The sequence below is a fragment of the Lithobates pipiens genome, unplaced genomic scaffold (genome assembly GCF_037356315.1).
Source record: "Lithobates pipiens isolate NorthernLeopardFrog02 unplaced genomic scaffold, aLitPip1_a1.2 Scaffold_3, whole genome shotgun sequence".
In the NCBI taxonomy this organism is placed as follows: domain Eukaryota; kingdom Metazoa; phylum Chordata; class Amphibia; order Anura; family Ranidae; genus Lithobates; species Lithobates pipiens.
The window spans coordinates 43,829,223-43,970,519 of NW_027507790.1; the positions used below are offsets into that span (position 1 = coordinate 43,829,223).

General features: G+C 42.6%; 2 protein-coding genes across 2 annotated transcripts; both read right to left on the bottom strand.

The window, feature by feature from the left end:
* Nucleotides 1-16,068: 16,068 nt before the first annotated feature.
* On the bottom strand, nucleotides 16,069-75,447 carry LOC143940336 (solute carrier family 2, facilitated glucose transporter member 9-like). Its single transcript, XM_077461586.1, has 12 exons — nucleotides 75,288-75,447; nucleotides 63,828-63,926; nucleotides 55,155-55,315; nucleotides 51,710-51,834; nucleotides 50,029-50,158; nucleotides 47,872-48,020; nucleotides 43,733-43,920; nucleotides 39,631-39,741; nucleotides 36,430-36,531; nucleotides 36,239-36,314; nucleotides 18,464-18,591; nucleotides 16,069-18,184 (listed from the first exon to the last, which is right to left on the bottom strand). The coding sequence occupies exons 1-12, from the start codon at nucleotides 75,309-75,311 to the stop codon at nucleotides 17,999-18,001; spliced, it is 1,479 nt and encodes a 492-aa protein (XP_077317712.1). The 5' UTR covers nucleotides 75,312-75,447; the 3' UTR covers nucleotides 16,069-17,998.
* A 23,467-nt stretch (nucleotides 75,448-98,914) lies between these two features.
* On the bottom strand, nucleotides 98,915-135,793 carry LOC143940337 (solute carrier family 2, facilitated glucose transporter member 11-like). Its single transcript, XM_077461587.1, has 12 exons — nucleotides 135,582-135,793; nucleotides 133,332-133,430; nucleotides 132,574-132,734; nucleotides 131,095-131,219; nucleotides 127,599-127,728; nucleotides 127,316-127,464; nucleotides 127,050-127,234; nucleotides 123,219-123,329; nucleotides 120,893-120,994; nucleotides 120,291-120,366; nucleotides 114,393-114,520; nucleotides 98,915-104,436 (listed from the first exon to the last, which is right to left on the bottom strand). The coding sequence occupies exons 1-12, from the start codon at nucleotides 135,600-135,602 to the stop codon at nucleotides 104,257-104,259; spliced, it is 1,467 nt and encodes a 488-aa protein (XP_077317713.1). The 5' UTR covers nucleotides 135,603-135,793; the 3' UTR covers nucleotides 98,915-104,256.
* Nucleotides 135,794-141,297: the final 5,504 nt, after the last annotated feature.

The following is a 141,297-nucleotide window of genomic DNA, read 5'->3' on the forward strand; positions in this document are numbered from 1 at the left end:
TGGAGCCCAATGAGGCCTGCTGAGCCGAAGCCTCCACCACCGCGGGGGGAGGAAACAGGAGCCGGAAAAGCTCTGCCTTTCTGGCTGTTGCTGGAAAGGGGACGCCCCTGCGTCTCAGCTCGGCTGTCAGCCTGGGAATGGTCCATGCTCTGAAGGCCCTTTGACTGCCATTTTCTGAAACGGATGGGGATAATGGAGCCGTGAGGTCCTCGCTGTCAGCCTGGGACATGGTAACAGAACGTGGGTCTGATGAGGCTACTCCCTCTGATCCGGGTTTTCTCCTAATACGGACCTACAAGGGGTGACATGGATTATAACTGGTTGGAGACTCCTACAGAAATACCTGTTTTAAGGAAGGATGCTTTGCCGAAGGGCGTTTTCCCCCTAGATGATTTATGCTTACCGAAGGAGGCACCGTCCGACCAGGTGCAGGCTGGACCTACTGAACTCGACTGACCTGAGGAGATGAAGGTGAAGTTTTTTGTTTGAGACTCGCACCTGATGAAGGCTAGCTAACAGTGGAGGTGAGACTTCAGACATGAGATGAAAAATGACACCAATGAAAGAAACAGATGAAATTTCTCTTCTCTTCCCCCCTACCCCCTTTATTATATATATATTTTCCCCCCTCTTTTTTTTTTTTTTTTTTTTCGTGAAATGAGGCTGACGAGCAAGGGCCCCCCGATAGGAATCCAACATTGAAGAATCAACTGGACTAGAAGCGGGAAGCGATACGTGACCGTGAAATGAGTAAATCTGCCATGACAGAGATCCGAATCGCCATGCCACAGACTTGCGACCGAGCACGAAACGGAAACTGGAGCATGTACTGAAATGAGGCCAATCCTGGGGCACGCCGGGACGAATTGGATCGTAAATGTGATTTATTCGTACCGGAACGTGATAGGTGAAATGAAATGAAACCCATGACAAAGACTGGAATCAGAAGACGAGCCCATGCACCTAACAGATGAATCCTGTCTTTGGAGCATGTACTGAAATGAGGCGTAGCAGCTGGGCACACCGGGACGAATCGGTGCATCCAATAAATGCAACAAGATTCGAATCGGAGCGTAATAAGTGACAGAAATGATATCCCATGACAGAGACAGGAATCAACGACTGGACTGATGGTAGCAACAAAGAATCCGTCTCTGGCGCATGTACTGAAATGAGGCGTAGCAGCTGGGCACACCAGAATGAATCGGTGCATAACAATATGCGACAGGATTCGAATTGGAGTGTAATAAGTGACAGAAATGATGTCCCATGACAGAGACAGGATTCAAGGACTGATCTGTAGGTTTACAAGAGAATCCGTCTCTGGAGCATGTACCGAAATGAGGCGTAGCAGCTGGGCGCACCAGGACGAATCGGTGCATAGAGGAATGCGACAAGACTCGATTTGGAGCGTAATAAGTGACAGAAATGGTATGCCATGACAAAGACCAGAATCGGGGACCGTGCGTGATCCTGCGAGTGATTCAGTCTCTGGAGCATGTACAGAAATGAGGCCGAACCCTGGGGCACTTCAAAGCGAATCGGTGCACCGGAGGTGCAACAGGATTCGCGCCGGAGCGCGACTAGTGACAGAAATGATTTTGAAACAGTAGAAATGACTGGGACTGAAATGAATGAAACGAGATGAAAATGAGACATATAACACAATTGCATGAATGAAGAGACATATTCGAACTGGAGTAGACCAAGCGAAACGTGCGGACTGTTTGCCTTGTCGTAACAAGCAGTCGGCTGTGAGTCGAACGATTCGACCGCTACAAATGAAATGCTCGGGCAGTCGAACGATTTCGACTGCCGTACCTGCGAATGAATCGCCTGACGTGGCGTAATCGAACGTGTCGAACGATGATAACGACTACATCGAAAGTAGAACATAGTGACATGCGTATGAGGCCACCGAAACATTCGATATGAAAGGACCGAGCGGCTCGTGAGTATAAGCATGATGACGGTACATCAAAAACATAATGAAAAGAGGGTGCCGAAGCCCTACCTGCGACAGCCGGCCCGAGGCGTAGCGACGAATTCGACGGGTACAATGACACTCCGACGGCGAAACCTACGGATGCTGATGGACGAGACGGTTTGTCAAAAATTGGAGACGAATAACGCGGGAGCTGACGAACGGCTCACTGCGTCTGGTCTGGATAGTCGGCCCTTGATATCTGACGTATCAGGTATCGCGCACTGGAACCGACGAGGAAGGATGGGCGAACGGCTGCTTATATACCACCGGGCTCCACCCATAATTTCAGGCCACCATACTGGCCTTTCTATATATATATATATATATATATATATATATATATATATATATATAAAATATATACATTTCTATCAATAACAAATGGTTTCAAATTAACTAAATGAGCATTAACCAAAATAAGTGCAATTATTGTTTTGTTAAATAATAATCCAGCACTAAATTACAGGAAATTTGTATACCATGTATGGTGAGGAATGTAAATTATGTCACCACCTGGTGGCAGCTTTGCATGATATTCTTTCAGTATTAGGCCAGTTGCACATAGACGTAAGAATTTACTGATGTTCACAATCAGAAGCTTGTTGAAAAAAAGATCCTGAGTACAATTTTTCATAAAGACCTTGCATTAAGCCACGTAAAAGCGTATACAAGAGTAAACATTTTTTTTCATTGCCTGTATTGCAATATACACGAGTACACATGTGTATAGGCGCATAAACACATACAGTACATACATAAATTACTGCACTTAAATATACAATTTTCTATTTTATTTACGGCTCTATTACTGATTTTTAGGCAGCTGTGTAGTAGACAACAATCCATCTATATTCAGATAAAAAAAAACATGGTGCTTTTTATTCTCATGTTCAAGAGGCCTTAACAAAATGTTAACAATGATTAATTCATTGGACTTCCTACTTCATTATTGACCAATAAGTAAATATAATTCTGTATATGCAGTCTGAGGTTACTTTGGCCAACTGGATATCTATATCATCTGTTTATGCTGGTGTATTTTTGTAAGATTATTGTTTGTTACAACATCCTTAATATTTATGATGAACTCAATTATAGTCTGTCCTGAAGGGAATGCTCTAAAGTCTAAATTTTAACATTAACTTTTGCAAGGAATATACTGAAACTGATTAGTTAAAAAAAAAAACACACACACACACCCCCACTTATTTTAATCTGTGCTATACATTTATTTTTTATTTTTTTAGAGGAAGTACTTAAAGTTACAGTAAACTAGACTAAGGATGAGTGAGTCTGCCTGGATTCAATTTAAATTTGGGTGCTTTCAGATTTAAATAATACAATATAGTATAGTATATTGACGCCTTGCAAGGTCACGCATTGGTAACAGGAAGGTTGCAGATAAACTGCAAGTGATATAGCAGTGGCATCTTGCAACTTTTTGTGGGAAAAGAACCATTTAGTTAATTAAAATGGGTCTTCTTGCCAGGGAAGCGAAATCAATTATTGGTTAGGTTATGTCAATATTGGCCCTTTGTGGCATTCCAGCAGTAGTTCTCAGGGAGACTTCACTGAACATGCAGCTTCTGATATTTGCAACAGGATACCAATCCAAAGACTCATACAAGGTGCAGGGTGCCTAGGAATTTTCTGTTAGATTTTTGTCTCTGATCAAGTGAATTCTATTATGGCAAGGTCAGTAACAGCACCCCAATCCAATTGGACTACTTTTAATAGCCTGGCTATGGAATAGGCTACACTAGAGGTGCAGGGATTCTCATCTGATGTTGTACAGATCCTGGTGACCAGAAGATCATCCATGAACGCTACATAGGAGGGTATATGAAAGAAGTTTGTTTTGTTTGCTCAGCAAAGCTTTCTCTCCTGTGTTCTTTGCTCTTGCCAATATCCTTGACATTTTACAGTCGGCGCTAGAGGTTGGTCTGGCATACAACGCCATTTAAGGGATCTCTAATTTTTGCACAGGCTGCAGATAGGTGCAATGCCAGTGACCAGATGCTTCCTCCAGATAACAATCTATATATGACCTTGAGGGAAATCCTTGTTCCCTCTGTGAGACTTAGGCTAGGATCTGAGCTCACCCTTTGCTCCAACAGCTTTCATTTGCATTGAAGTACTGCATGGTAAAACTAGTTCTTCAGACAGGAGGATGTTGAAGACACAACACCTTCCAGCAAGGGTGCTTTGACAACCTGTTAGGTGTCATTGTCCTGGTCAGGATAAGAGTAGGGATGGCCGAACGGTTCGCCCGGCGGTCGTTTTGCGGCGAATTTCGTCTGCCCGATCGGCGGACTATTGCCGCCGTTTGCCCGGCGGACTTCTGTGTTTACTGTGTAAAAGAACTTTGACCTATGATGACACATCCATCATGGGGTACAGGACAGCCAATTGAGACATTACAGCACATGGACACTTGGACATTCCCCCTAACTTATAAATAGACCCGATCCGGCGGCCATTTTACATTCTTTCGTATGTCACTATAGGGAGAGGCTGCTGTGTGGAGCAGGGAGAGACTTCAGTGACCCAAATCGCTAGCTATTAGGTCCACAAAAGTTCTTTTCAGGACTGGTATGGTATAGGTGTTAGGTGTAGTTCAGGATATAGGTTTGAGGCACTGCTGTGCTAGTGATTGTTGCAGCAGCCTGTCTTGTCAGTGTAGAGAGAGGGACAGGACGCTGTGTGCAGCAGGGACAGTCAGTTTAATCATTAGCTGTTACTATTAGGTCCACAAAAGTCCTTTTCAGGGGGCTGGTATGGTAAAGTAGTACAGGATATCGTTTTGAATGATATTCAAGTTATTGTTCCAGCAGCCTGTGTTTTGTCAGTTTAAATAGGGACAGGCAGGAAGCTGTGTGTGGCAGTGAGGGACAGTCAGTTTAATCAGTAGCTGTTACTATTAGGTCCACAAAGGTTCTTTTCAGGACTGGTACGGTAATAGGCTTGTACACGTATAATATTCTTTCTTCCAAATATAGAAAGAATATTATACTTGACTGCTGCCCTTCTGCTGCAGTAGTCCTTTATGAGTATAGGGACTGAGGTACAGTCTGCTAATCATTCCCAACCTACTAGTTCCACAAAGGTCCTTATAAGGACTGGTAAGGTATAGGGTACTACAGTACATAGGGTTGAGTGAGGTACAGTCTGCTATTCCTTAAGGACTGGTGTAGGTCCACAATATATAGGGTTGAGGTGCACTACTGCTGAGTGCTGCCCTTCTGCTGCAGTAGTCCTTTATCAGTATAGGGACTGAGGTACAGTCTGCTAATCATTCACAACCTACTAGTTCCACAAAGGTCCTTATAAGGACTGGTAAGGTCTAGGGTACTACAGTACATAGGGTTGAGTGAGGTACAGTCTGCTATTCCTTAAGGACTGGTAAAGGTCCACAATATATAGGGTTGAGGTGCACTACTGCTGACTGCTGCAATATACTGCAGCAGTCCTTTATCAGTATAGGGACTGAGGTACAGTCTGCTAATAATTCACAACCTACTAGTTCCACAAAGGTCCTTATAAGGACTGGTAAGGTATAGGGTACTACAGTACATAGGGTTGAGTGAGGTACAGTCTGCTATTCCTTAAGGACTGGTATAGGTCCACAATATATAGGGTTGAGGTGCACTACTGCTGAGTGCTGCCCTTCTGCTGCAGTAGTCCTTTATCAGTATAGGGACTGAGGTACAGTCTGCTAATCATTCACAACCTACTAGTTCCACAAAAGTCATTATAATGACTGGTAAGGTATAGGGTACTACAGTACATACGGTTGAGTGAGGTACAGTCTGCTATTCCTTAAGGACTGGTATAGGTCCACAATATATAGGGTTGAGGTGCACTACTGCTGACTGCTGCCCTTCTGCTGCAGTAGTCCTTTATCAGTATAGGGACTGAGGTACAGTCTGCTAATCATTCACAACCTACTAGTTCCACAAAGGTCCTTATAAGGAATGGTAAGGTATAGGGTACTACAGTACATAGGGTTGAGTGAGGTACAGTCTGCTATTCCTTAAGGACTGGTATAGGTCCACAATATATAGGGTTGGGGTGCACTACTGCTGACTGCTGCCCTATTCTGCAGCAGTACTTTATCAGTATAGGGACTGAGAGTTTTGTCACAGGGTCATTTGAAAAATGACAGGCAGAGGAAGAGACAGGCCCTTCCGCAGGGGTGGTAGGGGTAGGGCAGGAGCAACAGGCTTGAGCCAAAGTGGGAAGTTGCAGAAGGTGCGTTCAATTACTTTAAAGGACGCACCAGACTTGGTTGAGTGGCTCACTCAGCCTCACTGTTCTGCACCCTCCTCATCCTCTCGATCTGCACCCTCTTCTTCACTCTCTGCTATGTGCACCCCCAAAGACACTACCACCAACAACACCACCACCACCACCACATAACTTCCGCTTGAGTCACAGGAATTATTTTCCGATCCATATCAAGACATTTCTGATGCGCAGCCACTCTTGGCATTGGATCAGGAAGAGGAGGTAGCAAGAACCGCCACTCAGCAGTCTGACGACAGTACCCAGATCAGCCCAAGGAGGAGGTTGGTCCCCGCTGTTGCTGCCTACTCCGAGATCTCTACTTATAGCGGTGGGGAAGGTGACGTCGATGATGACGTGTCTAGTGATGTCACGTGGGTGCCCACAAGAGAGGAAGAGGAGGGGAGTTCAGAGGGAGATATGGACCAGCAGATAGGGAGGAGAAGCGGGAATAACTTACATTGCACAGGAGGGACAAAGCAGACTGCTAATGTATCAGGAGCGAGTCATCGACCATGTACGGTCACATCTGACGCTCCCAGGATGCCGGCACATGGCTCCGCAGTGTGGGCTTTTTTAACGTGTCCGCTGCTGACAATAGCGTTGCCATCTGCAATCTTTGCAGTCAACGCATTCGTCGCGGTAAGCCCAACACTCACCTAGGGACGACAGCCTTAAGAAGGCACATGAGCAGCCATCACCGAGCCCAGTGGGAGCAAAGGAACACACAAAGCCACACTCCAGGCTCTCACCGTCCATACTCGTCTTCTACTTCTCCTTCTCCTCTCTCCTCGCAATTGTCCTCCACTCCACCCTCCATCATGCCAAGCTCACGTTTTTCTGCAAAAAGGCAGGCTTCCGTGGGCCTAATGTTCGAGCGTAGAAAAATGATGATGCCGGATAATCCTCTTGCCCAACGCTTGACGGCTGGCTTGTCAGAACTGATAGCCCGCCAACTACTGCCATATAAACTGGTGGACTCGGAGGCCTTTCGAAAATTTGTGGCCATTGGAACACCACAATGGAAGGTTCCAGGAAGGAAGTATTTCTCAGAGAAGGGCATCCCAGAGCTATATGGACATGTTCAGCGGCAAGTGAATGCATCTCTGGCACACAGTGTCGGTGCCAAGATACATCTGACCACAGACACGTGGTCTAGCAAACACGGGCAGGGAAGGTATATCACTTTTACTGCCCACTGGGTGAACCTTCTGACGGCCGTCAAGCATGTAACCCGTGGCACCCGTGTAGATTTGGTTTTACCGCCACGGATTGCATGCAGGCCTGGCTCTTCTTCTCCTCCTCCTCCTCCATCCTCTTCCCTCTCCTCCTCGGCTGACTCCTCCTTTTCCGCTGCTAGCGTCTCTTCCGCTGCGCAGCCCAAGCTCCCCAGAACCTATTTGACATGCCGTGCTGCGTCTGTTGTGCCTGGAAGCCAAGAGCCACACTGGCCCGGCACTCCTTTCAGCTTTCCGTTTACAGGCAGATCAGTGGCTAACACCGCTCAATTTGACAGTTGGTAAAGTGGTGTGTGACAACGGTGCCAATCTGCTTAGTGCATTGAAACAGGGCAAAATGACGCACGTGCCATGCATGGCACACGTCTTAAACTTGGTCGTGCAGCGATTCGTTGTCAAATACCCTGGGGTCCAGGATATCTTGCGGCAGGCAAGGAAAATCTCGGCCCATTTCAGAAGATCTTACACGGCCATGGCTCGCCTTGCTGACATTCAGCGGCGACACAATCTGCCGGTCAGACGTCTTATTTGCGATTGCCCGACGCGATGGAACTCAACCTTCTATGTGCTTGATAGGCTGCTCCAGCAGAAACGTGCAGTTAACGTCTACCTGCATGAACTCTGCGGCAGAACAGGTTCTGGGGAGCTGGGGTTTTTTTCACCGCGCCAGTGGCTGCTCATGCGCGACGCATGCAGACTTCTGCGGCCATTTGAGGAGATCACCAAACTGGTCAGTCGCAGCCATGGCGCCATCAGTGACATCATACCTTATGCCTTCTTTATGGAGCGTGCATTGCGTCGTGTCATTGATCAAGCTGTGGAGGAGCGGGAAGATGAGGAAGTCGCAATGCTGGATGAATTCCCAGGGGGGCTTCTCTATCTGAGACAAGTGAACAACAGGAGTCTAAAGAGGAGTCAGAGGAGGATGGTGCCGGGGCGGATGAGGAGGAGCAAGAAGAGCATGCTTTAAACCTTTCTGGGATCCCTGTTGTTGTGCGTGGATGGGGAGAGGAGAATGAAGAGGACAACAATATCCTGGATGATGAGCAGGAGCCAGGCCACCACACCACTTCCAGTTTAGTGCAAATGGGGGCCTTCATGCTCCAGTGTTTTAATAGGGACCCCCGTATAAAAAGCATAAGGGTCAAGGACCAGTACTGGGTGGCAACGTACTTAGACCCCCGGTACGAACACAAAATGGCGGAAATGTTACCGCCGTCACAGAGGGCTGTCAGAATGGAGCACTTCCAGGCCTTGCTTCGAGAGATGCTGCATTCTGCTTTTGCGTGCGCTGGCAGAGGAGCAATTCCCACTCCCAGAGAAGGAATTGCGGGTAATAATCTAACAGCGCCTGCAAGAAGAGGCCGGTTTGAAGATGTGTTGGTGACTTCGGATATGAGGTCATTCTTTCAGCCGACCCATCGACAGGTGTCATCCGGATCCAGCATCAGGGAATGCCTAGACCGTCAGGTGTCCGACTACATCGGGTTAATGGCCGATGTGGATGCTCTGAGGAGTGATGAACCCCTGGACTACTGGGTGAGCAGGCTTGACCTCTGGCCAGAGCTTGCCCAATTTGCAATGGAACTGTTGGCTTGCCCCTCGTCCAGTGTCCTGTCCGAAAGGACGTTCAACGCAGCAGGGGGGATCGTGACCGATAAGCGTACTCGCCTAGCTCACGACAGTGTTAACTACCTCACATTTCTAAAAATGAATGAGGCATGGATCTCGGAGGAATGCAACACATGTGACCAGTAGACCATGTATATGTCTAAACAACGATTTTTTTAATCGAGCACACAGACCTTCTTTCTTCATTTGGCTCACTTCCTTGTCCAAAAAAAGCACACCGTACTATATGCCTGTACCCTCCTGTTTGAAGAGGTTGAGCGGTGTCATATTTCTACTGGGACTGCTTATTATGAGGGGCTCCCACCATCCCTGTGCTGTGCTGACTTCCTCCTGGGGCTGCTTATTATTAGGGGCTCCCACCATCCCTGTGCTGTGCTGACTTCCTCCTGAGGCTATACCTCTGCTGTGCATATTATGAGGGGCTCCCACCATCCCTGTGCTGTGCTGACTTCCTCCTGGGGCTGTACCTCTGCTGTTCATATTATGAGGGGCTCCCACCATCCCTGTGCTATGCTCATTATGAGGGGCTCCCATCATCCCTGTGCTGTGCTGACTTCCTCCTGGGGCTGCTTATTATGAGGGGCTCCCACCATCCCTGTGCTATGCTGACATCCTCCTGGGGCTGCTTATTATGAGGGGCTCCCACCATCCCTGTGCTGTGCTGACTTCCTCCTGGGGCTGTACCTCTGCTGTGCATATTATGAGGGGCTCCCACCATCCCTGTGCTATGCTCACTATGAGGGGCTCCCACCATCCCTGTGCTGTGCTGACTTCCTCCTGGGGCGACTTTTTATGAGGGGCTTCCACCATCCCTGTGCTGTGCTGACTTCCTCCTGGGGCTGCTTATTATGAGGGGCTCCCACCATCCCTGTGCTGTGCTGACTTCCTCCTGGGGCTGCTTATTATGAGGGGCTCCCACCATCCCTGTGCTGTGCTGACTTCCTCCTGAGGCTGTACCTCTGCTGTGCATATTATGAGGGGCTCCCACCATCCCTGTGCTATGCTCATTATGAGGGGCTCCCACCATCCCTGTGCTGTGCTGACTTCCTCCTGGGGCTGTACCTCTGCTGTTCATATTATGAGGGGCTCCCACCATCCCTGTGCTATGCTCATTATGAGGGGCTCCCATCATCCCTGTGCTGTGCTGACTTCCTCCTGGGGCTGCTTATTATGAGGGGCTCCCACCATCCCTGTGCTATGCTGACATCCTCCTGGGGCTGCTTATTATGAGGGGCTCCCACCATCCCTGTGCTGTGCTGACTTCCTCCTGGGGCTGTACCTCTGCTGTGCATATTATGAGGGGCTCCCACCATCCCTGTGCTATGCTCACTATGAGGGGCTCCCACCATCCCTGTGCTGTGCTGACTTCCTCCTGGGGCTGCTTTTTATGAGGGGCTCCCACCATCCCTGTACTGTGCTGACTTCCTCCTGGGGCTGCTTATTATGAGGGGCTCCCACCATCCCTGTGCTGTGATGACTTCCTCCTGGGGCTGTACCTCTGCTGTGCATATTATGAGGGGCTCCCACCATCCCTGTGCTATGCTCATTATGAGGGGCTCCCACCATCCCTGTGCTATGCTGACTTCCTCCTGGGGCTGCTTACGGTGCAGGTGTCAGTGCTGTATATCACGGTGCTGGTGTCAGTGCTGTATATCATGGTGCTGGTGTGAGTGCTTTATGTCACGCTGCTGATGTCAGTGCTCTCTATCATGGTGCTGGTGTCAGTGCTGTATATCACGGTGCTGGTGTCAGTGCTTTATGTCACGCTGCTGATGTCAGTGCTCTCTATCATGGTGCTGGTGTCAGATCACTCTATCACGGTGCAGGTGTCATTGCTGTATGTCACGCTGCTGATGTCAGTGCTGTATATCACGGCGCTGGTGTCAATGCTGTATATCACGGTGCTGGTGTCAGTGCTTTATGTCACGCTGCTGATGTCAGTGCTCTCTATCACGGTGCTGGTGTCAGATCACTCTGTCACGGTGCAGGTGTCATTTCTGTATGTCACGCTGCTGATGTCAGTGCGCTCTATCACGGTGCTGGTGTCAGGTGACTCTATCACGGTGCAGGTGTCATTGCTGTATGTCACGCTGCTGGTGATCATCTCCTGCACCCTCTTCTTTGCCTACCCTGACCTTCCCTCTCCTCCATTGCCTTTATGCGCTCCACAGTCCTGAATTGTCACAACAATTTCACATATAAAAAAAGAATGCTTGTAGTTGTCAATCCCAGATTCACCTCTTACATGTGTTATGTCATTGGCCATGTGGTGGGACTATGTTTGCACAGCTAGTAATTATTTTGTGGCTGCAAATTTGACCTGTAGGTTTGCAAAGTTCGCCTCCCATTGAAGTCAATGGGGCCCGCCGCGAACGTTATGGTTCGCGAACTATCGGCCGCGTTCGCCCATCACTAGATAAGAGGATTGTTAGCAGGTCTTATGTCTTTTGGAGCCTTTTGTGTTCAGGGTTTCTGCTCCTAAAAAAACAAAACAAAATGTAAAATCCCTAATTTGCATAATCTCCTTGGGCATTCTTTTAAGAACCATGTCCCACGTAGCCCCCTCCTACCTTCGCTAATCTTCTATGCCACTAACAGGTGTAGAAAGCTCATATTTGCACAAAATATATAGAGAAAAGCATATTACCTCTCACCAACAATAAAAAAAAAAAAAATTAATACATGTGACCCTGTCTCTTTAAGAGCTATCTGCTTTCATCCACTCACTTTAGACAGCATTTCCAAAGGCAGACATAGTTAAGCTGGACACACACTATACAATCTTCTCTGGATTTCTTCCCTCAGATTCACCAAAACCACATAACAAGAGGTCAAACCTTAAGATGGCTTTCACACCAAGCCGTCCATAGCGTCGGCGGTAAAACGCTGCTAAAAAGCTGTGTTTTATTGTCGGATTTGCAGCGCATTTCGGCCATTTCGGGGCACTTTTAACCCCTGATAGTGGCCGAGAAAGGGTTAAAATCGCCCGCAATACACCGTAATAGAGGCGTTTTGCCTGCGGTATTGCAGCGCTGTCCCATTGATTTCAATGGGGAGCAGCGGTGGAGGAGCGGTAAACACACCGATCCAAAGAAGCTGCTGGCAGGACTTTTGCTGACGTCCTGCCAGCGCACCGCTCCAGTGTGAAAGCCCGAGGGCTTTCACACTGGAGACAACGGAGCAGCAGTTTAAGGGCGGATTGTAGGTGCAATTTCTAACGCTATAGTGAATGCAAAACGCCCTCTGTGTGAAAGGGGTCTAAGAGTCTCGATTTGTATGCAATCGGGCAGGTCCTTGCACTACATGGCTCCGCCAAATCTATAGGAAACCAGACAACAAAAGTTGCATAGTGTGTATGGGATCTTAGATTCTGAGACCAAAAAACATTCAGGCTGTCAAGCCCAGAGGAGTACACAGCATAGCAAGGGAGCGAGGACAGCACATCCAGGGACAGGCAGGAGAGTCAGAATCTGAGTCTTTGACCTGGCAGGACTGCATAGAGAGAGGGAGCGAAGCCCTCACGACTGCAGACCCCCAAGATCATTACACCATTGCATGGCGACTGGCAGTCCCATCCTGTGCTGCCCATTTTCCTGCACCCTGTGACACCATTCACAGCCACTCTCAGACTAACAATAAAGCCAGGACAGCAGTGCAGCGTGCTGCATATAAAGAGAGGAAAAAATAACAACCAAAGGGAGAGACAATGATAACATTGCAGAGCTCTTATAATACCAAACCTGTACAATATCAATGCTGTTTAAGCATCATTTTGTCCATAGCCTTGGCACAAAAAGGCACCCAGTTTTAAAAAAAAGATTTACCTTCAGCATTCTCGGTCTTCCAAACTCAATGAGAGGATGAACATGGAGGGGTAAGTTCGGTAGGGGGGATGCAGCAATTAACAGGAGCAGACCAAAAAAAAGACCATCTTAGTTGGGGAGGGGATGTCTTTTATTCAGCTATACAGGTGGTAATATGGGGCTCCAGAGGAGATGTTAACCCATTGTGTGCTGACGGGAGGATGGGCCAGGAAATATATACAGTATATTTTTTGGTGTTGACTGTTCACAAATGTTTTCAGCCAGCAGGACAACTGTATAATTTATTTATATACATCAACATGTGTGTATTATAAAACTGTTGCCTCGACCCAGAGTATACAGAAAAAAAGTAATAGAATTTAAAAAGGGTACGATGCACTTATGTGCACTGCAACATTTAGATATGTAACGTTCATGTATATACCGTAAATGGTACATATACCATATCAAGTGTAGTTGAAACAGGCATTTAAACAACATATTTTGAATAAACATAATTTCTACTACAAAGGCAATGACACAAAATGCAATATTACTAAAACACAATTTGGGGGAATATTGTGAAGTGATATACCTTTGTTGGGAGATGTTTTCCCTGTATATTTATTGCTGTAAATATTTTATAGAGATCTTATTGTGATGTAACTGGAGCAAAGGTACTCAAAATAGAGCAGAAATTGTAATCAGTAACCAACTTGATTTTTCTTCATCAATGTGACTCAGCAAAACCATTAATAAAGTTCATCTACCTGCTATGACATGACTGTGTGCCAGTCCTGGGCAATACTAATCCTCTAGCTGTAGATGATCTATGACTCTTAGCATGATTCATTTACTATACATCCATAAATTATTAGTTCACCCCAAACTCTACTATTTTCCTTTTTCCAGCCATTCAGCAGGAAATCCAGCATGTTGAAATACATATAAATTCAATGCAGGTTTTCTCCACAAGAGCCTGTAATCTAGGGTGACCAGACATCCCCAGTTTCCGGGGACAGTCCCCGGATTGAGGACACTGTCCCTGGGCCAAGTCTGTCCCCGGTTTTGTCCCCGGATTGGATTTGAACAGGGGCTGGGGCAATTTCAAAGACAGTCAGTGCAGAATAAAAAAATAAAAAAATCTGAATTACACCCCTCTCGCTCTGCCGCTCCTACTCGCTTGGGGGAGTGTATTTTTTCCATTATCTGTGCTCCTTTCTGATGATCATGTGCTGGTTGGAGCTGCTCACATGTTCTTCTGCCTTGGCTCAAGTCCCAGCCAGCCACCTACCTGGTTATCTCCTTGCCTTCCCTGGCGGAGTGATTTTCCTCCGTTCCCCACCTAGTAGTAGACGGGGCCCGGGGAGTAAGACTTGACACGCTGTTATTGCCGCCATTACTAGTAAGAAAAAAAAAATATGTCCCCGGATTTCATTTTAAAAATCTGGTCACCTTACTGTAAGCACACAACATGTGGGACCCATTTTGTATTATATGACATGTCTGTCTAGGGTAAAGCTGTCTCTTTGACTCTGGTGCCTACAAGCACACACATAGCATGCCTATTGGGCATTCTGGCTCTAAAGACATAGTTTAATAGTTGGTAAGGTTGAAAAAAGACCATCCATCTAGTCCAACCCATGTACTTAAATTCAAATAAAATCAGAAATGGTGATGGGGTAAAAATATAACTGACAAAGTCTAATTATTGACAATAATGAATTTTACATCTATGGAAATAATACAGAGAGGTCAGCCCCTTTCAAAGTGTGGAACTAGGGTTGCCACATCATCCCTATCAGGACACATATGAATTACACAGGTTCTGAGGCCGATTTAATGCAGATAAGGAACCAAGTGAGTTTAATTACCACCTTAATCAGCCACAGAACCTGTGTAATTAATGTGTATCCTGGATTAAAGGGATAATGTGGCAACCCTATGTGGAACCCCTTTTTAGTCCATCTAGGTCCCAATAAATAGGGATGGCCGAACTGTTTTCCCGACGGTTGGTTCGAGGTGAATTTTGCGTGTTCGCGATTCGCCGGATCGGCGGACTATTGCTGCTGTTCGCCCGGCGGACATATGTGTTTACAGTGTGAAAGAACTTTGACCCATGATGACACATCCATCATGGGGTACAGGACAGTCAATTGAGACATTTCAGCACATGGACAATTGGACATACCCCCTACCTTATAAATAGACCTGATCTGGTGGCCATTTTACATTCTGTCTTATGTCAGTGTAGGGAGAGGTTGCTGTGTGGAGCAGGGACAGACTGTAGTGACACAAATCGCTAGCTATTAGGTCAACAAAAGTCCTTTTAAAGACTGGTATAGGAGTAGTACAGAATATAGGGTTCAGTGCACTGCTGTGCTGGTGATTGCAGCAGCCTGTCTTTTGTCAGTGTAGGGACAGGACGCTGTGTGGAGCAGGGAGAGACTGTAGTGACACAAATCACTAGCTATTAGGTGCACAAAAGTCCTTTTAAGGACTGGTATAGGTGTAGTACAGTATATAGGGTTCAGTGCACTGCTGTGCTGGTGATTGCAGCTGTCTTTTGTCAGTGTAGGGTCAAGAAGCTGTGTGCAGCAGGGACAGTCAGTTTAATCACTAGCTAGCTATTACTATTAGATCCACAAAGGTCCTTTTAGGGACTGGTATAGGTGTACAATATATAGGGTGCTGGTGCATTGTTGTGCTGCAGATTACTGCTCGTTTCTGCGGCTGTCTTTTATCAGTGTAGGGACCGAGGGACAGTCTGCAAATCACTAGCTACTAGGTCCACAAAGGTCCTTGTAAGGACTGGTATAGGTGTACAATATATAGGGTTGTGGTGCACTGCTGCTGACTGCTGCCCTATACTGCAGCAGTCTTTTATCAGTGTAGGAACTGAGGTACAGTCTGCAAATCACTAGCTACTAGGTCCACAAAGGTCCTTGTAAGGACTGGTATAGGTGTAAATATATAGGGTGCTGGTGCAGGGCTGTGCTGCAGATAACTGCTGGTTTCTGCAGCAGTCTTTTATCAGTGTAGGGACTGAGGTACAGTCTGCAAATCACTAGCTACTAGGTCCACAAAGGTCCTTGTAAGGACTGGTATAGGTGTACAATATATAGGGTTGTGGTGCACGGTGCTGGTGTCAGTGCTCTATATCACGGTGCTGGTGTCAGTGCTCTATATCACGGTGCTGGTGTCAGTGCTCTCTATCACGGTGCTGGTGATGATCTCCTGCACCCTCTTCATAGCCTACCTTGACCTTTCCTCTCCTCCATTGCCTTCATGCGCTCCTGAGTCCTGTATTGTCAAAATTTCACAGATAAAAAAAGAATGCTTGTAGTTGTCGATCCCAGATTCACTTCATACATGTGTTATGTCAGTGGGATGAATTAGAGTGGAGACAGGGAGTCAGGCCTTCTCTTCAACATCAGTGTCTAACTTCACAAATGTGCTTCTGGAAGAATGGTCATACATTCCCCATAGACACACTCCTAAACCTTGTGGTTAGCCTTCCCAGAAGAGTTAAAGCTGTTTTAGGGTGGGAAAACTCAATATTGAACCCAACGGACTAAGACTGGGATGCCATTAAAGTTCATGTGTGTATAAAGGCAGGCGTCCCAATACATTTGGTAATATAGTGTATCTGAGTAAGTCCTAAAAAGATTGGATTTGGAGGGCTGCCTGAAAAGACAGCAAGGAATAAATCTATTGTATACCTACTAATTAATTTAAAGTGGATGTAAACCCTCACGTATACCCAGTGTAGTGAACAGCCTCAGATGATACAGAGATGAAACAAAGCTTCCTACATAAGTTTTACATGTGTATCTGCTGTCTTCAGCTTTATATATTCTTTAGAATGTGCACATCATGTTAAGAGATTTTCTCTTTCTGTTCAGCACTAAGTGTGAAGTCTGAGCACGCAACCAAGACAGCTGATTGGAGGAAAGGCACACACCCCCACTCCACATAGTCAGAGACAGGCAGAGACTTGCGGAGCTATTTCCTGAATAGTTTAGCTCTGTGCTAATCTATTTATAGCAACCTCCCAGGACACAAAATTCAGGCTGGTTTTATATTGTGTGTTGGAGAACTTGTTAGAAGTTATTCATGAAGGAAAACACTGATAGGAGTATATAACAGAAAGTAGAAAATATCATTTTTTTCCCTACATTTTCAATTTTTTTATATTTTTTCCGCTTATATAATAAAAAAATAAAAAACCCAGTTGTAAGCAAATGCAATCAAAAGAAAGCTCTCTTTTGTCTGAAAAAGAATATACTTCATTTGCGTACAGTGTTGCATGATCACCAGTGTAGCACTGTTTCGCACAGTGCTGAATAGCAAAAGATGGCCTGGTCATGAAGGGGGTAAAACTTTCCAGAGCTAAAGTGGTTAATACATTCTATTCATTATGGTAAAAAATCTTCTGCATGAACAGCCCCCCCTCCCCCCATATTTACCTGAACTCAATCTCAATCCAGCTATGTGCATGAGAGCAGAGGCTCTGTCTGCTCTCTCCCACCTCATTGGCTCAGACACAGCAGTGGAAGCCATTGCCTCTTGTTGCCGTCAATTACAGCCAGTGATATGAGGGAGTGGGAGCCGGGGCCTAGGACCTAGGAGCACCAGCACAATCTGAGAGGAGGAGGATTGGGGCTGCTCTGTGCAAAACTATTACACAGAGTAGGTCATTTTAACATGTTTGTTATTTTAAAGAAAAAAATGTTTACATTTAGAATCACTTTCATTTCTGTGAAATAACTGCTGATCCTATAGGTAGAAGGGATATACAGTTATTTTGTGTGAGCAGCTTTTCTCATTAAGATTACAACACTATTTCAACAAGCACAGGACCTTTATAATTTTTTATGTGAATTTTTACTTTATGAAAAAACAAAGATCTATCAACACAATCATTTTTAGTATATTAGACCTTTTCCCTAATTTGTTGTTTATAGGAGTCAACAAGGCCACATATACATCAGTAGAATGTTGTCTAGTAAATAATACGATATTATCACATTATGTGGACAGTTCACATTGGCTCACAAACAGGTGGAAAGCTCTATTGATTTTTGTGGTTTCTGGCCTCTGAAGTTCAATCTGTTGAATTCCAAAGTGATTTGCTGGGAAGTTTTTCCCTTTGTCTCAGGAAGGACAAAGAAGAGGAAGGTCCCTGAGGCCACAATAACGAAAAAGAAGATGAGAAAACAGAAATCGCCCAGAGCAGCCTGGAAAATAGGGAACAGAATAAAAACAAAGTGGGATATGGTATCATGTGCCCAACCACTCACTGTATACCCCAAAAGACATACGTTTGTACACAGGTTAAATGGTAAACAGTATAAACGTAGTAGAGTCGCTTTTTCAAAACTTGGTTTAAAATTTGATATGAGGAGCATTGGAGTCTTAATTATTTCTTGCATTGCAATATTTGTTTTTATTACACTATATAAATGTGAAAAGGGTCATTATTCTGAGACATTGCTGCCATAATGTCATATACTCACCTGTATGTAGGGAAAGGCCATCCCAATTAAATAGAAATTAGTCCAGTTCAAACAGCCAATGATCACAAACACTGCAGCTCGAGTGGAGAGATTACTCATTTCATTAACTATCGCCAGCGTCAGCGTTCCTGTGAAAAAAGTACTCTGTTAGGTGGTGGCAGATTATTGATCCAACTGATCACCAGGGTATCATAACACATTTTACTAAACTGGTTCTAAAGGCAAAACGTTTTCTTTTTTACCTTAAAGTATATGTACACCCTCACCAATTAACCACTTTCAGACCGGACCATTTTGCTGGCTTAAGATCAGACCACTTTTTGCGATTCGGCACTGCGTCGCTTTAACTGACAATTGCGCGGACGTGCGACATGGTTCCCAAACAAAATTGACGTCATGTTTTTTTACCACAAATAGAGCTTTCCTTTGGTGGTATTTGATCACCCCTGCAGTTTTTATTTTTTGTGCTATAAACAAAAATAGAGGGACAATTTTGAAAAAAACGCATCATTTTTACTTTTGTTATAATAAATATCCCCCGAAAATATATAAAAAAACATTTTTTTCCCTCAGTTTAGGCCGATACATATTCTTCTACATATTTTTGGGAAAAAAAATAAGCAATAAGAGATTATTGATTGGATTGCGCAAAAGTTTTTGCGTTTACAAAATAGGGGACAGTTTTATGGCATTTTTACTAATATTATTTTTTTACTAGTAATGGTGGCGATTAGCGATTTTTATTGTGACTGCGACATTATGGCGGACACATCGGACATTTTTGACAAATTTTTGGGACCATTGTCATTTATACAGCAATCAATGCTATACAAATGCATTGATTCCTGTGTAAATGACACTGGCAGTGAAGGGGTTAACCAGGGGGTGGCAGTGTAGGGGTTAAGTGTTCCTAGGGGCGTGTTACTAACTGTGGGGGGCTGGGTTTTGTGTTAGTGAACACTGATCTCTGCTCCAATCACATGGAGCAGAGATCAGTGTCACTTGTTGATAGGCAGAATGGGGAGATGCTATTTACAATGGCATCTCCCCGTTCAACCGCCCCGTGAGACGATCGCAGGTATCCTCGTGGCGATCAAGTCCGCGGGACCCGCGACCGGACTCACGGGGGTCCCGACCGCCACTCGAGCACGCTGCGGGCGGCATTTAAAAATGGATGTACCTGTACGCCAATATGCCTGCCCGTGCCATTCTGCCGATGTACATCGGCGTGCGCCGGTCGGGAACTGGTTAAAGGCAAAACATTTGTGTATAGATAGAAAAAACATTATAAAAACCTTTTCCTCTTTTTATTTAAGTGATTACACTCCCTCTGTTTCTCAGATTCATAGGAGCTGGAGGGAGCAAAAGCAGCACACTGAACTACCCAGTAAAATACTGGCAGCGGGGGGTGGGGGGCCTTCAGCATAAGTCTAATCATTGGAGGAGAGCACACTAAGTTCCCAGCACAGCTAGAGAACTGATCATGCTGTGCTCCCAAGCTTGGTGTGGTCAGTTTTTAATAATAAAGCAGAGAAACTCATGTTTTCTTGCCACTAGGGATGGGCCGAACACCCCCCGGTTAATTTCGCACCAGAACATCTCGAACAGGTAAAAAGTTCTACCGAACATGCAAACTCTATTAAAGTCTATGGGACATGGACATCAAAAATCATGAAAAGTCGTTGTTTTAAAGGCTTATGTGCAAGTTATTGCCATAGAAAAATGTATGGGGACCTGGGTACTGCCCTAGGGGACATGTATCAATGCAAAAAAAGTTTTTAAAACAATAGTTTTTTAAAGGAGTAGCGATTTTAATGATGCTTAAAGTGAAACAATAAAAATTAAATATTCCTTTAAATATCGTGCAGGGGGTCCCCCTAGTCTGCCTGTAAAGTGGCGCATCTGTACAATTTATAGAAAATGCCGCGGTAATAATGACATTTCTAAAGGAAAAAATATAATTTAAATTTGCTTGCGGCTGTAATGTTTTGCCGACCCCCAGCAATACAGATTTTAAAAAATGGGGAAAAAAACTGTGTAAAGTCCACCCCTCCCAGTCCATATGGATTTTAAATGGAACCCCGTGCCAAAATTGGTGCTGTGGGCAAGGGGGGGACCTCACATAAGGTCAGAAGGGGGCAGGGTCACCCGGTTATGTCACCGGGTGGCCCTGCCCTTGCCTATATAAGAGCTGTCAAAGTGAAGAGAGAGCAGTCCACGGGAGGTGGAGCGTTTTCCATTTTTCCTATTTTTCGGGTCCGTCAGGTGGCGGGACACTTTTTTCATTTTTTAACCAATTGCTTACAGAGCACTTTCATCCCCTTCCTGCCTAGGCCAATTTGCAGCTTTCAGCGCTGTCACCACGTGACATTTTTTATCATTTTCTTCACACATATAGAACTTTCTTTTGGTGGTATTTAATCACTGCTGGGTTTTTTATTTTTTGCAAAAAAAAGAAAAGACCAAAAATGTTAAAAAGTTTTTCTTAGTTTCTGTCAGTAAATTTTGTAAATAAGTAATTTTCTCCTTCACTGATGTGCACTGATGAGGCAGCACTGACAGCCACTGATAGGCTGCACTGATGAGGTGGCAATTATGGGCACTGATTAGGTGGCACTGATGAGCACTGATAGGCGGAACTGATGGGTGGCACTGGTGGGCACTGATAGGTGGCACTAATAGGCAGCCTGGGTGGGCACTGATAGGCGGCACGGATGGGCAGCACTGATGGGCATTGATGGGTGGTGGCACTGAAGGGCAGCAATTATGGGAATTGATGGGCAGCACCGATAGGTGAATCTGATAGCCAGCATTGATGGGCACTGATTGGTGACACTTGTGAGCACATATAGCTGCCACTGGTGGGCACTGATTGCTCGCAGTGGTGGTGCTTTACTGTAATCAGGGCACTGATGATCAGTGCCCTGATTACATGTCTCGATGTCCCCTGCGAGGAGATGCCGCTGATCGGCTCTCCTCACCACACACTCTGTCAGTGTAAGGGGATGAGAGTCGATTATCGACATTTCCATGTTTACATGTGACCAGCTGTAATTGGAAGCAGCTGATCACATGGTTAAAGAGCCATGGCCACTGCTCTTTATAGAGATCGGGGTTGCACCGTGTCCTAGCAACATGGTGCGGCCATGATCGCCACGCTGCGTGCCCCTGTAGGCACGCAAGAGTGGATGTTCTGGGACGATGTCATATAACGTCGTCCTAGGACAAGAACCACACCGCCCCTCCGTCATTTTACGGTGGGCAGGCGGAAAGTGGGTAATAAGGCTACTTTCACACTGGGGCAGGGGGGCGTCAGCGGTCAAGCGCCACTAATTTTAGCGGCGCTTTACAGCTATTACTGCTATTTACCCATCCCTATGAGTCTTGGCTTCTTGAACTCTATAAGTGTTGAATTTTAATTCATTTATAACAACGTTGTTATGTATGATGTGTGGTGGAGGTTTTGAATTTACATTTTTTGTCCTCCATTTTCAAATAATCTTATGTCCAATAAATTATACTTATTTTTGCTAGCATACTGTTATACCAACTGCTGGGCATCTTCCTGGTATGTTGATCCACACATGGCTTTGTGGAATGACAGATACAGCACAAGTCCTCCAGATGATCCCCGTTTATTAGGGTGAGTCATTCTATCTGACTTTGCAGCGTGATTGACCAAAGCATGCTTTGGCCAATTAGCACCCATCAATGCACTGTGATCTCACAGTGCATTATGGGGCACTCGTTGGCGGGGGAACGTCCCGTGAACGCTCTATATTTTCGTTTGTTCTATGAACAAATGAACACACAACATAAGTTCGACTCGAACATTGGGCCATTCTCTACTTGTTACCTACTTTATCTTGTGGTCACTTGCAATAAGTGTGTGCCCCTGTTCTCGGCTGGCTGGGGCAAAGGTAATGAGCTGTCATGTTATTGTTGGTCAGTGAGGAAGAATCAGTATGGAGATAAGGAATTATGTCCTTCCAGAGAAGCACGGATTAAGAATGCAATGATATAAGGAGTGCTGGACATGACAGTGTGGATGAGGGACACAGAGGGTTAAGCTTTATGGGTGGAGCTGAGGAAAAAGGTTTGCAGGAAACAAGTTCAGTGTAGGGGAGGGGTCATATAAAAGGGAGGGGTGTGGCTTTAAGGGATCATTCGGAGCCCAGCGTGACACAGAGGAGGCAGTTTTTCGCTGCTCCTCTGCTATGGCTGACCTGGAGGGACTCTTCGCGCGGCTGCGACGGGCAGCGGAGGTACACAGCACGGACTGGCTGCGGGACTGCGTGGGTGACCTGGCGGACGGCGAGGAGGACGGCGGCGGGACAGGTGAGGTGCAGCTGCGCGCGCGGAGGTCTCGGCCTCCGGCGCGTTTTTCCCCTGGGCCTACACCTCGGCCACCTCGTGACTCCCGGAGCCCGGGGGAGGACCGTTCGGTCCCCCCGGCAAAACGACCGGTACTCGGCTCTCCCCGGTCCGGGCGGTCGTTGCGCCGCCGACCGGAGGGGGGCGGGGCTTCGCGGCAGCGTGGCAATGGCGCCGGGCCTGAACGGGGCCCGGTGGAGGAGGGGGGGAGGGCGGGTGGCTCGGGGTTTGGGGGTCAGGGGGGGTGCGCATGGCGGTGGATCAGCAGCCTGCGGGCTCAGGAGCGGTGATCCGCGCGGTGGGGGGCGGGGGTGCCTCGGGGGGGCCGCATGATGGAGGGGGGGAGGGCGGGTCACAGAGGGCCGCCAAGGTGCCTGGCAGGGCCGGTTTCAGACGCCGGCATGCCGGGGGCGGCGGGGGAGGAGGACATTGCCTGCAGTCCCGGATCGCATGGACCGGAAGGACCACTCGGAGCACAGTGGGATGGCGGCGTCCCCGGTGCGCGCTGGTGAGGTCGGGTCCGAGAGCGAGCTGTCCCAGGAGGAGGAGGTGTCCTTTGCTGCGCCCGGACCGGTTCAGGTCGGCGGGGCCCCGGGGGGGCCAGGTAAGTTGCGCGAGTCTACATTGCTGGCGGAAGCTTTGCGTGGTCTGATGGGGGTGTCTCAGGGGGGTTCGGGGCCCACGGGGTCCCGGGATGACATGGGGGGGTTTCGGCTGGTCCTTTGGGGGGGTGGGGCCAGTAGCCTCGGGGGGGCCCTCGGGTCCGCTGCAGGAGCTGTTGGAGGGGCTGCAGGCCCTCGTTGGTAAGTTTGCTGGGGGCTCGGGGTCGCCTCAGGTGGGCCCCTGGCTGAGTACTGGGGGGGCCGGGGGGTCAGAGGCTGTGCCTGCGCGGGACGCACCGCCTGCGGTGGCGTCGGGGAGCGTGGATGCGGGGGCTGGGGGCTCGGGGGTCCCCCCGGAGCCTGCGGACCCGGGGGCGCGGTCCGATCTGGTTAGGCTCGCGGATGCTGCCCGGTGCGAAGTTTATGTTTGCTTCGAGGGCCCGTTGGGGGCGCATTTGAAGCAGGAGGTGAGGGACAAGATCGGCAAGGGTGAGTATGTGGAGATTTTCTCTTTACTCCCCCTCGAGAAGTTTAACTTGGATAGGGTCAAGCCGGACAGTTCCAAGAAGGACGACGAGGAGAAGCGTAGGTATCGGCACATTTGCGAATTGGCTTCAGGCGTTCGCTATCTTGGCTAGCGTGATAGGGGAAAAGAACCCCGAGCATTGCTCGGCGTTATTTTTTTACCTGGACGCGATTGGTGAGGCTCATCGAGTGTATGGGGGGTTGGCGTGGCTGCGCTATGATGAGCAGTTTCGTCAGCGGAAGGCGGTGCGGGCTGAACTGCGCTGGGATCACAAGGACATAAGCCTATGGATGAGGCTTATGTCTGCGCCGCGGACGCCCACTCCGTTTCTTCAGGGGGGGGCCGGGAGTGCGTCGTCCTCGGGGCTGCCGGCCGGAAAAAAGTGGGGGGTGTGCTGGCCCTTTAATGAAGGGGCTTGTAAATTCGGGGGAGCGTGCCGTTTCAAGCATGAGTGCTCCGGGTGCGGCGGCACCCACCCCCTGTCCCGCTGTTTCAAAAAGGGTAAGCGCGCCGGCGATGCCGGTCACAAAAGGGATGACGCCGGTGAACCTGGGAAGGATGCTTCCTTTCCTAAATAGGTATCCGGATGGTGAGGCGGTGCGAGGGTTGATTTCGGGCTTTCGGGACGGTTTTAGGATTCCCTGTTCTTTAGAGGGGGTGCCGCAGTTAGCCAGGAATTTGCGCTCGGCTTTAGATCACCCGGGGGTGGTTGATAACAAATTGGGTAAGGAGGTGGCGCTGGGCCGGATGGGCGGGCCTTTCGAAGTGCAGCCGTGGGGGGACCTGGTGGTCTCCCCGTTGGGTGTAGTTCCTAAGAAGGAGCCGGGGAAGTTTCGCTTGATTCATCATCTGTCTTTTCCGAAGGGGGGGTCGGTCAACGATTTCATTGACCCGGAGGCGTGTACGGTTTCCTACACGTCTTTTGACATGGCGGTTCGGTGGGTCAGGCGGTATGGTCGCGGGGCTCTAATGGCCAAGGCGGATGTGGAATCGGCGTTTCGGCTTCTACCGGTTCACCCGGACAGCTTCCGGCTGTTGGGGTGCCATTGGCGGGGCAAGTTCTATGTAGATTTGTGCCTGCCCATGGGTTGTTCCATTTCCTGCGCCTATTTTGAAGCTTTTAGCTCATTTTTGGAATGGGTGGTGAGAGATGTTTCGGGCCTGGAGTTGGTCATCCATTATTTGGATGATTTTCTGTGCGTGGGCCCGCCTGCCTCCAGTGTGTGTGCGATTCTCCTCTCCACGTTGCAGCACATTGCGGGCAGGTTCGGGGTGCCGTTGGCGGGGGATAAGACGGAAGGCCCGGTTACGGAGTTGAGTTTTTTGGGCATAGTGATTGATTCGCTGGCAATGGAGTGTCGATTGCCAGAGAATAAATTACGGGATCTGCAAGCAGAGTTGGCGGGGATGCAGGGCCGGCAGAAGGTTCAGCTTCGGGCCCTGCAGTCCCTGCTGGGCAAGCTGAATTTCGCTTGCCGGATCATCCCTATGGGCCGTGTGTTCTGCCGACGGCTGTCGGGGGCCACCGCCGGGGTGACCGGACCTAACCATTTTGTGCGTTTACGGAAGGAACACAGGGAGGACCTGCGGGCTTGGCATGAATTTTTGGAGTCGTATAACGGGCGGGCCATGTGGATGTCAGGGCCAGTGAGCAACTTCGATGTGGAGTTGGTCACTGACGCGGCTGGGTCTACGGGTTATGGGGCATTTTTTCGGGGCCGGTGGAGTGCTGAACCTTGGCCGCGCTCCTGGGAGGTTGCGGGGTTGTTGGGCAATTTGGTTTTGCTGGAATTATTCCCGGTAGTGTTGGCGTTGGAGCTGTGGGGGGAGGAGTTTCGTAATTTGAAGTTGCGCATCAATTGCGACAACATGGGGGTGGTTCAGGTCATCAATCGGATGACTGCTTCCTCGCCCCCGGTCATCCGGCTGCTACGGCAGCTGGTTTTTCGATGTTTGCGGCTCAATGTTTACGTTTATGCAGTACACATACCTGGGGTGGAGAATTCCTTGGCTGACTCGCTCTCTCGTTTTCAGTGGGACAAGTTCCGGCAGCTGGCGCCGGGAGCGGAGCAGTCGGGGGCACCCTGCCCCGGGTGGATGTGGGAGCTGCCCTTGGAATCGCCGCAGGTTGGTTGAAGAGGTCATTGAGTGAGGCTACATGGTCCGCTTATTCTAGGGTGTGGGCGGAATGGTGGGCATTACTGCGGGAGGTTGGCGTAACTGGTCGGGGCTCCGACCAGCGCTGGGTGGTACTGTACTGGGTGGCCCGGAACATAGAGATGGGACTGTCGCCTGCGTCTATTGAGCGGAAGCTGGCAGGGTTGGCCTTTTTGTTTAAGATGTGGGGGGAGCCGGACGGGACGAAGGATTTTTGGGTGCGGCAAACGTTGAAGGGGTACAGGAAAGATCGGAGGGGTCGGGATGCGCGCCGGCCGGTGTCGTTTGACAATTTGGTGGCAATTTGTTCTCGGCTGGTGGACGTTTGCTCGTCTGCTTACGAGACCGTTCTGTTTACGGCAGCTTTTTCGTTGGCGTTTTATGTGGCGTTTAGGATAGGGGAGTTGGTGTGTCGCTCGAAACGGGTGGCTGGGGGTTTGTTGGATCAGGATGTGCAGGTGGTCGCGGATCGGGTGAGTATACGGTTGCGTAGGTCCAAGACTGATCAACGGGGCAAAGGAGTGGCGATTACGCTGCTCGCCCTTCCGGGCTCGGCTGTGTGCCCGGCGGCGGCGGTACGGGCCTTCCGGGCGGTGCGGCCTGCGGGGGCGGGCCCCTTTTTGGTGCATGCGGAGGGCTCTTTTCTATCCCGCTTTCAGTTTGTGTCGGTTTTTCGGCAATGCCTGAGAGCGGTGGGTTTGGATGAGCGGGAATACGCGTCACACTCTTTCCGGATCGGGGCGGCAACAGAAGCTGCACGATGTGGGCTGGGGGAGGCGGTAGTTCGCCGGATTGGTAGGGGGGAGTCCCGGAGGTTCCGGTCCTATGTCCGGCCGCAGTTGATACTGGGGTAATTTGGGGTGCGGCTGGGGGTGTTGATTGTTGTTGGGATTTCTGGGGGGGAGTACTGTGATTGTAACATTACGTTGGTTGTTGTGTTATTTCTTTTGTTTTTATTCCAGATGGAGGTTCTCCACGCCTCGTTTGGATCCTGGGGCATTCGTACGTGTGCTGGGGGGCCAGGAGAGGTGATTCTCTACCAGCAGGCAGGCAATTGGGTATCCCCAGGCGGGTGGCTAGGGTGAAGTGGTTGGGGTTCCCGGGCATGCGGTGGGAGCGTGTTATGAGGGAGGTGGAGCGCTTTGCTTTGAGAGACAGGCCCCCGGATGTGCTGGTTGTTCATGCTGGGGGCAACGACCTGGGCGTTCGAAAGGTTAAGGATATTTTGGTGGACATTAAGGCGGACGTGTTGCGCCTGCGAGTCCTTTTCCCGGGCACCATTTTGGTGTGGTCGGACATTGTGGCCAGAACGGTGTGGCGGTGGGCTAGGTCTTTAGCCAGCATTGAAAAAACTAGGATAAGGGTGAATAAGGTGGTTGGGCGGTTTGTGGTGCAGAACGGGGGCATTGTGGTTCGACATCGGGAGTTGGAGGTGAATGTGGGTCTTTATCTTCGGCAGGATGGCGTTCACCTATCGGATGTGGGGATTGACCTTTGGTCCTTGGGCTTACAGGAGGGGATACAAAAAGCTCTTCGGGTGGGGGGTGGCCCTCAAGGTTGAGGGGGTCACCCTTTCGGGCTGTGGCGGTGTGTTTTCTGGTGGTTTCTGACGGTAGACAGGTACTCAGAAGGGATCTGAGGGTGTGGGGGGCTCATCTAACGATCGGCCCCTCTGGGTATTCCTGAACGTTGGAGGGAATACGGTTATGTTCACTGGCGGAAGTTGTCTCCGACCGGTCACAGGTGGAGGCCTTTGGGAAGTTGGTCTGGTGTACCGCAGTGATTTGGTATTGGCTTAAGTGGGGTCACCGTCAGAGATCACCAGAATGGGCAGTTAATGTTATTTAATGTGGTTTAATGTTAATAAAGTTATTTATATTTATATATTTATATATATTTATATATTTTCATATTTACAAGTTATTGGAGTGAATTTTGAGTTATGTTTAATAAAGGCTGTTGTGGCCAGTTTACTCCAACCTATGGTGTGGTCTCGTTTCTAATAGGGGAAGGTATGGGTAAGGAATAATATAAGGGGAACATTCAGACTACACTAGTCATGTTTTCATTGGCTACATGAGTGTTCCAGGTCCATGAACCAGAGATACGAAACCAGACACAGCCAGATATCTAGCATTTTTTAAAGGAGACCAATGGTGCCAGCCCTTATCTTTCTCTAATAACAGGTATACTATAATGTCTAAGTCCAGGAATGATCTTTATTGCATACTTACATTGGTCCAGCTTGGCAAAGTAAGCATGTATATCTCATAGCTGATGGGCTGCTAGGGAAGCTGACAATCGCTGTGCTACTACTGTGATAACTGCAAACCACCAGGTCCTGTGCCAAGCTACTTCCCCTCTGCACACTGACCACAGAATGTCACTAATTCGGCACTGCTAATATTCATAGAATGCCTTGAATTCTTTTCTATGAATACAAGTCACTCTCTGACTAGACAAAGTGGAGAGGAGGAGCGGTGAGGTCACAATCTTTACTTTGTCCAGTCAGCGAACTCCTTCAATTCCCCAGCAACCCTACAGGTTTGAGATATGCATGTTTGTTTTGAAGCTGGGTATGTGTTACATACACAAGAAACACTGTGAGAAAGAAATGTTGATTACTAATGTATGAGAAAACACACGGTGGAAAAGGACTGTTTGACTTTTTTTTTTATTAATAGGGGATTTACCATATGGATTTTGTTTTTCTTTTTTACGTATAAAGATGATACTTAAAGTGGTTGTAAAGGTAGAACGTTATTTTATCTTACTGCATTCTATGGATTAACATTAAAACCCTTCTGTGTGCAGCAGCCCCTCTAATACTTACCTGAGCCCCATCTAGATCCAGCGATGTTGCAGGAGTGTCTCGGTTACCCAAGATTCCCCTCCTCATTGGCCATTGGCTCCCGCTGCTGTCAATCATAGTCAGTCAGCCAATGAAGAGAGAAAGGGGGCAGGGCCAGGCCGCAGCTCCTTGTCGGAATGGGTGCCCCCATAGAAAGCTGCTTGCTGTGGGCCACTCAACAGGAGGGAGGGGCCAGGACCACCAAAGAGGGACCTGAGAAGAGGAGGATCTGGGCTGCTCTGTGCAAAACTACTACACAGGGCAGGTAATTATAACATATTTGTTATTTATAACTTATAAAAAACACTTTAAATATGAGGTTTCACACATTATATAGGTGGATGCACTTTTTATGTTTGCATGAGATATGCATTAGCATAGAGAGCATTCCTGGTGTTCATTTTTACCTCTAGGCAGGTATAAAATAAACAAATGTATGCTGCTCTGTTTCTATTACAGCACAGCTTATATTGTGAGAGGGAGAAGCAGCAGGATTGCTGCAGTATTTCAGTGCTTATGAACTAATAATAACATGTTGATAGGAGGAGAGAGTATAGTGACAGATGAGCTCATCAGTCTGCTGCCCCTTCTTTCACTATCCATTTAGAGCAGTGGTCTGCAAACTGTGGCCCTTTGCTTGCCTTTATCCAGGCCCTTGGGGCACTATTCCTTCCACTGACACCAACAATGGGGCATCATTTTGGTCACTGATACCAACAATAGGGCACTATTCCTCCCATTTACACCAACGGCAGGATAGTGTTCTTCCCACTGATGCCAATGATGGTGCACTATTCCTTCACCTGATACCAACATTGGGGCAATATTTCTCCTTCAAATACCAACAATGGGGCATTGTTTATTCCCCTTGAGGCCAGAACCTTTTCTACACTCACTGGCCACAGTTTGGCTCAGTCTGAAGGGCAGTACACCCACCCTTTGTTTATAAAGTTTGGACACCAGTGATTTAGAGAATGAGGGACAGCCCTGACTGTGTTATTCAACTGCAGGAGAAAAACATGATATCTCCTGTGCTGTGCTATGTGGTGGGTTTGTGAAAAACTCAGGACTGAATGTATTTAGCTGTTGGTTTGGAATTCAACTTTAGGTGAATTTCTTTGGTTGAATGACTAATACAGCTGTGGAAATACAATGGTGTCAGTCACTGTCTGGGTGAAGTGGGCTGAAAGAATTTAAGTGAGGGCTCTGGAAAGATCTAGCTGGATCCAAATAAAAGTACAATTTTAAACCTATTTGTAGACAGGCCCACATAGCAAAATGTTTAAAAATGACTTCCTAATCTATTGCTAGACTTGCCAGGCTTCACAAGTTTGTTGCACAATTGCAGTAAGACTGCATTGCATGACTCCAGAACAACTTTCTTTGCAAACTTTTGGTAGGTCAGCTGCAAATTCTAGTTCCATTATGTCGAACTATAGTCATCCCACCAAAGCCATCACTGGCTGAATTTTCATGCTGTAGACTTGCAGAACTCTTACTGTAGACTCCCTATTGTAACTTTTCTCTTGCTAGAGACTTGCCATGCAGATTTGATAAAAATTGGAAAAGCGTCAACTAGAGCTTGTGCTTCAAGTGCTCTGCAAGTGTACAACTTGCCAGTGAAAATGTGCAGCAAGTTAACAGACTTACAGTGCCTTGCAAAAGTATTCGGCCCCCTTGAACTTTTCAACCTTTTGCCACATTTCAGGCTTCAAACATAAAGATATAACATTTTTATGTTTTGTGAAGAATCACCAACAAGTGGGACACAATTGTTAAGTGGAACAAAATCTATTGGATATTTTAAACTTTTTTAGCAAATAAAAAACTGAAAAGTGGTGCGTGCAAAATTATTCAGCCCCTTTACTTTCAGTGCAGCAAACTCACTCCAGAAGTTCAACGAGGATCTCTGAATGATCCAATGTTGTCCTAAATGACTGATGGTGATAAATAGAATCCACCTGTGTGTAATCAAGTCTCTGTATAAATGCACCTGCTCTGTGATAGTCTCAGGGTTCTGTTGAAAGCGCAGAGAGCATCATGAAGACCAAGGAACACACCAGGCAGGTCCGTAATACTGTTGTGGAGAAGTTTAAAGCTGGATTTGGATACAAAAAGATTTCCCAAGCTTTAAACATCCCAAGGAGCACTGTGCAAGCGATCATTTTGAAATGGAAGGAGTATCAGACCACTGCAAATCTACCAAGACCTGGACGTCCCTATAAACTTTCAGCTCAGACAAGGAGAAGACTGATCAGAGATGCAGCCAAGAGGCCCATGATCACTCTGGATGAACTGCCGAGAACTACAGCTGAGGTGGGAGAGTATGTCCATAGGACAACAATCAGTCGTACACTGCACAAATCTGGCCTTTATGGAAGAGTGGCAAGAAGAAAGCCATTTCTCAAAGATATCCATAAAAAGTCTCATCTAAAGTTTGCCACAAGCCACCTGGGAGACACACCAAACATGTGGAAGAAGGTGCTCTGGTCAGATGAAACCAAAATCGAACTTTTTGCGCACAATGCAAAACGATATGTTTGGCATAAAAGCAACACAGCTCATCACCCTCAACACACCATCCCCACTGTCAAACATGGTGGTGGCAGCATCATGGTTTGGGCCTGCTTTTCTTCAGCAGGGACAGGGAAGATGGTTAAAATTGAGGGGAAGATGGATGCAGCCAAATACAGGACCATTCTGGATGAAAACCTGTTGGAGTCTGCAAAAGACCTGAAACTGGGACGGAGATTTATCTTCCAACAAGACAATGATCCCAAACGTACAGCAAATTCTACAAAGGAATGGTTCACAAATAAATGTATCCAGGTGTTAGAATGGCCAAGTCAAAGTCCAGACCTGAATCCAATCGAGAATCTGTGGAAAGAGCTGAAAACTGCTGTTCACAAACACTCTCCATCCAACGTCACTGAGCTCGAGCTGTTTTGCAAGGAAGAATGGGCAAGAATTTCAGTCTCTTGATGTGCAAAACTGATAGAGACATACCCCAAGCGACTTTCAGCTGTAATCGCAGCAAAGGTGGCTCTACAAAGTATTAACGCAAGGGGGCCGAATAATTTTGCACGCCCCACTTTTCATTTTTTTATTAGTTAAAAAAGTTTCAAAAATCCAATAGATTTCGTTCCACTTCACAATTGTGTCCCACTTGTTGGTGATTCTTCACAAAAAATAAAAATTTTACATCTTTATGTTTGAAGCCTGAAATGTGGCAAAAGGTTGAAAAGTTCAAGGGAGCCGAATACTTTCGCAAGGCACTGTACAATTCAACACTGCCACACATTAGTGGCAAGTTCTCCTTGCTATCTGGGGGTGTACTACATGGGTTAAACGTGTGGTGATTTTGGGGTTAACTGTGGATGGTGGTGCTTCAGCTTGGGTTAGGTCACTTCCATAGTGGGGTATATAAGGGAGAGGAAGTGGTTCCCTGAGACTCTTTCAATGGAAGATAGTAGGAAGGTCACAGATGCAACAATGTAGTTCTCACTAAACGGAGGATGATACATGAACTTATGGACCTAAGCACAGGGATAGAGACAGGAGGAAGAGAGACTTAGAGCTAGCCTATGGGAATACAGGTATGCACACAAATGCCACAGCCAAAGTCACAGTTCTTGTAACATTCAGAAGTACTGCATGTTCAATTGTTTATTGAAAGAAAATCTATGTTAACAAGCAATGACCTCTTGAAGCATGTTGCGCTAGAAACATATGAAAAGTCTGTCATCTAACGACAACACCTTAAACTTAAATCGAAATAATAATTTACATTATTCATCAATGCCTTTCAGGTCACTATATAGAACAGTGATTCTCAACCAGGGTTCCGTGGAACCCTATGGTTCCTCCAGAGGTTGCTAGGGGTTCCTTCAGCATTGAGGTTCCTTCAGCTTTGGGCCATTTCTGTCTCTCGTATAAGTTCCCACTACACCATTGATCTTTTTAGCTATCTGTAAGGAGGTAAATCTTCCCAATGGCCACAGATATAAGGACCATTCTTCCCACTGACCATCACACTAATGTATCATGAGTTGTAGATTCTAATTGTTAGCAGGGGTTTCCAGAGACTGGAGAAATATATCAAGGATTCCTCTGGGTTGAAAAGGTTGAGAAAGGCTCATATAGAAGAATGAAGTTTATATTCCTGCCGTAATTTTTAATGGGGAATGAAGTGTACTGTTATGGAGTAATGGAAGTGAGTGTGAAAATTTCTGATAGAAAAGGAGGAGTGACCAGTTCGGAAGCGATGGTGGCTGATGAAGGAGGTTCCAGTAGGTGGGGAAGAATAATTCCTGGTTGATCTGCCTCTCGTCCAGTCTCTATTCTAGTGCTCATTGTTAAATGGAACTTCTCAAGGGCCGGACCTGGACCACAAGTGTGCAAGGTGTTCAGTGGCTTCCCGTTATGCCCTTGGGCTGAGTTCAAAGTAAAATATATGGAATTGGTGGAGGGTAATGGGTGTTCAGCACTGTGCTCTCAAAATGTCTCTGTTTAACGACTGGGGCATGAGTGCCTGGAGTTAGTGAAGAAACCTGACAATGTGTTCTGTGAAATGGCCTCAACAGGTACAAATTCTCACAACAGCTAAATTATACATTTAATTTGGTTGGCACAAATTTCCCCGGTGCAGACAACACATTATTTTCCCATTCGTCACAAGAATGTGTTTCTCTCTTTTAGCCTGTGGACCAACTGCACCACATTTCTCTATATAGATTGGACACAAGCCAAACTCTTAGACCCCTTTCACACCAGGGCGTTTTACAGGCGCTATAGCGTTAGAAATAGCGCCTGCAATCCGCCCTAAAAAAGCTGCACCATTGTTTGTAGTGTGAAAGCCCGAGGGCTTTCACACTACAGCGGTGCGCTGGCAGGACGTCAGGGAAAAGTCCTGCTAGCAGCTTCTTTGGAGCTGTGAAGGAGCGGTGATTGAAATCAATGGGGCAGCGCTGTAATACCACCGGCAAAACGCCACTATTGCTTTGTATTGCTGGCGGTTTTAAACCTTTCTCGGCCGATAGCGGGGGGGGTAAAAGCACCCTGCTAGTGGCCGAAATGCACCGCAAATCCGGCGGTAAAGCGCCGCTATAAATAGCGGCGTTTTACCGCCCACGCTATGGGCGGTGTGGTATGACAGGGGTATTAAAGCGGAACTAAACCCAACAATTTAACCATTTCATAAAACAGTTACATTCTCAGCATGCTCAGAGTGCTAACTGTCATGCCGCATACACACGGTCGAACTGTTTGACGTACTTAGTCCGTTGAAACACATTTCAGCGGACAATCCGCTCGTGTGTGGGCTTCAGCTGACTTTTTCAGCGTGCAGTCCGGAGTACTAAGAATTTTGGATTTTCCAAAAATCTGTCCGTCGTACTTTGGTTTCAGCGGACAATACGGTCGTCAGTATGCTAGTTCGACGGACTAAGAATGGCGCATGCCCAGAAAGGATTTACACGGCGGAAGGGTGCTTTGCTGTGTCTTGGACTTCCTATTTCTAGTCCCGTCGTACGTGCTGTACACGTCATCGCGCAAGCTTTCGACGGACTGTTTGTGCATCCGTGTGTGGTCAAGTCCGTTCAGTGGAAAGTACGACGGATTGTCCGTCGGATTGTATGACGGACTAAGTACGTCAAACAGTTCGACCGTGTATACGCGGCATTACATTCACTTGTGTTTGCAACAAAACTCTCAAACTGTCAAATAGCTGGTGTCATAACTGATCACATGTGGAGCACCACGCCAGTTGCAGATCAAACAGAAGCTAAGATCTCAGCTTATATGGCTAAAAAGAATAAGAGGGTTTAGTTTTGCTTTAAGAAGAATTCACAAGTATCAAGCCTCGCCCTTTAGACCTTGAAATAGAAATAAGGTGCTACTACCCTGGAATGTGAGAAAATCCTCTAGAGGTGTTGGGGCGCAGGAAATGTGTTAACATCTGCTGTACCACAAGTGTCTTTTACAGAATACGAATACATTTGAAGATATTTAAGAGCATGTATGGAGTTGCAGATTGTCTTCTTCTACTAATAGCCCTTTAGACGCCCAGAACCACAATCCAAATATCACTCCAGGCTTGTTCTGCCAGTTGCACTGACACAAATTACCGTATATACTCGAGTATAAGCCGAGATTTTCAGCCTCTTTTTTGAGGCTGAAAGTGCCCCCCTCGGCTTATACTCGAGTCATCGCTGTCTGCCCGTTCGATCAGCGTGTCGAGCAGACAGACAGCGGCCATTCTATTCAAAAGCCGCGCCTCCGGCTCCGCCTTCGCCTGTGATAGGCGGAACACTGAATTTCCCAGCAGCCTGTGTTCCGCCTATCACGGACATCGTATCATCCTCGTACTACGGACGAGGATGATACGACGTCTGTGATAGGCGGAACACAGGCTGCTGGGAAATTCAGTGTTCCGCCTATCACAGGCGAAGGCGGCGGCGCAGCTTTTGAACTTTACAATGGCCGCCGACGAAGAGGGCACGGGACGGAGGCAAGGCAAGGCACGGCACGGCACGGGACGGGACGGGACGGGGGCAAGGCAAGGCACGACACGGGACGGATGCAAGGAGGCACGGCACGGCACGGGACGGAGGCAAGGAGGCAAGGCACGGGACGGAGGCTCGGGACAAAGGTAGGCTGGACACACACACACACACACACACACACACACACACACACACACACACACACACACACACACACACATGGATGGAGACACACACAGGGATGGATGGATGGATGGATGGAGACACACACACACAGGGATGGATGGATGGATGGATGGAGACACACACACACAGGGATGGATGGATGGATGGATGGAGACACACACACACAGGGATGGATGGATGGATGGACACACACACACACAGGGATGGATGGACGGACACACAGGGATGGACGGACACACAGGGATGGACGGACACACAGGGATGGACGGACACACAGGGATGGACGGACACACACACAGGGATGGACAGGCATGTCTCACCCTCGGCTTATACACGAGTCAATAAGTTTGCCAGTTTTTTTGGGGGTAAATTGGGGGCCTCGGCTTATATTCGGGTCGGCCTATACTCGAGTATATACGGTATAGCAAAAACTGGGGAACCCTTTCCAGACCAGTTAGTCGAGTAAAAATGCCAAAGGTCCTGCCACCTCCTTAGATTCTACAAACTAGCATGTCACTATCAAGAAACTGCACCCATTATGTAGTTAAAATTTAGATAAAACTGTACATACAATACCTGGACCAACACCAAAGAAAAAGATGAACAAGAAAATGAACAATACACTGCAATATGGCATCCAGTAAGCCCAATCCTGGAAGAATATATAAAAAAAGTTGTGTAAATGTGTTGCCCTTTGTCATTTCCTGTAAATTCTAATGAAAAGGAGATATCTGCATAATACAATTTACATCAGGGTGTCTCTTTACCTGAAAGGACAAAGTGACTGTGAGTAGGGCTAGCATGGTTGCCATCAAGCCATAGCTTCCCAGCAAAATAGTTTTTCTTCCACAATGCTCTATCAGTATACTCTAATAGGAAAAGACAGATGATAACATCAAGTACAAAAGACACATCAAGTATAACTGGCCAAATTATTGTGAACAAAACTCAGTGTAGATAAACCATGTATTGTAATGAGATTATAAATAAAAGGGGGGGGGGGGGGGGTTAGTACACTTGTTACAATGCAAACGGTCTGCCTTTGTTGATATCGGTTGATATTAGTTGATATCACAGATCTGTGATAATTTATTGTCAAAAAGGCCTGCATTCAAATTTGCTCATACATGGTTCAAATTTGCCTGCAATCTGTTTTTCTTCTTTATCATCACAGGCTCGGTCGCTGATGTAATATATATTTTTTGTCTATTTGATTTTAAATGAGTAAAGTAGAATATTATTGCCCATGAATATTTTTTATATTCATCCCCATATTGCCAGAAGGTGGCAGGCTCTGTGCAAACCCTGTGTGTTCTCTGTAGGCTCTTTCTTACAGAAGTTGGGCTCTAAAAAGCTGAAAGAGTCAAAGGGGAAGGAGAAGGTGGAGTGTCACAACATCCAACTCTCTCCAAGATTAGTAAAAATCATGTTGGGCTTTCTTGATAAAAAGGCCAGAATGCTTTGTAAACTGAATATGCACCTGAAATCAATTATGTATTGAGTAAAAATGTTCATATGAATATGTAAATCAATATGAATATCAATAAATAAAAAACAATTAAATACACATTAGTTTACAAAGTTGGTGTACAAACATGATCTATGCATGGATTTAAAAGAAGAAAAACTAATGGAAAAAACTGGAACATTTCTGTGGGTTTATAGCATCTTTGCTATAAACCCATCTTTACGTACACGCAAAAAAGAAAAAAATGGATGGAAATTAATTTACTGTAACTCAAATGTGATTGCAATCATGATAAGGAGAGTAATTTAAAAAAGATTTGGCATCACCAAAAAATATGATCAAAAACTCGAACGAGTATTAAAAAAATGCAAAACAGATGCTAGCACTATCAGTGCAATAGTACCATGCACTTATATAATCCACGGTGTATTCAATAAAACTATCACTTTGGATCATTCTGGAGAAGCATTGCACTTTAGAATGATATTTCTTGTAACTATTCCCATGGGTCATTTCATTTTTCCCATCTACCATAGGGGTGGGCCAGGTGTACCTGAGCACACCCTAATCGGTTAGTGCCTTGCCGATCCCCCCTACTTTCCGGGGCCCCCCCATTGGCCCCCCATCCTGGAGTGCTGCTGGCTTCCCTCCTCTCCCCCCGGCTGATGTTTCAGGATAGAGAGCAGGGGAAGAAGCAAGTAAATAGTTCCTTTTCTAAGTAAACAGTGAACACACTCGCTCACTGTGTCCATTCATAACTAAAGCATAGTAAACTGTGTTCACTATGCTTCTGTTTGTGAATGAGCAGGAAGCCACTCAGCAATCATAACTAAAGCATAGTAAACTGTGTTTACTATGCTTCTGTTTGTGAATGAGCAGGAAGCCACTCAGCACACAGCACTTCCCATATATTCACTGCCCAGTGCAGCTGTGGCTGCAAAGAAAGGCATGTGTGTTTGAGCTTTGGGGTGCACACCCTAATGAAATAGGCAGCACTCACCTGTGCCATTTACAGTATGCATTTAATGTGCATAGTCTTAATGCTAATCTTATAAAGCTATGTCACACAGTGGCTCTAAGATATTAATCAATCTTATATGTGCTAAGTTGCTACAAAATACAAAGGGAAAGGCACAGATGGCATCCACTTTTTGGTAGGTGACATTTATTTATTTGTTTGGTTGTTTATTTTGTTTGTTAGCAATATTTTTTTATTTTTTATTATTTTAATACAATAAAGTGCATACATTTGTTTGGATCAAAGATCAGAATGGGTCACAATAAGTAACAAATTGCATATAGCTGGCAACAGTGTGTCATACACATACAATAGAGAAAAAAAAAACAATATAATGGGAAGACATCAGATGTCCTTGACCATGGACTAATGCCGTGTACACACAACCCGACTTTTCCAGCAGACTAGGTCCGACGGTCTTCCCGACTGACTTTTCAGAGGAGTTCCGACGGACTTTCCGAATGTACAGACTTGGCCACACACAATCGCTCCAAAGTCAGATGGATTCGAACATGATGGCATACGACCGGACTAGAATAAGGAAGTTCATAGCCAGTAGCTGCCCTAGCGTCGGTTTTCATCCGGTTTTCATCCGTCGGACTAGCATGCAGACGATTTTTCGACCGGACTCGAGTCCATCGGAAAGATTTGAAACATGTTCTAAATCTAAAGTCCGTCTGATTTTTAGACAGCAAAGGTCCGATGAAGCCCACACACGATGGAATTGTCTGGCGGATTCGTTCCATCGGACCTTGGCTGATGAAAACTCAGATCGTGTATACACAGCATCAGTATTATGCCCAGTTCACACGGTCGGACATTCCTACGACAAAATCCGTCAGACGGATTTTGGCCCAAACTTGTCTTGCATACACAAAGTTGTCGGAAAATCCGATAGTTTAGAATGAGGTGATATAAAACACGTATGACTGGACTATAAAAAGGCCAGTAGCCAATAGCTTGCGCCTTGTAATTTATTCTGAACACGCGTGGCAGTTTGCGTGTCGGAATTGTCTACACACGATCGGAATTTAAAGGATCGGATTTTGTTGTCTGAAAATTTTAGATCCAGATCTCAAATTTTATGTGTCGGAAATTCCGATGGAAAAAGTCTGATAGAGCCCACACATGATCGAAATTTCTGACAACACAGTCCGATCGCACATTTTCCGTTGGAAAGTCCGACCATGTGTACAGGGCATGAAAGTCGAGAAGGAATAAATCCCGTCCTGCAACCAAAGAGGACAGATGCACTAAAAAGCATCTTTAGGTAACAGAAACCAACATATGGGACAATATAAAGAGGATGATCTATAATCCAAACATCATGAAAAATTAAGTGCATAATGAGTAGAGGGAAATGGAAAGAAAAGAAGCAGAATAATAAGGTAAATGAGAAGAAATGGAAAGAAGATATTGACAACCGCTCCTCCCGGTACGGGACAGAGTCTGAACCTTTATTTTTTTAATAAAACTACTCACACATAACATGACAGCCAGCAGTTCAAAGCTTCCCATTCCCAGGGAAATATAGGGGATCTTTTCCTTAGGCAGTCCAGCACTGAGAAATACACTTCTTGCATAAAAGAAAATCTGAAAAATGTCTAATTAATTAGAACATTACATCCATAATAAAACAAGATTGTTGTTGTGTTAATCAGTGTGGGAAACACAAGAGTATTAAATGTGCAAGGTGGTACACATATGAAATCTTCTTGGAACTCAATATCAATGTACAGAAGCTGAAGAACATAAACATTTCACTTTGGTCACCATGCCAGTTTCACCAATATTTTCAATCACTGCAATACTCTAGCACCTCTTATCTGTATACTATATAGGATAATACTGTTACATGGTCTGCTGTTGTAACACTACAACAGGGGTGTCCAAAATTGCGGCCTACAGGCTCTGCATGTAGCCCAAGGTGGCTATGAATGCGCCCCAACACAAATTCGTGTTCAAAATGTTGATTTTTTTTGGGGGGGGGGGTAATTTTTTGTAAAATCGTATTTACACTTAGCAAACGCATGCAGCTGAAGAAAAAATTGACAGTATCTCTTTACTGGACTTTTATAAGTTTTATTTTCCCAAAGAAAAATATCAAACTCTTCACAATCACATCTTATTCATGCCATCATTTTTCGGCAGCACCTATATTTGTGAGCAACTATTTTCTAGGATGAAGCACGAAAGGGCAAAATCAGAATCAAAATATCTGATGAGTACCTTGAGAATTCATTGAGAATTGCTACTACATCCATCAAAGCAGATATTGATGGGCTAGTTTATCAAAAACAGTGTCAAATATTGAACTAGTTTTATGTTACCCTCTTTTATAATAAAAAATATTACAAACTAGCATGTCACTATCAAGTGGTACATTATCTATATCAGTGATCGTTAACTTGTGATCTGACCAACTATTTTTGCTCATCAGCTATCCTTATTGTTAGTGTATTTTATGTGTGGCCCAAGACAACTCCTCTTCCAGTTTAGCAAAGGTTGGACACCCCTGCACTATAAGTATGTAAAATATGCTCTCCAACTGATGAATAGTTCTTTTACAAATCAATATATGTTAAACAAAAAATGTCAGTGTTTCTTTCGATCAGAAAGAAAAAAACAACTAATTTCCCCATCTACACAAGCAAGGTAAATAGAGAAATCCTTCCTGCTGCACAATACACTGATCGGCACTGCAACTGACTGCAACTGGCTGCAGCCACTGCACATGAAAGTTTTCTACCAGTCTCAATTGACAGAAGTCGATCGTTAGATTAACTTCCGTTGAGCTGGAACAACTATAGATGGATTCAAATTTCCCAAATGTCCCTGCGGGCCAAATTTCGATTCATCTATAGCCAGCCTAAGTTGGAGGTGCTACAAAGTATAAAAAGACAAATTCACTGTCAAAGTCTATTTCTAATTCCTAGCCTTCATTACATAATACCCGGCTTTTACCCCCCGCCAGCGGCCGCAAAAGGGTTAAAACAGTATTACAGCGCTGCCCCATTGATTTCAATGGGGAGCAGCGGTGGAGGAGCGGTAAACACACCGCTCCTTCACCGCTCCAAAGAAGCTGCTGGCAGGACTTTTTTCTGACGTCCTGCCAGCGCACCACTGTAGTGTGAAAGCAAGCCTCTACACACAGTGGTGCAGCTTCTTTAGGGCGGATTGCAGGCGTTATTTCTAATGCTATAGCACCTGCAAAATGCCCTGGTGTGAAAGGGGTGTTAGGCTCCTTTTACATTAGGGCGTCTCCTAAGGCTCAATTCACATCTATGCATGTTGCTTTTGAGCGTTTTTGCAGTGCTTGGTGCGTTTTTGGAGTTTTTACTGCGCTTTTACCATGCTTTTGCCACGCTTTTGCCACAATTTGCATTTTTTTACACTCTATATAGCTGGTTGCTAAGCAGGGTGCCGGAAAGCCAGGCTGCCGCAACCTTAACAACCGACGAGTCATCGGCTGTCAGTGGGCTATCCCGCTGACAGCTGAATGTAAAGAAAAAAGAATTTGCCGGCTAAAACAAAAACGTGAAAAAAAAACCCCCCACAGGTTCATACCAGGCCCCTGTGTCTAGTATGGATTCGGAAGGGACCCCCCATGCCAAAATGTAAAAAAATAAATGCTGTGGGGTCCCCCCAAAATCCATACCAGACCCTTATCCGAGCATGCAGCCCAGAAGGTCAGAAAAGGGAGGGACGAGCGAGCGCCCCCCACTCCTGAACCATACCAGACTGCATGCCCTCAACATGTGGGGGTGGGTGCACCCCAAAGTTGATGGGGACAAGGGCCTCTTCCCGACAACCCTGGCCATTGGTTGTTGGGGTCTGCGGGTAAGGTGCTTATCGGAATCTGGAAGCCTCCTTTAACAAGGGGGCCCCTGTATCCCGGCCTCCCCCTATGTGAATGGGTAGGGGTACATTGTATCCCTACCCATTCACCAAAAAAACTAGTGTAGTGTGACAATAGACTTAGTCCTTTATAAAAAAAAATGTCTTCTTCTTCCTCCTCCGGGCTTCTCCTGCTTCTTCCTCCAGTCTTCTCCTACTTCCCCTGATCTTCTCCTTCTCCCGCTTCTTTTTCTGGTCTTCTTCTTTCTCCTGTCTTCTTTGTCCAGTGTTCTTCTTCCTCCGCCACCACTCCCGCTGACGACCTTCCTCTGATGCTGCATCCCGCTAATTTGTCCACACCGATATCAAGCATTTCTTAGATAATTATGGGGCGTGGCCATCAGATGATGTCATCTGGAGGCACCATCCCATTGTCACTATACCACCTGAGGCATGATGTGTCCGTGACATCACGAGGGGGCCTCCGGATGACTTCATCCGATGGCCACACCCCATAGTTAACTAAAAAATGCTTGACATCGGCAAGAACAAATCAGCGGGATGCAGCATCAGAGGATGGTCGGTGGCGGGAGCGACGGGGGAGGAAGAAGAACATAGAAGCAGGAGAAGGAGAAGACCGGAGGAAGAAGGAGAAGACCAGAGGAAGAAGCTGGAGGAGGAAGAAGCAGGAAAGAAGAAGACATTTCTTTTTGGTGAATGGGCAGGGGTACGATGTAACTGATACCCATTCACATAGGGGGGGGGGCCAGGATTAAAGGGAGCTTTCAGACTCAGATAAGCCCCCCCCACCCACAGACCCCGACAACCAATGGCCAGGGTTGTCGGGAAGAGGCCCTTGTCCGCAACAACATGGAGACAAGGTGCTTAGGGATGGTCTGGTATGGTTCAAGGGTGGGGGGCACTAGCTTGTCCCCTCCCTTTCCTTAACCTGCCTAGCTGCATGCTAGGATAAGGATCTGGTATGGATTTTGGGGGGACCCCAAGCCATTATTTTTTCAATTTTGGCATGGGGGGGTCCCCTCTGAATCCATACTAGACCCAAGAGGCTGGTATAGACCTGGGGAGGGGACCCCCACACTGTTTTTTTCCCGATTTTGACTCATCGGTTCTTAAGGACACGACGGCCCGCTTCTCAGCCCCCTTCTTAGCAACCAGCTATCTACAGTGTAAAAAATGTAAATCGCGGTAAAAACATGCTAAAAACACAGTACTTGTGTTTTGGATGGGGGTCCATTAAAGTCTATTACATGCATAAGGCTGCATTTTGTGGGGAAAAAAGACCCTGACCCTTTCTAAAAACGCAGAGGCACAAAAATGCATTGATGTGAATGTGTTCCATAGGAACCTATATTGAAAAAATTCCCTGCATTTCTGCAAAATGCATCAAAAGACACATGAGCCAAAGTTGCACTGTTTCCAGCAGGACTTTGATGCAACTTTTGGTCTGACTTTGATCTGACTTTACATTCTCTGGACCAAAGTTGCAATAAAAGTCGAACCATGTGATTAACTACAACTAGCTTGGCAGAAGAGGTTTAGAAAAAGTCAATCTCAAGTATGAGAATTGCTTGAACACAATGACAACAATGTTTTATCTTGAGCCTTAGATACAATTTTTCTTTGTTAAATCATTTTTGTAACTTAGTTCTATTATGTGTTATCATAAGAAATGATCCCTATTTATTTAGTACATGAATCTGCTTAACATTTAAAGTAATCACTCAACTGCAGTGATGCCCGACAACTGAAGGGTGATTGTGATGGTGACTATAGCATAGAGCTGCCAGCGCATAGATGGTTCCTTTATAACTTCTAGCACAGTCATGTTCTTGGTGTTCTTTCGCATCTCCCCCTCTGCCAGTATGTGATCTAGTTCTAATTGGTAGTCTCCATGTCCCCATATCCTATGCATTGCTAAGAAAAAGAAGATTGACAAAAAATGAGTAACATATTTTTATAATTTTGGTCTCAGTGTTTCCACATCCTGTGCATAACTAAGAAAATAAAGGCAAAAAACAAATGAGTAGGGCATTTTTATAACAATCAATGACAGTTTGGTTTACTAGTCTTTCGTTATATTTATTCTCCCAGCCTTTAATGACTAAGCTTCTTTTATGAGCCCTTTTTTTACTTTGTTTAATGTGAACCTGTCACCACTCACGATTTAACAAAAAAATTGTCAGATTATTGGTTTATGTAAAAAAGATCACTTGGTCACTTTACCGATAGACATCTACGTCAGTGGCATGAAGGAGGGTAGGAGAGGTGAGTACCAAGGGGTGTACTAAAGAGGGGGGCTTTGAGGGATTAAGGGGGCTGAAAGGGCTCTAAGGGTTTGTGTGGCTATCATTTCTGCCCCTTTGAAAAGTTGTTCACAGTGGATCACTTTTCAAAGGGTATTTGACAGGCCTCACAGCCTGTTTTAACCCTGACAATGTTGACCCACTGTGCTGCAGCAGTATGCATTACAAACAGGTAGATGAACCACGTTTTTATCACTTCCCAACCACCCTCCAAGATGCAAAGAAAACCCTATGGGGGTATACACATGTGCGGCAAATGTATCCCTCTGTCACATTGGATAGGCATAAACAAAAAAGATATCCTCTTGCGCTGGTGCCCTTCCTACGGCGCTGAGAGCGATGTGATGCAGAAGGATAATCCCTACAGTGAAGGAAAATACACCCGCAAAGCTATACCAACTATGTAGAGTTATACTATCCATCCAGCCTCCTATATCTATTTTTATACATTTTAATACACAAATTAGATTTGGCTTTTTAAGGCTCTGATGAAGAAGAAAATCCTTGAAACGCGTTAGCCAATTATTTGAGTATCCCTTGTGTGGATGACACCTCATATAAATCTACCAAGTGTTTAACATTGCTTTTTATTCATATGTACGCATACTTAGGCCGCGTACACACGGGCGGATTGTCTGCCCAACTTAGTCCGCTGAACCGTGTTTCAGCGGACAATCCGCTCGTGTGTGGGCTTCAGCTGACTTTTTCAGCGGACAGTCTGACGGACTTTGTCTTTCGGAATTTCCGTAATTTTGTCCGTCCAAACTTGGTTTTGTCCGTCCAAACTTGGTTTCAGCGGACAGTCCGCTCGTGTGTAGGCAAGTTGGACGGACTAAGTATAGCGCATGCTCAGAAAGGATTTACACGGCCGAAGGTTGGATTGCAGTGTATTAGACGTTGTTTTTCTAGTCCCGTCGTACGTGCTGTACACGTCATCACGCAAGTTTTCAGCGGACTGTCTGTTCATCGTGTGTTGTCAAGTCCGTTCATTCAAAATTTGGACGGACTGTCTGTCGGATTGTCTGACGAACTTAGTTGGGCAGACAATCCGCCCGTGTGTACGCGGCCTTAGTATTTCCTTGTATATACTAATTTTGTTTATAATAAACTCCTTTTCTAATGATTCATGCATCTGGCCACACATATTCGATAGGCAGTACTGCCCACTGAACTTGACCTATCCAAGTGAATAGGACCGCTACTTCAAAACCGTATGCATGCATGTACGCAGTTCCAGCGCAGTGGTGCAGGATTTAGGCATTAAAACAGGTGATAAGCAAGTGACACAACACGTCCTCACCGCCTGTCAAGCACCCTCTATAAAGTGATCCATAGCAGATAGTTCTTTAGATGGTTACTGCAGGTGTAAATGAGCCCTAAGGGCGGGAGGTGGGTCTGGGGGTTTCAGGGGAGGAGAAGGGAGGTCAGAGGCTCCGTTGTCTCCCCCTTCGTGTACTCACAGATCACATAGCAGCAGTCTAAGAACAACGCTCATGGGGAATGAAGGCGACATCTCCTACTTCTCCTCTCTGGTCCTGTGATATTGCACATGACAAAGAGACAGGAAGAAGGGCAGTCTGTCCTCACTTTGCAGTGGTGCTACACTGAGATTAAGGTAAGTTCTCACTCTCGGTGCCCGCTCTCTTTCAGCCACAGCAGGCTGGAGGCAGGAGAGAGCAGAATGTTACCTCTTGCAGCTATATCGGCCCCTGCTCCTTCCTACAGGAGCGACACTGCAGTCGCTCCTGTCAGTGAGGAGCAGGATAGGCAGCCAAGTATCCAGCGGACCACTGCACCAGCTGTGTGGGCAATAACAGCTCAGCATTCACAGAGGAAAGCACAGCGGGACCAGGGGTGGGGAAGGTGTACAGTGTTAGTTCACATTTTAGTTTTTTATAAAACAGAGAGCTTACACTTTACATAAAACCATCTAGGGTCACACCAAATATGTTAAAGTGGTTGTAAACCCCAGTCATGAAATTTGAACTAAGCATATATATCTGTAGTGTTTACTTGTCTCTCTCCAAAGTTCTATGTGTAATTTCTCTCTGGTGCTTCGTTCCTCTGTTATCAGTATGTCTCACTTCTGAGAAGTTTTCCTACGCATGAGATAAAATTTGTGACGGGGAGGGAGATAACCACACAACTTATCTATTCAGAATACAGATCATATTCTTTCTTTCCTCTGCCTATGTGGAGGGAGGGTGTGTCCCTTTCCTATAATAAGCTCTCACACAGTGTATAAGAGCTGTAACTACAGCTCTCCACCCCCTCCTCTGTACTTCTCTACAGATGCAGAAGGTTTTTATCACAATTATGCACTTTGGAAGGGGTGCAGACAAGAAAAAACTGCAGATAAACAAATAAAACTTATGTAAGAGGATTTGTTTAATCTCTGTGTATCATCTGAGGCTGTTCATTTCACTGGGTATATGTGAGGATTTATGACCACTTTAAATGTTTTGGGTGAAAGTTGCTTTTACTATGTAATCTAAACTATTGGGAGGTTCTCTAGACTTGTCGGGAGCTGTACTTGTATATTCTACAAGTTTACCACATCTGCTCTAGGGAGATGAAGGAAGGGGTTTACATGAATTCATCATTGCTACAGTACAAAGGGTTTTATTTTGCTTTTTTTTCCCCCTTTTGGTGTTGAAGATCATATAACTATTGTATGTCCAGCATTGTCCGGTAGAGGTTCATATTTCCAGGGAAGCATTGGATTTCAGGTTTCATCTATCTCTTTATGAATCAGAACATGTAGTGATGACGTGAAGAGAAAAACCTACAAGGGAATGGTGTTTTCTTCATCTCAGGGATTATTAGAGCCATGTGGATCTCCCCACAGAAAAAGTTGCAGTAGGATTTATAGATATAAACACTGCTTCCTATAGCTTTTAAAGCAAACTTTGCAACACAAGGAAGTGGAATGTATAAAATGTAAAGTTTAATTTCTATTTTGGATTTTGTTGCCATTTACAGAACCCAGGGAGAGACAGTGTATGGTCAGGGTGCACTGGACTATTCAAAATGATAAAGATTATGATTGCAGACTGTACCTCTACATCAGGGATATGCAATTAGTGGACCTCCAGTGGTTGCAAAACTACAATTCCCATCATGCCTCTGCCTCTGGGTGTCATGCTTGTGGCTGTCAGTCTTGCTATGCCTCATGGGACTAGTAGTTCTGCAACAGCTCGAGGTCCACTAATTGCATATCCCTGCTCTAGATGTTCCTGTGTAATATCACAATCTACTTTCTTTTAGAATAATATATCATTTTTAAATATCTGTTTTAACTGCCATTAAAACATTTCAATAATTGTTGTGCTCATCAAAACGAATACCATATTTTTGGAATAAGACGACAAAAATGCATATGCAGCAGCTCTTTACTTTTTTCACTACTTTTCATTTTCATTCCTCTACATGTTATAGTGTTGACTTTTTTCTACTTACTATACTTTTCTCTTTCCAATTGTTGATATGTTGTAATTTCTAACAGATTCTTATCATGCTTTAGATTTTATCTTGCAGTTGTTTTTTTTTTGGTGGAATTTACCTCTCTTACAGCGCTCCTGGTCTCTCTTCACTAACAACAGGTGTGCAGGGGTCTCTGGATAAAAACGCATTACTATCAACTGCAGGAGATCAGTGAAACCACACATTGACATCATCAGGGGCCACAGTTCCTCTGTTCCCAGAACCTCACTAAAGAATATGAGCATTTTATAGGTGAAAAGAAAATAGACATTTATGACCTTCAGACTGTTTTCAAAACCATAGTCAAGGGTATACCCCCTTGATAAATATCAAATAAGTAATCTTTTTTTAATTGCCAGGATCGTAGCGACAGAAAAATCTAATTTGTATATTTCTGCAATTTAAAGTAAATAAAAGCTGACCAACCTAACATTTAAAAAAAAAGGAACTGAGATGCAGCCCGTGGAAACCAATATAAAAAAAAAGGATGTCCTATTGCTAATGCCACAAACACATTAAACAGTACTAAAGGTGTATACACATTCTCAGGACTCAACTAATTCTTCAAACCAAGTTAGCCAAAACCGTAAAGAAAATGTTTTCACTACAGCAAAAGAGTTTGTCGTTCCTGACCTCTCCAGAAGTGCTTGATGCCTGGTTACACAAAGCCAACATCTAGTACTTACCAATACTCTGCAGATCAGAGCAGTCTTTCTTAACCAGGGTTATTCAAAAAGTTGCTAATGGTCCCTTGAGCAATAAGCAGTGATAGATTTATCATTTACTCGATAGTAGCATGGGATTGACTGACTGACTAATATTATAAGGGGCATTTTTCCCACTGACTACCATTGTAAAGGGCATTCTTTTCACTGATAACCAATTTTATTATAGGCTTATTCTCATACTGACCACCAATGAAAGGGTAACTTCCCTACAGATCATGATTGTAAGGTGTCCTTTTTCTACCCACTACCAATGTAAAGGGACCTATCCACTCTGACCCACAATGCAAGGGGTCCATGTACACCTCCCCAATCTGAGGGGGAACTTTTATACCAACCATACATATAACAGGACACTCCTACATTGACCACAAATGTACTGGGGCACTTCTATACTCATACTAATGTAAGGTGGCAGGTTTTCAAATGACTTTCATGTAAAGGGGTCCTTCTAACCCGGGGGTTGGCAACCCGTGATTTGCAATCTACCCATCGACCACGGACAGGTAACGGGTAGATAGTGGACACTTTCCAGTTTTGCTAAACCTAGCCATTTCCCTAGAGCTGCAGAGTGGCACAGGTGCATGCTTACTCAATCCTAGGCTGCAGAGGCAGCCCCTGCCCCTTGCATCCGTGTGGGTGCTGGGAATAACTTGGGCGTGTTTGGGCTCTTGTCCGAACACTGCAAAAAACACACATGAGGGCCCAACTCCTTGTGTATTACCACCATAAAATGTATTAAATACCAAATAACAAATGGATACTCACAAACATAAAAGGGCTTATAACTAATGAGCTTTAGCCTTAAAGGGGTTGTAAAGGTTCGTTTTTTATTCTCTAAATAGGTTCCTTTAAGCTAGTGCATTGTTGGTTCACTTACCTTTTCCTTCGATTTCCCTTCTAAATGTTTTTTTTCTTTGTTTTCCTTGTCTGAATTTCAGAAATTCAGACAAGGAAAACAAAGAAAAAAAAAATTTAGAAGGGAAATCAAAGGAAAAGGTAATTGAACCAACAATGCACTAGCTTAGAGGAACCTATGTAGAAAATAAAAAATTTACCTTTACAACCCCTTTAAGTAGTAGGTACCATCACAAAATCCTCCGATGGAATGGTTCCTCCTCGGATGGTGTTTCAGGGGTCATGCCTCCTTCCCCTAGCTCTGAAGGGGGTATGACCACCGAAATGTGTTAGCTCTTCTATCTGAGGATTTCTTCAATCTCCCCATCCTTTTTCTTTTTCTGATCACCTTACCTAGACATCTCTTGCTCTTAAAATACTATAAGTCAAACTCTCTGCTTCCCCTTTCTTTTTTCATAATTTTCCTGATTATGGAATATAAATAAGTTTGCCTAAAGTATCAATACCACTCATGTATCCTAAGCAATGTAAGTGTACACAAGTTAACATTTACAGCTATACCTTTGCATGAAGCGAGTCACATCCATATTCCTTATAATCTTTATAAAAGTCTTACTTTGTTGTGGTTGCGATCATTTGATCTAAAGCTTTACCTGAGCCCAACAACTTGTCCAAACAGCTTCCCTGTGGTTACAAAGAGGGGGGCTGTTGTATTGGTGAATCCCCGAAGGTTCCTTGGAGCGGTTTCTCCCAGATATTGTACATAAATGTTAATGCCCAAACCTGACAATACAGAAATTATGTTTACATCTGATAATAAATACCTCTCTCTCAGTCAGGAAAAAAAAAACATTAGAAAGAATTAACTGCATAAAGCTAAAGTATCATTTGTGCAAGGTGTAAGTAATGAGTGCAGTAATCTGTGTAGAAGGATGAAATTGTTACATTTACTTCTCAATTGGTAATTATCATACTAAATATTTAGAATGAATAGTAATTAGCAGAGAGGATTGAATCAGGAAAATCACCAATTTCACCAATTTCTATTCTTTGGATCATGTCTATGTAGATCTTTCTGATCTGTAACAGTCATATAGAAATTCAAGCCATTGGGATTACTGAGTTGCATGGTTCTGGGTTGATTTAACAAACCACTAGGCGTACATTCAAAAGAAGCCAAAGACTTATAAATACAAGGCAATTATTTACAATTACTTTGGAAATATAAATTTACATAATTAGCTATATTTTGTCCCATTTATAAAGAACAGTGGTTTCCACTTTGCCACACGGCAGGACATCACTGCAAATAATCCACACAATGCCACCATTTTATGTCTAATTTAAAAAAAATTGTGGTATGAAACCTCCCATGCCCTGCAATGCGTTCTTTATATAACACTGTGGATAACACTTGACAATAGTGCTGTCATATGAGAAAAAATATATATATAATGGCAGGGGAGAGGTATATAAAAAAAAAATCTTTGTTGTGATCTGTAGAAAGCTTCCACCAAAACTTCCCCTCGTGCGGAAAAAACTCCCCTATGGGGAAAACCAGAAAACCAGCAATATTGTGCCTTTAGATATAACAAACTTCTCCACTGCTGGACTTTTACCATCCACTAGATGTCAGTGTCATATACTGAGAGCTCCAGTATAACATGTGAAGGAAATGTAATAACCACATAGTCTAATCCTGTTTCACATATTTATTAATCTAAAAAAAAAAACCAAGTATAGGTTATGTGGACCAAATGACTGAAATAAGAAGCATGAAGTAAAGTGCACTGTGCCTTATTGATGGTTCCGGCCGCTGGAAAAGATCAGAGTGTCCGCTGTGTATAGCAGCGGATAGCTTTCTAGTTGTTTGGCTGGTGGAACACAATCCTTGAGGCGCAAATGTCACTTCCGGTAGGTCACGACCCTCTTCATTTTATTGACTTTATATAAGATTCTGCGTTTGCACTTTAATGTGGACAGATACAATATTTTAAAATAGGACATTTATTTGGAACTTTTTAATATTGTTTTGTCATGTTGATTTTTTTTAAAAAGTGGCTGCTTGTAGGTATAGCATTACCATTATATTTATAACCATAGGTGATTGGTCCAAGTGCCGTGGAGTGGTATTCAATAGGGTGCATTTAGAACATCATATGTTTAGTGCTGTCATATGACTTTAAACAGGTCATGTGACAGGTATCTTTCTCCCAGAGCATGTTTTTTTTTACCCTTTTTCATTAGAATAAATGGGGCTTTACTGAGTCCATACCACTGTATTATAAATGGGCCCCATAAGTGTAAATGCTGTAGAGGTGTATACAGATATACCTATAGCTATGCCATAAAGCAACCTGCCAACCACAATCATTTCATGGGATCCCACCATCTTGCTGAACCCAAGACATAGTGATGCTGTTATTCCCATCAAGCTACTTATCACATGAGATCGTCTTCTGAGAGGAAAATGAAAAAAAAAAACATTCATTAGTCATCAATATATGGCAAAGTAAAGTTGATTCTTGTTTAAATCTGAAGGCCAACTTCTATAAGATAACAGTTTGAGGGGCCAAATTAGACCTTCTGTGGGCCATATTTTCCTTATTCCTAAAATACTACAAACCCCAGGGGATCAGCATGTACATTTATAAAATAGCAGAAACAATTTCAAATATTTACTGTAGTCATTTAATCTCAGTGTATTAGATTAGTGCAGTTTACAATAAAACTGAGAGAGAAAACTATCCATTAAACCTGTTACTTTACCCTGAATAGGCATAGTGCATACTTGCTGCAGGTTCATCTCTATTTTTTTTAGTTCAATGTCTGCTATTGTATATTTTTCTACTGCACATTTCCTATGAAAACACCCAAATTATAGACACAGGTAGCAGTCGTTGCATTTACTTTAAAGTGGAACTAAAGGCAAATCTTTTTTTTTATTTTGGACAGAGTAATGCAGGGTTATAAAACCCTGTCAACTTTTGTTTTGCCATCCCATTGTGCAAGTTTGCCTTTACTTCCTGTCCCATAGCCAAAACAGGAAATGAGGGCAAATCCTTGGTTGTCACCAGGGTAACAAGAACTAGTGTCCCCATTGCAAGAGTTCCCCTCTATTCCTGTTCTGGGGACAATGCAAAATTTGAAATGTTCTTTTTCTTTTACTTTCACTTTTAATGATAATGGCAAACAAGACTAGAAGAGTGGCGTAATCTTCCAAACAGGGGCACAGATAACAGTAAAAAAAAAACCTGGCAGGTGTTCTAATCCCTCCGCACGCCATCCGAGACCAAAAAAATAAGTTTTGCCTTAAATATACTTTAGAGCTAAAGTGGAAGTCCATGTAATACTTGCATCTATAGACACCAAGGATCTAACACTAACCTCTCTATCCCTGTAAAGAAAAGATGAGTATGCATACCTTTTTGGAAGCTGATCTGACCCGATCCAACCCGGTCTCCAGTGCTGGAAGCTCTGCAGAGGACACGGATGACAATGGCTGTGAAATGAATGGGAAGCGACATCACCCATAGTGTTATGGGGCTTCCTTTGTCCATTGTCTCTTCTGCACCCACCTACACAAAGAAGCCGTGGCTGACAGCTCAGCGTGGGATCCGGTCAAAGCAGGTCAGATTGGCTTCGAAAAGGTATGTACGCTCGTTTTTTTCTTTACAGGGATAGAGAGGTTAGTGTTAGATCCATGGTATCTACAGATGCAGGGATTTTAGATTTTGCATGGACTTCCACTTTAAACCTGAACTTGAAGCAGGTGAAAAAGAAATACAAACAAATACAGCTATATGGTTTTTAAAAATAAAATGGTATGTATTCCTAAATCTAAAAGTAGTCAGCCCTCGCGCCACTAAGTGATAATAAGTGACTAGAGTGAAACAATGTCCAAAACCGGGAATAATGAAACAAATGATGTAAAGTGCAAATGCTAACTTGTACAAAAAATGCAGCAGGACAAAATAGTGAACACAAACTATCAAAAGTATTCATAAAGAGGAGGGGGTCCTGCGCAAATCGTGCCACTCAAATAAAATGCAAAAATTCAAAATAATAATAATATGTGCATAAATTCAATACCATAAAATAAAAAAATAGTCCATAAAAAAGCACAGATCAAAATATATAAAATGGAGGAAGGACCAATGATAAAGTATCCGCTACTCAAGGCTCCCAGAACTCTCACCTTCAAACGAAGTAAATAAGCTGATCAGACAAGCCCCAGGATTCTCTTATTTCATTCATTAATTGTAGCCATCAGGAGATCCAAAGGAGGGATGTGATAATAAAATTCCGCCACTAGAGGGCCAATCCCAGCTTAAAGGTTTTGTAATATGGATCCTCACTTCTATTCCGCAATGTATGGCTCAAAATAAGAGGGAGGAGGGGAAAAGAGAGAAACAAGAGACTCCCATAGTGTAGTAGTTCAAAAACGGCAGATAAATTTATTAAAAAGCAATAAGGACTCTCACATTTCAGTTAAAATAAGCAAGCACAGTCAGGAAGATGGTGTAATGGCGACTTCCGCCAGTCTTACTCTACTTCCGGTACGTCCTACGGCCACTCCCTACGCGTTACGTCATACCACGTGACTTCTTCATGGGGATCGTCATGAAGAAGTCACGTGGTATGACGTAACGCGTAGGGAGTGGCCGTAGGACGTACTGGAAGTAGAGTAAGACTGGCGGAAGTCGCCATTACACCATCTTCCTGACTGTGCTTGCTTATTTTAACTGAAATGTGAGAGTCTTTATTGCTTTTTAATAAATTTATCTGCCAATTTTGAACTACTACACTATGGGAGTCTCCTGTTTCTCTCTTTTCCCCTCCTCCCTCTTATTTTGAGCCATACATTGCGGAATAGAAGTGAGGATCCATATTACAAAACCTTTAAGCTGGGATTGGCCCTCTAGTGGCGGAATTTTATTATCACATCCCTCCTTTGGATCTCCTGATGGCTACAATTAATGAATGAAATAAGAGAATCCTGGGGCTTGTCTGATCAGCTTATTTACTTTGTTTGAAGGTGAGAGTTCTGGGAGCCTTGAGTAGCGGATACTTTATCATTGGTCCTTCCTCCATTTTATATATTTTGATCTGTGCTTTTTTATGGACTATTTTTTCTTTTATGGTATTGAATTTATGCACATATTATTATTATTTAGATTTTTTGCATTTTATTTGAGTGGCACGATTTGCGCAGGACCCCCTCCTCTTTATTTATTCCTAAATCTAGCTATGATAAGTATGTGATTATGTGTTGATATCATGTCTCTGAAATTCCCTGTTCATCAACACTCCGACTGAGAGGACAGAGAGGCAGCATTAGGAGCCAGTTGGATCGTACTGCAGTATATGTTTGATGACAAGAGGCTGAAGTAGAGTAGACAAAGGGATGACCTCAGAAGCATCCTGCCGCCCTCTCTTTGTCCAATGAGCAGGAAATGTTTGTGTTAAAAATGTGTGTATTGAACTGTATATTAAACTGCTTTTGAAGGTTATAAGAAAAAACATGCATCCTAACACCCTTTTATACATTTGTGTTGAGCCACCCCAACAATTATTACAATAGACCTTAAGTAAACCTAAAATCCCTAGAACACTGTATTTTTGGTGTTTTTGTCATTTATAATTATTGTTTCACCTTATTCCCACTGTTTATAGTGAGCATTGTATTAAAAATCTAAACAGACCATAGCAAATCATTATCTTATCTGGAAGAATATCCTATTGCCATGTATGACAGCAGTTTCGTGAAAATACTCACTTTCCAAACCTTCGTGTCATGTACCCAGATAATAGTGATCCCAAAAGTCCTCCAAGACTGAGCACTGAAGCTGTTGTAGACCAGAGCAGAGTAAGTGTTTCTGTAGGGACAGGGGATCCATACCTTCCTATCCAGGTCTGGTTGATAAAGCTTCTGACAAACTGTAGAGGATATGAATTGAGTTGTTGTGGTAATACACTGGCCAGAGAGAAAATATCAACCAATGACTTTATTATTCTAACTAATTTAAGGTTTTGATGCAAAGGGACCTATATAAAAATAAATGTATTATATTAATGAGGTATAACCCTACAGGTCAATCAACCTAAAGCTAGTTACAGACATTGGATTGAAGTTGAACATTAATACTTATCCATCCACTGAACAGTCTTCGCTCTGCCCTACGTGGACTCTAAAGTTTATGTGAGCAGATGCCCAGAATTATTCCTAGACCAGGCCAACTGTATTAAACACAAAGAGCTAGAACTAAATCTTCTCAAAATGTTGAATGACCTACAAACTACTTCTTTCTAGAGGGCAGAGTTGCTAGTCAGGCTTATTGATCTGTAGATTACAATATCTATAGTACATTTAGATATGCAAACTAAACCAACCACCTAAATTGATGTGGACAACTCATCAAAATAAATAGCTGATCGAGGTGATAAGAGTGAACTCTTATGCCCCATACACAGGGTCCCACATTCCGACCACAAAATCCGTCTGATTTTTTCCAACGGATTTTAACCCAAACCTGTCTTGCATACACATGGTCACACAAAGTTGTCGGAAATTCCGATACTTCTGAATGCAGTGACGTAGAACACATACGATGGGACTATAAATGGGCCAGTAGCCAATAGCTTTTGTCTCATAATTTATTCTGAGCATGTGTGGCACTTTGTCCGTCGGAATTATTTACACAGGATCGGAATTTAAATGATCGGATTTTGTCGTCTGAAAATTTTATATCCTGCTCTCAAACTTTGTGTGTCGGGAATTCCGATGGAAAAAGTCAGATGGAGCCCACACATGATCGGATTTTCCGACAACAAGATCCGATCGCACATTTTCTGTCGGGAAAAGTCCGACCTTGTGTACAGGGCATTACTCCTGTATAACGTATGACTTCTTATCTGTCAAGTAGAATGTCTATTACCATTATAGTTATTTCCTAGCTGTATGACTGAGTCCTGGGATGGAAACCAATATTGTTGGTCTTTGAACTGGGAAATGCTTTCTTTTTTGCGTATTCTACTTATGAGCATATGCAGCTGCGTTTACAAAATCTTTTTGGATTTTTGGATTGCATCCCACTTGTCTACCCCCCATGTACTAGCTAGATAGATTTTCTAGACCTGTTATGTTGAGAGTTGCTATGGGGGTTGCTGATTAGATGAATGCCCATATGGACCCCTTTTTGAAATACAACTCCAATAGCATGCCTATCTGTGCAATCTGTAGAAATCCAAAGCACTGCTCTTACCAATGGGGAACAATGAATTGTATTGGCACTCAGGCAACTCTAGTAGATACTGAAAGGGTTAAAATGGTAAAAAAAGCAAACAAAAACACAAATGTACTACATTGCAGCTTAAAATCTTTAAATGTAGTGGCTGCCGGACTTTGCAGTGGAGTTCCGAAAGAGCAGACCTGCCCACTCACGACCAGACTTTTCCAGCGGACAATTTTGAGTCAAAACTTCTTTCTAAGTCCACTGGACTTTTGGGAACAAAAAGTCAGCCGGAGCCCACACACGGGCGGATAGTCCGATCGTGTGTACGCGGCATTAGATGAACTAGCAGATTTAGATGGACTTGACTAACAAATTAAAGTTGAACTCCTGCTCTTACTTTTTAATCAGTTACAGCATTTGTTTTATTTCCTTTATTTTTCTTCTAACTGCCACATTTGCTGGACAGCTTGGTCAATTAACCACTTGCCGACCGCCGCACGACGATATACGTCGGCAGAATGGCACGGGCAGGCATATGGGCGTATATATAAGTCCCTGCCTGCCCGCGGGTGGGGGGCCCGATCGGGCCCCCCCCCGGTGCCTGCGGCGGTCGGCATTCCTTCGAGAGCGATCCGGGATGAGGGGGCGGCCATTCATTCATGGCCACCCCCTCGCGATCGCTCTCGACAAATGGAAATCCCCCGTGACATCACTTCCTCTCCTGTAATGTAAACACAGGAGAGGAAGTGATGTATTCTCTCCTCCGTGTCGGTATTTTTCGTTCCGACACGGAGGAGAGCGGATTGGTGAGTTGCACCAACACTCTACACACACAGTAGAACATGCCAGGCACACTCACACCCCCCCTTTACCCCCCGATCACCCCCCCAATTACCCCTGCCCCCCAGTCACAGTGACACCAATGTCATTTTTTTTTTTTTGCATTGGTGTCATTTGTGACTGTAATAACTGTTAGGGCAGTTAGAGTTAGCCCCCTTTAGTTCTAATGTACCCCCCTAACCCCCCCAATAAAGGTTTAACCCCGTGATCACCCCCCGTCGCCAGTGTCACTAAGGCTGGGTTCACATTGCAGCGGTTTATGAGAACGAATGTGATTCGCACCGCACTGCAGTGCAAATCACATCCGATCTCTGTGCGATTCGAGTTCAGCCATTCGCCGCACCCGCCACACCCGCCGCACCCGCCGCAAATTCGCACGGGACCCTTTTTTTGGCCCGCAGCAGAATCGGATCGCATGGGTGTTCACACCATGCGATCCGAGTTTGCAGATCGCACTGCGATATGCGAACTGATCTGGGGGTGTCAGTAACATTTCACTGACACTCCCAGCAGTTCGCATAGGGCAGTGTGAACTGCCGCCGGGAGGCATGCGATGCGGGAACCCGCCGCGGATTCGCGGCGTTTCCGCATCGCTCCAGTGTGAACCCAGCCTAATAAGCGATCATTTTTCTGATCGCCGTATTAGTGTCACAGGTGACGCTAGTTAGGCAGGTAGGTATTTAGGTTCGCCGCAGCTTTTTATAGCGCCAGGGACCCCCATATACTACCGCATAAAGCCCCCTGATTGCCCCCTAGTTAACCCTTTCACCTGTGATCACCATATAACTGTTACAGGTGACGCTGGTTGGTTAGTTATTTTTTTATAGTTTCAGGGCACCCGCCATTTATTACCTAATAAAGGTTTAACCCCCTGATCACCCGGCGGGTGTCATTTGTGACTAATAACTGTTAGGGCAGTTAGGGTTAGCCCCCTTTAGTTCTAAGGTACCCCCCTAACCCCCCCAATAAAGGTTTAACCCCGTGATCACCCCCCGTCGCCAGTGTCACTAAGGCTGGGTTCACATTGCAGCGGTTTGAGAACGGATGTGATTCGCACCGCACTGCAGTGCAAATCACATCCGATCTCTGTGCGATTCGAGTTCAGCCATTCGCCGCACCCGCCGCACCCGCCACACCCGCCGCACCCGCCGCAAATTCGCACGGGACCCTTTTTTTGGCCCGCAGCAGAATCGGATCGCATGGGTGTTCACACCATGAGATCCGAGTTTGCAGATCGCACTGCGATATGCGAACTGATCTGGGGGTGTCAGTAACATTTCACTGACACTCCCAGCAGTTCGCATAGGGCAGTGTGAACTGCCGCCGGGAGGCAATGCGATGCGGGAACCCGCCGCGCATTCGTGGCGTTCCCGCATCGCTCCAGTGTGAACCCAGCCTAATAAGCGATCGTTTTTCTGATCGCTGTATTAGTGTCACAGGTGACGCTAGTTAGGCAGGTAGGTATTTAGGTTCGCCGCAGCTTTTTATAGCGCCAGGGACCCCCATATACTACCGCATAAAGCCCCCTGATTGCCCCCTAGTTAACCCTTTCACCAGTGATCACCATATAACTGTTACAGGTGACGCTGGTTGGTTAGTTATTTTTTTATAGTTTCAGGGCACCCGCCATTTATTACCTAGTCTCACTAGTGTACCCCTAAATTTAGGGGTGTCTACTTTCCAAAATGGGGTCATTTGGGGGGGTTTGTGCCATCTTGGCATTTTATGGCCTTCAAAACTGTAACGCCCTTAGAAAGCCTGAAGGCGGTGCTTGGTTTTCGGGGCCCCGTACGCGGCTAGGCTCCCAAAAAGTCCCACATATGTGGTATCCCCGTACTCAGGAGAAGCAGCAGAATTTATTTTGGGGTGTCATTTCACATATGCCCATGGCATGCGTGAGCAATATATCATTTAGTGACAACTTTGTGAAAAAAAAAAAAAAAAAAAAAGTTTGTAATTTTCCCGCAACTTGTGGCAAAATATAAAATATTCCATGGACTCAACATGCCTCTCAGCAAATAGCTTGGGGTGTCTACTTTCTAAAATGGGGTCATTTGTGGGGGTTTTGTGCCATCTTGGCATTTTATGGCCTTCAAAACTGTAATAGGTAGTGAGAAGTGAACTCAAAAATTTACGCCCTTAGAAAGCCTGAAGGCGGTGCTTGGTTTTTGGGGCCCCGTACGCGGCTAGGCTCCCAAAAAGTCCCACATATGTGGTATCCCCGTACTCAGGAGAAGCAGCAGAATTTATTTTGGGGTGTCATTTCACATATGCCCATGGCATGTGTGAGCAATATATCATTTAGTGACAACTTTGTGAAAAAAAAAAAAAAAAAAAAAAGTTTGTAATTTTCCCGCAACTTGTGGCAAAATATAAAATATTCCATGAACTCAACATGCCTCTCAGCAAATAGCTTGGGGTGTCTACTTTCTAAAATGGGGTCATTTGTGGGGGTTTTGTGCCATCTTGGCATTTTATGGCCTTCAAAACTGTAATAGGTAGTGAGAAGTGAACTCAAAAATTTACGCCCTTAGAAAGCCTGAAGGCGGTGCTTGGTTTTCGGGGCCCCGTACGCGGCTAGGCTCCCAAAAAGTCCCACATATGTGGTATCCCCGTACTCAGGAGAAGCAGCAGAATTTATTTTGGGGTGTCATTTCACATACGCCCATAGCATGTGTGAGCAATATATCATTTAGTGACAACTTTGTGTAAAAAAAAAAAAAAAAATTTTTTTTGTCATTATTCAATCGCTTGAGGCAAAAAAATAAAATATTCAATGGGCTCAACATGCCTCTTATCAATTTCCTTAGGGGGTCTACTTTCCAAAATGGGGTCATTTGGGGGGGTTTTGTACTGCCCTGCCATTTTAGCACCTCAAGAAATGAGATAGGCAGTCGTAAACTAAAAGCTGCGTAAATTCCAGAAAACGTACCTTAGTTTGTAGATGTGACAACTTTTGCGCAAACCAATAAATATACAATTATTGACTTTTTTTTTACCAAAGACATGTGGCTGAATACATTTTGGCCTAAATGTATGACTAAAATTGAGTTTATTGGATTTTTCTAATAACAAAAAGTAGAAAATATCATTTTTTTTCAAAATTTGCGGTCTTTTTACGTTTATATCGCAAAAAATAAAAATCGCAGAGGCAATCAAATACCATCAAAAGAAAGCTCTATTTGTGGGAAGAAAAGGACGCAAATTTTGTTTGGGTACAACATTGCATGACCGCGCAATTACCAGTTAAAGCAGCGCAGTGCCAAAGTGTAAAAAGACCTCTGGTCATTTACCAGCAAAATGGTCCGGTCTGAAAGTGGTTAAAGTAAGTTGAAAAATAACAGACTTACTGGCCTGATCATCGGGTGAAAATAAATGAAAAAAACTTAAACGAATGCAGTCACCACATTGAAAGAATTGGTAAGATACAATATATTAAAAAAAAATAGGGTTCTGGGTTTAATACTGCGTGAAGGCTACAAATGAACATTGAGCCAATGAACTGCCCTACACTTTTCTTTGATTAAAATATAAGGGTTTGATTATATTATAAGAGTTTCATATTGTTCTACCAGCTGTGAAGTAAAAAAAATGTAAAAAGATTATAAAAGTGAATAAAGACTGAGTTAATCAATGGAGCACAATGTCAAGTCTACCCAATCTGGGACTTCAGCTCAAGATTTTATTACTCACCGATTTCAGAATAAAAGCAAACCGAGCATTGACCTACTAATGTTATCTTATCTAGCTACACTTCAGCTATAAAATGAATTCAATTTACTTTAACTTAAACTGTATGTAACCCAGCAATCCTAGGACTAATGCAACTCAATACTTTTACAATCTAACAAAGTTTATCCATTTAATCAGCAATGAAGAAAGGGCGTGGTAAATAAATTCTGTGTAGTTTTTCAAATGTTTTCAAGGATTAAATATACATATTACAAATATGAAATATAGCAATTCAAGTAACAAGACTCTATTTTCAAAGAGTACCTGTTGGATGGAAGGGAATGGTAGGTAGATCTGTGTAATCTGAGTTGAGTTGTACTGTACCAATAGGACAGTGGTTCATGCTAAGCAATTGTACATTATATATACACAGAACAATATTATAATAACTTTATCGTAAACATTATTTAGCGATGGTTGAAGACTGAATTGTTGGTGAGAGATTGTAAGGGTGTATGGTATATATATACAGTGCCTTGCGAAAGTATTCGGCCCCCTTGAACTTTTCAACCTTTTGCCACATTTCAGGCTTCAAACATAAAGATATAACATTTTTATTTTTTGTGAAGAATCACCAACAAGTGGGACACAATTGTGAAGTGGAACGAAATCTATTGGATTTTTGAAACTTTTTTTAACTAATAAAAAAATGAAAAGTGGGGCGTGCAAAATTATTCGGCCCCCTTGCGTTAATACTTTGTAGAGCCACCTTCTGCTGCGATTACAGCTGCAAGTCGCTTGGGGTATGTCTCTATCAGTTTTGCACATCGAGAGACTGAAATTCTTGCCCATTCTTCCTTGCAAAACAGCTCCAGCTCAGTGAGGTTGGATGGAGAGTGTTTGTGAACAGCAGTTTTCAGCTCTTTCCACAGATTCTCGATTGGATTCAGGTCTGGACTTTGACTTGGCCATTCTAACACCTGGATACGTTTATTTGTGAACCATTACTTTGTAGATTTTGCTGTATGTTTGGGATCCTTGTCTTGTTGGAAGATAAATCTCCGTCCCAGTTTCAGGTCTTTTGCAGACTCCAACAGGTTTTCATCCAGAATGGTCCTGTATTTGGCTGTATCCATCTTCTCCTCAATTTTAACCATCTTCCCTGTCCCTGCTGAAGAAAAGCAGGCCCAAACCATGATGCTGCCACCACCATGTTTGACAGTGGGGATGGTGTGTTGAGGGTGATGAGCTGTGCTGCTTTTACGCCAAACATATTGTTTTGCATTGTGGGCAAAAAGTTCGATTTTGGTTTCATCTGACCAGAGCACCTTCTTCCACATGTTTGGTGTGTCTCCCAGGTGGCTTGTGGCAAACTTTAGACAACACTTTTTATGGATATCTTTGAGAAATGGCTTTCTTCTTGCCACTCTTCCATAAAGGCCAGATTTGTGCAGTGTACGACTGATTGTTGTCCTATGGACAGACTCTCCCACCTCAGCTGTAGTTCTCTGCAGTTCATCCAGAGTGATCATGGGCCTCCTGGCTGCATCTCTGATCAGTTTTCTCCTTGTCTGAGCTGAAAATTTAGAGGGACGGCCAGGTCTTGGTAGATTTGCAGTGGTCTGATACTCCTTCCATTTCAAAATGATCGCTTGCACAGTGCTCCTTGGGATGTTTAAAGCTTGGGAAATCTTTTTGTATCCAAATCCGGCTTTAAACTTCTCCACAACAGTATTACGGACCTGCCTGGTGTGTTCCTTGGTCTTCATGATGCTCTCTGCGCTTTCAACAGAACCCTGAGACTATCACAGAGCAGGTGCATTTATACAGAGACTTGATTACACCCAGGTGGATTTTATTTATCACCATCAGTCATTTTGGACAACATTGGATCATTCAGAGATCCTCGCTGAACTTCTGGAGTGAGTTTGCTGTACTGAAAGTAAAGGGGCTGAAAAATTTTGCAGTTTTTTATTTGCTAAAAAAGTTTAAAATATCCAATAGATTTTGTTCCACTTCACAATTGTGTCCCATTTGTTGGTGATTCTTCACAAAAAATTAAAATTTTATATCTTTATGTTTGAAGCCTGAAATGTGGCAAAAGGTTGAAAAGTTCAAGGGGGGCGAATATTTTCGCAAGCCACTGCATATATATATATATATATATATATATATATATACACAGTGCACGGTTGAGGATATATTTACCATATACGCCTGTGCCGACTTCATTGGCGCATGCACTGCCAAGAAACGGCCCTCCGAGCGGCTTCTTCACTAGCAAGTGCCGTGACTGACGGCTCCCGTGCGCAAATGATGTGATGCGACTTCGGCCAGTCACAGAACCGGAGCCAGTCCCAGAAGGAAGAGGGGCAAAGATGGATGTGGACACCAGAGGGGACAGCGTGGGCTTCGATTGCAGGTAAGTGTTACATAATGGGCTAGTATGCGATGCATACTAGCCCATTATGCTTTTACTTTGCACTTTAAGCCAGCGGATCAACTGTATCATGTATTTATTTTAATTTTTTTTTACTATAATTTTTTAAAATCTGATTACTTGTGTTAGTGATTTAGTTGTCCTCCCATATATTTTCTGGTTATTCACTATCATATATCATTGGCAGTTTGAGTCTCTGGAGTCTATTAAATTGCTAACCATTGTATAGTTTTCTTTACACTATAAAAGGAGAGCTCCTGCTTACCACCGATGAAGAGCTGATCACTGACACATGATAGCCAAATGGCAAGCCACTACCAAGGCCCAGCACGGTGATTAATGGAAGCAGTTTCCAGTGATGGACCTGGAAGAATAGAGACAAAAATACTTAATGGTACCACGTATATATGTTGAGCAGGTTAGCAAGTTATGTGCTGACCTGATTCTTTTAATATATATACAGTCATAGGTGTCCAGCATATCATTGCCGATCAGTGCAGCGTATCATTGCCCATCAGTGCAGCGTATCATTACCCATCAATGCAGCCCATGATTTCCCATAAGTGCAGCATATCAGTGCCCATCAGTGCAGCGTACCATTACCCATCAGTGCAGGGTATCATTGCCCATCAGTGCAGCACATCATTGTCCATCACTGCAGAAAATCAGTATCCAGCCTATCAATGTCTAAACGTGCAGCTTTATCAGTGCCCAGCAGTGCATCAGGGAGGAATCAGGAGAATCTGCTGGCCGAATGACACAGATCGGGGATCTCCCGCTGAGACGCGACTTGTATATGAATAGCCGCCATTGTCAAAAAAGTCCCACCTCCTAGACCGGCTACTCTAATAGACAGCACACTGGTCTAATGCCTGTCCATGAGGTGGGACTTTGACAGCGGGCGACTATTCATATACCAGCCGCGCCTCAGCGGGAGATCCCCGCTCTGTGTCATTCGGCTGCACGATCCTTCCTACAGTTTCCTGGCTGTTTGCTTCTGGCAGAAGTGATACATGCTTGTGCGGACACCTTGCACCAGGGAAGGGGCAATTGCCCTCCCATGCGGACGCCCATGTATACAGTATGCATCATTTGTCTAATGCATATACTGTATATATTGATATATTTAATGCTATACACATGTATATTTAACATATTGGTGGTAGAGTGAATGTATTTAGCTGCACTAGGCAATCCTAACAGGTGTTGCCTATTGTAACATGAGTGACATATGAGAATTGTGTGTGAAAAGGAAACTGGAGACACATGGTGAATTAGATAGGTGTCCACGGTTCAGTGACCCAGTCAGAGATTACCATTCCAATAGTGAGTGTATTCAAAAAGGTTGGATTTTTACAACATATACAGCTTTCTAGCAGACTGTATTTGTGTGAAGAGACCCAGAGGCAGCTGCCTCAGATGAAAGGAAAAGGTTGTCCCTTCATTGCTGAATCATGGGAAAACATCCAACCTGCCTGACACCTTAGTGGACTAGTGGATGTACCATGTTCAGGCCACCAAAATGCTATTAGCATGCTATTTATACAGATATTGTGATGGTCGTGTGTACCAGGCATGCGACAGGCTGTGTGTATGGCAGCCATGTTGTTTGGAATTCACCCATAACAGTTTGTAACACAAGGAGGCCTAATAGCAGTGGTTACCTTTTACATCCCCCAATTCTTGCTGAAGAGGAAGCTGTACCAGAGGACACACAGGGATCTTGCTGCTTCTGCTTCATTCATTATGTGGATCTGTGATTCCTCCACATCTCCTGCTACTTCTTGATCACTCTCTTATCAATAATCAGATCCCCTGTCATTACAGGGGTAGCTCTGACATAAGTAAACAAAGCCCTGCTCTATCAAAATAGTTGCCTTAAAACAGATAGACAATGTGGAACAAGACATGGTAGGTCAGTAATAGGGAGAAAGTCCACTGTAGAGAGACTACAGGCAGTACTGGTGACAAGGCCTATGCTTTATATCTTGCTTTTGTTGTGCATGACTTCCAGAGTACAGATCATCTTGCATCTTTTTTACTAGATGCTGATTATGACTCTTCAATAACACCATTACAAAAGTATTTAATAAGCTACAAATACAGTATATAGGTCCCAGCTGTCCCTCTTTTGGGGGGACACTGCTTCTTCTGAAACCAAATAACTCTTTCCCTCTGTTTCACTTAATTGTCTAACTTTTTGGTAAGATCTATAGGTGTTTTCACATAACAATTTTACAAACAGAAATAATACATTGCACCACCATTATGCATAAGGCCCCTTTCACGCAGGCTTTCCCATCAGGTCCACCTGTCAGTGTTTCAGGTGGACCTGATTGGTAGATGAATGCAGGTCTATGGACAAATTGATCCAAGGCTCGGTTCACATAGATGTGATGCAGGAAAGCTGCAAATCCACTGCGGGTTCCCGCATCGCACCTGACTCACAAGGCAGTTCACACAGTGCCATCATAGGTCCACCACAGTCCACTGTCTAAGAGCCTGTTCCCACTTGAATGCTATGAGGGAAACCCATGTTCCGTGGCAGTTTCCCCGCAGCAAATTCAAAGCACACTTCCCTTGTGGGTGTCAGTGCAAAGTTAACGACACCCAAAACACAGGTCACAAACAGTCAGCATCAGATTGCATGGTAAAATTGTTGCAGTGAGTTTCCAAAAGTAGTGCATGCATTACTTTTGGTGCAGTTTGGTGTGATTTTAGCCCTAAATGAATGGGCTGAAATCACACTGCACAGATTTGCATGCGAACTGCACAGGAATATGCAGCGTAATCCTGTGTGAATCACATGCAGTTCCTAGTGTGAATGGCACTAAATGTGGACAATAACTAAATGGGCACAGATGTTAAAAATGGACGTCTGCCTCATTCTGCTCAAACTCAGCCGGAGATCTGCTCTTTTTTATGGTCTGTGTAACTGTGAGTTGTATAAGTGCAATAGGGGTATGCCCTTGCCTACTCACTTTGTCTGCAAGGTTGTTTTTTTTCCCATCTAACTTGGGAGGCATGCTAATATTAGCCAGGAAAGAAGGTTCACTTATGCCACATACACGCGATTGGACTTTGAAGCGGAGGTTGGCCGGACTTTTCGAACGAGCGGACCTGCCCACACACGACCGGACTTTTGGTGGTCTTCCGTCTTGGGGGGTCTTCTCGCCGGACTCTTCCGCTATCTTCTGCTAGCACTTTTACTAGCAGAGGAGCCCGGCTTTCTTCTTCGTCGCCGCCGCCGTCCGGGGGTCTTCTTCCGACTTCGGGGGTCTTGTCCCGGACTGCCAATTTTGAGTCAAAACTTCTTTCTAAGTCCGTCAGACTTTTGGAAAGAAAAAGTCAGCCGGAGCCCACACACGGGCGAATTGTCCGGCGTGTGTACACGGCATTAGTCTACTATAGTGTGAGTTCATTCAGCTCCATACAGTAGCAATATAAGTGTGTAGGAGTGCACATCCTGGAGCCTCTGTTAAATAATATACTCTATTCCTGCTTTCTGCATTAGCAATTGCATTCAGTCTTTAAATGGGAACCCAATTCCTAAGCCTCGTACACAAGATCGGACTTTCTGACAGGAAATGTGCAAAGACAGGCTGTTGGTGGAAAATCTGACCATGTGTATGCTTCATCAGACAATTGTTGTCGGATTTTCCGCAGACAAATGTTGGATGGCAGGTTTTAAAATTTTCTGCAAACAAATGTGTGTTGTCGGATTTTCTGAGCGCGTTTACAGAAGTTCGTCGGACAAAAGTCCAAAGTACAAACACGCATGTTCGGAAGCAAGGACGAGCCAGAAGTGGTTGGTCTTGTAAACTAGCATTCTTAATGGAGAATTAACACTTCTTTGCTGGTGATACTGATGGAGTTATTGCAAATTAATTTTCAAAGGCTTTTTTTTTCTAGTGATATCAAGAATAATATTATTATGCTTTTTTTTTTTTTTTTTTTTAATTCGAGCAAGTTACCACAACACCATTATCCCGTAGTTTTTAAGATCAAAGATACAACTATGTTGGTGTCCCTTGTCAATTTTACATTGTATTTTTTAAATGTTAACTGCCTACTCCCAAACTGTCATTTGAAGTAAAACACATAGCCAAGTATTATTCTACACAATTGTTTTATTGTGCATTAAAAAAAGAAAACAAATAAAATTAGACATGCTATCTGCCAATAGAACTTAACCAAAAAGTGCATTCTATGCATCCAAAAATATAGAAAATATACCAAATCAAATCATTATGCAACCAAAAAAAATAATGTCAAAGCAATAATGCCAAGGCCACAATTAAATAACACGTTATCTCTTCTCATTCCGCAACATGGCTGGTTAACGAACGGCCATTCAGAAATAAACTGAAAAGCGCAAAACAAAAAGTGCGAAATGAACAGATAGAATCAATACTCACCAAACTTCTACTAACATGAAATTAGCAGAAGGAGCCCAAAGTATGGTGCTAAAGAGCTGAAAAACAACGTAGTATGTCACAACATTAGTAATTGTTGACCAACAATTGTGTGGCCATGTGTATTCAAGACAAGTTAAGGCCAACGGTTTTATGAGAAATAGCCACGCTTGTGGAAAGGGACACAATAGATAGGAAAACAGTTATGGGGAAATTGAATAAATGCTGTTGCACAGCAAGAAAATACGAAGAGGTTGCTGCCTCCCTAAATACACGGGCTTTAATCAAAGACCGTGCTAAAGATTTATTAAAGAATTAGTGTGGGCTATTGGCGCTACTTCCAGTAAATATATTTGAACCAATTAAAGATACCGTTAGTGAGCTTCACCCATATACAGGTCTGAACTAAATCTATATCAATAACACAGCACTTTCCCTACTGTCTATATGTATGGATTGACAACTCCACTAGTGTATATCCATCCATACAAACAGTAGCCTCTGCTGGTAGGTGATAAATTATATTTATAACAAGCACCTTCAATCAATAGTTAAACATTAAAGGAATAAAGTGCTAAAAAATTAGAGCAGATATGTAGATAGAATCCGTTATAAAGTGTTTTGGTTCCCCTTAATGTGTTGATTCCACTAAATTATAGAAATATTTCCTCACAAGTGTAAAATAGCAAGTTTCCAAAACATATCAAATAATTAATCCTAATATTAGTGTTTATACGTATTCCCTTATACTTCTCAATGACTAACACTTCAGTGCCAATACCTATGTGAACATATCACAACTATCTGCTAGTAAAAAAATCATAAATCCCCAAATCATTAATCCACTAGTAGGTGGTTCCTATACAAACATCAACCAAGGAATATGCATAAAAAACAAGGACTTATTCCCCCTATTTTTTAACCGCGTGAGAAAAACTTCTATATGTGCCAATTATATGTAGACCATATACAAATAGTGCAAGATTACCGTATTTTTCGGACTATAAGGCGCACGTAAAAGCCTAAATTTTCTCCCAAAAACGACCGTGCGCCTTATAATCCGGTGCGCCTTATATATGACCTGTTGACATCGCTGGAGTTCTTTGTTAACAGTATCTGTCAGATGGGCGCGCATGGAGTCACAGATCAAGTCTCTTGACGTTAACCTTCGGACTATAAGGCGCACGTAAAAGCCTAAATTTTCTCACAAAATCGACCGTGCGCCTTATAGTCCGATGCGCCTTATATATATGGAAATATCCATTTTATCAGCCGGTCGTTGCTAGTGCGCCTTATAATCCGGTGCGCCTTATAGTCCGATGCGCCTTATATATGGAAATATCCATTTTATCAGCCGGTCGTTGCTAGTGCGCCTTATAATCCGGTGCGCCTTATAGTCCGAAAAATACGGTATACTAAAAAAGCTGTGTGAGAATTTCCTATCCACATAGGAAGTGTGACAGCAAAAACCAAGAAAAAAAGGTAAAAAAGAAAAAGATTGAACAATAAAAACCCAAAGAAATTTTTAAATTAAAATTATATAAAGTAACAAGATAGTCCACAATGGTTCTTCTGTTAAATGTCCAATAATGTGCAAATTTCCAGCTCAGGAGAATCAAAGAAGGTGACTTTCGTGATCATAAATATTTTTGGTGACTTCCGTGCTCTTTCCCCCTTTTGGGTCCCCACTCACCAGATCCACGCACCCCCTAAGGGGTTGTAAGCATGTAGGTTCTGCTCCACTTTGCCCTTTGCTATTGAGGGTTCCACCACTCGGCTGTATCCTCCGCTTTCTGTCACAGGTTTTTGGTTCGTTGTACAGGAAACCGATCTATGCCCAGTAGTAGTTCCTCAAAGGGGAAAAAAATCAACTCTCATGGTGTAGTATATCGGGTACCCAAAAAAGCTTTTTTTAGGGAAAAAAACTTTTACCACAATGTTCTAGAGTTTTTATAGGAAGATATTGGAATGGTCACACGAAAAAGAGGGTCTGTATACCACTTATTTAAAAATTATATTTTATTACAAAAATAAAAATATATCATAGTTTCATAGTTAGTAAGGTTGAATAAAGACACCAGTCCATCCAGTTCAACCTGAGTGAGTGTCTACAATTGTCCCCATCCCCATCCCTGTACATTGCACACTCACATCGGTCCCTACCCTCAATGAGTCCCCATTCATATACTAGGGCCAATTTTTGGACAGAAGCCAATTAACCTACCTGCATGTCTTTGGATTGTGGGAGGAAACCGGAGTACCCGGAGGAAACCCACGCAGGCACAGGGAGAACATGCAAATTCCAGGCAGGTAGTGTCGTGGTTGGGATTTGAACCAGCGACCCTTCTTACTGCTAGGTGAGAGTGCTAACCACTACACCACTGTGCCTCATAAATCCATCAAATATAGCCAATTATAAAAGCAGTATCACATCTCAACTAGTGGGGGACAAACTTACATATATAACCAGGAGAAAGCTGATGTTCTGCCCCTATTAGACAGGTATTAAAAACGGGGCCAGTGTCACCACTTCCTTAGTGCCCCCGTCTAGATGTCCTTTAGGTGGGGATTATTCTCCCTACTGTTTAAATATATTGTCCCCCCCGGAGGCCTGCTTATACCTACAATCCTTGAAAGCTATCAAAAAATTAAAAGAAAAAAGTAAAAATAAGCTGTAAAATCCTTAGCGTTTTACCGCCAATTGAAATGCTATAGCCGCTATTGTCTGACCCGATGGAGCGCAGCTGGAACGCACGCCGCTCGCTTGCGGGTTTTTTTTCGGTTTGTCAAGCCGGCTATAGCATTTCAATTGGCGGTAAAACACTAAGGAAGTGGTGACACTGGCCCCGTTTTTAATACCTGTCTAATAGGGGCAGAACATCAGCTTTCTCCTGGTTATATATGTAAGTTTGTCCCCCACTAGTTGAGATGTGATACTGCTTTTATAATTGGCTATATTTGATGGATTTATGATATATTTTTATTTTTACTTTTTGTAATAAAATATAATTTTTAAATAAGTGGTCTACAAACCCTCTTTTTCCTGTGACTATTCCAATATCTTCCTATAAAAACTCTAGAACATTGTGGTAAAAGTTTTTTTCCCTAAAAAAAGCTTTTTTGGGTACCTGACATACTACACCATGAGAGTTGATTTTTTTCCCCTTTGAGGAACTACTACTGGGCATAGATCGGTTTCCTGTACAACAAACCAAAAACCTGTGACAGAAAGCGGAGGATACAGCCGAGTGGTGGAACCCTCAATAGCAAAGGGCAAAGTGGAGCAGAACCTACATGCTTACAACCCCTTAGGGGGTGCGTGGATCTGGTGAGTGGGGACCCAAAAGGGGGAAAGAGCACGGAAGTCCCCAAAAATATTTATGATCACGAAAGTCACCTTCTTTGATTCTCCTGAGCTGGAAATTTGCACATTATTGGACATTTAACAGATGAACCATTGTGGACTATCTTGTTACTTTATATAATTTTAATTTAAAAATTTCTTTGGGTTTTTATTGTTAAATTTTTTTCTTTTTTTTTTTTTACCTTTTTTTCTTTGTTTTTGCTGTCACACTTCCTATGTGGATAGGAAATTCTCACACAGCTTTTTTAGTATAATCTTGCACTATTTGTATATGGTCTACATATAATTGGCACATATAGAAGTTTTTCTCACACGGTTAAAAAATAGGGGGAATAAGTCCTTGTTTTTTATGCATATTCCTTGGTTGATGTTTGTATAGGAACCACCTACTAGTGGATTAATGATTTGGGGATTGATGATTTTTTTACTAGCAGATAGGTGTTGTGATATGTTCACATAGGTATTGGCACTGAAGTGTTAGTCATTGAGAAGTATAAGGGAATACGTATAAACACTAATATTAGGATTAATTATTTGATATGTTTTGGAAACTTGCTATTTTACACTTGTGAGGAAATATTTCTATAATTTAGTGGAATCAACACATTAAGGGGAACCAAAACACTTTATAACGGATTCTATCTACATATCTGCTCTAATTTTTTAGCACTTTATTCCTTTAATGTTTAACTCTTGATTGAAGGTGCTTGTTATAAATATAATTTATCACCTAACAGCAGAGGCTACTGTTTGTATGGATGGATATACACTAGTTGAGTTGTCAATCCATACATATAGACAGTAGGGAAAGTGCTGTGTTATTGATATAGATTAAGTTCAGACCTGTATATGGGTGAAGCTCACTAACGGTATCTTTAATTGGTTCAAATATATTTACTGGAGGTAGCGCCAATAGCCCACACTAATTCTTTAATAAGAGTAAGGCCAACACCTAACAAAATTTCATGGTTTTGTTGGCCAACAATCTGATTGTGTGTATGAGGCTTAATTGGTGGCTATGAGAAATGTCATGGGAAAGGCATTTTGTGTGTATGTAGTAGAGCTGCAACTAAGGATTAATTTGTCTGTCGACTAATCTATTGATAATTTTTTCGATTAGTCAACGACTATCCGATTATTTTATTTTTTTAAATGAATCTAGTGGGTTTTTTTTTGATTAGCTAATTAATCCTTTGGATAACCTTACAAAAAATAAGTACATAAGGGGGAGGGTGTGTGGGGACAGTGTCAGTGTGTTTTTTTATTTATTTATTATTATTTAAAAAAAAAATATATATATATAATTTTTTTATCAGCCCTGTTTGGGGGGGGGGCTATGGTGAGATATCAGGGGTCTTAACAGACCTCTGACATCTCCCATTTGAGACAGGGAAAGGGACTGGAGACAGATTTGGCTGGGTACAGCAGAGTATGGGCTGGCAGGGTACGGCAGAGTATGGGCTGGCAGGATACGGCAGGGTATGAAGGGCTGGCAGGGTACGACAGGGTATGAAGGGCTGGCAGGGTATGAAGGGATGGCAGGATACGGCAGGGTATGGGCTGGCAGGGTACGGCAGGGTACGGCAGGGTATGGGCTGGCAGGGTACGGCAGGGTATGGGCTGGCAGGGTACAGCAGAGTATGGGCTGGCAGGGTATGGCAGAGTATGGGCTGACAGGGTATGGCAGGGTATGGGCTGGCAGGGTATGGGCAGGCAGGGTATGGGCAGGCAGGGTATGGCAGAGTATGGGCAGGCAGGGTATGGTAGAGTATGGGTAGGCAGGGTATGGCAGGGTATGGGCTGGCAGGGTATGGCAGGGTATGGGCTGGCAGGGTATGGCAGAGTATGGGCTGGCAGGGTATGGGCAGAGTATGGGCTGGCAGGGTATGGCAGAGTATGGGCTGGCAGAGTATGGGCTGGCAGGGTAAGGCAGAGTATGGGCTGGCAGGGTATGGCAGAGTATAGGCAGGCAGGGTATTGCTGGGTACTTCAGGGTATGAAGGGATGGCTGCGTCCATCCGATCTCTCCCCTCCACTGTACAGATTAGTACAGAGAGGGGAGAGAGAAACCGGCGTCATGACATGACGCCGGTTTGTTTACAAGTGATCGCTCCGTCAGAGCGATCACAGTGTAAACAGCCTGGGTGTAGCAAGATGGCCGCCGCTTCGGAGCTAGGCCTTTCCCAAGGCCGAGACCGCGGAGCGCTCCGCGGATCGCGGCATGTGAATGGTGACCCGTTCGGATTGCGGATCGGTAACGATCCGTTGCACCCCTAGGGACAGCGGCATGGAGGGTGAGAAGAGAGGGGGACGGTGGCACGGAGGGGGAGAGGTGAGGGGGACGGCAGCACAGAGAAGAGCGGGCGATAATGAGAGATACTGACTCATCGACGCTCTGCACGCACGTCAACGTATTTTTGTAGTCGACGTAATCGATTACGTCGACTCGTCGTGGCAGCTCTAGTATGTAGCACCCTCCTAGTTCGGAGTAGGCTGCTAGGAAAATTTAGTTGGCTCCTTTGTAGGCAGAGGAGCAGGGGTTGATTACTTTTCACTGTTCAGAGTCTTACAGGCTGCTGTTCTGCTACTCCCCCCCCCCCTGTCTTTTTGAAATTTCTGGAAGTATAGTGGGAGGGAGAGCAGAACAAGCAGCCTGAATATTTATGACTCTCTAGGCAATCCCTGGAGAGAGTTGTCCAGTTGTTGGCAGGGGAGTCCATACATTTTTCAAGGCCAGCAGTCAAGGTGCAGAATTCTAAGGTCCAGCCATCTGGAGGAGACCCCTGTACTAGGAGCTCTGTCCCTGGGGCAGAGACAATAGAGGGAGAAACCTCAGGAATCTGGTAAAGACATCAAGGTCCCAGCTAAGCTTAGCTGGGGGCGCTACCAGAAAGAGAGAGAGACTGAGTCAGAGTCTGGATAAGAACCAGGAGGTCAAGTGTAAGGAAGCTTCACTATTCTGGGACTGAGTACTCGATCCTGCTACACAGTGGAGGAGTGAGTGTGGGGTAATTCACATTAAAAGTCAGTGCTTGGTGCAGCCAGGAGTTGTGCAAGAAAACCAGCAGTGTGCCATACACAGACCGTGATTAGTACAGCCAGGAGCTATGCAAGACAGCCAGGAGAAAGTACTTTGCAGCCTACAGTTGTGCAATACAGCTTGCAACTTGTACAGAGCAGCCAGAAACCTAGCAGTCCTCAAGTTCTACAGTTTAACAGACTAGGGTATTCAATGCTCACCAATAAAAACCTTGAAAAGAAACCCCTAGACTGATTCTGAACCTTTGGAAGAATGCCAAAAATGCCATGTACCTGGCTGTGTATGCTGTGAATGAGGCCCAATTAACAGTGGCTCCTGCAGGGGTAGCGCTAAATGTAAAATAAAAGAAAACACTGCAGCTAATATGTCATTTTATACTGTCTGCTTCTGAAAATTAAGAAAAGACAATTTCCCAAATTTTTGATTGTTCAGTTACTGAGCTTTCCTTGCTGTAATGTCTGCATTAATGCACACAAATAAATAACACTTCCTCTGATGATTTCCTCCTGTAGTTTTATGCAATTGCAGTTATAATAACTGTGTAGTGCATACATCACTATTTGTCTATCATCCTTTTTCCAACTCCCTCAATATATTCCAGAGCATTAGTAGAAAAATATCACTGCAAAAACTTTTTTATTAGTGAAAATGGAAAATGTCAGAGAAGCTCAGAGTGTAGGTAATGTGAATATAGTAACATTTTACAATATAGAAATATAAAGAAATCAAATTTTACAAAAACAAACCATTATTGACATAACTGATACAATACATATTATTAAATAATAAACTGTACATAGCGTACCTCTGAAACATTATGTGAAGAATAGGAAAGGCCTTTTGCCTGCAGTTTTCCTGTTATATCTATTACATTGTATATGTTATTTTAGGTATGTGTGTACTCACCAGTTCAGAGAAAAACCCACCCATATTAGATAGTCCTGTGAAACAGGGGATGTGAATGAGTATTAAGAGCTTCAGCCTAGGACACCGCAGAGAGCAAAGGCTGCGTTTGTTTAATTTGGATCAATCACTGGTCATATCTGGCCAACAATATGAGCCAATCATGAAGCTGTACTGCACAATAGGCAATTATTGTCACATGAACCTGAACATAACACTAAGTCACAAAAAAAAAGTCTCAATTTCAAACTCGGAATGCACATGCTTGAAGAATGTTTTTAAAGCCAAGCACATCTAAAGGGATAAGCTGGTCTTGTTTCACCTGCAAAATGGGTAAAAAGTTCTAAGGTGATAGATATGGGAGTAGAGAAAAGTGAATAGACAAATCTCTGCATGATATATAAAGCCATTGATTCAACTTTCTAGAACCAACAAAAAAAAATCGAAATATCAGTTTTGGAAGACCTGACTATTTCAACTCAATTCAAACTTTTTCTGTTTATTTTTATTTTATTTTTTTTATTTAAAGGTACAGCGTTTCTGTAAATCATTTAAGTATCAAACTGCTCCTGATGGCACAAGGGGAGTTATCAACAGGGTATATGTTGTGTACAATCATGCTATGGATGCAAAGCTTGATATGCTGTTCCTTTTCACATGGTTTGTGAGTATATTTTATTGTGGATTATCAAAAAATGGTATAGGGGATAATGTACAAAATCCACAATCACTTTTTCAATCAATTAAATAAACTTTTTGCATACTATACTGCCTGTTTAACTAATGTAGACTACTTTAATATAGTCTGTAATATACAGCTGTAATTTATGTTTTTCCTATAGGGGATAATGAACTAGGGTGGTGCGCCCTTCCTTGTTTGTGTTTTAATATGTTTTGCCCAGACTGTGGTGCTTCGGTAAGGAATCAGGCTGAGAGGCCACAGGTACCTGATAAAAGGTAGGACCTCCCATAGCATGAGTAGGAGAGAGCCAGACCAGCATTGCACTCTAACCTGTGTGAAAAAACAGAAGACTAAGCCCTGGCACACACGGTCTGAGAATCCGTCGGAATGTGTCCTATCGGACCGTGTCGTCAGATATTCCGACTGTCTGTGGTATGCATCGGACTGATTCCGTCGGAATATCCGTCTGACCCAATTTTCCAACATGTTGGAAATATTTCCCGACCAACTGGTTCGATCGGACATACTCCGATCATGTGTAGAGAATTTTGATGGGACCAAGTGCCACGCATGCTCAGATAAAATTCCTACATCAAAGCTATTGGCTACTAGCCTGAACGTAGTCCCATCGTAACGAAATTACGGCATCACGTTCTGAATGATCGGATTTTTCGACAACTTAGTCCGACCGTGTGTATGCAACAGTTTCGGACAAGATCCGGCAGACAAAATCCGACGGATTTGGTTGTCGAAATCTCCGACCGTGTGTACAGGGGCTTAAACTTTTCTATTTTGTTTGAAGTAATCCTGCAAAGAAAGAAATGTGTTAAACTTCAGTGCTGAAGGAAAGTGAAAAAGAAAACATTTAGACTGACATTTGCTCTGGATGGTCTGACATGCATGCCACTTATCTTTGCCATTTACTATGAATCTAACAATTATATTACGTTATTATGATTTAGGCAAAAAGACTGCACTTTGTAAAGAATACCCTCATGTGCAAGGAAAATGTAAAAAAATTAGGGCTGTTACTGATTAAAATTTTTGTGTTTGATTAATCTTTTTTTTTTTTAATCGATTAATCAACAAATTTTAATTATACACATACGCACATACAGATCCAACTACTTTTAGCTGATCTCCTTGCATTGCAACTCTGCATTAGTCAGTGGTAAATGTGGTATACACTATATACAATCACCCGACACTAGTTAGTTTCCACAATCCATGACTTAACTTCACAGTTCACAAAAATAAGTTTTAAATTCAAACTGTAGCACTGACGTAAGTAATTTATTTTTCCACAGTAGCGTGACAATCCCTCCACCTCCGGTCTAACTAATCACTCTCACCTTATGGCATGGACCCCTGTGCAAACAGGTGTTCAGGCAAGCAGGTATCAAAAGGGTGAACACTGACCATAAACTTCTCTCTCTCTCCTTAGATCTCAGCAAGGACACCAGGTCATGGGTAGAAAAAAAGGTCTAAGTGCTCATCGCTTAAGTATAAGATTTAATTTATGTGTTCAAACACAAACTACTCACATAAAGATGATAAAAACACAGCATGTAAAGCCAACAATCGTGTTAGTTCCGTAGGGCAAGAGCGGGTGACGTCATGCGTAGCTCCTCCCCCGTACGCGTTACATTCAATCAGAACGTCAACGTCACCGGACTCCTCCCCCCTTCCCTTCGTTAGCAGACGGAGGCATTTGGGGAAGGGGGGAGGAGTTCAGTGACGTCGATGTCCGTGACGTCACCGGATCTTCGATGGAACTCCCTGAAGACCCGGAAGCTGGCGGAGAGGTGAGTACCGATCAAAAGAATTTTGATCGATCAAAAAAATGAATCGATTAATCAAGGAATTAATCTTTAATTTCCACAGCCCTAAAAAAAATGCATTTTTGCTTGCACATGATTGGATGATGAAAGTCAGCAGAGCTTCTGCTTATTTACTAAGTTCTGGAGCAACTGCACTTGCAGAGTGCAGTGCACAGTCTATTTGCCTTTAGTAAATGAACGCCAATGCATCTGTCCAGATATTTGCCTCATGGGTAATGCTTAGATTTTGTGGATAATGGTCACTGTCAAGGTTGCTTTAAGACATTTATGGATTCAAAGTACAGATTTCACTAGTGACTTCCCTATAATGTTTTATTAGAGGAGTGAAGCCTTCCCATTTCTAAATGGAACCAAAGTTAGGAAAATTTCAGTCTTAAAAACTTAAACTTTTTAGTAAATTCTGTTTATCTCATTGAATTTCAAAGTACATGACATTTTTTTTTCTAGAAGAACCACTTGTTAGATTGGTACCTGAGCTATATCTTAACATTTTTGTTTTTTTTCCATTACTATCATCTGATGGTGGGACCACTTGTCTTGAAATTCTTGATGAAGATTATGGGGTTTATTTACTAATGGAAAATCCACTTTGCACTACAAGTGCACTTGAAAGTAAAGTCGCTGTAGATCCGAGGGGGACATGCAAGGAAAATAAAAAACATGCACATGCACATGATTGGATGATAAAATCAGCAGAGCTTCCACTCACTTCAGATCTATCCCTTAGATTTAGAGTGACTGCACTTCCAAGTGCACTTGCAGTGCAAAGTGGATTTGCCTTTCATAAATAACCCCCTATGTTCTTAGCATTTCTTTTAAAAAATTCTGGTAGTCATGTTGTGCATCTGCAGGTAGGTGCAGTGTGGTGCAGCAGCAGAAAACACTCAGAGTCCAGGTGCAGAGAACAGATATATATTGTAATTGAAGTTTGTCAAAATACAAGAAGCCCTGCAGGAAGGCAACCCAACCAGGAGCACAGCGATGAGTAGTAGCAGAAAGTCTCAGGTGTGCCAGCAGTGTATGTCTCTAGGGTTGGAATGGGGCCTGGCCAGTTTTTATCCAACTGGGGAGGCTTCCAGGTAAGATGATGTGTCCCTGAACTTTCTCTACTCCTCAGGAACCTCTCCCTGATGCTGAGCATTGTCCCTGACAGATAGGTGACCTGTCCCTACTCTATGCACACCAAGCCCGGGAGCCAGAGTCTTAAAAAGGCTTTGCCCGACCAGAGATGGTCACCAGAGTCGCATGGGGTGCCAGTCCAATTGGATAACTGTCCTCTTGTGACCCAGGAGACAATGTAGGAACTAGGTTCCTATTGACTTCCTCGCCCTCTGCAATGCCGCGGCGATGGAGCACCACCTGCAGTGTAGAAAATAGACTGAACCTGCTTACAAATCTGTAGGTATATTTAGTGAGCATGTTGTTATTCAGCACTCTCACTTCACTCTGGTGCGTAAGCTAGAAGAATGCCAAGCACTTTTGTGGAGAAATCTGTCGATTGAAGAGTCGCTGGAGAGCTTGGAGGTGTAGGCTTTATAGATCACTGAATTATGGACCACAGGACAAATGGGTGTGTCTGATTTACAATGGTAACACTACCGACCCCTGCCAGGATAGGAGGAGGTCTTCTTTATGAGTGATCTAAACTTCTTCTTGCCAATTACACCATCTATTTAAACAGATGAATTGGAAAAGAATCAAAAGAAAGAATAGCTGGGCCACACACTTGAATGGGCTACACAAAAGAAATGCGGAAGCGCACACCTCTATCCAAAAAACACATATGAAGGAATTTCCACAGCTGGTATTCTGACAGCTATCCCAGACATTCTCAATGGCTCCTTCGACAAATTTCTATCATTCTATCGTGTGTGGCAGCCTAGACTTCTGAAAGTAACACAGAATGGAGATACTGCTCAGAATAGAGACATCTGGAGGCAATATTACCTGTTGTGATCATATACACATGGTTCGATTTCATTGAGGGCACAACATACACTTTAAAAATAAGAATGGCCTTTATTGATTTTAAATGTTCAACAAACACATTTATTTTGCAGTAAAACATCAATGTCAGTTTCTGTTTGGCACCTTTGTAGGCTCAGTGAGGCCTTTGTACCTTTTATACATCCCTGGGTTGCACAATTTTTCCAGGATCCAGAATAGGTACGATGTGACAGTTTTTTAACATTATTTTAAAAGACAATTTATTTCAAGGTGAGGTTAAATTTTCATTATTTGTATCTATTTCAGATTTTACCATTCTTGAAAATCGAAGGGCTCATTCACATGGGCGCTGAGCCCTGTACACCATGAACAACTGTTTGTTTATCTTATTGTACTAGTGTGTAGCTGTGTGCAGGCAGCCTATCTTAGTGAATTGATGTGCCATGTAATGGCTTAGATCATTGGTTCTCCAGCTTTTTAAGGCATACTTTTTTTGGAAGCAGTTGAACTTTCATATCCCCACCCCAACAGTACTTACTTTTTATTCATGGCGCCGCATGTGTGTAAATCCATATACTAAAGACTGCTCATGCTATGAGTAAGTGCTAATTTTAGCGTGAAACGCGTCAACATTCCCTGTTCTATATTCCCTTTGCTGCTGTAACTCGTATGATGTGAAGGTTTTTTGGTGGAAATAATAAAGGCCCAACTTATTTTACCTGATCCGGAGTGCGGCTATCCAGAGTTTTTTCGGTTCATTCAGCTCTCTATCTCCCAAACACTGGCGCGGAAGAGGAAGTACCCCCCTACCCACCCGCAAACCCTGGCCTTGAATGCCAGTATTTCAAAATTCCTGGCCTTTGAAATGCTGTCATTCCCTGTGGTGGAGACACAGAGTTTTAAAAGCCTGATGCTATTGGCTGTCCCACAGTACGTCGTGTCTAGCCGCCACTACTTTTCCAGGCGAGCCATCCCTTCCCTGCACAACCAAGTGGGGAAAAAAATCAGGTGTGCACCGTGCAACGCCATCTGTAGCAAGGCCCGCCTAACTACGGATACGTGGACCAGTAAGCACGGTCAGGGACGTTATATCTCCCTAACAGCACACTGGGTAAATGCAGTGGCGGCTGGGCCGGAGGCGGATAGCAGTTTGGCGCATGTCCTTCCACCACCGAGGATTGCAGGACGCTTCAGTTTGCCTGCTGTTGCTAACTCCTCCTACTCCGCTTCCTCATCCTTTACCGCCTCCTAATCCAGTGTTTGGATGAGGAGTTTGTACAAAGTCTGATCGTGTGTACGCAATACAAATTTATGGCCAACGCCCTTTGTAGAAAAGTCCACGGGAACGTTTGTACAAAGTCCAATCGTGTGTATGAGGCTTTAGACTACTTTCGCACTGTAGCCGTTCCGCGTTAGCGGTAAAGCGTCCTTAATTTTAGCGGCCCTTTTCCGTGGTTTTAACAGCACCTTTTAGCCGCTAGTTTTTCGCCCCACTAGCGGCCAAAGAAAGGGTCAAAATTGCCCATGTCGCAGCGCTTTGGCAGCGCTGCCCATTCATTTCAATAGGCAGGGAGTTTTGGAAGCGGTGTATTCAGCGCTCTCAAACTGCCCCAAAGATGCTGCTCGCAGGACTTTTCAGAACGTCTCGCAAGCGCACCGCAAGTCGCACTGAAATGAATAGGGATGAGGTTTTCAGGCATTAGAGGCTATTCCTAGCGCTAAAACACCTGAAAAACGCCTCGGTGTGAAAGCAGCCTAACTGATGCTGACACCACCAGTGACACTAATACAGTGATCAGTGCTAATAATATACACTGTCACTGTACTAATGACACTGGTTGGGAAAGGGTTTAACATCAGGGGCGATCAAAAGGTTAACTGTTTTCCTAACATTGGTTACTGTATGTACAATGTGCTGATTTTTACTAAGTAATGTTCTGGATTTTATTCCCTACTTTGCAGGGAGAAAAAAAAAGTGCCACATTGCCGCTGTCTGTAGAGGGCTCTGTGTTGTTGCTCTCTTCTGTCATTCGCTCAGCCGATCAGTGGGTCCTGGCCATAAATCATTGGCTGGGACCCACTGCTTGGCTTGTGCTACAGTGAATGACAGCTCGGGTTTCTGGGTGCGCACGCATGCGCGAAAGCGGACCCGGAAGAAAGCTCCGATGTACAGGTACTTCACAATGCCTGAAGGAGCCAACCCCCCACAGTATAGTTACTGCAGCAGGTTGGCAAGAGGTTAAAGGCCTCATTCACACGGGCGTACCTATGCTAAGGGCCCCCCCTATGCCTGCATGGGGTACCCAAGTGTTTCATGCCTCTGGGTGCAAGCAGTATGGTTTATATCTACTGGGACGCAGTGCCTCCACAGACGTTCAGAGACATGCCCCTGCACGACTGCCAAGCTGGGACCGGCGGCTATATCCATGCAGCTACTGCGTCCCAATAGACATAAATGGATGCGGGCAAAGATGGTCCTTCACACAGAGGTGTGAATAGCTGAGGCCTGAGAGTAGGGTTGCCACCTGTCCGGGATTCACCCGGACAGTCCGGGTTTTGAATCCTGTGTCCAGGTTTCAGTCCATTTGAAACTTGGACACATTATTCAGGCAGGAATGTGGCTCAAAACAAGGCTTGACTGGAGGGTGAGGGGGCACGATGTGTGCTTCACCGAGCGGGCTCACTGTTTGTAACAGCATGTCAAACAACAAGTCCTGCACTCTTAACGCCCACAGTGCTGCGCACTATTAATGTTCCTCCTGCTGATTACCGACAAGCAGCCAGGACTTCATAGGGGGCACATACAAGTCCCACAAAGATGGAGACCAGTCCTGGCTGGGATGTCCCCACAGCCTTATAGATGCACGCCTGCCCGGCGCCATCACCTCACAGGGAGCCCTCAGTACACCCCACAGAGCCTGTCCTAGGCCCCTGCACCCCTCCAATCCCCGCCATCCCTCTCATCCTCTCCCATGCCACTCACCTCACTGACGCCGAACAGGTTTATGGGAGAGAACGCGACTGTCTCCCCTCTCTTCCTTCCCCGGGCTTGCTAACCTCCACTCACAACTTGCAGCCGACAGGTCTCCGGAACGGCCGCCATTTTGTCGAGGCTTGCCTGCTTGGCCGCTTTGGGAGCTGGGATACGAGAAGATGGAGCGGGCAATGCAACTAAGGGCTCTGTGGGAGAGACAGAATTGGGTGTGTGGGCGCGAAAGAATTTCCGGGTCACCTTACTACCCAGTCAAACCAGAGTTTTACCTCCATTTTTATTTAATATTTTCAATTTACTTAAATTTTACATTATAAAGATATATAAATATGGCATATATCTATATTCATCTATATTTAATGTTTTAATTATTTTATTAGCAATGTTATCATTGGCAATAAAAAACATGAATATAATATATATAATATAAAATAAATTTAAAAAGTGCGGGTGTAATTCGAAAGACATCTGTGTGGGTTCATGCACAGCTGTCTATTGAAATCGCCCCCGAAGTTGGCAAAAGTAGTGCAGGAACCACTCTTGGAAATCGGTTCAGTGCTGCCTTTGTGGCGTCGCACCTAATGGGACGCTCCTATTGCTGGCAATAGGCTCTAATTTGACAGGTAATTTTGCTTGTCAAATCGTGCCGATATGAACGGGGCTAAATCTCCCTGACTGTATTAGGTAAATAAGGTGCCACCAAGGATCTAGTAATTTGGTAAATTATGTACTAATTTACTGTGTACCAATCTGCACCGCTGAAAGTGACATTTTGTTGGAGAAATCAGCAGTTTTTTAAAACTACCATTATTCCCACTCATCAAGGTATAGCTTTTTGCTAGCAAAAAGCCAACATTGGACAGTGTTGATGCTGGCTGTATCACTTTTAAAAAATATATAATTCTTGATAAATTTCTGGTATCAGGGTCGGGACAAGGGGTGGGCAAGAGGGGCGGCTGTCCTGTGCACTGTGGTATCATGTGAGGTTACGGGGTACCACAAAGAGATGGGGGGGGTTGTGTTGGGAGGAGAAATTTGGGGGGGGCAGGGTTAAGAATTGGAAAATACATTTGGATGATGGACTTTATAGGTACAACACTAACTACGTAGCTTTAAAAAAATGTATAAATGTATTATTTACAAAAACACATATGAAGCAATATTAAAATCATTGACTATTCATAATGTTGCCTTGAAACATATAACTCACCACCTATAAATCACAGGTAATAGAATACTTAGTGATAAGAAACAATAAGGCAGTCTCCAAAGGTTACTATAGTATCATGGAATATGAAAGGCGGTGTGTCGTGATTCAGCTCAGCTCTACATGTTATGTCTACTCAAAGAGGCTTCTTCAGGAGCTTGGGGCATATTCTATGAATAGAAAATCAACAATACATTTCTAAACATAATCATAAAACAAAACAATGTCAATACAATAGTTAGTACATTTTTTAATATGCGTTTGCTGTTCAACTTCCCCAAATCACAGTATAACAAACATAATGGATACAGGCACAGAGAAAGAGACAGACATTCGGACTATGGGAACAGGCATAACATTGGTATGTTATTATCTACACCAGATAGTATATATGGTTAAAAATATATGTAATAAAAATAACTTACATTACTATACTCAAGAAGTAAACATGGGACAAAGTCCACGGCACAGCCTGAGATGCAGGGATATCTCATCAGCAAGATTCCCTGTATATAAAAGATTTGTATGGGGCTATGTAATAGGCATTTATTGAAAGCAACAATGTATGCAAAGTTGATCCTATCGTTATAATAAGATGTATCTCTAGGTTGTATATGTAGAGGCAAGTACTGGCTTACCTATAAAGTAGTGATCAGGCAAGACTTGTGGTGATTGAGGGTTAATTCCATAGCCAGCAAAGGAAAAAATGAATCAGTATTTTAAACGTTGCATGGTGATTCTGGAATTTCAAGGAATCCCCTACTAGTCATATATTTCCATTAATCATCAATTTTTATTCCCATGCAGACACTTATTTGAACAAGTATAAAGTGGACATTGAAGCAATTCATCAAAAATGCTTTGAGTCCAAAAACAAATTCCCCTTAAAAAGTCGCTTCTCAAAGTAACACCATCCAGGTGATCCTCCACTGCAGAGCTCTGCTGTGTCTAACCCATGCAGCATGGTAAATGGTGGCTGTATGAGACGCAAAGCAAGCGCCCCTTTGTATGCCTGTCCCGGTCCTGATGTTAGAGTGGCACGGTCGGAAGTGATGCCCAGCGACCTGGCCGCAAGCCACTGCACATGCGCCCGACATCAAAACAATCGCACCATGACCACTAAGTGGCATCAGGGCAGTATGACGCCAAGCTGATGACACAGCAGCACACAGAATCAAGAGGGGCTGAGTACTGCTCCACTCCAGATGCTCCGCCGCCGCCTGCCACTCAGAGAGAAGCTAGGTTAAATGGCGCTTTGTGGCTGCATAGTCACAATGGAGTGCCCAAGGACGTGACCGGAATCCACAAAAAACAGAAGCGGTCAGGGAGTTGGACAGCAAACAATATAGTACAACAGGAATACTAGCATATTCCTTGTGTAACATACAGTACAGAGAAATAGCATAAACAAAGTAAATCTTAATGTCTTAAAAGTTTTTTCCCCTCTTGAGCCACAGCCGTGTTATGGTATGACACAGTATGTGAAAAAAAAGGGAAGGAAAAAGGGGGGGGGGGGCTGGGAAGGAGTAAAAAAATAAGAAAATGATTGGTTTATAATCCATCCATCCAATACATGTTTAAAAAAAAAAGAATCCATCTGAATCTAGATTACATACATAACCCATATCGCACAGATTGATAAAGCCACACACTATGAAAATATATGATAGATTAGAAACCTCCATCAGAAGAACAGAAAACCTCCATCATGAATCTATAAAAAGGGTTTGTATGACTGGGTTTCATTGATGCCAGGGGCATGGGTGGCATCCAACTGTTCGATCCACAGGGTTTCTTTTGCAGGATGATTTTATCCCAATTTCCCCCTCTGTTTTTTTTTTAAACTACAGCTAAGGCAATGAGGGAGACACATGATGAGTCAAACCTATGGTATAAACCTAGGTGTCTGCTTACCAGAGTAAGCATTCTGCCATTAGTTGAATAGTAGACGTGATCTTTGATTCAGCTAGGTGTGTACAGTTGCGTCAAAGACTGATATATTGCGTGTAGGGGATGCTGTGAATTAGTGCTGGTGAGTGTGCACTGGCATGCAGCAGGGGCCGTCTCCTTACGGAAAAGGCTGGTTGTCAAGCAGCCATCTAGATCCTTAAAGATCCGGAGGTAATAATTGTTCTAGGAGGGGAAATTTGGGGAGGTGTGCTAGGAGTCGTGATTTGAGGGGATTTGTGTTGGGAGGGGAGATGGGGGAAGAGGATTTGTGCTAGGATGGCAATTTCGCAGGTTCGCCCTGGGCTCTAGATAACCTTGTCCCGGCACTGTCTGGTACCTATACATGCTGTATCTATCCATGAATGGTAATAAAAGCTGCTTCAAATACCTACATTGTAATTTCTTTCTTGTCTATTAAGGGACAAAGAAAGTCTTCATCTTCATGTTATACTGCTAGCAAACACAAAACCTGTAGGCCACCCCGGGATAACCCCTTCTACTACCAGCTGGTCCTCGGAGCATAGACACATTTTCTTCAGTTCTGCAAGGGGGAGTCTACCCTATTTTCTCATGGACCTACTATGGGATAAGGCAATTTAATGCCTTCTTCTTATTTAGGGCAGCTATGATCTCCCCCCAATCAGGACATCTTAATTAGATCCCCTTTTCTGGGACAAGCTCTCCAAGAGGAGCTTCTTTCCTTTGTCGACCATGGTTCAGGCTGTGAATGTTTTCCTCAGACAGACTCCTGGTGTGTCTCTCTGAATGAAGTGTGGGGACTTTGTTTTCATTCTACCCTTCTGGTAGGATCAGGTTGACCAATTTCCAAGCTTATGGTCTCTGGGTGGGTTTTTTCCTACCCATGTCAGACTTTCTCTACTAATGTGAGTATTTTCTTACTCTTTTCTGGCATCAGGCATTGTCTCCCATTTGTAAACCCTTTAAAACTTTCCTCCAGATTTCTTTGTGTTGGCCTTCGGTACACTCATGAGTGCTGTCCCAATCTAGCTAATGTTTCTATCTAATGATCCTGTGGAGTTTTATATCTACTTACACACTTACACAGTCTATGGCTTACAGGCACAGTCATAATATAACCACAAACACAATATCTTGATTCAAAAATTGATACATTTATGCAGATGTTTTGGTGGCATTGCTAAAGACACTACAATAACAAAGATACATGAATTTATGGATTTACTTTTAGTACCTGCATTGATTTCATAAATAAATCATCCTAGTAAAATGATCTCAAACGACTGTTCTGCTTGTAAACAACTCAGTGGCAAACCAAAGCAAACACATTATTATATAAAAACAGAAAACAAGCCCAAATAATTTTGCTTATAGAAGGTGACAAACGTCAGCCAACCAATTCGAGGCGTGATGGAGTTCACCTCGACAGGCAATAATATGAGTTTCAAGATTAAGGAGTTCATAACTTGCAGCACTACACATGTTGTTTACGTTTTTCAGTGCCCATGCGACTTAATGTATGTAGGTCGCATGAAAAGGACGCTTAAAAAACGCATTTCAGAACACATTCACAACATAGAGATCGGGTTTAAGTACCATGGGGATCTTTGCATTTAAAAAAAAATCATAACCAGGACCCCTCTGGCTTAAAATTTTGGGGTATTGATAGGATCCGCCCAAACTGGCGAGGTTCAAATCTGTTCCGAAAAATATCAAAGAGAGAGTCTCATTGGATATATTTGATGAACACTGACACCCAGCGGCTTAAATGTAGAACTGGACGTCAATTGTTTTATTAGTGACCATTAAGGTAGTGAAATTCTGTCTGACTCAAATTTTTATAGTATGGTTTTACCTTTTCAGGTTATTCTATTCTATTTTTTATATTTTCAATTCTCAGATGAGATCAGTGTAAAGTGTTAAAAGTAGGTGATGGGTTGAGATCTTAGCCCTTGTACACACGGTCGGAGATTCCAACGGAATGTGTCCGATCGGACCGTTTTGTCGGATATTCCGACTGTGTGTGGTCTGCATCGGACTGTTTCCGTCGGAGTATCCGACGGACCAACTTTTCCAACTTTCCGGTAAAATTTTCCGACAAAATGCTCTAATCGGACATACTCCGATCATGTGTAGAGAATTCCGATCAGACAAAGTGCCATGCATGCTCAGATCAAATTCCTACATCAAAGCTATTGGCTACTAGCCTGAACGTAGTCCCGTCGTAACGAAATAACGTCATCACGTTCTGAACGATCGGATTTTCCGACAACTTTGTCCAACCGTGTGTATGCAACAGTTTCGGACAAAATCCGTCGGACAAAATCCGACGGATTTGGTTGTCAGATTCTCCGACTGTGTGTACAAGGGCTTAGACATCTCATCCATTTCGCCCTTTGTAAATTCATTCCCTAATGCCTGTTTTTGTAGATTTTTGTGGGTATTATTATTATTATTATTATTATTTGTAAAGTTATAACGTTACTTATTGGGTGATCCTAATGAAATTTTTTATAATTAGCCATTTTTGTTGATAGTCATTTTATTGATATCTATTCTGGTTTGGTAGATTATATAATGAGGTTCATATTAATTTTAGTACTTATGTAAAATGAAAGTTCTAATTATATTCAGTTTATGCGTAATAGTATATATTTTATTCATTTATTTATTAGATTCGCCAACGGTCAGTTTCTATGTACTGTTTAGGTGGTATTTTAGCAAAAAGCTGTTTTTTATGTAAAAATAATAATAATCCTTTTATAAGTATGAACACAAATGATTTTGCCATCTCATAAACATAGGAGATTGTATGATTTGTGTTTGTAACTGGATTATAACTATATGCAATTATATGTCTCTTGTAAGATGTATAGGATAACCTGCCTGCAGACTGAAACAGATTGACCGATGTCGATGCGTGTGAAGGAGCTGCACAGCAGTGTATAGTGTAAGCTGTAACCTCCGCAGCTCCATAAAGTCCGTGATCATGTGGCTGTGAAGCCGGATGAGGAGACTTGTGCAGCCAAAAGTTTAAAAAATCAGGAGCTAATCTTGGATGCATAAAAGAGAGAGAGCGCCGTATGGCTCCACCCTCAGATGATGTTGTGAATGACGAAACACGTCATGGTGGAGCCATACGACGAGTGTAGTCACGTCAGCAAGCCCAGGAACACAGCACGAGTCCCCGCAGGTTACACAAGCCGAGAGTGTACATCATGAAGGTGGTTTGTTTTTTAATGATATTAAAAGTTGTTTAAAACGAGATTAAGCCATGTCCGATTCCTCTTTTCACCTGATTAACTGAGTAATTAAGAGTGTCTGGCACAGATTGGACAGGGAAAGAAGACACCCGTAGAGACGTTCCACTGTTTTGAGATTTTTTTCTGGTAAGAGTTTTTTCAAGAGGGGGTCCCTTTGCACACCCCCCTCTCTTCTCTCTGAGCACGCGTGAAGGTGTTATCTTTCGGTGACAGCTATTTCATCCTAAGTGATTTTAAAGGACTGGCTTTTCTCTGCAACATTTGATGACAAACTCAATTTTTATATTGTGTATGGACTACATAGAATGGACATATGTTGAATAGATTGCTCATGTTATGTGAATAATCATATGTATAAGCACTGCCCGAGCATATTTGGGCTTGTTTTCTGTTTTAATTTAATCTTTACCCTTCTTTTTTTTTTCAAAAAAGAGTGTGTTTTTAGGCAGCAGCTGTTGCCATTATTTTGGCTGAGTAAAGGACAAAAATGGGAAAATACTGCACTTAAATCTAAAGAATACAAAATACTCGAAATTTCAGGAGCTGCAGTTACTAAGATGTGATACACATCAAAAAAGTCAATACATAAAAGAGATGTAGCTGCGCTATCTAACTACTCCCACCCAACTATATTAAGTGACTAATATTACTGCAACGTACAAAACATCACTAGAAAGATCAATGCTTTACCATATAATTCCTGAGTATATGAAAAAGATATATAAATAAATATATACTAATCAAATAAATAAATAAATATCATATACAACTCATAAAAACTATAAAAATGATAAGAGTGAAAAAATATCTGAACAATATCCAAATTGATAAATAATTAGAGAGAAATAAAAATAAAGTGATCAATTATGTTAATATCTAAATAATAAGTGAATAATAAGTGAATACAGATCAAAATAATTAAATATTGCAATAATAAATAAATAAATATCAATCAAATAAACTAAATTGTGACAGTGAATGGAATAAAAAAAATTATTAAATTAATAAATATTTAAATAATTAATCAAATTAATAAATGGTGCTAAAATATAACAGAGATTACATAAATAGCGATGAGACATAATAAAGGAAACACTAATGTAACCAAAAAAGTGCTCAAAACCAAAAGTGCAACAGTCCACTCAAAGGTATGTTGAATGAGAAAAGTGACTCCTTCAGTAGATATCGGTACACCGTGCAATCCTCCTTCACCAACAATGTGCTGATCACCAGTATAAATGCACGTTTACCAGAAAGAAGCATGTACAGGCTCACAGTATATGCCACTTAATCTGCCGGATGGGTCACAAATTCGCCACCAAATATGACTAGAGCTTCTCCCGTAAGACTTTCAAATGCACAGACAACTCATAGAATATAAGTAAAAAAGTTCCCATAGCGTAAAACTGGCAAACAAACTTTATTTGTGTCTAAGAGACACAAATACTACAGTGGTAAAAAACAGCATTACTGCCGGCCGGCAAGCGAGCGCCCGTTTGCTCAGAGATCACATGACTGATTCAGCACATCTAAGCCACCCGACGCACGTTTCGTCATAGGTGGCGTCGTCTGGGGTGTGGGCGATGCGCCGACGTATCACGTTTAAATACATGACAAAGTGGAGCCAAGCCTCGTTTTGAGCTGAGGGGAGCAAACCAGAAATGGACGTCAAAACATGGCGACCGCGTCTAATCACGCATACCATGTTAATACAGGGCAAAATTAATGGAAAATGTTAAAATAAAACCAAGCCTTGTTTTTGAACTGAGGGGAACAAACCAAAAGTAAACATCAAAAGATAGCGGCCGCGTCTACGGACACCATGTAAATACAGGGCAAAGCTAATGACAGGTTATATTTGGTAGAAAACAATGACAGTGACAATGTTTTAAACCTACCCATATCATTTAACATAACAGATTTAATAACAAAAAATATAAGAATATAAATAAATATAAATGTAAATATAAAATGAAAAATAAGATGAAAATAATAATAAAAAATATTAATGTATATAATGGAAAGTAAGAAAAAATATATAAAAAAAATATATGTAAAAAATAAAATAATAAATAAAAATAAAAAACGGGAAACAGGAAAAATGAAAAAATAATAATAATAAAAAATAAAGAATAAAAAATGAAAAAAATGATAAAAATGAAAAAATGAAAAAAATAATAAAAAATGAAAAAAATTGGGGGAGGGGAGGGAAGGGTTACCCGACCAGCTCACAACGAGTTCACAATAATAATTCCTATATATCAGGCATATAATCCCATCTAATACATCTCTATCGGATAATGAAATCTCGGACATCGAATAACAATTTATTACAACTTCAAAAATATTTTAAGAGTTGTCTATGAATGCATTAACATCCACATCTATATTAAGCCCGAAAGGGGCATAACACTTTAAACGATGAATCCAAGACATTTCCAATCTCGATATACCCCTAACAAGGGAACCACCCCTCCAGGGTAAGCTAAATTTGTCTATACCCAAAAAGATGGTCTTAGAAGGGTTTTTATTGTGATGTTCTAAATAGTGTCTTGATACAGAATGTTTTGGAAAACCACTAATGATATTAGTGATATGTTCATTTAAACGAACATAAAGGGGTTGTTTAGTCCTCCCAACGTATTGAAGCCCACAAGGGCATTGGAGTAGATAAACGACCCCTTGAGTCATGCATATAATGAAAGGTTTGATGGTATGTACATGTGCTAGATGAAATGAATGTGTGAGTAGGTCTCTGTGAACACCCACTTAAAGAGCAGACTTGATATCTCCGACATTGATAATAACCCGTCAGGTTTTCAAAGAAACCGTTTTTTGAAATGGGGGGATTTAGCACATTAGGTGCCAACCTATCTCTAAGCGAAGGGGCACCCTTATACACTATTCAAGGCCTAGCTGGCAGGACTGTATTTAGCACTAGGTCATTACTCAAAATATGCCAGTGCTTATTGATCAATTTCTTGATAGCATAATGTTGTACTGAATATGTAGTTATGAAAGGAGCAGATCCGATCTGATCCTCTGAGGTGGTATTGAATTTTTCCTTTAATAGATCTCTTCTATCAGTGGCTTTAGCCATTTCAAAAGCAGATTCAAGCAAGTGTTCCTCATAGCCCTTATCTAGAAAACGATTAGAGAGAACTTCTGCCTGTGTCTCAAAACTGTCTGATTCAGTACAATTTCTTTTTATCCTCAAATACTGGCTTTTTGGTATTGACCTCAGCTAGGCCCAATGGTGGCCGCTGTCAGATGGAATATATGAATTCCTATCTGTACATTTGAAGAAAGTGGAAGTAACAAAATGGTTGCCGGATTTGGATATAGTCAAATCCAAAAAATTAATACTCGTTTGGCTGGCATCAAAACTCAAATTAATCCGTCTCTGATTAAAGTTTAGGAATTTTTTATATTTTGGATGAGTGATACTATTTTTTCATCATTCCAAAAGCACTTGTTTGTTTGGGAATAGGCCTGGTTTCTCATTTATTTTAAACAATATTATATAGTTAAGTTTTCTTTCTACAACACATAAAAGAAATTTGCATGTTTTACTAAAAATCTTCAGTAAAACTTTTTTTTTTATAACAAAACTACCAGTGCAAGGAAAACATATATAATAATAGTAATAAAGCTTTTTTTTTCTTCTTTTTAGTTAAAATAGCAAATATGTCATGCTTACCTGCTCTGTGTAATGGGTTTTCAAAATTCAGCCCCAATCCTCCTCTTCTGGGGTCCCCCACCGGTGCTCTGGGCTCTGACTGACAGCAGCGGAAGCCAATGGCTGTTGCTGCTGTATTTGAGCCAATGAGGAGCGAGAGAGCCGAGGCTCTCATGCACATCGCTGGATTGAGATCTGGTTCAGGTATGTATTTGGGGATGGGGGTGGGGGCTGCGGGGGAAGCTGCATGCAGAAGGTAAAAAACCTTCTGCCTTTACACCCACTGTGAGTATCAATCAAAACTAAAAATTTTATACAAACATACACACTGGGCAGTCTATATATAAATTTACAGAGCAAACATTTTATTCATAGGCCCCTAAGCATAATTTCCTACAGTCACAGACACCATTTAAAAAAGAATTCCAGGACTTATCTATTTCTAAAATTTAAATTGGACAAGGTTGGTTACCTGTAATTATTTTATTTCACAACAGGAGGACACACAACATAGTAGTCCATACCATATACAGGATTTCCTGTGCTAGCAGTGCTAGAACAATTTCACCTCTGATAGACTGAATTACAGGGGCCATTCAGAAAACACGTATTCAGAAAACATGCTGTATTCTTGTCAGTGAATAAATGCACTTCCTGTATGTGTCACAGACTAATTTGTTGATTTGGGGGTTCCCCTGCAGCCCTCCAAATGTGACACAATGATTTCAGGTAACCAAGCAGGCCTGATGTAAACGTTAAGAATAGTTTCTTCCTAGAGTTCAACGTTAAAGGGAAACCATAGTATATAGTTTTTCTTTTTTTGCTATACATATAAATAAGATCAGTTATCTAATTAGTGCATGTTAAAGTGATTGTAAAGTTGTAAAGTAAAGATTGTAAAAAAAAAAACATGTTGTACTTACCTCCTCTGTGCCGTTGGTTTTGCACAGGGCAGCCTGGATCCTCCTCCTCTCGGGTGCCTCTTTGCTGCTCCTGGCTCCTCCCTCCTGTCGAGCTTGCTATGGGGGTACCAGAGCCGAGCTATTGCTCCGTGTGTCCACTCATACATGGAGCTGCTGTTCGGCCCCGCCTCCTCTCTCCCCCCAGTTGGTTAAATTACTTTGACTGACAGCCACGGGAGCCAATGGCCGAGGGATTCGTGGACATCACTGGACAGAGAGGGTGGGTATTGGGGGGGCTGGGGTGGCTGCTACACACAGAAGGCTTTTTATCTAAGATTTTAAAAAAACCTTCTGCCTTTACAACTCCTTTAATATTTTAAAAACCTTTACTTCATATAATCTGTCATAATAAATGTTCAGGGGGAACAGCTATATTTGCTACTAAAGTAAAGGCAAACTGTAAAAGAAGACTAATACTTGCCTCTCTGATGGGTTGAGATTTGAATCCTTACTCTCCTGCAGAGCTACAGCCACTGGCATCCAATCTTCAGATAAAGAGTTACTTGTTGTGAGCTGTGGTTCCACCAGCCAAGTGCTACATCACTACAGATCACAACTGTAAGTGTTTTAATAAACAAAATTTGATTAAAGGTCTACATTAAAACTGATGTTGTATCTACTTTTTTTTTAAATGTATTTACAATCTTTGCTTTTCAAGTAAATATTTAAAAATTGTAAGGGTTCTCAGAGCACTATGGGGTAGCTAAAGAGATGGCACAGCAATCATTTTCACCTTTCAGACAGACTGGCTCTCATTCAAAACTTGGATGGAACAGTCCAATAAGGTATTGGTATAAGATAAGGTATAAGATAATTGTTAGCCCCAGTACACACGGTCGGAGATTTCGACAACCAAATCCGTCGGATTTTGTCAGTCGGATTTAGTCCGTCAGATCTTGTCTGAAACTGTTGCATACACACGGTCGGACTAAGTTGTCGAAAAATCCGATCATTCAGAACGTGATGACGTAATTTCGTTATGATGGGACTACGTTCAGGCTAGTAGCCAATAGCTTTGATGTAGGAATTTGATCTAAGCATATGTGGCACTTTGTCCGATCACAATTCTCTACACATGATCGGAGTATGTCCGATCGAACCAGTTGGTCGGGAAATATTTCCAACATGTTGGAAAATTGGGTCCGACGGATATTCCGACGGAATCAGTCCGATGCATACCACACACAGTTGGATTATCCGACAACGTGGTCCGATAGGACACATTCCGACGGATTCTCCGACCGTGTGTACAAGGGCTAAGACTCATTCACATGTGTGTGTAAATGTCAGCTTGAGCTATTAAGCTCTCCACCTGCTGGCTCAAACATGGACCACAAAATATTATTATGTGATATATACTATTTACCTGACATTAGAAACAAAATATTTTTTACAATTTCTTTTTTTTAAATTTGTGGTCATCTTAAATAAACAAAGAAAATATATACAAAACCAATATAAATTCCCTTTAATGTATGTCCTTGGTTTAGGTTTGACTAACAGAAAACAAACGTCTGCTTTTTTTCGTTCCCTCTATGATGTCAGAAACTGTGAGCTGCATTGCGTCCAGTTTCGTTTTGTTTGTTTACAAGCTGTTACCAGCTTGTAAAGCAGCCAATCAAACCAATCTCAGTTTTGTCAGATGCTTTGGAGGGCAGAGGAGATATCCAGGGTCCAAAAGACACCAGATCTTTTCATAAAGAGGGCATGTGATGGCCCATGCTGGTTCATCAAAAAGTTGAAAAAAAATTTTTTCAATAAAAAAATTATGAAAAAAACTGTAAAGCGATTCATTCCCCCAGTGCTCACGCACAAATGCAAGCAAATGCATACGTAGGTCCAGCATATAATGTAACCTGCAATTGCACTACATGTGAAGTACCATTGTGAATGCCAGAGTGAGAACAATAATTCTAACACTCTAGCACACAGCAGATTTCCTGTGTAACTCTAAATTAACTGTAAAGGCTTTTAAATTGTTGACCATGGATAATTAAATGTACTGTAACTTGTTGCCATTCCACGGGTCTGCTCAATTTTAAAGCATGACATATTTGGAACCTACTTACTTAGCGCAACATCATCTTTTGTTTGGGGGTTCTAAGCTATTTTCTAACAAAAAAATACACATTTCAATTTGTATGTGAGAAATGTCAGAATTAGCCTGTTTTTTAAGTGGAAAACTTTAACTCTCTGCCTGTGATGTAGGTTTTTTTCTTTCTTAAACCTATTAATGGAGTGCAGAGCTTTTCCAAGAGAGGCGCTGTTTGTATGGGGTCCCCTGTTCTTACCTTGACCTCTACAAAGACCATTGCATCTCTGACACCTCAGTTGTACACATCAATAAAGACTGATAGCTTTTGGTTAGTACATTAGGATCACCCTGAAATGAGACTTTGGCATGGAATGACAAAATATACTGAGAATATGAATACTCAAAAAGAACACGATATTGCAATGCAGAACACTTTTTGACATATACAGTTTCAAATATCAAACAATATAGTAGGAGTGCCACTTTAAGTTCTGGTAAGGTCAGCATAAACTGTAGCTTCCCCCACTGAAAATGAACAGCCTAAGGCAGTGATGGCGAACCTTGGCACCCCAGATGTTTTGGAACTACATTTCCCATGATGCTCATGCACTCTGAAGTGTATTTGAGAATCATGGGAAATGTAGTTCCAAAATATTTGGGGTGCCAAGGTTCGCCATCACTGGCCTAAGGTAAAATTGGTATCAAAGGAAAAGTTGCTTAGAATCACTTATGGTGAAGAGGCTAGGCTAGAATTCAGTGAGTAATGTATTAATAAACTCTTGGCTATGCAGGATAGCAGCTAACACAGTCCTTAAAGTACGGCTTCTGTCAACTGTTGGAGCTCTTATAGACGTTGGTAGAGGGAATAGTGTCTGTAGCAAGGAAACAGGTTGTAGAACATTCATTTCCTAAGTATGCAGAGTGGGGAAGTGTCCAGAAATGGGTTAATTATCAGAGGTATAATATTAAATATATCTCAAATGTTCAGAGTTACAATTCTGAGCAGCAGGATATCAGATGCAGCTGCAGAATATCAATGGTGTTGCCTTTAAGAGGGATAGTGTGATATGGCTTTCAGTAGATTTCACTACAGAATCAGTGTCCCAAAGGGTTAATATCCAAATCACCGGTGCCAGAGCATTTGTAGTAGCGGGCCTCTTTCAGTGATGAACGGGGGGCCCTCTTTAAGATGAGAACAATTCTGGGAATACTTCTGGGGTGATCAAATAGTGGTACCGTTTCGATGCTGCAGCAACCTTTAGCTAGGCTCTGAGGAATCACAGCAGCAATCAGCAGGTCTGGTTCTCTAGTGGCTCCAGTATTAGGCCCCAAGATTATCCACGGCTCCAGAAGACAGTGGCTCCCGGTGCTATTAATCTGCCCAGGGAGACAGCGGTGAGAGCCGGTGCTCTCGTGCACATCGCTAGATTGGATCGGATATTTTGCAGCACAGAAAGTTTTTCACCTCAATGCATAGAATGTATCAAAGTGAAAAAAACGTAAGGCTTTAGAACCACTTTAAAATCGGTAAATTGTAGGGTGACTCACAATCAGCGCAGCCTATATATCGTGCTAAAAAAAATATATAATACACGTAAATAAAATAAATTATGTTGCTGGTTATAACACTGTGTGGTGATTCCACAACACACTCTCTATGGAATTATTTTACAAAAAATGAGTCCAGCACAACAATATTTTGTCATAATTAATTAATCCATACATAATAATATGAAGAAAATCTATTTTCTGTGATAATTAATCCATGCATAAAAGGAACATGCAAAAATAAAAAAAATTAAAATTGAAGTGAAAACCTCCACCAAACAGGTGAAAAACCTGCTCAAGCAGGCTCATCTGTATCATCCAAATGGCACTGAAAAGGTATGAAACAACAGTGCACTTTGTTAGTCTAGTCATCAGCCTGCTCACCACTACACACTAAGATGGTGGCGGTGTGAAGTCACATTCTTGGTTCCTCCCTTCTAGACGCATTGCGTCCTGCAATTGGGCTTCTTCAGTAGGCTGGGACCCAGCTCACTCAAGCCCTGAAATAGCTTCTAGCTGCATCACTATAGCAACACAATTCATCCCGCAGGAACTGGAAGTGACATATTTTTAGTAAACCAGCTTCCTCTAGACCATGGAAGCAACACAGATTTCCAAACTAACCAAAGTTCAGCTTTAACAATGTGAATGTGGACTAATACAGAGTATGGTGTCCTAAAGAAGTGGCTAGCAACCACAAAACACGTATACCCGGTGTGATTCATGAACAAGATATGCTATAAATACATTTTTGTATGGCTGTTAAATGCAAATTGTATCTGTATGCAATTTTGTCTTTCACTGAATGTGAGGTATGATCACTCTATAACACCCTCTATGTGTTCTCATTGGAATACTAAACAACATGCTTTTAAATTGTAGATGGTTATTAGTCCATAGTTCCTCTTGATTGGTGGGTATACCATTGATCTAGTCCATTTTTTTTACTATATTATTGGAAAAACATATGCTTGGAAATATATGCTTTTTTACTTTAATAGGACTAAGGCCGCGTACACACGGGCGGACTGTTCGCCCAACTTTGTCCGCTGAACAGTGTTTGGGCGGACAGTCCGCTCGTGTGTGGGCTTTCAGCGGACAGTTTCAGCGGACAGTTGGACGGACAAGGTTTTTCGGAATTTCCGAAAAACTGTCCGCTGAAACCTTGTTTCAGCGAACAGCCCGCTCGTGTGTAGGCTTGTTCGTCAAACAAAGTTGCGCGCATGCTCAGAAAGGATTTTCACGCCGAAAGCTATAATGCAGTGTATAGGACGTCGTATTTTTCGTCCCGTCGTACGTGCTGTTCACGTCATCGCGCACGGTTTCAGCAAACTGTTCGTTCGTCGTGTGTGGGCATGTCCGTCCATGCTAATTTTGAGCGGACTGTTTGCTGAAACTGTTGGACGGACAAAGTTGGGCGAACAGTCCGCGCGTGTGTACGCGGCCTTAACAGATAATATTCTGTTACATACATTTTTATTAAGTATAATAAAGAGGTTTTACAGACATGTGTCTGTTTATTTAGTCATAAATGGAAGAGAAAAATGAAATAACTGACTTTATTGGTACATGAGAGATGACACATTGGATTCATAAAAACTTTCTGTTCCATTTTATTTATGTGTTAAAAACCATATTCATAAAAAGGTTAATAATTTCCATAAGGTTCAATGCAGGTCTCTCAAACATTATTCGCTAATACAGTATTTCCCTTTGGGATTAATAAAGTATTCTGATTCTGCTTGAGTGTTATGCAAAATTTACATAGCTCACATTATTAAGATCCACAAGGTCAATGCAGTTTTCATAAATAGCTTCTTTGGGACCTTATCCTAAGATTCAATGAGAGAAAAAAAAACTAACACTTCTGAGTAATGTTGTTGGAACAAATCAAGAAGGCAGCCGGAGGCTAGACACACCCAAGGTGGACATATGGATGGGGAGGACAGGGTAGGTCCTACACCAAGAACCAATAACCTCAAGGTCATATCACAGAAAATTCCACTGAATTTTCCACTGGAATTGTCAGGGTCATTTGTATCCATTAGGATGCATGTACATGTATGATGCATACACAAGTATATGAGCTACAGCTAGATGGTCTACACTGCACTTTGGGTAGCTCCCTGAAAATATCCCAGGCTCTATTCAGTAGAATTTGGGGTGTATGAGGTGTCACACAACTGTGTCAGCAACACTGTATATGGTATCAAATATTTTTGATGTTTTATTGAGGTTTGTTTACATTTAGCTTGACTTAAAGCGGTAGTAAACCCGCTGACACTTTTTTTTTTATACCCCTGTAAGGCAAAAGGCATAATGAGCTAGTATGCACCACATACTAGCTCATTATGAAATACATTATGAAATACTTACCTTAGAACGCTGCAGTCAGCGGCTCATTGCGAGGGAAATATCTCTTAAACCATATAGGTTTAGGAGATATTTTTTTTTACCTACAGGTAAGCCTTATTATAGGGTTACCTGTAGGTAAAAGTTAAAAATTTGACTATACAACCACTTTAAAGTGTATGCTAACCCCCCCCCCCCCCAAAAAAAAAATTGATCCTGCTGCTTTAAAGCATATTACATACTGACCATTGTAATCATGGCTGCTGAGCCCTGATCCCATACTCAGTTTGTGTGCCTTCATCATTGGCAGCCCTGCTGTCTCTTCCTTCCCCTCCCTGCCTGTCGGCTCCCATGTCAGGGCCTGCCCCCCCCCCCCCACACTTTAATAACATGTCTTACTTTATATAACCTGCTCAGTCTTCTGAAAAAAAAAGCAGTATATACCTTATCTGTAAGCGCTGTTCAGCGGTCAAGTGACATGCCACCTCTCTCCGGCTCTCTCCGCCTCCCCTCCAGAATGACATCAGCGGGGGAATCTCGGCCCCTCCCACTGCATCTGTCAGACAGGGAGAAGAGAGATGTGGCACGTCATATGACTGCTGATCAGTGCTCACAAATAAGGTTTATAAATTTTTTTTTATACAACACACACACAGGGGGATATATCATTAAGATACTGATTATATTTAGTAAGACATGTGGGTTAACAAATCCTTTAAATCAGTGGTTCTCAACTCCAGTCCTCAGGACCCGCTAACAGGCCAGAATTTAAGTATTACCTTGGGGAGATGCAGACTAGAATACTGCAATCACTGAGCAGCAAATGATATTACCTGTGATATATTTCAGTTATCCTGAAAACCTGGCCTGTTAGTGGGTCCTGAGGACAGGAGTTGAGAACCACTGCTTTAACCACTACAATACAGGGCACTTTCGCCCCCTTCCTTCCCAGCCCAATTTTCAGCTTTCATCGCTCTAGCGCTTTCAGTGACAATTGCGCGGTCATGCTACACTGTACCCAAATGAAATTTTTATCATTTTGTTCGCACAAATAGAGATTTATTTTGGTGGTATTTGATCACCTCTACGGTTTTTATTTTTTGCGATATAAGCGCAAAAAAGCGGAAATTTGGAAAAAAAACAATATTTTCTTTTTTCTATTTTAAAAGAAATCCAATAAAATCAAATTTTGTCATAAATGTAAGCCAAAATGTATTCTGCTACATGTTTTTGGTAAAAAAAATTCCGTTAAGTGTATAATAATTGGTTTGTGTGATCACGGACATATGTACGCAAATGATCATGTACATATGTGTGCAGGTGATCACGTACATATGTGTGCACATAATCATTGGGACAAGTGATTTTAGTGGGACATATGTGGGGGACATGTTTTTATTATAAGGGACATGTGTTTTTATTTTTTGGGGACATGTATGTTTTGGGGACATGTGTGTTATGGGGACATATGTGGGGACTGTGTTTACACTGTGTGGTGTGTTGTGTGTTTACACTAGACTGAAGATCAGTGAGTAAAAAGCTGTAAAAAACAGCTCATACTCACTGATCATCAGCCGGCTGCAGCAATCTGCTCTCCTCTCCTCAGCGATGACTTCTGTGTGAGGAGAGGAGGAGCCGATTGCCTAGCAACCGGCTGTTTGTTTACATCACATGACGGCCGTGATTGGACACGGCCGTCATGTGATCAGGAGGGCCAATCACAGAGCCCTCCTACGGATCTGAGATGCGCCGTGTCCCGGTGACACGGGCGCATCGGGATCGCGCCGCTGCGCGGGCACGCGCGCGCGCGATCCCGCTCCTCCTGATGGACGTTCCTGAACGTCCTATCAGGAGTAGACGGCTCCCACCCGGCCGTATATGTGCATTGGCCGGGTGGGAAGTGGTTAAATACAGCACATACAGCACCCCAATATGATTAATTTTTGCTTAACCTTAGGTGTTATTTTTTTATCCAGCAGTAGTAGGTCTGAAATACCCAGTGGAATTAGCATCCACAACAGATCTAAAAGCTATAGGAAGGTTTGCTCTTAATAAAGGTAAAGCCCTCAGCTTCATACAAATTGATCACTGACAAAACTGTTTAATAGTATTTATTGTGAGCTTCTTTTTCACTGTACCAAACGGCATTGTGTTAAATTTCAAAATAGAGTGCACAAACACTTCAAAACCACAACCCTACATTCTCAGAATCCCCTCCCATTCCTGTATCCCCAATTATTCCCAAAAATACTAAAAATATAGATATGTGTTTGATAGCAATTGGCTAGACTCAGGACAGTATGGGAGCATTTAACAACTTCAAGATTTACCCCCTTAATGACCAGGCCATTTTTGCGATACGGCACTGCGTCATTTTACCTGACAATTGCGCAGTAGTGCAATGTTGTACGAAAACAAAATTTATATCCTTTTTTTCCCCACAAATAGAGCTTTCTTTTGGTGGTATTTGATCACCCCTGCATTTTTTTTGTACTATAAACAAAAAAGAGCGACAATTTTGAAAATAAATAAATAAATCTTTTTCTTTCTGCTATAATACATATCCAAAAAAAATAAAAAATGTATTCATCAGTTTAGGCCAATATGGATTCTTCTACATATTTTTGGTAAAAAAAATCCCAATAAGCATATATTGATTGGTTAACATATACAGCATTGGATAGCATATACAAAATAGGTGATAGATTTAGCGATTTTTATTTATTTTGTATTTTTTACTGATAATGGTGGCGATCTTAAATTTTTAGCGTGACTGCGACATTGCGGCGTAAAAATCTGACACTTTTTGGGGACCAGTGACAATAATACAGTGATTAGTGCTAAAAAATACACTGATCACTGTAAAAATTACACTGGCAGGGAAGGGGTTAACACTAGGGGCAATCAAAGGGTTAAATGTGTTTCCTAACTGTGTTCTAACTGTGCGGGGGATGGGCTCACTGGAACAACACAGAGATCATTTTTGATTACTTGTTTACATAGGTAGATCCCCATTCTGCCACTCTGTACGTCCAGTCCGCGGGACCCCCGGCGTGCAGCCCACAGTACCTCATGCATGAAACAACGTACAGGTATGTCATTTTGAGCAGCAGCATATATGTGAGGTTGGCAGTCCGGAAGTGGTTAGATATGCAGCAAATAAAAAAATTCAAGGCAAGTTTTATCTTGCAATTAAAATTAGCTCATTATCTAAGAGACAATAGCCATAAATATTGTTTGGTGGCTGGACAGTATGTTAGCAACTTGGTTAGTCAACAAAATAAACATATAAGTGTTTTATTTGAGAGACAATAGCCACAAATACTGTACAATGGCTGGACAGTATATAAGCAGCTTGGTTAGGATGTAATATAATAAGGAGAGACAAAGCAGGAGTGTGTTATGTGACAGACAATAGCACCAGAATCATCTACAAACTGTGAGACACAAAGCAGGATGTATCTTGCAGTAAATATTAGAAATTAGGCAGCTGAGAAACATTGCCTGGCACTTTAACAGTGCCAGAGTACCAGAATGGGCCAGGAGCGGTGGACAGAGCTGCCACAAGTCGAAGCAATGCTACACAGGAGCAATGAGATACATCATGGGGCAGATTTATTACAAGGTTTCAGTCTGAGTCATAAATTCTTTCTTTGCTCAAATGTATGCACTTGTGACTGCATTAAACCTGACCCTGACCACTTCTTAATTATGCATCTGTTTGAAGTGGAAATTTGTCTTATCTTTAGTAACACACCTGTCTTTAAACTTTGCAAAGTGTCATATTTGGCTGCCCAGGAATACAGTTACACAGGTCTGTAAACCCCTCGCAGACACTTTCTGAAGGAGATGCATCCTGATTTGTGACTAATCATGTTGGTAATTTGCTTGATAGATGTTCCCCTCATAGTTTACTTTTAATTTTGGATAGAGTGAGCAATACGGTCTTTCTGGGTCCATGTTGTCTTGGAAATCATCCAAAACTTTGAGTAGAGGGAAAATATTCCAACAGTGAATTTTTTTACGGTTTTAACCAGTCTGTACACTATCCAATTAAATTTTTTATTTAGATAGTCTTGAATGTTTTGTGAATTAAGCCTTTTGTGAGAAATTATGTATATTTAGCCTGCCTCCCTTTGCTAGCAGGTTTAGACTGTGATTCTGTTGTTAAAGGTCTGTTTATGCCTTTCAAAAGCTCAAGTTGATATTTACACAGGGCAGTGATTCCTCCCCCTCCCTCTGAGTGATTCATCTGAAGTTTCAATGAGTCTATATTTGTTCATAAAGATGTATTTATAGATAAAAAACAAAATCATCAGTTTAAAAGCATAAAAATAAAATTGACCAAAAACCATTATGATTTCCTGTTACTAAAATCCTACAAGCAGTTTTAACCCATTAAATCGTGACGTGACCACCAGTTGCAGTATTAGACCCTTACACGCAACCGTGCATTCTTTTTTCATCCATATTCCTGAAGATAAACCATAAATAGAAGTATACATAGCATACATTTCCTATACCAGTACCCAGATCTAAAGCCTAGTACAGACATGTTTTCTCCCTTTCTCTTCTTTGAAATTGAGTCTATTGAAAGACTCTAGAATCTCCACCATGCTTTGGTCTTTGGTTTCTGGAAACATCCAAAAAGAATATACAGCCAGAAAGATGCAATAAACAAGGAAGAAGATGAAGCAAAAAGGCCCCAATGCTTCCTGTGAAAAAAGATAAAATATATAAAGTATACAAATAAATCTGACATATCACATTCTACCGTACTATAAAATAGTCTCGGCCTAATTAGAACTGATGGTATGGCTTTTATGAGCTATGAAGCACCTCCAAGATTACAGAATGAATCCAGTTGAATGCAACTACTACTAGCGTTTAAAGGAGTTTAATGTTTTACTATAACTGACATTGTGGCATTTTTATAAGTATTATAGCACCTTATCATTAGGAACCAGGAGGATGAGCTGTTTACCACTTTGTAGCACGTAAAGCATTTTGTACACTTGGGGTATCGAGATACAATGCTGAAAGTATTTTTTGTGTATCAATTATATAATTTATAAAGCGCTAGTGTGAAGTTTACATAATTCATGCACACATGCACTTTATGAAGCATTTCGTGGCTACAATCTAATTAGAAGGATTAGTTACTGTGTGGTATTTCTTTATAGCACTTGCAGCACTCATTGCATTTTATTTGAAGATTTGGGATATCTATTCCGTTATTAGCACTTTATTTTTAAGTTTTCATAAGTCAGCACAAAATGAAGAAGATTGCACTTTATATGCATGTTAGGCACTTTTTCAATTAATTGATTAATGAATTGTTTTTGCACATATATGCATGAGAGCACAAATCTAAAGATATAGATTTGTTCTTTGCTACTCCTGGTCATATGCCTTCTATGTCCCTTTAATTATTAGTAGGGATGAGCCGAACACCCCCCGGTTCGGTTCGCACCAGAACTTTTGAACGGACCCCGCGTTCGAAACGAACGTTAGAACCCCATTGAAGTCTATGGGACTCGAACGTTCGAAATGGAAAGTGCTAATTTTAACGGCTAATATGCAAGATACTATCCTAAAAAGGGTTTGGGGACCTGACTCCTGCCTCAGGGGACATGGGTCAATGCAAAAAAAGGTTTTAAAAACTGCAGTTTTGGCGGGAGCACTGATTTTAATGACGATTAAAGTGAAAAAAAAAAGTGAAATATTCCTTTAAATATGGTGCCTGGGGGGTGCCTGTAGTATGCCTGTGAAGTGCCACGTGTTTCCCGTGTTTAGACCAGTCCCTGCACAAAATGACATTAAACAGAAATAACACCATTTAAAACTGCTTGCGGTTTTAATGTTATATCTGGTTCCTGCAATATGGTTGAAAATCATTCAGAAAAATGGCATGGGTAGCCCTCCCTGCCCATTACCAGCCTATTTGGGTCTTGTACGCATATTAAGGGAAACCCCGTACCCATATTAAAAAAAGGAAATGCGTGTGGCCCCCAGGCCCTATATACTCAGAACAGCAGTATACAGGCGGTGCAAACAAGACAGGGACTGTGTAGGTTTGTTGTGTTAAGTTGAATCTGTTTGTAATTTTCAACTGGTACATTTTTAAAGTGTAGCTCCAGTCAAAAAATACTATTTTTAAGCTTTTTGGAAAACATAGGGAAGGGTTATCACCCCTGTATAATTTGTTTTGTCGTCCATCTTTTTTCATCTCACTTGCTGCTGTCTGATGTTTGTAAGTTGGATGTTAGTAAGTAGGGGCCTGCCCTATATGCTCTGCAGAAATGGCGGAACAAGGTGTTGGTTTTGCCACAACATTGTAAGCCCTGAAAGTGACTCTTGGTGGGTGCTGGAGTGTCCTGCTGTGAACGATTATATCAAGAATTGTAATTACATGCCATTGTTGAACAGTGGTAGAAAAATTGACCTTTGGTGGTTGTGGTGCTGGTGCCACAACACTATAAGTCCTCACCGTTACTCTGGGTGGGCACAGGAAGGGGCCCTCCTGTGAAATATTATATCAAGAATTGTAATTACATGTCCCTGTTAAACAGGGGCAGAAAAATTGGGCCTTAGGCACTGGTGCCATCACACTGCAACCTCTGCCATATACTCTAGTTTTATTGCAGGAATTAGCCCTGCTGCAAAGCATTGCATCAAAAATTGTACTTAAACGCCCCTGTTAAACAGGGGCAGAAAAATTGGGCCTTAGGCACTGGTGCTGGTGCCATCACACTGCAACCTCTGCCATATACTCTAGTTTTATTGCAGGAATTAGCCCTGCTGCAAAGCATTGCATCAAAAATTGTACTTAAACGCCCCTGTTAAACAGGGGCAGAAAAATTGGGCCTTAGGCACTGGTGCTGGTGCCATCACACTGCAACCTCTGCCATATACTCTAGTTTTATTGCAGGAATTAGCCCTGCTGCAAAGCATTGCATCAAAAATTGTACTTAAACGCCCCTGTTAAACAGGGGCAGAAAAATTGGGCCTTAGGCACTGGTGCTGGTGCCACCACACTCCAACCTCTTCCATATACTCTAGTTTTATTGCAGGAATTAGCCCTGCTGCAAAGCATTGCATAAAAAATTGTACTTAAACGCCCCTGTTAAACAGGGGCAGAAAAATTGGGCCTTAGGCACTGGTGCTGGTGCCATCACACTGCAACCTCTGCCATATACTCTAGTTTTATTGCAGGAATTAGCCCTGCTGCAAAGCATTGCATCAAAAATTGTAATTAAACGCCCCTGTTAAACAGGGGCAGAAAAATTGGGCTGCTGGCATCACCCAGAACCAAAAATGTTCTTCCAACATATCAGCGGAGGAGGAAGAGGATAGACAATCAACATAACAGGACAGTCACTCAGCATCAGCATAGGCAGTCTTGAAGGGATGTGGTATTTCAAAAAAAATTATTCGGTTACATCAGCTTCAGGTGCTTGGTAGCTGTGGGTGATCCAAGACTGATTCATCTTGATGAAGGTCAGTCGATCAACTGATTCGGTGGACAGGCGCACCCTGTGATCGGTAACAAAGCCACCAGCAGCACTGAAGGTGCGTTCCGAAAGAACGCTGGATGCAGGACAGGCCAGTAGCTCAATTGCATACTGTGCAAGCTCTGGCCAGTGATCCATCCTCAAGACCCAGTAAGCCAGAGGATTTTCAGTGGGAAAGGTGTCCAAGTCTGACCTTGCCCCTAGGTATTCCTGCACCATGTAAATTAGACGCTGGCGATGGGTGCTGGAACCAATCATACCTTGGGGCTGCGGACTAAAAAATTGTCTGAAAGCATCAGTCAGACGGCCACCTTCTCCACCGCTCCTTCTGACTGATGCCTCAGCAACACGTTGTCCAGGACCAGGAGTTTGTGACCTCCCAGTCTCTGGGAACGTGTTGCACAGAGCTTTCTGCAAGGCCTCCCGGAGATGTCTCATCCTCTGCTCCCTCTGCGATGGCAAGATAAGGTCGGCAACCTTACCCTTGTACCGTGGATCAAGGAGAGTGGCCAGCCAGTAATGGTCCCTCTCCTTGATCCGAAGAATACGAGGATCCTTCTGCAGGCTTTGCAGGATCAGGGAGGCCATGCAGCGTAGGTTAGCTGAGGCATTCGGTCCGGAGTCCTCTGGGTCACTAAGGACAACATGATCCGCAGCTACCTCCTCCCAGCCACGTACAAGTCCACGTGTTTCTTGGGACTGTAAATCATCCCTATAAGACTGCTGCTGCTGATGCTGATGCTGAGTGCCAGCCTCCACCTCCATGCTGACACAATCCTCTTCCTCCTCCTCACCCTCTTCCTGTGTGATGGGTGGCACAGCAGGAACACTGTCTGGATAAAGGGGGCCTTGAGAGGCAAGGAAGTCCTCCTCTTCCTGCCTCTGTTCTGCCTCAAGTGCCCTGTCCATTATTCCACGCAGCGTATGCTCCAAGAGGTGGACAAGAGGTACAGTGTCACTGATGCATGCACTGTCACTGCTCACCATCCTTGTGGCCTCCTCAAACGGTGACAGGACAGTGCATGCATCCCTGATCATGCCCCACTGGCGTGGTGAGAAAAAACCAAGCTCCCCTGACCCTGTCCTGGTGCCGTAGTCGCACAGGTACTCATTGATGGCCCTCTGCTGCGTGTGCAGCCGCTGCAGCATGGCCAATGTTGAGTTCCATCTGGTGGGCATGTCACATATAAGGCTGTTCTTGGGCAGGTTCAACTCATTTTGGAGCTCAGCCAGCCGAGCACAGGCATTAAATGATCGGCGGAAATGCACACAGACTTTCCTGGCCTGCTTCAGGACATCATGTAAGCCGGGGTACCTGCCCAAGAACCACTGCACCACCAGGTTAAGGACGTGAGATACACAGGGCACATGGGTCAGTTGTCCCTGTCGGAGGGCGGAGAGGAGGTTGGTGCCATTGTCGCAAACCACCATTCCTGGCTTAAGCTGGCGTGGCGTCAACCACCTCTCGGCCTGCCCCTGCAGAGCTGACAAAACATCCGCCCCAGTGTGGCTCCTGTCCCCCAAACAAACCAGCGCAAGCACGGCATGGCATCGTTTTGCCTGCGTACTTGCGTAGCCCCTGGAACGCCTACGGAGCACCGCTGGTTCTGAGGACAGAGCACTGGAAGAGGCCATGGAGGAAGAAGAAGAGGAGGGGGTGGAGGAGAGAGGTGTGTCACAACCAATAGTAGCATTTTGGAGGCGTGGTGGCGGAACAACCTCCAACACTACTGCACCTTGTCCTGCATCCTTCCCAGCAGCCAGAAGAGTGACCCAATGGGCCGTGAAAGACAGGTAACGTCCCTGTCCATGCCTGCTGGACCATGAGTCAGCGGTAATATGCACCTTACCGCTGACCGCCCTGTCCAGCGAGGCAAGGACATTGCCTTCCACATGCCGGTAGAGAGCCGGAATCGCCTTCCGTGAGAAAAAGTGGCGTTTGGGGACCTGCCACTGAGGAACCGCACATTGTACAAACTCACGGAAGGGGGCCGAGTCTACCAACTGAAAAGGCAGCAGTTGAAGTGCTAGCAATTTAGCCAAGCTAGCATTCAACCGCTGGGCATGTGGATGGCTGGGAGTAAACTTCTTCCGCCGGTCCAGCAGCTGGGGCAGGGACATTTGCCTGCTATAATCGGATGTGGATGTACCACTAGCAGAGTTCCTGGAAGCACTTGGCTGTGACACACCTAATTCTACACCTTCATTCCTCTCAGAGCAGGTTTCAGAGAGGACTGAAGGTCTAGTGGGGTTGGAGATGCTAGCTGATGAGGAGCAAGGAGAGGTCCGCTTTGTTCTTTGGTGTGGGTCTTTGAGGTACGCTTGCCAACGAGCTGCATGGCAGGTCAACATATGTCTGGTCAAGCATGTGGTGCCCAAGCGGCTGATGTTTTGGCCACGTGAGATACGCTTGAGACATATGTTGCAAATAGCAGCGGTGCGATCTGATGCACTCGTCTCAAAAAAGGCCCACACCAAAGAACTTTTAGAATAACGCACAGAGGAAGCGCTCTGCGCAGGCGGAGCTCTGCGGTGTGATTCAGTTGGTGTGCTGCCCCTAAGCTGACCCCCGGAGGGCATCCTGCCTCGTTGGACATGTGCCTCCTCCTCCTCCTCCTCCTCCCTCCTTCCAGGCACCCACGTGGAGTCAGTGCCCTCATCATCCCCTCCCTCTTCATCGCTGTAGCAAACCTGGCAGTATGCTGCAGCTTGTGGAACATGACTGCCAGATTGCTGTCCTTCTTGAGCATCCCCTCTCTCTGCGCTCACGCTACTGCCTTCCTCTAGCTGAGTGTCATCATCAGAGCCCACCAAACACTGGGCATCCTCCTGGAGCATGTACCCAACACTGTGCTCAAAGAGTTCAGGAGACTCCTCAGGAGGACGTGGTGGGTCTAGGGAATGAGTCACTGATGATGACATTGAGAGGAGGGAAGACGATGTGTTGGCAGCTGCTTTGCTACTACCCTGAGACTGGGTGAGAGAGGATGAGGAGGATGAAGAGGGCTTGGTCATCCACTCTACCAAGTCGTTGGCATGTTGCGGTTCAACATGTCCAGCTGCAGAAAAGAAGGACAAGCATGTCCCATGGCCACGTGCTGATGACAATGCACCGCGTCCACGACCAGCACTGTTGTCTCTAGACACAGAGCCTGCTTGCCCTCTTTTATTGGGTCGCGCCTGTCTGCCTCTCCTTGCTGGCCTTCCAGACATGGTAATGGCCTGAAGGGAGTTGGGTAAAACAGTAGTTGGGTAGTTTATATTGTGCTGGAGGCACACAACACCCACTAACTCCTGCAGATGCCTTTTTTATAGAACAGCAGAGATAAAGGGGTATATACAGATGTATACTGTGCTGTGCTGGAAGCACACACAACTTCCAATAACTCCTGCAGATGACAATTGGGCCCAAATAGAGAACAGCTATGTAGGTGGATTATAGCGGTATGTACTGGGTACAGAGCACGCAGACAGCACGCACTATCTCCTGACACTACTGACTGCAAGCGCTATTATTAAAGATGGACCACTAGCTATATAGGTGAGGTGAATATCACGGTGTATACTGCGGTCAGGGCACGCAGACAATAACCAGAAAACAGCAGAGTTAAAGGGCTATATACAGATGTATACTGTGCTGTGCTGGAAGCACACACAACTTCCAATAACTCCTGCAGATGACAATTGGGCCCAAATAGAGAACAGCTATGTAGGTGGATTATAGCGGTATGTACTGGGTACAGAGCACGCAGACAGCACGCACTATCTCCTGACACTACTGACTGCAAGCTCTATTATTAAAGATGGACCACTAGCTATATAGGTGAGGTGAATATCACGGTGTATACTGCGGTCAGGGCACGCAGACAATAACCAGAAAAAAAGCAGAGTTAAAGGGGTATATACAGATGTATACTGTGCTGTGCTGTGCTAGAAGCACACACAACTTCCAATAACTCCTGCAGATGGCAATTGGGCTCAAATAGAGAACAGCTATGTAGGTGGATTATAGTGGTATGTACTGGGTACAGAGCACGCAGACAGCACGCACTATCTCCTAACACTACTGACTGCAAGCTCTATTATTAAAGCTAGATCACTAGCTATATAGGTGAGGTGAATATAGTGGTGTATACTGCGGTCAGGGCACAGACAGTAACCACTACACAAGAGCAAGATAGGAAATCAGCCAAAAACGATTGGTGTGTAACTGTGTTGAAGGTACACAGAACACCCACTGCTTCAGATGCCAACACACTACACGAGGCCGCCTCAAAGGCAGCCTTATATAGTGTGGGGCGTGCACTACACAGCCTGAGCTATGATTGGCCACAGGCAGGACGCCCGTGGCCAATCATGGCTCTCCTCGCTGCTGGCGCTGCGATTGGCCAAGCATGCGGGGTCAGAGTGCATGCTTGGCCAATCATGAGCCAGCAATGCACTGCGCCATCGCAGTGCATTGTGGGCCACACGAATTTTGCCGCGAACGGCCCAAACGTTCGGAATTCGGCGAACGCCCGAACGACCAATGTTCGAGTCGAACGTACGTTCGACTCGAACACGAAGCTCATCCCTAATTATTAGTCTTTTGATTGCTATTTTGAGTGCTCATTTGTATGAATATCAATTTTTATTTAAAGATTTGTTTTCTTATCTGTATTTGTTACTCTAGCATATACTACAAGCTGCACCACCTATCTCCTGAGGAAGCTCGAATGAGCGAAACATGTTGAGAGTGGTAGCATTCCATGCATTTATGTTGTGTACCATGCTTATTATCATTGCTGTGTACTAATGTTTTTCATGTTTTATGATTTTTATTTTGTATAAATAAAATTAAACTTTTTATATTGTAATTTCTTGACCCAATTAATTCGATACCATTTAAAGTCCCAGGGTTGGTTACCTTCCAGTCTCTGTTTCTCCCCCCCAGTTCTGTTTTTTGAAAGGGTACCCTAGTAGTTGTGAGGGAACAGGGTCCAGGGGACAGGTGGCTAGGTGGGTGCCTGAGAAAAGTTTAGTAGAGGCTTCTGTAGTAGCAGGGTCAAAAGAGGAAAGTATTGAATGTGGGTTTAGACAGGGTATGGTAAATGGGGAAGATATCTGTACAGTGGATATTACCCCATGAATTGCATCAAATTTGTTTTGAAGTGACTGGCTATCTCCTGGGCAGTAAGTGAGTTAGTGGGTAGAGGTGGTGGGGGGGGGGCAAATGTACAGTTAAAAGTAGAGAACAGCCAATGAGGACTGGATGAGAGAGTATTAGTGAGCTTGAAGAAGTAGGTTTGTTTGGAAGCATGGAGGCAGGAATTTTAGGAGGGCAGATTTGTATAGGGTGAACTCTTGTAGGGATTTTACGCCACAGCTGCTCAAGAGCACAGTTTCTGGTGTTGTCAGTTTGTCAATGTTTTAATGGTCAGGGCCTGATTCTGTGTGTAGTGAGAGGAGCAGAGGATTCCAGTGAGGATGAAAGTGAGCTGTTGTAGACAAGTGGTCAGATCAGGGCTAGACAGGGGTGAGATTTTATCAGGTGGTTAGTAGCAACAGAATAAAGAAGTGAATGGTTAAAGTGGTAAGGTTTCTTTGGGTAATCTTTTTCTGCTTGGAGAGATAGGTGACTGAAGACAAGGGCACTACAAAACCGATGAGGTTGTGATTAGAGAATGGAAAGGGGATGCTGGAGAGGCTGCAAGCATTGCAGAGGTGGGAGAATACAATTTCAAGGGTGTGTGCACCATTTTATTAGGTCAAAAGATAGGGTCAAGTTCAGAAGTTGAGCTGTGGCTGGGCTGTTAATAACAGGGATATTAAAGTCACCAAAAATGATAGTGGGCATTTCAATGGAGAGAAATTAGGGTAGCCAGGCACAAAAGTCATGAAAGAGGTATGACACTGGTCCAGGAGGAAAAATATAAATTTTATGCTATTATTTGTATAATATGTATTTAAACCGTGTGTTTAGCTGTTTGTCTGAAGTTTCATTTTAATGAGTCACAAAATTACATATAATAGCTGATATGTAACTGATATGGATATATTTCATGTTCATACACAGCCACAACTTAAAGGGGTTGTAAAGACAGAAGTTTTTTTTTATCTTATTGCATTCTATGCAATAAGATAAAAGGCATTCTGTGTGCAGCAGCCTCCCTAACACTTACCTGAGGTTCCTCTCTGTCCAGAAATGTCCATAAGTGTCTCAGCCGTCCGAGATTCTTATCCTAATTGGCTGAGACACAACAGTGATGCCATTGGCTCCCACTGCTGTCAATCAAAGTCAGCTAGCCAATCAGGGGAGAGAGGGGGCAGGGCCAGGTCGGAGCTTCTTTTCTGAATGGACACCGGGAGCTGTGATTCAGCTTGGGTGCCCCCATAGCAAGCTGCATTCACAGAACGGCTTGTATTCTATGAATAGATGGAAAGTGGCATTGGGAATTTTTAGAATCTACTGATATTACTTGCACATAACACATTTATTTTTACCTGTCTCACTGCCTATGCCACTGAACTCAACTACATTTATGATCTAAGCATGCTAAAAATGTTCAGCCTGCAACACTTCTGGGAATGCTAGCTAGCTTCCCTTGCTGCTTTCTCTCCTCCATGCAACAGGGTTTGCTGGTATGGGCAGCAGTAAGGTAATGCCCTGTACACATGGTCGGAAATTCAGTCGGAAAAGGTCCTATCGGATTATGTTGTCGGAAAATCCAATCATGTGTGGGCTCTATCGGACTTTTTCCGTAGGAAATTCCGACGGAAAAAGTTTGAGAGCTGGATCTAAAATTCCGATCTGACTTTTTCTGATTGTTTGTAAAGAATTCTGACGGACAAAGTGCCATGCATGCTCAGATTAAATTACGAGACGAAAGCTATTGGCTACTAGCCCCGCGTAGCGTAGTCCCGTCATACACAACGAACGTCACCTCGTTCCGAACGATCAGATTTTCCGTCAATTTCTCCGACTGTGAGCATGCAACACAAGTTTCGGCCAAAATCCATCGTAAAAAATCAGACGGATTTTGTGGTCGGAATGTCTGACCGTGTGTACAGGGCATAAGACTTATTTTGCTTTTCAGGGATGCTGCCTTAATTTTTTTTAAATAACTACAAATTTGCTTTAAGGGAATTGGATCGTAAAACTGTAATGAAGATTATACCTCAATGAAGGGGAATGCCAGGCCTATCACAAACAGTCCCAGCCAAAGTATTCCTCCAGCTAAGGCATAGGCAGCTGGCCTGTATGATTGGACAAAAAGTTCTGTGGGCAGCACACAACTCACTCCACCTATAAAGAGAAAGAGGAAAAGTATGGTCAAAATTAATTCAGCAACATAATAAAGAGATCATTCACAAAACAAAAATAGAGAAGTTTTCCAGAAGGCAAAGATTATTTTGCAACATTTCAGTTAATTCTTTACATATGCTGTTTCAACTTCTGAAGTATTTTGGCATGGTCGGATTACTGCACGAACCAAACAATCTGAACAAACCTTAATGCCTCGTACACACGATCAGAATTCCGGCCAGAAAAAGACCAATGTGAGCTTGGAAAATGCGACCATGTGTATGCTCTATCGGAATTTAGCTGTCCGAATTTCTGCCAGCCAAAAATTTATAGCATGTTCTCAATTTTCCCTGACGGAAAAACTTTCTATCGGAAATTCCGATTGTGTGTATGCAATTCCGACACGCCAAAAATCACGCATGCTCAGATTAAACTACGAGACAGACTCTATTGGCTACTGGCTATTGAGTTTCCTTTTTCTAGTCCCGTCGTACGCATTGTACGTCACCGCATTCTAAACGATCGGAATTTGGTGTGACCGTGTGTGAGCAAGACAGCTTGGGAAAACCATCAGAGCTTCTTCCGACGAGAATTCCGATCGTGAATACGTGGCATAAGGCTATGGTCACATCTATGTGGTAATGCAGTTTTCAGGCACGTTTTGCGGTGCGCTTTGCCTTTTTGATGCGTTTTTTTAATCTCTTTAATAAACTGTGTATAGCTGGTTGTTAAGGAGCAGTCCGGGAAGCCAGCTGCCGCGTCCTTAACAACAGACGATTCATCAGCTGTCAGTGAGCTTCCCCGCTGACAGCTGAATGTAAAATCAAAAAAAACATTGGCAGCAATAAAAACTTGACAAAAAATGTAAAAAAAAAAAGGCGTGGGGTCTCCCCTGAAATCCACACCAGGCCCTTATCCAGGCATGCAGCCCGGCAGGTCAGGAAATGGAGATCTGTCTGTTTACATTGACAGATCTCTATTCTGTCCTTCTTAGGAGCAATCAGTGGTAGCCGGTGGCCATCGTGGCCACTGGCCTCACATTTGCTCCCACATCACACGGCAGTGCGCGTCCACCCCCTATACTCCTTAAAGTGCCCACTGTACAGCTACGCCGATTCACACAGGAGTGCCGTTGTGCCATCGTCAAATGATGGTTGGGAAGCAGTTAAAATGCAAATATATTTATACATTTATTGAAATGTGTTTTTATGGATATTTTTGTTGTTATTCTGTCTCTTACTGTTAAAATAATAGACTGATCATTTCTTCGTCAATGGGAAAACGTACAAAATCAGCAGAGGATCAAAAACTTTTTACCTCACTGTATAAGATAAAGACTTATGCCCTGTACACATGGTCTGAAATTTAAACGGAAAAGTTCTGATCGGATTATATTGTCGGAAAATCTGATCATGTGTGGGCTCTATCGGGCTTTTTCCATTGGAAATTTGAGAGCAGGATCTAAAATTTTCAGACAAAAAAAATCCAATCAGACTTTTTCCGATCGTTTGTAGAGAATTCTGATTGGACAAAGTGCCACGCATGCTCAGAGCAAATTACAAGACCAAAGCTATTGGCTACTAGCCTCAACTTAGTCCCGTCGTAACGAACAAACGTCATCATGTTCCGAACGATCGGATTTTCTGACAACTTTGTCCGACCGTGTGTATGCAACACCAGGTATATAAGAAGGCCAGTATGGTGGCCTAAATTTATGGGAGGAGCCTGGGGGGGATTTAAGCAGACCACTCACCTGTGGTCGTGGTCATTGTCAGTTCCGATGCATGATAGCTCACATCTCTAGGCCGGTTCTTTCCAGCTCACCTCATGCTTCTCGATTCTGTGCGGAATCTCCATTCGTAGTTCTCATCAGTGGTTCTTGCTTGATGTTACAGGTTACGTTTCCTATCCTGCATGCCTTACATTGCTAGCTGCCTCCGAGTCATCATCGGTCATATCCTGAGATCATTTGGCACAGGCCTATTGCATTCGTAGGTTGCCTCTGCCTTGTTTGTTTCCCCATCTACTAACATACGATCCGCTCGTAGATCCAAGCCGCCGAGTCGCTGTCGGTCGTTGCCCAATGTCACTCGGCACAGGCCAGTGCATTTGTAGGTTCCCTCTGCCTTGTTTGTTCCCCTATCCATGTACATAAGATTCCTTCTTAGATCCAAGCCACCGAGTCATTGTTGGTTGTTGTCCAACATTACTCGGCACAGGCGTTGCTGGTTGCAGGTTTCACAGTACATTGTGTTGGAGCTGACCAGGTATTGATTGCACAGGTTCTGTGGCTCATTGAGGTGGTAATTAGCCCACCTGGTGCTTTGTCTGCATTCAATTAGTCTCGGGGGCTGGGTGGTTGGTATGTGTTCAGTTTGGAGGAGTGACGTAGCAACCCCAAGACCCCATACACACTGTGCAACTTTGTTGTCTGATTTCCTGTAGATTCACCGGAGCCATGTAGTGCAGGGGCCACCTGATTGCATACAAGGGCACGATCACCGCTGGCCATTCGAAAACTGTGCTGTCAAGAGGAGAGGAGACATGTCGTTTGTTCCTAGTAAGTAGAAACAGCGATAGGTCTCCTCTCCTACTCAGTCCTATCCCCATACAGTTACAACACACTAAGGGAACACACAATTAACCCCTTAATCACACCCGCAAAAAATAAAAACCACAGAGGTGATCAAATACCACCAAAACAAAGCTCTATTTGTTGAAAAAAATGGAAACAAATTTAATTTGGGTACAGCATTGCATGCAAACATAAGTTAAAGCGACGCAGTGCCAAATTGTAAAAAGTGCTCTGGTCAGGAAGGGGGTAAAATGTTCCAGGGCTGAAGTGGTTAAATTCATATAAAAACAACTAACAGTCCAATTAAAATCCAGTCGCATCTGCGGCACATGATTCACATCAGTTTCATTCATACACTCTGCAGCCCAATTCGAATCCAGTCGCATCTGTGGCACATCGATTCGTATCGGGTCCATTTGTACACTCCGCAGGCCGGTTATAATCTAGTCGTGTCAGTGGCTTAACGATTCAATCCCTCACCATTCACTCATCCTACATCCCGATCCATATCTAGTCGCGTTGGCGGTGTAACGATTTGTATCAGGGTCCATTCGTACACTCCGCAAGCCAGTTCAAATTTAGTCGGGTCGGTTGCTTAACGATTTGAACCCTCACCATTTACTCACCCCACAGTCCGATCCACCATCTCTTTAAAAGTTGGGCAGGTGGATATCTGCCTGCTTTGCTTGATGCACACCGAACCCTCAGGAAGAAATGTCGCAAGCCCTCACCAAGCTAGCGCAATAAATGTCACAGGACCAATAAAAAGTTACTTCCCTATCCAAGTATTTTTGCCCCCTTTTTAGTATACCGGGCCAGCAGACGAGGGCATGCTTCAGGTCTATGTAATGTTGTGAGTCTTGTGGCATGTTTATGTGGTTCTTATCTGTCCCGGTTGAAGGGCTTCAACCACAAATAATAGTAAAAACTACTGTTAATACTTACAAAATTCAACCAGAGAAACACAAAAGAAATACATAAAATCAAGTTGTATCCTGCTGGGATGGCTGAGCAATATCTTGAATGGGGGGTAGGGGGCAGTGCTTGGATAAGCAGCAAAAAGTAAGTTCACAAGGACCTTATTTGGGCATAGATGCCCCTGTAGAACCACTATCTGTAACCCAAAGGGTTTAAAACACCAATATAGAATATTAGAAAAAGAGCCCAAATATTTGTGGGGCAGGATAATGGAGATGTGTTACCTTGTATGCAGCCATGAACCAAATCTTCTATATGGGTGTTTTAAACCCTATGGATGCGATTTTCCTTTTTCCAATTCTTGTTTTTACATTCAGCTGTCAGTAGGGAAGCCTGCTGACAGCTGATGACTCATTAGTTGTTAAGGATGTGGCGGCCTGTTTGTTAAAGGGTAAAAAAAACGCAAAACGCAAGATGCAAAATGCATGTAAAAACGTATAAAAACGCAAGTGTTGCGTTTTTGATGCAGGTCCATTGGAGTATATTACACGCAAAACGCAATCTGCTACAGGAAAAAAGTCCCTTAACCTTTCCAAAAGTGTACCGGCTGAAAAACGCACAGATAAGAATGTGTACCATAGGAAACCATGTTAAGTGGACTGTTGTACATTTCTGAAAACCGCAAAATGTACTAAAAAACACATAGGTGTGAACCTAGCCTACAAATTATCATCATTTGCTTTTTTTTTTTAACAAAATGCAGCAAAACCAAAACACACTGTGAAATGCAAAAACATCCAATAAAGCAAAATGCAGTAAAACTGTGTTAGAGACGTATGCCAAAACACAACATTTTTATAATGTTGTAGTTGAAATGCATACTCTTACAGAACAATGCTTCATAGGTTCAGACACTTCCCTGATGTTGGTATACACTACTTAGTCTTAGTTACATTTTTTAAATTATAGGTCTCTTAAGGGGAATAAAATAATAAGAGAAATAAATAAGAGGCATGAGGTCATATGATGATTTTCTCCTGTGTTAGGCATCATGTACACGGGCCATTTTTACAACCTCTCCTGAACGATTTAGTAACCCACGTTTTAAAATGTCAGTTTTGCCATGTTTATGTGAAGCGTTTAGCGGCATTTTGCCACATCTGTGCTTCGAAACGTTTTAAATAAAAACATTCTTTTTTTTTTTAAATACCGTATTTATCGGCATATAACACGCACCGGTGTATAACATGCACCCCAAGTTTAGGAGGGAAGTTTAAGGAAAAAAACTTTTAGGAGGCAAGTTTAAGGAAAAAACTCACATTTTAAATTACCATCAATGCAGCCTTCCACTGTCCCCCTGCAGCCTTGCACTGTCCCCCTGCAGCCTTGTACTGTCCCCCTGCAGCCTTGCACTGTCCCCCTACAGCCTTCCTCAAAATTGCAGCATGGTTTAGTTTTAAATTTACCGCCACCGCCGAGATCTTCAGCTCCTCCCGCTGCTGAGATTTTCGGCTCCTCCCGCCGCCGCAAAGATTTTTGGCTCCTCCCACCGCCGACATAGACCGAGCCGAGTGTACTTGGCTACTCGGCTCTGCTTGCAGTAATGCCCCCGTCCCACCCCTTGGCCCGGCTCCTATGATGGACACAACACCAGGCCAATGGCGGGACGTAAAGGCTAGGAGGCGGGGCTGGGCATGACTACACATTACACTCGGCTCGGCTCGGTAAATGTCGGCGGCGCTCCACAGACAGCGCAGATCAGCGGGGGATCGGCATATAACACGCACCCACAATTGTCCTCTGATTTTAAGGTGTTATACGCTGATAAATACGGTAGCCAGAGACAAAATGTGGCTAAACGCGAGTCAACGCGTTTTAGCCACGTTTAGAAGCATTTGGCTCTTGAAATGCCTGTAAACTCAGCTTCTAAATGCATTTTTTTCTTTCCAAAAAATGCCTCTAAACTCAACTGCCTGAAACGACTGTAAACGACCCTGTGTACCTGGACAGATAAAATAACATGGAGTAGAGTTCAGGAGCAGCTGAAAAAAACTCCAAACTGCTCCTAAACACTGTGTACAGGAGGCCTTAGTCTAATTGGAAAATGCCTTCCTTTCGCGTATAATTATAAATTATTATTATAAATTATAAAGTATAATTATAAATTTGCCAAATTTTAGTCCTTTATTTGAGCATAGTCATCACTCAAGAAAAGATGTCAAGAAAAATATGAAAGCAGTATTTGCAGCACATTGATAAATTCCAAAGGTTACTGACCGGGTCCCATGCCATAGCTTAAGGTGAAGATAAAGATGAGTACACAAGATGCGTATGGAATCCAAGGATGTAAGTCCTATGGGAAAAACACAATTTGAGTCCAGTGTGTGAAATATGTCTTCTGTTTAATTTACATTTAATACGATAGTTGGCTTGATTATATCAAGTTCTGGAATTAGAGTTCAAGTTCAACTAAGAATTGACTTGTTTTATAAATACTTAAAAAATGATTTTTGACACTGGTGACCCTTAAAAGTTTATATATTCAACATTAAAAGAATCTGGATAAACCCAGATAAATCATTTTTTTATTTTGCTTGGCACTGCACAATACATCAATATCTACTTGTCAAGCAGAAGCCATGTAGTCTGGTAATGAAATATGAGGAAAAAAATATTGTGGGCTCTCTATAATTCTGTGTGATTCAGGCTAAACGAAGCATGAGGTCAGCTTCAATATCAACAAAGCCATAGATACTACTAAAGATTTTGAAAGCATTGCAGATTATATTTCCCTTCAACATATTATTAAGTGGATCAATAGGTTTCTTTAGAGGCATTACAGAAAAGTAAAATTGTTGTGGGAGCCTCAAGGTCCTTACCTGGTGAAAGAGAGTGACCGTAAGTAAGGTTAGAGTCAGAGCCAGAACAGAATAGTTCACCCACAGAAGGGATTTCCTGCCCAGACGATCAATGAGAAAACTCTGTATATAACCAGCAAGGGAAGGGAAAAGGAAAAGTCATTCACATTGTACCTTATAGTTCCATGAGATACAACAACTAAGTGGGAGAACTTCCACAGAGCATGCTGTGTTGTTGCTGTCAGTAGAATATGAAGATACTGTTGTGTAAAGCAGTGGTCATCAACCCTGTCCTCGGGGCCCACTAACAGGCCAGGTTTTATGTATTACCTTGGGGAGATGCAGACTAGAATACTGCAATCACTGAGCAGCAAATGATATCACGTGTGATGTATTTCAGTTATCTTGCAAAGCAGGCCTGTTAGTGGGCCCTGAGGACAGGGTTGATGACCACTGGTGTAAAGGGTCCGTTGTTTTGTGCGCTAATACCATATTGTTAAATATTTTATGAACCACCAACATATCACGGTTTTCGTAATTAAACATTGGTTCAAATAATATTGATATTTAAAGAGGAAGTAAACTCTCCTACTCTGATGCTTCTTTTCATTTAGTCCATTATAATAAGTAATTATCAGACTATAGCCACTGTAATCCAGCCCAAATCACATATTACTTACTGTTTGAAGAAACTTTAAAAAACTTGTTTCCAGGGGTTAGGCAGCACCATCTTAAGTATTGTTTTCTGAGTCCACAGTGGAGTGTATTTCCTCCCTTACATTGAGCACTTCCTGTACTGTTAACCAAGCCTCCTTCTCAATCCAACATTTCTATGGCAACCCTGCTTCCCTGTTCATGGCTTACTTGTTTATTTCATAGTATTTAATTGTGCCGATGTCTAATGTTTGCCTTTGTCAGACTTATCAGCTTCAGCTGATAAGACTGCAGTAATGGGCAAGTTTAGACTGTATGTGAGGTCACATGGTCACATGGTGTGTAGGAGAAAGCTCTGAGTGATTAGCAGAGTTCAGTGGTGTGCCGTAGGAAGTCCTGATAACAGATAGATAAGAACATAGAGAGTATGCCCTAAATCAGGGGAGATCTGGGCATGCTCAGTGACTTCATTCTACAGAACAACAAGGATTACAACAATACTAAGCAAGTAAGGAGATATCTACATGCAGTGTTCATCAGGGTTTTTTATGCTGATTTACATGGGACAAAGTTGTGGGGGAGGGTTTACAACCACTTAAAATTTTTGGGAAATGAAGGAAAGTTAAACTAACCAGTTTTTAAACTGTATGTAAACCCATTTGAATCCCTTATGGCATATGAGCATTAAATAAGACTGTAAGAGTAACTGTCCATAGATTGCATTATTTCACTAAGATAAGCCTTTTTTTATTGCAATCGATTGTTGGATAGTTGGGTCTAGCTTTATTGCAGCAAGTTACATGTTCTACAGAGGTCACAGTAGGACATCCCCTTCTTTTCCTGAGGGCCACATAAAGCCAAGTGATTCTCTGGAAGTCACACGTTTAAAAGAAAATCAAAATGCATACTGAAGAGATGCTTTCTTTCGGTTAATGACACCTTCTATTAAAAAAAATCTTTTTCTTTTGAATCATCTTCTAGAGTTGTCCCACAAGAAGATGTCACGTGGGGTGGTTGCTTGGGGGGGAAGGAAATGGACATATTTCTCCTCAGAGAAAACTGGAGCATACACAGAGAGGGTGGCAATGTAGTAGACGGAGTACCAGCCAGAACAGTGTTGCCACTCTCCATAGGGAACTACATGAAACTGCCATAATAATCCAGGTATTTACTATTTATGGATATGTTTTAGAAAGAAGGTTTGAGCATAAAAATAGACCCATGCCAAAGGAAATTGGGGTTTACTGACACTTTAAACATCCTGGGAACTCTGGCATGGCCATTACAAAGGGGGTCCTCAACAAGAGAAGCAGATGCACCTAAACTTCACAAGTGAGTAAGCATGCACAGAGCCAGGAACCATAGTGAGGAGAAAAACACCTGGAGTCCCAAAAGATGAGAATTATATTATATACAGCAGGGATATGCAATTAGCGGACCTCCAGCTGTTGCAGAACTACAAGTCCCATGAGGCATAGCAAGACTCCGACAGCCACAAGCATGACACCCAGAGACAGAGGCATGATGGGACTTGTAGTTTTGCAACAGCTGGAGGTCCGCTAGTTGCATATCCCTGATATACAGTATATATGCTAAAAACGTTCAGCATTGTTTTATTGATATCTTATGCATGAATTGCAATATTGCTTTTTGAATAAAATACAGTAAATTAAAACCACATAGAGTGACTTACACAGAGCACAGTTGTAAGAATCTCTATAATTCCAATCCCAAGTGACACATATGGTACTTCCTTAGCTGGAATTCCTGCATTTTGGAAGACATTATATGCATAAAAGTACACCTGTAATTAGGAAAACAAGAATTATTCAATGGCAAACAAATTGTGTTGCCTTGTAGCAAATGTTATTCATATGATTTAGAAAAATAATGTACAAAATCAGTCTTCCCCTATATCACTCCGCCAACATAGGCAATTTCCTTGTATTTGTGTAACCTTAGAGATGCCAATGTACATGCCTGCCATAAATGCAATACAATCCAAAACATATGACTTTCATTCATTAAAGTGTATGTAAACCCTTCATATACCCAGTGAAGTGAGCAGCCTCAGATAATACACAGAGATGAAACAAATCTCCCTACATAAGTTTTACATGCATGTCTGCTGTCTTCATCTTTATACATTATTTATAAAGTGTACATTGTGTTAGAGATTTTCCTTTCCTGTTCAGCACTAGGAGTGGATTCTTGGCATACAACCAAGACAGCTGATTGGAGGAAAGTCACCCCCCCCCCTCTCTCCACATAGGCAAAGGAAGGAAGGAATTTTCAGAGCTGGGCTGTGACAAGACAAGCTCTCTGCTAATCTATTTATAGCATCCTCCCCCTACACAAATTTCAGCCTGGTTTTATATTGGTTGACGGAGAACTTGTCAGAAGTTATGATGCTGATAACAGCGCAACTAAACAGCACAAAGACAGGGGACTTAGCACTTTGGACATAGATAAGAAAACAGATATACGTGCTTAGGTCAAATTTCATGAATCAGGTTTACATCCACAACTCCTCTTCAAGATCATTTTTTACTTAGGATTTCCACTAAACTTCTAAACTTTAAATATTCCACTACATTGGAGCACAACCACATTTTCCTAAAAGTTACACACTGGTATCAGAGAAAGACTGGAGGGGGGCAGTACTAGTATAATACAAATAAGTTATGCTGGGCTGGTGGCACAGGATAGAGATACATCAACATTTGGGAATCAGAGTGAGAATTACAATAGGGCTTAATTTACTAAAGGCAAATAGAATGTGTACTTTGCAAAGTTTCAGTTGCTCCAGAGCTTAGTAAATGAGGTAAAGCTTCACTTTGCAAAGAATACTTAACCCCATGCAAAGATTTTTTTTTTTTAATGCATTTTTGCTTGCACATGATTGGATGATGGAAGTCAGCAGAACTTCTGCTCATTTACTAAGCTCTGGAGCAACTGCTATGTGCCTTTAGTAAATCAACCCCTTATAGTCAGCCCAGGTTAACATTGATGCCGTGCAGGACACCGCATGTAATTCGCCCAGGAACCATAGCATATTCCTGTGTGAATTACCAGCGGTGTCTCTGGGGTGCGATTTGATCCATGAATTTGTATGGCTCAAATCGCATTCAGACCAAACTTGTGCAGGACTCTTTTTTTTGTCCGCACCAGATTCAGATCGCAAACTGATTTCCGGGTGTCATTAACTTAACATACACTCTGCAATCAGTTAGCATGAACGGGTTGCGATTTTGATACAGTGCAGAATCCACAGAGAATTTGCTATGAATTTGCACCGCATCTAGTGTGAACTGAGGCTCAGTAATGTATGCTGGGCATCATACAGTTGTACTCGTACGCTATATCACCAAAAGTATTGGGACCCCTGCCTCTACACACATATGCACTTTAATGGTATCTCAGTCTTAGTCAATAGGGTTCAATATTGAGTTGGCCCACCCTTTGCAACTATACCAGCTTCAACTCCTCTGGGAAGGCTGCCCACAAGGTTTAGGAGTGTGCCTATGGGAATGTTTGACCATTATTCCAGAAGTGCATTTGTGAGTTCAGGCACTGATGTGGACGAGAAGGCCTGGCTCCCAGTCTCTGCACTAATTCGTCCAAAAGGTGTTCTATCGGGTTGAGTTCAGGACTCTGTTCAGGCCAGTCAAGTTCCTCTACCCCAAACTCGCTCATCCATGTGTTTATGGACCTTGCCTGAACTCAATCCAATAGAACACCTTTGGGATGAATTAGAGTGGAGACTGCAAGCCAGGCCTTCTTGTTCAACATCAGTGCCTGACCTCACAAATGTGCTTCTGGAAGAATTGTCAAACATTTCCATAGACACACTCCTAAACCTTGTGGACAGCCTTCCCAGAAGAGTTGAAGCTCTTCTATCTGCAAAGGGTGGGCCAACTCAATATTGAACCCTACTAAAACTGGGATGCCATTAAAGTTCATGTGTGTGTAAAGGCAGGCGGCCCAATAGTTTTGACAATATAGTGTATCTTTACATAACCCTAAGTTAATGCAAAATGAATGCTGCATTTAGGAGGAAAGTTTGCATTTATCAACGTGGGAACTACACATGAAGTGCACTTTGACTTTCCAACATGATACAAAACATAAGGCCAACCTAACCTTCAGTAGCTGCAACAGGAAAAAAATGAAAAAGTTCTGGAGTGGCCATCACAATCTCCTGACCTAAACATTTTTTGAGCGCTAAGGCGTGGTTCACAATATTACAGCTGGTTGTGGGTGCGGGAATCGCAATGACTCCTCCAAGAACTGGCTGCTGTTTAAAAATGCATGGAGCTGCCATTCATTTTTAATAGCAGGTCCACGTATTTAAAAATACAGGGCATTTGCGTGAACCACAGGGAAATGGCATGGCGCAAAAGCTCCATGTGATTTCCTGGCCACTGTACTACACAAGTACTACAGGAACCTACAAATGAATGGGTTCCTGTGCTCATGTAACCGTGGCCTGAAAACCCACAATAGTGTGAACCAGAGCTTAAGAGACAAGAAGAATGGGCAGCTTCACCACATGAGAAATTAAAATAAATAATAAATATAAGTGGCAATACAAGATATAAGAACTAAAACTGCCCATACATAAGTAACTTTGTTGGTTCAACCAGCAGGATGAATTGAACATTTTTTTTTACTGAAATGTGTGGATGGGGGAATCCTCTCTGCTGAGCTATTGTATTCTGACAGTGGAGAGTCTTGCCCATACATGGTCTTTGCTGAACAGGCCGAATTTAGATGCATGTAAGGCCGACTTAAGAGTAAGAAAAATTTTGAACAGGCACATTTTTTTATTTTACTTTTTTTAATATGGTTTGTTGATGTGCTATTCTCTGATTCATTATAACCTAATTTTAATCACATTAAAAAGAAAATGTGTTTGGTCTAATTACTCATGTCTTCTTAAAAATATAAACTTAGAGAACAATTGTATAGCTACATCATTAAGGCCTGCAATCATAGCATCTGACAGGTCGAAGTCTTCCAGAACCAACTTTCTTTGCGACTCTGAGATGTCATGTGACCAAGTGTCAAAATAAATAAATTAATCTAACGGTGGTAAATGTAAAAGATGTGTTACAATAAATCATTTCCTTTAGGAGCACCAACATTTTACCATGCCTAAAACCCAATGAGGCATTGTGGTACATATTTGTGGTACACTTTTGTTAGTCCATAGAAATCTGTCTCTTCCATGAAAATGCCAGTTGGCTGTGTTGTCCCCCGAAGGTTACCAGTCCTCCCTGATTGGCATTCCATATCACAATGATCTACTGCTAAATAACTGCAGGGAAAAATACCCCAAACCGTTTCTAAAAAATTAAGGAGAATGACAGATTTGTGTGTGGGTTTTTTTGACATTTCTTATGTATTATACAATACAAGACCTACTGTAGATATACCACTGCAAAACATTATTCCAAAACATCAGTAGTAGGATTTTTAGACAGCTATAGAATTCAAAATAATAAGCAAAAAAGTACTTTACTGCATTAATGCCGATAAGCTGCATAGCTCCACAGATTAGAATAAGAGAGATCATCTGCCAGCGCACCGATCGATCTGTCAGGAGATCCTTCACACCTTTGATCTGCTCTCCAATTGCTTTCTTCTCAGCCAGCATGCTTTCCATCTCTTCACTGTGCTCTCCTGGACCCCACAGCTGCTGCATAGCTAGGAATACACATTCATAATAATATCAATGGGGGTGTGCAAGGGTGAGATAGGCAACCACTAAGCCACTGATCACCTTACCTTTAAGGCAACCATCTTTGTCACCTTTGTCAATAAGAAGGTATCTGGGGGACTCTGGGAAAAATGGTAATGTCACCAACTGAATGAAGGCAGGAACAGCACTGATTGACAGAAGATAGGGCCATAACTCCTCTGTACCCATAATTTCTCTACAATAGGGTAAAATTTTACTGATTATGCACAGATCAAATACTTCAGTATTTATAATCTAGAAAGAACTATACAGGTGACAGTTTCATAATAAATATCTTAGGATCAAGCAAACAAGTAATGTAGAAAGTACCTGAGCCCTACCACGAAACCCATCAATCTTCCAGTGGCAATGGCAAAAGACACAGAAACTGTGATCATTCCACGCTTACTCTGAGGGGCGCATTCCCCAATGTACATTGTATGAAGATTCAAACTCACACCTGAAAAGACAATAAGAAAAATACCAAAAACTTGCCCATAAACAGAACCAGCAAATAATAGACCTTTAATGCACTCAAATGTGCTGCGAAAGCCTAGCACAATGAATCACACTTATGCCACGTACACACGATCGGAAATTTGGCCAGCAAAACACAGATGAGAGCTTTTCATCGGAAAATGCGACTGTGCGTATGCTCCATCAGAATTTTGCTGGCCGAATTCCGGCCAGCAAAAATGTGAGAGCAGGTTCTCAATTTTTCCAATGGAAAAAGTTTCAATCGGAAATCCAGATCGTCTGTAGCAATTCCGACACGCAAAATTCCAACGCATGCTCGGAAACAATTTGACGCATGTTCGGAAGCATTTTCTAGGCTCGTCGTAGTGTTGTATGTCAACACGTTCTTGGCGGTCGAAAGTTCAGCGACCTTTTGTGTGACCGTGTGTATGCAAGCCAAGTTCGAGCGGAATTCCATCGGAAAAACCATCATAGCTTTTTCCAATGAGAATTCCGATCGTGTGTACACGGCATTAGGTGTCTAATTGCCAATACATATAAGAAAGCATCTTTGTCACTGGCTGCTAGCAGTAGCCAAAAGTTTAGAGAAGTTTAGGGAGATGATTTGTGCTCATAGACTTTTACTAGCATCACCTTCTAGGCACATGGAAATGTTCAGAAAACAATGCAGAGAGCAAAGTGCAGTAAACTTTAGTATCCAATCAGATTTCTCTTCAGTGAAGTCAGACCAGTTGAACATGGACTATAACTGATTGCTGTTGATAATGTGTTTTGCATATTGCAATTTGATCAACCCACAGTTTGAATGAGCTGCAAAACATTTGCATAATTTCTCCAAAATGACAAATATTCTTTGACATTTCTATAAGGTGTGGTCAGAGATACATCAAAACATGTCATCTTTAGAGAATGCATTCACACATTGCCAGCAAGCAAACCGTAGAGGTCTCAGGTAACCCCAGACACAAGCCCATTATGGCTAGATCACAACCTGCTTTTATAGTGTGTCAAGCCGTAATTTTATTTCTAGTTTTGTATAGATTGCTGAAGGATTAGGTCTTCTGTCAGATTTTTATTGCTATCCAAGTCTCTATTAAGGTAAATCTTTTTATCGATGCCCTAGATAGCAGTAAAAACATGACAGAGGTTCTAAAATTCACATTCTTCATGTATCAACAGGATCATATGGTATATGACGGCATCAATTCATAAATCTGTAAATATATGTGAGATCTGACAAAGGACCATTTTTGGTGGTCTTTGGTAGGACTTGTCTTGCAAGACTGATGTGTAGTTCAGATCTATCTATTGTTTTATATTTAAGAGCCGGTTCACACGTGTTTTACATGCATTTTAGGTGCATTAATATCGGACTAATGTGTATTTTTTATAATGCACCACACCTAAAACACACAGGTGTGAATAAATCTCAAAGAAGTTACATTTCGTGATGGTGTACAGATCCATTCAATATATTTATTATTAATTATAGGTTAGATTGGGATTTTATGTTACAGACACTACATATTCGGTATTGGCCCGCGAATGTTGAGGTGGATAGAGGCGATGTACTCAAATTCAATGGCGAAAATGTAGGTTAATGGAACCCTATCCGAGACTTTCCAGTTGTTTATTGGTATTCGACAAGGATGCCCACTTTCGCCCTTACTCTATGTATTTTCCCTAGAACCCCTATTAGCCTCCATAAGAGCTAATCATAAAATAACGGGTATACAAGTCATGGGTCAGGAACATAAGATATCCATGTTTGCAGATGATGTTTTATGTTATACATAACGTATTCTGATCACTAACATATATAAGCTGCTAATCTCTCCCCCAGATGTGGACTTATGGTTCCCACTGGAAAGCTGGGAATTAGAGCTAAATCACTCATTGACTGAAACAATGAGAAGTAAAGTTTATGATTACGTTCATTCAACAAATTATAAACTATTAATGAGGTGGTACTATGTCCCACTAAAATTACATAAAATAAATTCTGACTTATCTTCTCTTTGTTGGAGGGACTGTGGGGAGGAGGGAACTCATGTACATATTTGGTGGCAATGTCCCCTAATTCAACCATACTGGAGGGAAGTAGTAGAGTAGATTAAGAAGATTAGTGGGAGTGAAACTGAATTTGGTCCCTGGCAATGTTTGTTTCATGGAACTGCAATTCCAAGGAAGAAATATTAAGAAGCAATTACACCATTCTTGCTGAATGCAGCAAAAGTAATAATCCCGAAATTCTGGAAGTTAAAATATCCCCCGACGATAAAGGAGTGGGTTAGGGAGATTGATAAAATTAGATGTATGGAGGAAGTAATACATATATAAAATAATTCTGAAATAAAATATGCCAACACTTGGAAGAGTTGGCTAGAATTTAAGAATATTCTGGTTTATGTGAACTATATGGGTGGTAATTTGGAATTTTATTGTTCCTCATCTCTCCCTACTCCTCCCCTTATTTTTCTTAGTTTTACTCCCTCCCTTTTACATTTTTTGGAAGGGGGAAAGGAAAATGTATATATATATATATATATATATATATATATATATATATATATATATATATTTTTTTTTTTTTTTTACAATATAGGTTTCGGAAAGATATAGCACTACACCTATACAGTTGGGATACAACACGGGATTAATGATAATTATGATTGGGAAGAGGGTCACAAAAACTATGGGAAAGGACATGTGGTATATTACACTATAAAGTTTGGATGGTTGTCACATTTTTTCTTTCTTTCACTAAGGAATAAAAATAATGCTGGTAGAGAATTGCGACTCTCTCCTCTTCAAAATAAATATAATAGATTTGGGATTGAATAATAGGATTATCGTAAGGGAGGAATATGTTTGGGAATAAATAATAAGTGAGCGGGGGTCACTAAAGTAAAGGATTACATTTCACGAATATGTTTTTATTATTTATAGAGAAGAAAAGAGTATGGGAAAGGGGGGTTTTGTGTATATATATATATATATATATATATATATATATATATATATATATATAATGTATAATTTTTTTCCTAGGCGATGGGAGGGGGAAGAGACCATGGATAATATTTTATATTTTTGGTACTATGAGATTGATCCAAAAGCTATGTTGATTGTGGTGGTTATGTGTCTTGTTTTATTTATATGTATGTTAAGCATGTTTAATAAGGTTTTGTGATGACATGTCATGGAATGTTTTTATGTGAAAAATATCTTAATAAAAATAATTAAAAACAGATCCATTCAATATAAATCACAACACAAGAGCTTGATACTACAGCACTGATACATATATTTGGGTGGTATTGACAATGTATAGATTTACTCTTACTACCTGCATTTATTCCATAAATAAATCTTCCCAATATAATCATCTCAAACGACTGGACTGCTCTGCTTGTACACATGAAGGCAGCACCCACCAATGCAACTACATTATTATATAGTTGAATTTTCTTTCTACAACAGATAAAAAACACTTGAAGATTGTATTCTTCATTCAAAATATTTAGTAAACTTTTACATAACAATACCAACAAGACAAGGAAAAAATATAAATTTAATAATTTTAATAATAAAATTAAATGTTGATGCAAACTATGAATGTTATGTTTTTTAGGGGTAGCTATATTTGATTATATTACAGTATATTGCACACTGGTGCCCCAATGTTATTCTCTCTTAAAGATTAACTAGCCCAACTTTCATATATAGTGTATTATTTTTAAAATAATATTTCACAAAATAATATAAAATTTGTTATTGATGAGCCTGTTAATTTAATACAAAAAGGAATCCCAGTACATTATTATTTCATTAAAGAGACAGCACTGCTCTATTGGACTCCTTTTAAGCAGGCTGGGTCTCATTAAAACATTTAATAGAGCCATCTAATAAAGCAGCCCATAGATGAGTCATTTTTATTTTTCATTCAACCAGCAGGTTGAACGAAAAAAATGAACCCTGATTGAGTGGTGAAAATCTGGCAGGGCTGTTGTACAGACGTCAATCGGTAGATTGACTCTTGCACAACTTCAGTGCCCATACATGGATCAAATTTCGGCCAGTCCCTGCTGTACCAGCTAAATTACCAGCTAAATTCTGATCCATGTATGACTGGCTTTAGAGTTAATTACTTCTCTGACTGATTTCACATTTAGCTGTCTAAGAACACGATGTAAAAAAACTACCATGCATTCCCTTAAGGCTGGGTTCACACTGCTGCGGGGGGAGATCCGGATGTGATTCGCACCGCAAATCACATCCGATCTCCGTAGCGATGCGAGTTCAGCCATACAGATAGTATGGCTGAATTCGCATCGCTCCCGCAGCAAACTCGCACGGGACCCTTTTTTTGGTCCGCAACAGAATCGGATCGCATGGGGGTTCACACCATGCGATCCGATTCCTGTGCGAGTCGGCAGATCGCACTGCGATATGCGGACGGATCTGGGGGTGTCATTAACATATCATTGACACTCCCAGCCGTCCGCATAGGGCAGTGTGAACTGCCGGCGGGAGGTGTGCGATGCGGGAAAACGCCGCGGATTCGCGGCGTTCCCGCATCGCTGTGGTGTGAACCCAGCCTTAATGTATTTCCTTCAAACAGGTTTGACTGACTTAAAACAAAATAATCTTAGGGAAATATTTAAAAAAACAATTTTGAGACACAGTAAGGCGTTAGATTAGGGGACAGGTCAACTGTGATATTACATCTTTAAACAGTTTCATATAGAAGGGCATGTCAGGACAGAGAGTAAAATCATAAATCTTCCAAAGTGAGTCTTAGCCACAAAATGGTAATAGAAAGTACCTTCCAAATGTCACTGCGAGTTGTCCAACTATAAAAGACCCCAGTAGTCCACCAATACTGTATACAGACACAATGATGGACCAAAGCAGCATGACAGTGTCTGGATGGAGAACTGACCCATGTCTCTGCTCCCATGTGCTGTTGATGAATCTCTGAATATACTAAAGAGAATTAAAAAAAATAAAGTGAATGAATTGCATGGAACAATATAAAGTTATTAATGCAATACATTAATTGGAAAACCCTTTCTATTGGTGCTGGAAAACTTTTTATAGTTTTGATATAACAGAGAACCTAAGACTATGTATTTTTTTTTTAATCATTAATCTTTTATTTTTCTTTCCAAGTATTAGAATACAAATCATGTAAACATAGCATTAGTCATTCAATAACACATGTACTAAACAAATTATATGGTTAAAGAAAACAGCAAAATAAAACATAACGAGATACTTCCATGTATCGAATCATATCTAAGGTATAATGGTAATAAGTCAACTAAATAATATCAACTCAAATATCAATCTTCGCTTACCCCAATCGGGTTCAAGCTGTAAGCGGAGATCAATTATTCAACTTTTATAATGATAAGGCAAAAGTAACTTATTCTTGAATGTCAAGATAAATTTGAAGATTATTTTATAATATCCAAATTTAAATAATTAAAGATTACAGGTTTGCAAATAATGAGAGGCTCTAGGGTGAGCCATCCAAGCTTTCCATTTCCTCAGGCTATGTATATAATCAAGGCAACTTACATTAGAGGGTGAGTTGATGATGGAGATGTGCAGACCATACTGGAAGGTGCCACCAATGCCCAAAACGAGAGTTAGTAGTGGTAAATTAAGAGGGATCATCTGAAAGCATGACAAGTCATTTTAATTAGATTGATATAAAAATACATTTTGAAAGCAGAAACATGTGTATTAATCTTTTTTCTGCATAGTGCTAACATGAACCTGGTATGGTTTAAATTAAAGCTGTTCTTTGTAAAATTTCTGCTAGTGACAAGTATAAGATCTCTCACTTACCTGTAATGTTAAGCTACTCTCATGGCTTTAGGACATGTAATTCTGATGTCAAAACACAAGAAAAAACAGTCATCTGGATTCAGATTTTCTAAGGGTCACTGAGGTTATCATTGAGCTCACTGGCTCCGATTTTGCAACACTCCACAAAATGTGGACTTCCGTCAGTAACAGGGAAAGGACCCCGATTTGTGGTTGAACATACATAAAACCCAATGGGAGCTCCAAACAAGTGACCAAGAGTCCAAGGTTTTTAATGATAAAATTGATTCATAACATTCTTTTCAAAATGTAAAATCACAGTATTCAGATGCAATTAGCAACAGTTGGCTTTTAACAAGACAGCTGCATCCATTGTATACTAAAAGGTCCCATTCAAAGAGTGTTTTGTAGAATGTAGCTCAAAGCTACAAAACCATCAACAAACAAAATTTCATGTATATCAGTGGCGGCTGTTTACATATGAGCAACTGTAGCTTGATGCCTGATCCTTCCAAAGCTCCATGAGCTACTTTTGAGACAGAATTTGGCATTTTTGGCACCATAGACTTGAATAGGAAGCCTATCAATGCACAAATAGAGCAATTTGCACTTTTTTTAAATGGTGTATTTCAGGTGTTTTTCTATCCTGTAACAACTGGTTTCCTCCTCCCAATGTTTTTTTTACCAAAATGTCAACAAAGCTAGACAAAGGCAAATAACAATGGCCATATAATTGAAAAAAACACACACACGGCAATTAATGCAACTATATATTCATTATACATCATAGTGCAGCACAACTGCAAACGCAGGAGAAAACATACTAGTGTGAACAGAGGACATAAATTTAACTGTATCAAAAGTGCAGTACAGATTATGGGGTTAATTTACTAGACAATTGACTGTTCACTCTGCAAAGGAATTTTGAGGTGAAGTTCTGCTGATTTCCATCATCTGGTCATGTGCCATCAAAATATTGTTGTTTTTGTTTGTTTCTACCTGCATGGAACTGAGTATTATTTGCAAAATTTATTTTCACCACATGTACTAAGCTGAGGGAACTTTCCTTGCAAAGAGAACAACCTATTTGCTTTCGTAAATCAACCCTTTAGTAAAAGAAAAGAGGAAATGGTTATCAAGCACAGCCTGTTCAGAACACCTTCAAGAAAACAATGGTAAAATTTTCTGACTGTGCAAAACATACTACTGGTGCTTGATAGGCTCCTAGTAGTGTGTCGGTAAGGTCAATCAATGCACTTACACTAACATCAAGATTGTCCAATTTTTTTAACTGCATGTTATATAAACAATCCCAATACATTATCATGTAGACCTTCTCTACAGACCTTATAAACTAACTTAAACCTCTTTTGGTTGCTGTGGCCTGCGCATGGCCTGGTTGTTTTGCAACAAACTGTGTTCAGGTAACTGTGAGACGTAAAGGTTGATGCACAATGAAGCACCTAGCCATTATTCTCCATGGCTAGGCCACTCATGCGTGAATTATCAAAGAGCTCATGACCAAAACGATGCAAGCCTTGGGCTAGCCACAGCAATGGGAAAAAGGTCAAGTTCTGTAGTGATGTTACACAACATGATAAGGTGTGTATTTTTTTTTAAAACATACAATTGCCCTATAAATGATTTTGTAGAACAACTAAAATATATTTTGCAGTTTTAGCACTGCATTGTATACATTGGTCCAGTTATCACTGGATGTTAGGTTTGGATGGTAATTACCATTGTATAAGTAAGATATTTTAAAGGCTCCCTGTAGGCTCAATACACTAAGCTTTAGATTTGCTCTAGTTTCAGCGATAATTGTACAAGTTAAAAATAACAGTCATGAGGCTGAAATATACAAATGTTATTCCAAACAACATACAGTATAGCTTTTAAAAGTATACCATTTTGTTATAATTAACACACACAGATATTGTATTGACAATCAATATGACTTCAATGTAGCTATAACGTAATGAGTAGAAGGAAACATACCCAAGTAGCAGTCACAGCCATGTATTAAAAGAGACGATTAATGTAGGCGATTTTCTTGATTTAGTAATGTTTTAAGATAATTTATTCCCTCCCAAGTTCACTGAGTAACTTCTGGCTTCTCATTAGCTTCTGAGTATTTTTCTTCAACCATTGGTGATGACTTTGTAAAAGAGAATCTTCCCAGCCGTATCTGTAGGAAACTGAAACACGATTGCAATATTAGCAGTATGTTATAATATACACTTGTAACTGACACCGACTATAGTTATAGTGAAGAGATAGTTTAGCACTTTCTCAACTTTTTACCCAACAGGGACCAGAACAATTTTTACATTTCAACTATATTTACATTTTGGCTTATTGATTCAGCATTTATATTATTTGTTATACTAAAGGGATACATCATTTTTTTGTGAGTTGGGGAGGAGGAGGAGGAAATGAGGAAACTAGGTGGTATATTCTTTAAAAAAATATTTAATTTTCTGTTTATTCCTCAGGTATGAACAATGTTAGTTTTAAAACAACTAGTGTTACTACAGTAAAAAGCACAGTACATGTCATTGATTTGTCTCACTTAAACACTTTAATGTAATCTCTTCACTTTTCTGCACTTTACAGTTATCTTTGCTTTTTTGCACGTTGAGCACCAGAGTAATAGTTGTACCTTCTCCAGTTGCCACAAAATTTTGTCACATGGTAGTGTGACTTAGCTACAGTTTTGGCAAGTAGTATAGCAGCTCTCTAATATGCACCCTTCAACTTAGGTTTCTGTGCAGCCATTGCTTGCCATTCCGGGAGATCATTTAAGGGTGTATTAGGAGTTTTAGCAGGAGAGCAACAGTCCAGTCTGTTTGAAGGACATAGAGACAATGTAGACTCGAAGCTTGTATACACATGGGGTTCCTCTTTGGGGGTGAGCATGGGGACTCTTACCTAGAGAGGTAAGACTAGTGTCATTCCTCATGGGGACGGATACCAGGTCTTTATACTACCTGCAGCCATAGTGCAGGTTTCTCCTGTCATCAAATATATCACTGAGTTGTTCTCTTGATACCAAGTTCTACTGTAAATCACTTTGTAAATGTACCATCTATTTGGACGATGGTGTTATCTCTGAGTTTTGATAAATGTTGAGCACTGTTAAGAAAACATTGTGTGGACTCTAGGTATTCTGGACCAATGGGGACCCATTGTCTGAGCCAACACAAAATAAGGTTAATGAACACTGCCCCTGTTTCCGTTACATAAAATATTTATATTTATGAAATTTTCTAGCATAGTGCAAAGGTTATGGAATCAACAGTATATAATATACTGTATATAATGATATCAATATACAGTTGAGTTATCTGCTTAAAGGGAATGTATAGTCCTTTTAATTCCTTTTTAGATACGCATAAGATCAGCTAGATGCTTAAACGGAATGTATAGTCCTTTTAATTCCTTTTTAGATACGCATAAGATCAGCTAGATGCAGGCCTGGCCATGTGTGTTAAAGATCAAACTATGCATACCTGACCAAAAATGACAATCGTTAACCAGATTACATTATGTATGTCTTGCTAATAAAACTGGATCATATTTACAAAATCTAGGCATGCACTGAGGAAAAGGAACAAGCACAATCCTTTGCACCACTGCTGAGCAAGAAGCACTGTATGTAAATGTAATAAGCAAATATGGTTCACCTGTGTACATATATGAATACAATCTACATAGAAACACACTTTTGTCAACATTAACAGACATTCTTAAGCCTACCAACATTAAACTGTTCACATTACTTAATATATATATATAAAAAAAGTAAAAACATTATAGATGCTTTAAAGCATACAAAAAAACTACAATCAAAATAATCAGAAGCACAGCAGCTTAATTGCACAATCATCCAGCCTGATCTAGAACAGACCAGATGACACCTTTGGCAATAGTTTTTTTTTATTCTGTTAATCTTGCTAAACTTGTGCCATAGCTTTCACATGCTTGACTGCCTTAAAGCAGCTCATGAAATAAATTTTCTGGAAATAGTAGGTTAATAAGAAACTGAAAAGGGCTGATGAAATTATGAGGAATATCAATGCAATCTGTCACTGAACTACATTATCACATGCACTCACATACCATCTGTATTTATTATTTCTCTTAAAGGAAATGTATGATCTTGTTAACTTTAGTTATGCATGTAAAAGAGATACAAAGGCAGTTTTTTTTGTTTATTTTTACTGTACCTGCTCATATAACAAATCTATGAGAAAAGCAACTTACTGAACTCTGTTTGCACCTTGTGTAGGTGATATGTTATCTCAACAGTTATTAAGCGGAGGTTATTAAGCGGAGGTCCACCCTAAAGTGGACCTTCCGCTCATCGGAAACCCTCCCCCCCTCCGGCGCCACAATTGGCACCTTTCAGGGGGGAGGGGGGTGCAGATACCTGTACAGTACAGGTATCTGCACCCACTTCCGGGATAGCTCTCTGCGGAAAGGGGTGTAGATTACGCCCCTTTCCGCAAGTGCCCGCCCCTTTCCGCAAGTTCCCCGCTGCCTGCTGGGAAACACACAGATCCCAGAGGCAGCGGGGACCATCCTTATTGCGCAGCGCAACTCGCGCATGCGCAGTAGGGAACCGGGAAATGAAGCCGAAAGGCTCCATTTCCTGATTCCCATACCCAAGATGGCGGCGGCAGGACCCGAGAGACAATCTAGAGATTAGCTTCGGGTGCCGACATCGCGGGCGCGCTGGACAGGTAAGTGTCACTATTTTAAAAGTCAGCAGCTGCAGTATTTGTAGCTGCTGGCTTTTAAAAAAAAAAAACGCGGAGTCCCGGCGGACTCCCGCTTTAAGTCTGGCAGAAATGTTTTTGTATTGGGATAATCCATATATTGTCTGCAGTAGGGGAGGAAGATATGAAATTCTTGTTTATCAGCAAAATAGGCAGACCTTAATTGACTTAATGCAGGTCCAAGTAATAATATCTGGCAGATTTACCCTCACTTTCTTCACAGGGACAAGAAGTATGACCTGAATGTGATGACTAACAAATTACTTTTACACATACATTTAGGGGTTGATTTACTAAAGGCAAATCCACTTTGCACTGCAGGCATACCCCACTTTTAAGTACACAATGGGGTTTATTTACTAAAGCTGGAAAGTGCAAAATCAGGCTCACTTTTGCATAGAAACCAATGAGCTTCCAGGTTTTATTACCAAAGCTTAATTGAACAAGCTGGGGTTAGAAGCTTATTGGTTTCTATGCAGACGTGAGCTGGATTTTGCACTGGGGTATGCCTGTACAAGTGCACTTGGTAGTGCAGTCACTGTAGCTCTAAGGGGAAGATCTGAAATTAGGGGAAGCTCTGATGATTTTATCATCCAATCATGTACAAAGCAAAAATGCATTTTTTTTTTTTGCACTTGTAGTGCAAAGTGGATTTGCCTTTAGTAAATAAATCCCTTAATCTACTTTTTTCTCCATTTTTCATATTCTAATTGCATAGTGTACTAAAAGGGTTACTAATTCCTATTTCTATTGTGATTCATTATATGGGTCACTGACATGAAAAATTACCCATATGTAAGAATTAAAATATATACATATGCCATGCAGATGATTTTATTATATCATAAAATAAAAAAAGAAGTACAAAAATAGCTAAGAAGAGCTAATAATAGCTAAGAATTATATAATGATATTTACCAATGTTGAGACATATGCCAAAATTCTCAGATGTCTTCTTTTTCTGTCAACACTCTCTTCAGAAAAAAATATCTGGCTGCTTGGCTTTTACCTAACATTATATACTAGGTATATACTGCTCCACCTTTTAGGGGCTTAACACTTTACTTTTGCATAACTAAAAAAAATTTCTTAAAAGAAATGGAAAGGATGCTATACTATGATCTATTCACATTTTAAGAGGGTCATTTCCAGAAGTGTGGAGTAAACATGGCAGCTTCTATAATGCAAATGTCAGTAGTGCATGACCCCTCTCTGAATTTAAATGAAACCTGTAAATTAGACGCATGGAGTGAGAGGCTGTTTTACATTATAACACCTATATCTGACTGCCTTGTAAACTGAAAATTCCTTAAAACATGCCTGGTGTTACATACTGAGGGCTTTGTTCTGCACAGGAGATATGTTGCCTCCTCACCACTTGATTTAAACCCATGATTGGTGTGCAATGCACGCAATTTAGACAAAATAGTATGGCAATTACAAGTTTAAAACTGGCGTGAGGGGGCGACACTATGCCCAGTGATCTTTGACTTCTCCTGTGTTGTTCAGGTAGATCTCCACCGCTTTAAGGTTGCCTACCCCTGATCTACACATTGTGATATGTAATGGCCAAATCTGACAAAGTTGTTTTGGATAGATAATGACAGTCCATAGCACAGCATTGATGGAAATAAAAATGGCTGTTCAAAAGTCCATATCAGGCAGAATAGGAAGTAAAGATACATCTCCTCATGTCCTGCTACTTGAGGGCTTACTGCACTTTGCCCTTACGAAATAATGATCTGTAAACAAAATTTTCCTTTTGCCTCTATTACATGCTACAGCTTACTATTGTTTTAAATGAATAATTGCCCTAATATTAACCTAATAATATTGCACATTGTACCTCCAAATTAAGTGAATAATTATGAACATATAGCGAACCATACAAAATATAAGACATATATGAAATTCCTTCTGTGTAATGGTAACAATAAAGCAAATCTTTGCCAAAAGTAAAAGAATATCACATTCCACTGTATACAAACCAAAGTCTCTGCCAATAAATTCATATAAGTGGCACTAGATAATCAAGCCTTAATGAGTCTTCTGAGCAACAGATGTTTCATTCAGAGATTGCACTGCTGATTTCCATTTGTGAACTTCCAACTTTCAGCAGGCTTCCATAACATGAAAAACAAGGAACAGACAAGACCATTGCGCAGATAATATAACAAAGTGATCCCTATTTAGTTAGGGTGGACCTCACTCATGCTTCCCCACAGGATAGATCACATATGAAATGATCGGTTGCATACTGCATAATGCTGGGATCTCCTCATACACTGACAGTGCACACAAAACACTGCTGGTAACGTCATAGGCTTCTCCTCCCAACTAGTTTCATCACTAGACACATGACTTTTTCAAGGGCCCTTGACATTACCTGCAGTGTTTTGTGTGCACTGTCAGCGTATGAGGAGACTAAATAGGGATCACTTTGTTATATTATCTGCGCAGTGGTCTTGTTTGTTCCTTGTTTGTACACAGTGAACGTGATATTCTTTTACTTGTGGCAAAGGTTTACTTTATTGTTACCATTACACAGAAGGAATTTCATATATTTTGTATGGTTCACTATATGTTCATAATTATTCACTTAATTAGGTGGTACACTGTGCAATATTAGTAGGTTAATATTAGCGCAATTATTCATTTAAAACATTTTATTTTTGTGTACCAGTTCACATATATAATTGCAGCTATATTATTTAGTTATCTTTTATTATTTATTTCTCACATATTTTAATATTTACAGGCATACCCCACTTTTAAGTACACAATGGGATTTATTTACTAAAGATGGAAAGTGCAAAATCAGGCTCACTTCTGTATAGAAACCAATGAGCTTCTAACCCCAGCTTGTTCAATTAAGCTTTGGTAATAAAACCTGGAAACTCATTGGTTTCTACGCAGAAGTGAGCCTGATTTTG

What these genes read in the sequence shown, in the direction of transcription:
- LOC143940336 (XM_077461586.1), bottom strand. Translation starts at nt 75,311, where the DNA reads ATGGGTGGGTTTTTCTCTGAACTG. An exon ending in GTGGGTTTTTCTCTGAACTG is followed by an intron (nt 63,927 to 75,287) that starts GTGAGTACACAC and finishes CTATTCTTCCAG; the next exon opens with GTCCATCACTGGAAACTGCT. An exon ending in TGCTGGCTGTCATGTTATGT is followed by an intron (nt 36,532 to 39,630) that starts GTGAGTAGTTTT and finishes TTTTCCTATTAG; the next exon opens with AGTATACTGATAGAGCATTG.
- LOC143940337 (XM_077461587.1), bottom strand. Translation starts at nt 135,602, where the DNA reads ATGGCTGTGACTGCTACTTGG. An exon ending in CAAAGATGGTTGCCTTAAAG is followed by an intron (nt 127,235 to 127,315) that starts GTAAGGTGATCA and finishes GTGTATTCCTAG; the next exon opens with CTATGCAGCAGCTGTGGGGT. An exon ending in CGGTCACTCTCTTTCACCAG is followed by an intron (nt 120,367 to 120,892) that starts GTAAGGACCTTG and finishes TTTTTCCCATAG; the next exon opens with GACTTACATCCTTGGATTCC.